This window comes from Trachurus trachurus, assembly GCF_905171665.1.
Source record: "Trachurus trachurus genome assembly, chromosome: 5".
Lineage (NCBI taxonomy): Eukaryota > Metazoa > Chordata > Actinopteri > Carangiformes > Carangidae > Trachurus > Trachurus trachurus.
The window spans coordinates 18628457-18772089 of record NC_139896.1 but is presented as its reverse complement, the minus strand read 5'-3'; the positions used below and the strand labels follow the sequence as shown (position 1 = coordinate 18772089).

At 41.3% G+C, this 143633-nt stretch overlaps 12 protein-coding genes across 12 annotated transcripts in view; 1 reads left to right on the top strand and 11 right to left on the bottom strand.

Annotated features, from left to right (window-relative positions):
* serinc3 (serine incorporator 3) overlaps positions 1-13543 on the bottom strand; it is a 14923-nt gene extending 1380 nt beyond the window's left edge. The window contains exons 1-8 of the mRNA XM_083972282.1: positions 13373-13543; positions 9270-9431; positions 8430-8623; positions 3788-3867; positions 3556-3693; positions 3256-3425; positions 3022-3112; positions 2050-2251 (exon numbers count right to left, since the gene is read on the bottom strand). Coding sequence (XP_083828408.1) covers positions 2050-2251; positions 3022-3112; positions 3256-3425; positions 3556-3693; positions 3788-3867; positions 8430-8623; positions 9270-9431; positions 13373-13411 — 1076 coding nt within the window. The 5' untranslated portion in view covers positions 13412-13543. The remainder of the gene's footprint in view (positions 1-2049; positions 2252-3021; positions 3113-3255; positions 3426-3555; positions 3694-3787; positions 3868-8429; positions 8624-9269; positions 9432-13372) is intronic.
* Positions 13544-16977: 3434 nt separating this feature from the next.
* LOC310985665 (fibronectin type III domain-containing protein 11-like) lies at positions 16978-19282 on the top strand (the record flags this gene model as incomplete). Its single annotated transcript, XM_083971284.1, has 2 exons — positions 16978-16998; positions 18518-19282. 2 exons carry the CDS (start codon positions 16978-16980, stop codon positions 19280-19282), a joined length of 786 nt encoding a protein of 261 aa, XP_083827410.1.
* Positions 19283-24400: 5118 nt separating this feature from the next.
* LOC310985993 (P2Y purinoceptor 1-like) lies at positions 24401-25877 on the bottom strand. The gene has a single exon (XM_083971679.1). The coding sequence runs from the start codon at positions 25820-25822 to the stop codon at positions 24698-24700; it is 1125 nt and encodes a 374-aa protein (XP_083827805.1). The 5' UTR covers positions 25823-25877; the 3' UTR covers positions 24401-24697.
* Positions 25878-29241: 3364 nt separating this feature from the next.
* On the bottom strand, positions 29242-34239 carry LOC310985664 (CCN family member 5-like; the record flags this gene model as incomplete). Its single annotated transcript, XM_083971283.1, has 5 exons — positions 29242-29529; positions 31033-31265; positions 31767-32015; positions 33110-33326; positions 34183-34239. 5 exons carry the CDS (start codon positions 34237-34239, stop codon positions 29242-29244), a joined length of 1044 nt encoding a protein of 347 aa, XP_083827409.1.
* A 4262-nt stretch (positions 34240-38501) lies between these two features.
* On the bottom strand, positions 38502-48619 carry LOC310986264 (serine/threonine-protein kinase 35-like). Its single transcript, XM_083972110.1, has 3 exons — positions 48052-48619; positions 45374-46115; positions 38502-40468 (listed from the first exon to the last, which is right to left on the bottom strand). The coding sequence occupies exons 1-2, from the start codon at positions 48548-48550 to the stop codon at positions 45397-45399; spliced, it is 1218 nt and encodes a 405-aa protein (XP_083828236.1). The 5' UTR covers positions 48551-48619; the 3' UTR covers positions 38502-40468; positions 45374-45396.
* Positions 48620-51346: 2727 nt separating this feature from the next.
* Positions 51347-69040, bottom strand: LOC310985744 (3'-5' exoribonuclease HELZ2-like). Its single transcript, XM_083971379.1, has 20 exons — positions 68881-69040; positions 66851-68438; positions 66102-66285; positions 65827-65934; positions 64736-65250; positions 63990-64628; positions 63051-63849; positions 62851-62926; positions 59351-62768; positions 59153-59238; positions 58880-59005; positions 55355-55510; positions 55124-55268; positions 54910-55038; positions 54330-54522; positions 54074-54226; positions 53125-53334; positions 52878-53034; positions 52315-52482; positions 51347-52227 (listed from the first exon to the last, which is right to left on the bottom strand). The coding sequence occupies exons 2-20, from the start codon at positions 68194-68196 to the stop codon at positions 52115-52117; spliced, it is 8721 nt and encodes a 2906-aa protein (XP_083827505.1). The 5' UTR covers positions 68197-68438; positions 68881-69040; the 3' UTR covers positions 51347-52114.
* Positions 69041-70214: 1174 nt separating this feature from the next.
* stmn3 (stathmin-like 3) lies at positions 70215-74495 on the bottom strand. The gene is made up of 4 exons (XM_083971243.1): positions 74363-74495; positions 73935-74113; positions 72825-73016; positions 70215-70474 (listed from the first exon to the last, which is right to left on the bottom strand). The coding sequence occupies exons 1-4, from the start codon at positions 74478-74480 to the stop codon at positions 70415-70417; spliced, it is 549 nt and encodes a 182-aa protein (XP_083827369.1). The 5' UTR covers positions 74481-74495; the 3' UTR covers positions 70215-70414.
* Positions 74496-83962: 9467 nt separating this feature from the next.
* Positions 83963-88493, bottom strand: arfrp1 (ADP-ribosylation factor related protein 1). Its single transcript, XM_083971514.1, has 7 exons — positions 88139-88493; positions 87101-87188; positions 86709-86791; positions 85948-86029; positions 85557-85627; positions 85322-85422; positions 83963-84911 (listed from the first exon to the last, which is right to left on the bottom strand). The coding sequence occupies exons 1-7, from the start codon at positions 88229-88231 to the stop codon at positions 84824-84826; spliced, it is 606 nt and encodes a 201-aa protein (XP_083827640.1). The 5' UTR covers positions 88232-88493; the 3' UTR covers positions 83963-84823.
* Positions 88494-90413: 1920 nt separating this feature from the next.
* On the bottom strand, positions 90414-96860 carry LOC310985663 (chitinase-3-like protein 1; the record flags this gene model as incomplete). The annotated part of the gene is made up of 11 exons (XM_083971282.1): positions 90414-91218; positions 91611-91743; positions 92013-92129; positions 93901-94083; positions 94926-95028; positions 95138-95262; positions 95467-95647; positions 95759-95812; positions 96324-96528; positions 96626-96652; positions 96752-96860. 11 exons carry the CDS (start codon positions 96858-96860, stop codon positions 90836-90838), a joined length of 1620 nt encoding a protein of 539 aa, XP_083827408.1. The 3' UTR covers positions 90414-90835.
* Positions 96861-98471: 1611 nt separating this feature from the next.
* On the bottom strand, positions 98472-102262 carry drc2 (dynein regulatory complex subunit 2; the record flags this gene model as incomplete). Its single annotated transcript, XM_083971281.1, has 8 exons — positions 98472-98774; positions 98848-98979; positions 99067-99285; positions 100246-100407; positions 100506-100656; positions 101328-101497; positions 101600-101767; positions 102125-102262. 8 exons carry the CDS (start codon positions 102260-102262, stop codon positions 98472-98474), a joined length of 1443 nt encoding a protein of 480 aa, XP_083827407.1.
* A 3885-nt stretch (positions 102263-106147) lies between these two features.
* Positions 106148-109304, bottom strand: LOC310986038 (acidic mammalian chitinase-like; the record flags this gene model as incomplete). The annotated part of the gene is made up of 11 exons (XM_083971750.1): positions 109250-109304; positions 109139-109165; positions 108841-109045; positions 108538-108594; positions 108131-108296; positions 107906-108030; positions 107685-107808; positions 107357-107539; positions 107157-107273; positions 106935-107067; positions 106148-106395 (listed from the first exon to the last, which is right to left on the bottom strand). Exons 1-11 carry the CDS (start codon positions 109272-109274, stop codon positions 106148-106150), a joined length of 1410 nt encoding a protein of 469 aa, XP_083827876.1. The 5' UTR covers positions 109275-109304.
* A 14312-nt stretch (positions 109305-123616) lies between these two features.
* On the bottom strand, positions 123617-132381 carry LOC310985661 (acidic mammalian chitinase-like; the record flags this gene model as incomplete). The annotated part of the gene is made up of 18 exons (XM_083971280.1): positions 132216-132381; positions 131896-132020; positions 131665-131788; positions 131126-131308; positions 130920-131036; positions 130673-130805; positions 130243-130531; positions 126679-126728; positions 126562-126588; positions 126264-126468; positions 125948-126004; positions 125541-125706; positions 125308-125432; positions 125087-125210; positions 124765-124947; positions 124565-124681; positions 124335-124467; positions 123617-123864 (listed from the first exon to the last, which is right to left on the bottom strand). The coding sequence occupies exons 1-18, from the start codon at positions 132369-132371 to the stop codon at positions 123617-123619; spliced, it is 2562 nt and encodes an 853-aa protein (XP_083827406.1). The 5' UTR covers positions 132372-132381.
* Between the last annotated feature and the right edge of the window lie 11252 nt (positions 132382-143633).

The following is a 143633-nucleotide window of genomic DNA, read 5'->3' as shown; positions in this document are numbered from 1 at the left end:
CTATATTCCTCTGATGTCACACTCAGGATGTGAATCTCAAAATCTCTGTTACGTCACTGCTTCCTGATCGATCAGCACCTGAGAAGACGACGGATACCCTGTATGACGGCTCATTTTTAGGCCTCTTCCCTCTCGGTGGTGGTGGTGCTCTGCTCTATTCTGACTGTAATCAATCTATAACTGTCAGTGATGTCAATGATGTATCACATGCCACTGGGCTCTGCTGTTTTGTCGACATTCTTCGTGAAACCCATAACGTAATAAGCTTAACAGGTGATTGTTGTAACCAATGATAATAATGTGTGATTTCTTGCTAAAAAAGGTAAGGATTACTGGAACCAATGGCAGAAATGATGAGTTTCTGTGTCAGGCCATCTCGGCTAAAAATATATCAGGAAGTGCCCTTCCGTTCAGCTGGTTGGCCACGGGGTTTAGAGACATCAGCAGTATCAGTTATTCCAACCCATGAAAGTGTATTAATCAGGCTCACCCGGTTAATTCTCCAGACCCTCAGATTTAGATTTGAAACGGGAAATACACTTCACTCCACTTACTTGCCACCCAAAATAAAAAAGAAAAAAAGAAACAAGATAATAGTTCTCCATTAATATTCTCCAGATTGTTAGAGGTTGTTAGAGGACTCTGCTCATTTGGAGGGGCATTAGTCAGACGTAATGGTAAACACCAGGCCATTGCATCTGAATTAAAAAAATAGGAAGTCAAAAATCCCTTCACGCTATTTATTCTGTGCTAACTTTCTCTTTAATTAAGCTGCAAACACAGCAGTATAAGTTAGGGGTGCACCGATCGATCGGCACCGATTTCCTTAATTTTGCGGGATCGGCCATCGGCCAATTCTTTCATGTGAAACAGATCTTATCTCCCTCCGCAAAGGTCTGAAAGTCAGCCACTCTCCCCTCCTGCTCTGCTGTGACAGAGGGCTGACCGACAGGTCACATCTATGCACATGCGCGTATTGTTTCATGGGTACTACTGTACATGGGAACACTGAAGGTGTATGCTGTCTGTATCGGCCAAAATCGGAATCGGCAGGTCAGGTTTTTTAAAATCGGTGATCAGCCAGAAAATTGCAATCGGTGAACCCCTAGTATAAGTATAAACTTGTGATCTATGTGAGGGGGTAGGTTACAGAAGGACCCTCACATTTAGTTAAAGGGACAACGAGGAGTTTCTATTCGGTTATAAAAAAGTCTCACGTTAATGTGGATGAATCTCCGCTACCCACACTTGTTAATGGGCCCATTTTCGATAAATATATCGTTCTGTCTCTATCGTTATTTTGTTATTATTAGTGGTGGCGGAGATGCTGGTCGAGCCGACCAGCGTTTTTTACTTTCAGTTTCGCAACGAGTCATGAGAATAACGCAGCTGAATCGCTGTTTATGGTGGGAACTACGACGGTATGTGAACCTCTTTGAACCTCTGACTTTAATTATTGATGAATGAAAACATGAGTCTGTCTTGCGCCGGTCAAAAGAATTTCACGGTGCGCGCGGAGGCTCATAAATGTAGTGAGAAAACGCTTCGCTTTTCCAAAACTCCTCGTTGTCCCTTTAAGTTAATTTTGGGCAGCACAACTTTCTTTCTTTCTTTCCGAATGAGCCTGTTTGGATAAAACATTTCTAATTGACCTGTTGGCATGCAGTTTAATTTGGATTGGCATTTATTCCTATTTTATTCTGATTATTTGTGTCCATGTAAACATGGCTAGTGAGAGGCTAGGCGAGTTACCTCATCACCAGCTTACAATAAGCAATCAACCTGTACTGAGGATTCTGACCCTTTAGACGGAGAGTTGGTCCAATAAAAAGACATGTGGGGCTCAATTGACGGGATCTAACAGAGATGAAGTTGCTCCTCTGTCATTTTAATGTGTTACTGATGCAGGTACAATGTGTCCTGTTTCACAGATATTTGTCAGCATGATGTTGGAGGAAAATGGCTATGGTCAAGGGGACAAATCTGGACAGTGATGACCCGGATGGTTCCCTGGTGGTAGTCAGAGTATCTCAGGTGCAGCGGACCTACCTGGAGTAGAGGATGCACAGGACAAATATAACAAGTCCCACAATACTCTGGGCGTCCCACCACTGCAGGTATGGAGACGTCAGGACTGGCTCCTCTGTGCCGATGATCACAACAGCTGTCTGGTTCTCTATCTCCAGGGGGGCCAGTGTTGGGACCGCGATCTGCTGGAAGATACTCAGCAGGTTGGGGTTACACGCTCGGTCTGAGAGGAGAGAAACAGTTTTGTGTGTGAGTAACAGTACCATGAAATGAATTCATGAGGGTCATGATTTACACATCATCTGTTCCTGACATTCACATGTTCTTACAATCACAAGACACGAGCTCCATGAAAATAGCTTGAAAATAGCCCTGTGTGTGGACACTTGGGTACAGCTCTATGGAGGAAACCATGAACTAGAGCCTTTGTATCAGGCACCAAAATAATAACAATAACCCAGTTCAAACTAAATTAATGTAATGCATTTCAGTTTGAACTGGTCTATCTGATAAATACAACTGTTCCCATTTCAATATAGAGGCTCATTTCCATCATTTTGCCCTATTAAACTAAATGCATTATGTTATTAATTCAACAGGCCGTGCAACATTTTCAACTCAAGCTTTCTAGAGTGTCAGCGGACTGAAACCCTTCATTTCTGACACTTGCGACAACATCCAGAGTACATGCACATGTAATCCCACATCACTGAAAACAGCATTATTATTATATTATTAAGTTAATTAGGTTGATATTGAATACATTATACATGAAGAGAAATTACAATCATGATCATCATGTATAAAAAGTAAAATAAATAACAGGTCAATATTATTAAGGATAATAGAGTTTATCTTTCCTTGGACTTTATAGGAGCTGGCCTTTATTTGTGTGTCTGTGTTGACAATACCCCCAGCCTCCATCAGAAACCTACTCTTTAATTGACCCCTGGTTTCTGGGAGGAAACATGACAATTCAACCAACAGTCTCACCAGGCTCATTGGTCATGGCTGACCAGGTCAGAAACATGGTGTAGAGGGTGATGATGGAGGACTGCAGAAGACCTGAGCGTGGCTGAGACTCCTGGTGACACACAGAGAGAGAACAGTCAGGAATCTCACAAACATACATCTAAGATACATCTTGTTGATCTGTTAATATGTCAGGGAATATGTTTACTGACAATCTGGTGGGACAGAGAAGGTCCGACCAGCTCCTTTGTGTACCTGGACTTTGTGCAGCACAGAGATGACAGAGGCCACCATGCAGAGCAACATGTTGAAGCTGATGAAGAACTTGTTGATGAAGCATCCATCAGGCTTGGTGTAGAAGACGAAGAACAGCACCACAGCAATCAATGACAGGATGTAGTTGAGGATGGTTACTGTCAGCAGAGCTATCAACAGAAAGCAGATCAAAGACCGGTAAGAAACAACAAGTCCACGTTTCCCACATCTTTGCACATCTGTCGTCTGCTCATCCAAAGATCTTTGATGTGTTTCTTCTCTTTCAGCTGAGTCACTCACCTGCATACCAGCCCCTGGAGTTCTCCGTCTCCATCTTGTCTAACCAGGCCTCGTTCCAGGAGTGGGCAAAGTCCACCAGCAGCACCAACTGGATCAGGATGAAGAAGAAAGCTCCACCTGAGCCTACCACGAACCACGCTGCAATAAAAAAACACACACACACACAAGTTTGATAAGACGGGTGAGCATCTAAACAGTCGGTGTGTGTCTGTATGTATGTGTAGGTACTTACTGTAGGTAAAAGGCCCTTCAGGAATGTAAAAGGCACCGACTGTGATGGCCACCAACACAGCAAACTTGAAGAACCAAAATCTGCAAACACATGAAGTCACATGCTGCGTTCATAACAACTCGGAGGTCGGGATTTCCAACTCGGAAATTTCCGACTTCCGACATCATTGCGTTCACGCTACAGGAACTCGGAAGAAAAAAACATGGATACCTGAAGGAGTTTGGCATATTGTGGCTCATAGCTGAATACGAAAAATAAATGCAGCAGTAAATGATGTTTATTTTGGAGGAGAGGAGACGCTGCAGATGAGTGCACATATAATGTTATAGCCTTGATAACAGTTAAACGTTATTTACGTCACATACGAGGACCACAATTTCACACCATACAACAATCACAGCTTAATATAAACGTATTTCATATAGGCTACTGCAATATTACACAAAAATATGCATTCAAACCTCAACAAATAACTTAAAATGTCTAAATTCTAACCATTTAAGATGAGGGCTGCCATGTTTTGATGTTGTCGTGACGTCAAGTCGGAAACTCGGAGCTCTGATATGATACCCGAGTTCCCGACCTGTAATTTCCGAGTTCGACGCCGTTCAATTCATTTTTTACAACTCGGAGCTCGTTTTTTTCCGACTTCCGAGTTGTCTTGAACGCAGCAACAATTACAAAGAATCTACTTACTTACTTACTAGACTAGTAAAACAGAATATAGTAGAAAGCCTTTACTGTCACTGTACATCGGGTATACGAGATTAGGAGAGTCTCAAGTTAAATCCCTGTTTATCCAGAGGGGGAGTTTTTCATTACTGTTGTGTGAAGCTTTTTGTGAGGTCACACTGACCTTGACCACCAAAGTCTAATCAGTTACTCCTTGAGTCCAAGTGAGTGCTTGTGTCAAATTTGAAGGGAGTCCATAGAGGGATAAGTCAGATATTGTGATTACAAGGTAAAACAAAAACAGTGTCTCTGACTGTTGCTGGTGCAGATGCAGAAAAAACGTTTCACACAGGCTGTTACTATAGTTTTCTATTTGTAGACCTGTATCTAATCAGTGAGACCCTGAGAGTCGAAGTGTTTCTTCAGTGTGACAGTCACCTGATGATCAACCACACAGGGTTCACACACTTGACAAGGTTTAATGTGTGAATGTGTGACAGCTCACTGAGAGATAACTGCACCAGACAGCTGCTCTTGTGGCTCTATTTTGAAGACAAAAACCTCACTTCTTGTCCAATTGATGGATAAAAGAAATGCTCATTTCTGATGAGAAGGACTTATAGTGATGTACTGGAGAGAAGGCATACGAGTAGTGGAATGTAATGAAGCAGTCTTTATAAGGATAGTTCAACATTTTGGCAAATTCGTCTATTGCTGTAATCCCTATAGTCATAGCAGTAGGTTCATTACCTTTGATTGTCGGTGCATGTTGTTTTGAGATCCGTGGGGCAGAGACGGTCTCCTGTCCCTCAAAACTCATCAAATACAAACCCAACAATGCAAAAACACTCCCGTCACCATGCTATGAAATAATCATGTAACATTACGAGACAGAGTTGTTTTCGAGGCAAATGAGTAGCCGCAACTACATTCCAGACACGGCCGCTGGGCGGAGTGATTTCAAAAGCGCAAGTAGTTCATTGTCACTTCATGACACTTCATGTGTTGTAATCTTACATGATTATACATTATTATTTATTATACAACAGTTAGTTCCGACCGGTCCCAACCGAGCAATTTGATTGGACAACGAGACATTCCATAGTGCTGATATACAGTATAACCAAAGACGGTTTATAAACCAAGACCTTTCATGAGAGTCAGCTTCCTGTATGCATGTCACGTGGGCTTCTGCACGGCCACGCCCCTTTAGAGAGACCAGAGGCAGCTTGGAGTGTATTGATTCCTATGGGACAATTTAATGTGAACACCGATTATGGTCGGGCCTTTCTCCCCACGGTCACTGAAGCAAATTTTGGACTCATTTTTCACAAGCCACATCTCTTCTGAACAGTTTGACACCAAAATGGTAATTTTCAGACGGAGAAATCCGGAGAAAATCCACTTTGTTCCAGACCTGTCTCTGTCTCTACGACACACTCTCGCGAGATTTGGCACCGATCTCCTAGGCAACGTCAAACAAACGGCCGCGAACTCCCGTGAAAATGATTTAAATTATTTTTGGCATGCTAAATATTACTGTTAGTAGTGTAAATATTTAAGGTTATCATAAGAAAAAATAAATATCTCACTTTCATCTACCTAAAAATTGTATAAATCCACACACACGTTCACAGACGAGGTGGGGTGACGGTTGGCCACGCCCATTTAGAGAGACAGGAAGTGTATACCATTTCATATCATTGGAGCAGCCGCTCATGGAGTATCTTTCCATTTATTGAATATCTTTGGTATAACAGCACTGGGACTTTTCACAGACATAATCACTCCGCTGTTCAGCTGGACAGGAGCTAAGTCAGAGCCAGGCTCCCCATACAGGAGCTGCCCCATCTCTCTGCTGCTGTTGCTGCTGCTGCTGCTGCTACAGTTATAAACGGACCTGAACATTAAAACCTGGACCTGACCTGGTCCGTCTAATTGGCGATAAATCTCTACTAAACCCGGCTGGGGAAAAAATCGCCGCGGGGGCAACTACGTTTTGACGGTGATGTGTTTTGATATTAGCGTTAGCTGTTGTTAGCCACGTAGCTCAGCTACTTAGCTTCAACTGTGTTTATATTGATTACATAGATGATAAACAAATGTAATACGGTATCGATAACGTCTCTGTGTCTTCATGCTGGTCCTGTTGCTGCGGTGCTAATCAGACACGGGCTCAGAACCAGAACCAGCACTGGAAGCAGCTCGGTGGAGAAGCTTGTAGCTAGTAGCAAGCTAGTATGAACTGTTTATGTGTTGCCTGGCAACAGCATTGTCTCCCTTCCAGTTGCAGAACTATTTCTGTTGGCGGAGCCAAATAAATGATTAAATAAACAAACAAATCATAATCTCTTGTAGTTTATTACTGTTCTAAAAATGCGCTGGTAGCACTGTTGTATAAAAGCAATATCACACTCGAGGTCGTGCTGTTGTACTGTATATCAGCACGGTGTGATTATCTGCGGCACTCGGCCTGCGGCCTCGTGCCTACGACCGAATCACAGCCGTGCTGATATACAGTACAACAGCACTCCCTCTCGTGTGATATTGCTTAAATAGCATGGTGAATGTGCAGGTCACAACTTGTCCACGAGAGCGTTTTGGAGTTGTTGGATTGTGTATTTGATGAGTTTTTGAGGGACAGGGGACCTGTACCGTTCACCTCCATTGTGTTCACTGAGCAGCTCGCGTCTCTGCCCCGCGGATCTCAAAACAACATTCACCTGATGATTAGAGGAAATAAACCTGCTTCTATGACTATGGCGAATTTGCCAAAATAATGGTATCGTACTATCCCTTTAACGCAGGAGATTGGGCCAACATCAAAGAACAGTCTGTAATCATTAAAACTAAATAAATTATATTTTACTTTAACAACATGATGCATCATTTTTTGCACGAGAAATAGGCCGAGCACTTGTCCTCGCCTATACTTGTACAAGTTTTACCAGGTAACACCTGGACCTGTACAACATTAACATGACAGTAGAGTTAGAAGAAAAGATTATCAGTTGAGGAAACTCCTCTCACTGAAGAACAGTTTTATGAACCTACAAACAACAACTGACCAACTATTTCATATCCAATAGGAATCATACACCAGTTATATGTGTGCAGTTCATGCTCCTTTTAAAACAGTTGTATAGGAACAGTGAAACTGGAGAAGCAGACCTCGTGGATCACTGTCTCTCTCTCTCTCTTCCTGTGCGTGATCAGTGTGAATCTCTCTTCACACAAGAACATAATAACAGATCAGGTTTGTGCTGTCACTTGGTGATAATGAAGCCAACTGTAACACACAGGGCGAAGTCCAGCTGCTGAACAACATGTTGTATAAATGATGGCAGTTGTGACGCTGTGTTCACAGGTGTGTCAGTGACACTTTGAGTCTATAGCAGCTGAGAGCTGATTGGAGGTTGGACACATTGCACAGCGTGGTCAGATCCGGTCAAGGGTTAAATGTTAAATGTTGATAGAGCATAATATTTTATCACACCAGCGCCTGTCCAATCAAGAGGCCTCTTTCTCTCTCTGACCGAGCTACATGCGCTTTAGAGACACCAGTTAATCCAGTGTACATGTGTTTGGACCGTGGGAGAAACCACGGTACAGGGAGAACATACAAACTCCACACAGAACCAAGAACCTTCTTGCTGTGAGGCAACAGGGCTAGCCAGCCTACATTATACCAAGAGTTAACAATGAAAGATAAATAAATACTGTCCAATTTATTGTGTAGGATGTGTTGTTCAATTCAGACATACTATATATTTATATGTAGAACCTGAGCCGCTGTTCAAAATTGAGTTGCTGGTCATTTGGGTGGGCAGTTGGTATGGTTACTGTTGCATTAACTCTATTCTTACACTTTTAAGTAACAGGACAATAAGTGGTTTCCGTAAAGTAATAGTACCATTTAAATCTTAATGACATCCATCCCTGATGACATGCACGTGTCTACAGTCCTTACCCATTATGGATGGCAGCACGGTGGTCTCTGCTGTTCTTGATGTTGATCATGAGAATGGAGAATCCCAGGAACCACATGCTCATGCCAAAGCAGATCCGGTACACGGCCTTGTAGCCCACAAACATGTCACAGTTGACATCTGCCTGCACTCCGGGGATAGAAGAGCCCGCTCCCTCTTTACAGAAGCCCGGGATCTGCAGCAAGTCAGAGGAAATCACAGTTTACACTTTATATAATGATACACACAGCTCCACTGTTTCACATTATGTCAAACAAATATTAATTCTCAGTCAACTCAGTGAGACCTGAGCACAGACACACACAGACAGACATGCTCCTCATGGCCAGATATGACAAAGTGATTTATTGTACACATATACATGATTAATAGCAAAAGAGACACCCGATGGAATCAATGCCCTGTATACATTTAACATGTTTCAAACAATGAAAAAATGTTTCTAAACTGTGAAAAGTTTCACTGACAATAACTGGACTACCCGTTGAGCAGTGAGACAAGTGACTTTGTGCATTATTTGTAGAAAATTGTACTTATTGCATGCATGTCCCAACACAAGGCATAAATTAATGAGAAATTTTAATCTTTTGTAAAGGCCAAACGAACTGTTCACAGATTTGAGCTAAATTGAAAATGCTTTTCTAATTGAGAATTTGCCAAAACGAATGAGAAAACTGTAAAGATCATTTAGAGACAGTGACTGTTGTTTGTCTGTGACATGTTTACTTGAGTTGGTTGTTAACTGAGAACAGTGAACGGGCAACAACAACAGAAATATTTTCATGGATGCCCTCAGTTCGATTCTCATGATGCTCTCTTACCCTCTTGAGCTGCTCGTCCACGCCCGGCGACAGCATGACACAGGCGACGATGGTCCCCAACAGCAGGATGAAGGCGTAGATGATCCTGGTCACCGTGGAGTTCCTGCTGCTTGGACAGCAGCTGCACATCAGACATGTGGCGCTGCTGCACAGGCACGGCACCTGGATGTTTAAGAAGATTCAAAATGTTTAAAAAAAAACAAAACAGATTAGCCATTAATGGGAACTTTTTGTTGCCTGCCTGACCGAAACCAATTGTCCCTGGTGGGATTACATAATAAAGTTGTCTGAGTCTGAGTCTGAGTCTGAGTCTGAGTCGTGCTGTATGCTGTATATGTTTGTTATCTCAGTCAGATTTCGCACTAAAATGTCACAACCATGACAGAAATAGAAGAATTAAAAGTGGCAAGAGGAAAAGTGGAAGTGATTTCTCGTCTGTCAAGCAGGAAAGAAAAACTGAGCTTCAGCTGTTTCAGTTCACTCTAGAAGTTTCATGTAAAAAAAAAAAAAGAGCTCTGAGTCATTGTAAGGCCTCCATGTGTTGTTGCAGGGTCAGATGTTGGCCATGAGTTCGAAACAGCAGGAAACGACTTATTCGAAACATTTCTAAATAAAGCAAAGTTAGCGTACTGTAGAAGAATGTGAGGGCCGTGAAAATTGAGACAGGGCATGAAATTATTATCTTCTCATTAACAGGATGTTCAGGCTAATGGCTTCTCCCTGCTCGTTACTCAGATTGGACATGAGAGAGACTACAAAAACATCATCTGAGAGTCATCTGCCATGGGCAACATCAGCTGAGGATCACTGACTAAAGGCTTCAATTGGTTATCCAGCCGTCTGAGGAGCTGAACTTGTACAGCAGTGACAAAGATATAACATTCTCACAGGAGGCACAAGGGAAAAACCAGTGGTTAGCTCTGAGCCTTGTGCTAGCCTATCTTGAAAGTCCTACCACTTTCACATGTTTGTGTGCTTGCTGGCTTGGTGATCATATGTTTCACGATATAAATTAACTATCTGCCAGTCTAGGCCAGAGGTAGCCAGTGTAGGTCGAAGAGTAGCAGTGACACGTGTCCTTTTGGGCTGATTGAAAACCAGACAGGCTGTTGCAGTAGTCAAAGTGAAAGATAACAATGGCCTGGACCAAGAAGAGGAAGCAAAATATTTTGATTCTGTCTTCTGTCAGGAGGTTTGTCCTGTCGCCGTCTGATGTGCAATCTTTATCTTTACAAAGATTACAAATAATTTTCACCTTGTCGGTTCAGTTGTCAAAAATCCAAACCAGTACCAAGTGCTGCTTTGTGATTCGAAACCACAAAAACAATCAAATTCATGTCATCCATACAGGAACCATAAAGAAGGACCAGGTCCTTTCTGTGTTTTTCAAATTGGTTCAACCTAAAATAAACTAAAAGTTTAATCAAATCCAAAGTCAAACACACGCACACCAGAGGCAGAGTGATTTGAGGAATTCACCTCCTTCTGATATTATAAATACGCTTGCTTGTACATGTAGCTGACCGCTCGCACCAACCAGATGGGGAAAGGTTGTGTTACTGAACGCTGAAGACAACCTGACGTATTCCTGAGCTTTGTTTGTTTGATAGACTTGGGGGGTAAAACACCTCATATTGCAGGAATTGTATGACAGATATTAGCTATTAGTGGTTTTGAAACCTGTTCGACTTCACTTTTCTTTTTCAAACTACGATGTACCTTGAAACCAGAAACCTAAGTCTCATTTTATCTCTAGTTCTCTACACAGAAACTCTACACACAAATGACCTAAATATTAAGGTCCTCTGTTTTTTTCTATTCAAATATACATTTCTACATAGTTGTACAGATACTACAGTGATCTGCTGATAGGCTGTTCACTGAAGACAATTTTGAAGTTACTTTGCAGGTTTTGACATATCTGAACAAGGTTGAGAATTTTTACATTATGGTAGATGCATTAACTGTGAATGACGTTTCTGATGTGAGGGTCTGGGTTAGGAAAACAGGTCTGTGGTCTTCCAGGGTAGGGGCTACACAAAGTGGTTTCAGTTGTGGTGATTTGTGTCTGTTTCAAATGTTTCATTTTTTTTTCAGTGACAGTGACAGCAGTGAGTGAAGCAGAAACAGAGCCAGCACCGGCAGAACTTTTACTGTCACTGAAGGGGCTACGAAATATGATCATGGTGGTGGGCAGGGTCCTGGTGAATCAATTACGGCTAAATCCATCAATATTCATTACATTACAAGTCATTTTTTCAGTTCCCTTTACCTTCTATCTCCTATCCCTTCCTCTAAGTCAATTATTGTCCTCTTCTGCCTTCATCTTATCTTTACCCTGGCACACAGACACACAGAGACATTATGACCACAGATGAAGAGGATTTAAAGAGACCACTGTGGACCCAGGTGTAAAGCTGCTTGTCTTCTCTGTCATTATAGCAATGGCGGTAGATGTGCTAATGTTGAACTAAGCTGTAGCAAATGGAAAATGTTTCCTTCAAATGAATAAACTATTGATCAATACAATTATAACGTAAAACGGAGTCAAAAAGACTATTGATGACCGACATTCACTAACTTCCCTGTTCAATCTGTGTAGTAACATGTCATAAACTAGGCTACTATCTACTATCTACACTTTTGCTTTACAGTGTGTGTGTGTGTGTGTGTGTGTGTGTGTGTGTGTGTGTGTGTGTGTGTGTGTGTGTGTGTGTGTGTGTGTGTGTGTGTGTGTGTGTGTTTGTGTGTCACGCACTGAGACTGAGAGGAGTCAAGAGATAAGGAGAGGCCCAGAAAACAAGTTAATTCCTCTGCCAGCCAGACAAGGTCGGCTTAGTCCAGCCACAGACGAGCAGACGAGGCCATGGTAATGTGTGCCAGATCCGGGCTCATGACTGGCCATGCTCTGGCGTGAACCACAATAAACCTTGGAAATGTCTTTATTAGTGTAAAAGTGACAGAAGCATGCTCTTCATTTAACATGACCACTACTGTAGCTTTGACAATCCATTAGTGAGGAGCACATAATAATGAAATGATTAATCCACTGAGTAAATATTCCACTTTTTTTCAGGCCACAGCTTCAAAATATGGTTTGTTTTCACAAAACGTCTTGTTAATTCAGTATCAACACACAGGCACACACTCACACACTCCACACACATTCTGACTGTATTTGTAAGCATGGCTCTTGTTGTTATTCCTGTGCAACAACAAGGCAACAAAGCAGAGTTAATCCAATTAATCACGTGTAAGCAGATGACCAAGTGTGTTATGATTAACCCTTTGCTCTGCAGCGTGGGCCACAGGCTGGGTTCACAAATGCAGACTTTGGGGTGGCTTACACAAAACAGAAATGAGTCCGTCTGTATTTTTGAGACACATTTTCTAATCTAATATACAATTGTTGAACGTCTCTCAATGTCTCATTACTCTGCTGTCTTCTTTTATAAAATGTCAGCCTGTACCTGAGGCTCAGGTGCCATGACAACACCGCGGCAATGTTGACGAAGTTGCTATCATCATCATGCCAATGATCACGAACAATGTTTCGTTTCGTCCACTTGTTGTTGTTTTATGTAGGTATTATGACTTTTGTCTCGTCTTTGTGTTTTTTAATGGCCTGAGGTATTTTTAACATCATGCCGGAGGACTACAGTAATTAGTTTGGCTAACACTCGTACATTTACAGCAATGTCCATGCACTGTCCTCTAAATAAATAAATAAATAAATAAAATGCCGTATGCGGCCACTTCAACAGGTGGCGACTTTCGTGACGAATGAATCGGTGTTTCTCTGACATAATTCAGCGCATAATTCAATAATAATAATGTTTTCGTTTCCTGCTGGAAAGCACAGACTTGTTAATCGACGTCATCTTCGTGCTGCTTGGCAACGGACCCCCGTTAAAAACGAGCGGCAGAATCAGCGGGTTACAGCGGAGTTTGATGCCCCATGCGTTACTACACTGTAGCTACTGTACAGTGAAGCGGTGCGACCTGTTGCCTGTCGGTGTTCACCCGGTTTTGAAGTCTCTCGTGGGTTAAACATATTACATGTGTCAACACCACGGTTCCTCTTCTCTACATCCACAACTTACCCAACTTGCGAAGGATAAGGCTCCCAGAACAGCCCCCATGACTGCCCGGTCTCAGTCGGCGAGTCCGTGTTTCTTCCTCCCGGTACTTCTGCTCCGACCCTCCAGGGTGGACCTCAGACTCGGCCCCGCTAGCTCGACTGGCTGTTCCCGCTGAGAGAGAGATGAACATCCACAGCAGAGCGCTCCAGAGACAGTTATCTGCTCTCTGACAGGACCGTACAGTCTGTGGACAGGACTGTATTATGATTTTGTTTTTCTTATTCTTCGCTCAGTGCGTCTGTGAGCGCGTCACGCTGGGTTACGTCATCACGACGCTGACCCACAGTGAAGTGAACACTGACCAAGATGTGGACCAACTGAGGGACTTTATGTTATAAAAGTTATGTTTTATTAGCAAAAAAAACAACAACAAAGAAACATGTGGACTAACACGCACTTTACATGTGTGGAGTCTGCCTTCACTATCATATTGTAAGATATCATATAATTGAATGCAGGACAAAAGATTATAGCCTATAGGCTAGGCTATAAGCATAAATACATTTTGCATCTATTTATGTGTCCTGTTTGAATATTATTATTATTTTTTCATGTATGTGGATATTTATTTAGTTTAGTTTAATATAGGACAATGTACAATAGCCTACCATTAATCAATTGAGAAGATGGTTATACCAGATTTGCTGTAGTCCCAACATAAAATTCACAAATACAGATCACAATAAAATACAGGAGAGCTTGGAACATACATAGGTGAACAGTCACATGGACACAATACTGATAATATAGACATACATTTCTTTATTTAAAATGGAGGAACACACAAAACACTAGAAGGTGGGCCAGTAGCAGCTTTTGGCATAAAGTGCGAGGCAAAAATGTACAAGTGCTATTTTTCTTGAATAAATTTGCTGGTTTTCTTATTTGAGGTAGATAAAGTGCAGAATGCTAGCAGCAAAAAATAATGATATTAATAATGATAGTAATAGAAATGTTAGCAATTATGAAAAAGACTAATTGGTAATTTGAGATTTCAGAAATAATTATGTACCAGCAATGGTAGTGTGACATGTGTATCAAATAAACAGCATAGGAGAAGCACCAAAAGAAAAGTCATAATGATAAAAAGAAAACTTGACAGCACCACCTAGTGTTGGCAACATCGATTTCTCAGGAGCCATTTCTTTGTGGCAAGGTAGAAGCTGCAATAGTTTTTTGTCACTTTTGTTATTCATTTATTCCTGCATTGAAAGATTTCCAATAGGCTACCAACGGGATAGCTGGATCTACTGATCTGTAAAGCTTATGTTGCAGAGTGAAACACAGTCATTGTCTTCCTCTGACCCAATCATTGATGGACAGAGAGCTCAATCAGATAAGTGAGTCAGATTCTGCAGCAGGTGGCGCTTTGTACTTACATCTAATCCTCAGCAAGGTTCCCAGTGGCCTTTAATATTGGCACAGTCCAGGTGCACTATCCCTGACAAACTAATAGAAGATGATAAAGTGGTGCAAGAAAAAGAATGTAAAACAAATTAGTATTGTTGTGGAAATTTGTCTGGCAAGATCTGAAATAAAGATGTTGAGATCAGCCTGCTGTCCTCTAAAAGTTTTATTATTTGCAAAGAAGGTTTAGTCTGCAAGTGGAACAAAGAGTACAGAATACAGAGGTTTTTTTGCACTGTGTCCTAACCCCCCCACCCCCCACCCACCAGACTGGATGTGCAGTCATCAAGGTCAGGAGAGAAATACGGGAATCGGGTGAGGTTACATGAGGACATGCACATGGATGTGCCACTCTAGTGTATGAGACAGAGAGCACCAAGCATAATAAGTGATCACAGCATACTCTGGTTTAGGGGGCTGTAAATTGTAGCATCTGCCAGTCATCTGCATGTGATGAGCATCCTGTGTATGATTCTATAAAGGGCCATTATTCCTTGGGACTGGAGCCAATCTCAGGTCACATAGGGCAAGGGCAGCAGGGTACAGCCTGGACAGGTCGCCAGACTATCACAGGGCCACACATGTAGGGACACTCACATTCACACACTTCAGTCAATTGTAGAGTCTTCAATCAACCATAGTGTGCATGTGTTTGAAATGTGGGAGGAAGCTGGAGAACCTGGAGAGAAGCTCGCAGAAAACCGGGAGTGTTAACCACCACAATATTTTGCTATGCCCTTCTTCAGTGAAGCACACAACATTGAGCCACAGCTTAAATGCTGCAATAGAGGCAGCTCACCCTCTCTCACCTGAGGAACAACTGTTATTGTATCAGCAGATGTCTCGGTGCTCTGTGGCCTAACGGAGGTGTCCATGTTTACTTTTTGCTAAATCACTGTAGCTCTTTTCAGAGCCAGGTAAAAAAAAAAAAAAAAAAAAACCCTGGTGGTCTGAATGGTAGACAGATGTCGAGAAACGAAGGGAAGTTGAAATTCACACATGATTTCTGAGGTGACTGAGAGCTGAGACTTTATCCAACAGCAAAGTTAGCAATAAAAAGTTGAACTTCACATTATGATGCCATGGCTGTTCAACTTGTATTTGCTGACCTCCAGTGGTTGACAGCTGTGCAGCACTTTTCCTTGCAAATGATGACTTGAGTCGCAGTGAGCTTTGGTTTCAGTTCACTGTGGCTCTCCATCATCATTTTCACCAAAAATCACCATTTTGCTTTGAGACATGTGCTTTTTCTCAACGTAAATAGATACAAATTGTTTTCATTTCAAACAAATCAAATGTTATTTCATGCAAGAAGTATTTTTAACATTGATTTATGAGTGCATCTATGAAATTATTTACTTATGACATTGCCTCTGTGGCATTGACAGTGTGGATCACATGCAATGAACAAAGAAATGCAACTGTACTGACTCAGCTGACTCCCTCAAACAAACAACAGGAAGTGAGAATTAACTAAGCAAGATAACACATTTCAAGAGTATTTAAGTTATACTGCAGAAAGGAATTGTGACAGCTTTCCTCCTTTCCTTTAATGAAGGAAGGTCCATTGTTCACTCTTTCAAAGGAGGTAAGAAAGGAAGCAACAACGTTCCTGTTCTCATCACGTAGAGAAGTGAAGCAACTGAAGCTCAGATGCTTCAGCTTATTTCACAACCTGAACTTCCCAAATGAACAGAATAATTTGACCTCATACCTCATACATCTTTAAAACCAAATGGTTCACAGGAGGTGACGCACATAATCTACAATCAGCAGAAGTGGTTTTCATCACGGTGAATGTAAAAACTCGACCAACAGGTTCAGTTGCCACACAACAGTAAATGAATGAAAGTGAACTGTCTCCTTTCTCAACTATTTCTGGTTGTACACTACCTGTCACAATACATTGTGGGATACCATTAATGAATTAGACTAGTCAGACAGCAATACAAATGAGCAAACTCACTATCTTGTGGCCTGCATAGTGACCCTCAGTGTGTAAATTACAGTGTGATGATGAATAGTATCAGCGTCGTGAACACTGTCTGACAGAACCTGAAGGTGCTGCAGGCTGCTGACATCATTCTGTCACCAGGGCAACCACGTAACCATGCAGGTGAACAAGTTTAACCATAAATAAAGTCTCATTAAGCTACACAATGGAAGAACAAAAGAAACAGGTATGTTTTTACTGTTATATAATGATTAAATATTAAGTTAGCTATCAGCTACATCGTGTTTTCTTAGATCATTTCATGTTTTAACAAGCAATTAAATGAAATAAAGGGCAATGTGTCTCAATTTACAACAGTGACTGGACATTAATTGGCCCAACTCACTAACCCTATTTTTTCATTATTGCTGGCACACATACGCATCATGTAATCTACGATCTTTAGCTGCTTCAGTGTGTTTAAGAGCAGGAACTCTCCCTGTAGTGCTCATCATTTTGTTATTATTGAAAATAAAGGACAGTCATCAAATTATCAGACTACAGAAAAGGAGGAGATATCATGGACTCATGGTTTATATAGTGTTGAGTCTGTGGTGCTGTGGTTGACAATGTGGACAGGTGTGCTGACCACCCACAGTTATTGGCTGATGGGTTATAGTGGGTGATAATAAATTAATAGGCCTTATTTTATTGGTGATAATTGTAATTTATATATAATGTCTTATGATGTGATGTGCAGTAAAAGACTCATAAAATCATGTGATATGAATATACATGGCATTTTAATGCATATAGAAAGTTCATTTTTCTTATATACACCTAGTTTTAGTGACTCGTGACAAACTGTGTGTTAGTTTACCTTCACAGAGATGATTGTTGGTGGATGTGAAGCTCAGGAGGGCAGAGGTCAGATGGACACCACCCAAGACATTTGCAAACAGATCGCCCAACTGCGTCATACCAACTTAAGTGATCACTCTATCTTGGTTAGTGGAACATACTGTCTATCGCATGTGTCTTTTACTCTGAATCATCAGAGCCCAACTAACATGATCTGCATTAGAATATAAAATGTCAAACCAAGTGCTAATCTGGGCCACACTCAGCCTAGGTGGCTCAGTTCAATCCCAGGAGTCTCATCAGGGTTATAGAAACACAAGAACGTTTAATGCATAAAAGATCATCTGCTGCACTAATAGCTAACATGTAAATATACAACTGACAGAGCTGAACTGTTGGCCATGGTGGAGAAGCATTGCTGTGGATTAAGACTGAAAATTATACCTTGTGAAAACATGTTACTACAGGTCCAGTGTGAATGAGGCTGATCATACAGCGCAACACATTGAAGTGTGAATGTAATGTGTGTTGCTTCATTCCCATTTAAAAAGGTCAGCATGTCTCCTTCAAAGTCAAGTAATACTTTGTATGTGCTAATATCTGGCCATTTCTTGGGAAAGGAGAAATAAATAATAGATGACAGAAAGGAAAAAGAGCTCTGCTGGTTCATCAGCTCAGATGTGCTCACTTTACCTGATCCGTCCTCCTCTCAGGTCTGAGTGGGCGTGTACAGGCTGTCCTGATCGACAGCTACTCTCCTGCTGCTCCTGTTTGGGTTTACTTTATCCCTGCTGTTATATGATGATATTGTGTAATTTTCAGCACAGTCCCACCCAGCTTCAACCTGAATTACTGACAGAGCTTTGACTGCAGGATCAATGATTAATTTTTGTGCTGTGTTCCAGGTGATGCAGGCGGAACTGCAGCTGATGCAGAGGGGCTCATACTACCTGAAAATCCAACGGGAAGATTTGGTGCAGACCTCAAACCAGCAGCAGCCGATGGTACAACTACATGACAGCGTCTTGTTGTCTCTGATAGACCAGCGAAGGCTGCGAGGTGCCATAATAACGGCTAAAACCAAGGTGAAGATAGTCCTCGCTTTTCTGCAAGTGCTTTACGAAGAGATTGTCAGAAACTGCAGGGAACTGGACGACTTCATCGCTAAGCACATGCAGGGTTTGGTGGACGGAGCTGCCGCTGCCTCCGTGCAGCAGAAGCTCCAGCAGACTCACCAGTACCTGAGGGACTTTGAGAGAAGGAGGGCCCACACTCTGGGCCCGCTGAACCTTCAGAATCTCATCCCCAACATGGAATACCTTCCCATCCCACAGCTCAGCGTAACAGTGGTCATGAAAATGCCAGTGATATTTGACAAGTCCAAGTTGTGCGTGACGTCCAACACTGCGTTCCTGTGTTGGGACATCACAGGCGAAGAACCTAAGGAGCCAGACGAACAGTTTGAGATCCACGTAAAGATCCTTCATCCAACCATCGACAACCACGGGCAGTCCTCTAAATGCACAAGTAAGTGTCACAACATAGAGGTGAGCAACCTGATCTCTGGCAGGTACTATGAGTTCTCGGTCAAGAGAGTAGATACCGTCAGCCTGGTCTATGGACAGTGGGTCGACACCATCACATTGAGGACCTCGGGCATTTCTGAGTGAGCACCAGACAAAAGAAGGAGCAGAGCTGACCAACATGCTGAACAGTAAAATACAAAGAAGTAACCTGAAATGTAAAAGGCCTTTAAAAATAACATGCAGTAAAGGTAGATGTCCATGATTTTTTTCATTCATTCATTTTCTGTACCGCTCATCCTGCACTAGGGTCGTGGGGAGGCTGGAGCCTATCTCAGCTGACTTATGGCGAGAGGCGGGGTTGGACAGGTCCCCAGTCTATCACAGGGCTAACAGACAGACAACCATTAACACTCTCATTCACACTTACGGGCAATTTAGAGTCACCAATTAACCTAACCTGCATGTCTTTGGTCTGTGGGAGGAAGCCGGAGTACCCGGAGAGAACCCACGCATGCACCAAGAGCTGAGGACCCTCTTGCTGTGAGGCGACAGTGCTAACCACTGCACCTCCGTGCCGTGCCATAATTTTTCATGTCCGTCCATTTGTCAATAACACCTTGAGGAAACTTCTTATTTGTTTACTTGGACAAACAAGATAAACTGATTAGATTTTGGTGGTCAAAGGTTAAAGGTAAAGGTCATGGTGATTTTCCCCTTGTGAATGTAATATCTCCACTACGCAAGAGAATTTCTTCAAGTTTGGCACAAACATTGACTTGAACTCAAGGAAAAACCTATTAGATTTCTACTGGTCAATTATTCAAGGCTTCACACAACAATTATGGTAAAAGTTTCACACAAATTGTTTATATTCCACATGGTTCTGGAAAATGTAACCTGAGACCTATGATTTTAGATTGATTATAAAGTAAATCTAAATATTATATCAAGGCCAGTCCGCAGAAAGATGCACACAGCTGACTGAGCTCCAAAGAGCAGACTGAGAGAGGAGATGTAAAACTACACAAGTTCTTAAACCTGCAAAAATAGGCTATTTTTGTGTGGATCAGCACTTGAAAAAAGGAAGAAAAAAATCCAGGTAAAGCAAAAATATGGAACTTTAATTTATATATTTTTTACCACTTGATTACCCCACAAAAATACAAAGAAACAAACAAATTAACGAAACCTGAGGGGCTGTCACCCTTAGCCTAAAAACACATAAAAGAAACTGCAGAGATGTTGTCTCTGCAGGGCAGGCGCTCTGCACCAGCTGGAGATGAGACAGGGAGGTCTGGTTCATGAACTCTGGTTCAAGAGACAGAAAACTTCCTATTTCACACATGCAGTGTTAGTAGATCGACCTAACACTACACCCTGTGAAAGCACCCTTTCACACCTGCAGTGTTAGGTCGATCTAAATTTAGATTGACCTAACACTGCACCCTGTGAAAGCACCCTAATTTATTTTCTTTATGTGTGTGGTAGGCTTCACCTGCACTGTTTCACCTCTGAGTCTGAGAAGATGTCTCACTGTCTGTCTCCTGGACAATAGAATCGTCCCGCAGCAGTGATCATCTTTCACCGGTCCTTCTGTCTTTGTTGTCAATTTGTCTTGGTGGATATTTTGCTCCTAGCTGTGGTCAGTTCTACCCTACAATGGCAAAGTGCAGTATCTGTAAAAATGCCGAACTGAGAAAAACTGCTTTTTGTGTTTTTCATTGGCAGGTTTAAGCATCAAATTATGAATAACTACCAAGTCTATAATTGATTAGGAAACATCAACTAAGACCTAAACCCATAATGTGAAGACAAACCGAGTAACCGGGTAAATCATTTTTGAGGTTTGGGTTCTTCATCTGGTGCTGCATGTTTGTGGGCTATTAGATGTTTCCTCTCATTCACAGACTTAATCAGATCAGTCAGGGGCCTCTGATTAGATCAGTAGTTTAATTGATTATAAATACGATCTGTATTATGGCTGTTCTGAATTTTAGCATCTGTTTTTCACAGATTTCTTTTCTCTTGGTTTCCAAGGTCAGTATCAGCTGTGTCTCAGTGAGAAGATTATTATCATCATCAAAAACTAGTGTTGAGTTACTGCATCTTAAGTTCTTCTAATAATATTTAAAATAACTTTATTGTTAAGTGTCTAAAAAGTGACTTTAAAAAAAAGCGACATCAATGATTTAAGAGAAGAAAATCTGAGCAGGACAGAAATTAGGCGAGTATAGAGGATGGATTATGCTTGTGATGTAGAATGAGGGAGACTGGGCCTCGTAATCTATGACAACCAAACATAAACTGTGAAGCTGTAGCTGAAAGTCTAGGGATCTATTCAAAGATGAAATGAAGTCTCTTGCTGAATGTATGTTGAAGTAGATTCATATAGTTTTCAAGGGTTTGAATAATCTCTGTTCATTTTTCAGCAAACCCAAATAAATTGGTCTGCTGTCCATTCGTAGCTATTTCCCTCAGTTTGAGCAACAAATGATCACTCAGCTCTTCAGGATTAAAAACACCATGCATCATCCTACACAGCTGGATAGCTTTCTAGATTTATGAATGATAATGACAAAAATGGCTTTAAGTGCAGCTCGGACTGGGATACAGTAGATGGACATATATGGCTTGTAAGGTCACAGACAGGTGAATGTGGTCTGTGGTTGCTAGTTGGTTTGGGTGTTTCCTCCAAGCTCTTACACACATTCATCAAGCCACTTTGTGTTTTTCTTACCAGACTGTGTTTACAGATTCAGAGAATGTGAGGGAGGGAAAATGGTGAGATGTTAATATTTATCTGTAGAGACAACACAGTGTTGTACTGGGATCATAGACTGTATATAAAAAGGCCTGGATCCTGCTCAGACACCAGACCTCAAGTACTGAGGACGCAGATAGAATGAGTTGTCCGACGTGACCCTGACTGAAAGACCAGAATATTCAGAAGGACAGAGGGCTCAAAAGCTCCTTACAACCAAGAGGTAGATGTTCATGTGTTGTTTGATTATAAAGCAGGTCTAGGTTCTGTATTACAGTAATAAAGTGAAAGTATATTCTTGCCCTTTAAAGTCTGAGACAGGAAAATGATTCTGAAAAAAGGAAGAAAAACACTTCATGTTGTGATGGATGTGTGAAAGTTCCTGTATTTCTTCAATAAAGCAGGCGTCACACCAGGAAAAGAGTTGTGTGTGTTTTCAATTTGTTGGCAAGTACTTCATGAATTCTTATCTTCCTGCCCTCAGTTTAACAAGAGACCCCTTATGGCCGTTGTGTGCCTTTAAATGGGCTAGGGGAAATGTTGGACACTGGAATTATATCCTTATTGTGTTTATGTTCCTGTTTATACCTTGATGAGAACTAGATTCAAGCTGATGTTATTATTCCTAACTACTAGGAGCAGAGCATGTCACAGATCTGATAACAGGGCCCAGAGCACAATCAGACCTCAGCCTTGACTTCCTGCAAGACGGTACAGGATACTTTGCTTTCTCAATGAGCACTTCCACGGAAAACCTACTGAACAACAGAAGACTTTTCCAGTAGAGCATTTACCCCCAACTCTCAGAGCCACAGTGCTGCTCCAGTATTTATGTTCATACCGACTCTGCAGAATGCAAATGAAAAGGGATCAGCAAGCACACTCACAGGTTAAAGCAATCGATGGGTGCATGGCTCGTAAAAGCATAAAAAGAGTAGAAAGGCCAGCTCTCTCAAAATGTCCTTTTGGTGTTTTAATGAAGCAGGTGGCGAGGTACAAATGTTTCGACTGCAATATCTTCCTCAGTGTATCTGCAGAGTGTAGCATGTTTGTGGTTGTCCCACCCTTTCCTGAAACCATGTGTGAACCATGTGAAACTGTGCCATGAAAGTGAACTAGTTGTAAAATGTCCCTAAATGTAATGATACGATACAGTCCTAGCTGCTGTGGTGGTGAAACTGTGAAATACTTCATACCGTAGTGACTTTATAGCTTCTGCCAAACTTCAATTAGGTTCCTCAAGGCTCTAGTAGGTAAACTTTACTACTAACTGTGTGAGGCTTTACTGACAAACAGGAAACAGACCTTGGCAGAGATGCAAATAGACAGCAGCTCCAGTTCCCATGTTAGCACAGAGTAAGTAAATATCGGCTGCATATAGTCGTAGTAAGCTACACTCTGCACACCTGCACTATCTGTATCTCCAGTGAGTCACTAAAGAAAGCTGCCTGGACCAAAACGTCTATTCTGATGTCCATGTTAAGATGTCAAATTTGTTCCTCTTAAGACGATAGAAATATAATAACACTTTTACTCATCTATTTTGTCTGAAGATAACAAACATTGTTGTGAAAATGTAATTTCTGTTGCTTTAAGGTCAAAATAGATGTTTTGGACATCAAACCTCCATGCAGATCAGTCACAGTCAATCAAGAGATTCCTCCCAAGGCTCAGGTGTTTCTCCTAGGGTCAAAATGTAGTCTTCATTTGTATTTTCCTTCTAAGTTGTTATATTATCACCTCTGTCTGTCTGCCTGTCTGTCACCCTGGTCGTAAACCACACACACACACACACACACACACACACACACACACACACACACACACCTGACATCAGAACACCTGATATACACATCATATCACCTGATGTTCTTTCAGTCTAATGAAGTGACATCTGGAGCCTTTAAACTGTAAACACTGACTTTTTCAGTTTCATCACCTCGCTCATCACTACCTGCTGTTGCTGCAAGTATCATCCAGGAATGCAGCTCTACTGCTTTAAGGTAATAGTTTGGCATAAGAGATGAGGGATAGTGTAAGGTAGTTCTACATAGTCACCTGTGATAAATTCAGATCAGCATGTGCTACTCAAGAGAGACGGCACCTTTAAAAACACCCACGTAAACACTCCATTTCAATGTTCGCTTTCACTTATAACTTCCTTCGAAAACAATGCTTTCCTTTAGCGCCACATTTTTTTCAGTTGCAAAAAATACCGCAACTGAAAGTACACACACACGTGTTCACACAACACGTCAACGAATAACCACAACTCAAGCAGCAAGTAGTACTGTACAGGTACAGTTGGGGTCGTGTGATAATGGTAGAGAAACTTCTTTCTCTGATTCTGTCACACCCATACATCTGACCACTGGTGTTTCCTGGCCTTGCAGGTAATACAGAGGAGAGTTCAACACTTCTGTACTTTTATTTCAGAAGCTCTGACAGGATTTTTGCATGTAATGGTTCACAGGACATTAAGAATATTTTTACATAGCGGTTTTTGTGCACCACGTCTGTTCATCCCATGCAAGGCTCCTCCTGTGTGTTGGATTAAACAAGTGAAAGCAAAAGTTCAAAAGTCTCAATTAAACACAAACCCTGCCATGTGAACAAATGCTGCAGCTGTAACAGTGTAAAGGTCATGAGAAGGTCCATACACTTGGACTGGACCCTCAGCACAGAGCTCCTCCACCAGGACTGAAGCACATAAAATAACAAAAGGCAGGATATAAACAGCAGCTTTATAATACTGACTCAGTGCAGTCTTTTTTCTTTATCACACAGGTTGAACACCTTCAGCAACACTCAAATTGTTTTTGCTCTTGCAGCTCAGAGACCTGATGACCTCTGTCCCCTGATAACAGTTTACAGGCAGTCTTATTGTTCGTTGCTGGTAATAAAAGGGACTTTGACTGAAGCTGCTGGTTCACAGGCGAACTGACGGGGGATAAATCCGTGGTTCTGCTGTAAAGCCCGCCTGAGCCCATCAGGTCAGCAATAGACTGCCGAGCCCGCCGGGTGACGTTTTGAAACTTCACGAGAAAATCATCGTTTCCAACAATGTAAATGAGTGGGTTTAACGCGCTGTTCAGACACGCCAGGCACCGACCCACCTGGTGCATGATGTAGACGTTGCGGAAAGTGGGGCGGCAGATCCCGCTCAGTTTCAGTATCCTCGTGTTCAGGTTGACGTTCCGGAAAACGTGGTAGGGGATGAAACAGACCGAGAAGAGGATCACCAGGATCACCACCAGCTTCAGGCACCGCTGCTTCAGCACCGGGTTCACGTTGGCTTTTCTGGCGAGAACCACGACGATGTGTCCGTAACATGCCAGGATGATGACCAGGGGGATGGCGAAGCCCGTGACGGTCCAGGCGATGCTGTACGGCAGGTAGCGGTGGACCAGTTCGTTGGAGGTGGTGTCGAAACACGAGGCAGAACCGTTGTTGTTTTTATCAAAGAACATGTCTGGGAGGATCTGAACGATCACCAGGAGCCAGACCAGGGCGCTGATGACCACCGAGTGCCAGCTGGAGATCTTCCCCATCACCTTCATGGGGTGCACTATGCCCAGATACCTGTAGATGCTGATGCAGGTGAGGAAGCCGATGCTGCCGTAGAGGTTGAGGTTGAAGCAGAAGCGGGTCATCTTGCAGAAGGGCTGGCCGAACTGCCAGTCGCTGTTGCTCGCGTAGTAGTACACTAGAAAGGGCAGAGTGAACAGGTAGAGCAGATCCGCCACCCCCAGGTTCAGCATGAAGATGTTGATGTTCCCGATGTTGTTCCAGCTGCTGTACACGCTCCTCAGCCCCCAGATGTTGGACAGAGTCCCGACCACGAACACGGTGATGAACACGGGCGGCAGCACGCTGTGCGTAAAGTTCAGGTTGATGGTCCCGCAGGTCCCGTTGTCAGACATCTCCAGGGTTTAAGATCGCGTTTTCATTCGAGTGGCAAATACAACAGCAAGACAGTGGCCGCAGCACACATCTCCTCTCCTCCGGGAACAAGTCCAAAACCGAAACGAATACGAAACCAAGAAAATTCCCGCCCATCTCCTGTTCAGGCTGACGCATACAAGTTGACACCAGGGACGCGCACAGAACAAATCACAGAATGTATTAATCATCATGATCAGAGCAGAACAGGAAAGACGACCTACACACTGCTGCCTATATAAGTAGCCTAATATAGCCTATACTGTGTATTAGTAATATTGTAGGCTGCACACACACAGAGAGAGAGAGAGAGAGAGAGAGGGAGAGAGAGAGACACTCCCTCCTGCCAAACAGTGTTCAAACAAGTAGTAACATTTACAACTCAGAGAAGATTGTGCAAGTATTTAATTACAACCATAAGACATGAATAAATGTCACTTTAATCAGGTTATCAGAGTTTTTGAAAGTGAAAGGAACATCAAAGCATTATGCAAATGAAACCTATGAACACTGGTTCAGTGTTGTGTAGGCTACTAACATGTTATTATTTTCTTTTGGAAAAACCCTACACTTACTGTAAGTTGGCCTCAGTTTCACACTACCCCAGCTCAGTGTGTTGATATCTCAGGTTGGCACTGCGTCTGGAATGTAGCACTGCATCAGTTTAGATGTTAATCATGGACCTGGTTTGCTCCCCTGTCTGGATTTCTAAAGAATTTTCATCATGCAATATGAAAACTTAAAAATCTAACTTCAACCATAAAGCTTTCTCTTATTTCAGCCTTTATCTACATTAATGTAGACATTAATGTAGACAAAGGCTCCATATTTTCCCTTCTTGTGTGTTTTATTTGAAATGTTGATCCATCGGAAGATATGTTTGTTTTATGAACCAAAAACATCTCAGTGTAGTTATCTACTCTCACAGGTTTCTCTTGGGAGCTCTGCAGTGAGCCAATCAGAGGAGAGGAAGCTCTCAGAGACACTAAATCGTGCAAGCTTGGATGGTGGCTTAGATAGATATACTTTATTGATCCCAAGCTGGGAAATTACAGAGGCTTTAGGTTTGTTGTGACATCACAATATTACAGTTTTAAGTTTTAACACTCAATTTCTGAATACAGGCTGTGTGCATTTATCTGTGGACTGTGGCTTTGATGCTTTCACAGTATTAATATAGAACCTAAAAATCAAAAAGCACATGGGCATTTACCTATAGAACTTTAATTCCCCTAACATGTAAGCTTCTAGATAATGTATAAATTAATATTTCCATGATTGTTTGAGCAAGATACCTGCCTTTCTTCAGGGACCAAAAACATCTTTGTATGCCTAAATATTTATTCCTGAGAATGGACAAAACTCATGAATAAATAAACATATAAACTTCAGCTCACTTACAACAACTGCAACATATAAATGGTTACAACAGATTTTATACAGAAAATGAGGGAAAAATCAAAGTCAGTTTTTTGTTTTTGATTTAAGGGATATAAACCTCTAATACACTGTTTTTATCGATTGAGCTTCTGTTGAGCACTTGTTGAAATTATATGTTTATCAGGGTAAAACATTCAGTTAAGAAAAAAGTGTGATTGCGGGCCTCACTGAAATGAAAAATGGCATATAGATTTATCAGAAATGTTATTGCTGACTAAAACTGCTACTTAAATGGCGTTTTCTATGGTTTGGGTTTGGCTCTCACCCTCTCCCACCTGCTCTGCTACCAAACAGACTGCCAGCAATCAAATTCACTGCCTTAAACAAAAAGGTTTTAGCAGCTTTGAGCCAAGCAGATGGTGACTGACTGATGTTTTACCTTTTACCTGAGGAGGAACCACAGACTTGGATAGATTAATTGATTCAGTCTGTCTCCAGTTGACACTCCCTGTAGATGCCAACCTGTACACTGAGGGCCCCTGAGGGGACCACATGGATGTTTGGGGGCTTACCAGATACATCCAGGAACGAGACTACACTCAACTCAACTCATAGTCTAAGCAGGAGGCACAATTAGGGCTCTAATTCAAACTCCCAGGCACTACTCCAGGTTTGTATTCATAGGACAGTTGAGCCATCAGATGCACCAGGACAAAATGTAAACAAACTTGGCTATGAACAGACTGAGTTGTAATAAGCTTCCAACCCATAAGATGCTGGCAGCAGTGCAGCTTTTCCTCAGTGGATGTTTTGAGGCTAAACACGTATTTATGTGGAGATAGGGTTAACCCTTCACAATCTTTTGGGGTCGTGCTGTGTTGTGTTACAAGCTTGTCTCTTATTCAGAGTCACTATCAACCAATGAGAACATTGTTATGGTCACTGACTGGCTTTATGCAAAATTCAGTTTGAAATGAACTGAAGCACTAAGCTCAAGTGTAGACATTTTTGTTTCATTTTCTGCTGTAGCAGTAACAAAATGCTGCCCGAGGCCAGAGGAGGTTAACTTGAAACTTGAAAAGCTGTCACATGCAAATGTGTTATTAATCGTTTTGTATGTCATACTTGATGAAACACTCCAGTGTTCCCTCTCTTTTAGCTTTGTGTTTGGTCTCCACCGCTCCCAGAGTCGAGCACCAGGGGATTTCTGGGGCTTCTTCAAACAAAGCAGACGGAACCAAAACAGTAACAACAGCACACTAAAATGCTGTGAAGAGCTGAGCGGATTGGCTAGTTTTCTGTTGGTCTGCAGCTAAATGGGAAAAGCAGGAACTGCAGGTGAATGTGGGAAAAATGTTAGTTAAGTTAACTTTACCTTGTTTTTGATGGTGGGGAACTAAGGGTCGCTTTTCCGCTGTTTTGCTAACCTTCCTCTTGGCCATGTGCATTTGTTTTAAACGAAGCTGGTGAGAAAGCAATCCATGGAGCAGTGGATAATGCTATATATTATTTACGCGTTATGTTGTGTGTATTTTTGTAGTGTTATCTGTCATCAACAAGAGATTATGGGTTACGGGGCGCCTTTTGTGTTGCGGTGCCACTGACACCAGAGCTAGGACACCGGTTCAGGGGCACTGCTATTGCAAGGTTGGCAAAGAAGGCAGAGCGCCTCCATTCTCCCTGTAACAAGTTACAAGTCATTTATTCAACCATCACAATTACTTTGAATCTGCTGAACTAAGGTAAAAAATGAAGCTGTGAAAATTCTGCATAGTTCCTCTTTAAATCTGGATACAGATTAGTACATGGGAACCAAGTATGATGACATTTACACACTCGTTTCTATGCACGTTTGTTGTTGAAAGTCAACTTTCACATCCTGATTGTAGAATTTCTATAATTTTGAAATATTGGCTCAACATCCTGCTCTGCTACATTAGTCAGTGGGAGTCTGTCTGATCATCTTTGTCTTCTGGTTCCTCACAGATGGGACCTGCCCCTCTGCAGCTGCAACTGGACCTCACAGCCAGGGCAGGACAGTCCGACCGGCTGTGGCTGGGGATTGGCGGCAGGTGGATATGCTACAGGAGCAGGACTCAATCATCATGACCTGCTGCTGCATGAGCCTGCCCTGGGGGCAGCGGAAAAGCATCCACACCGTCCTGGTGTGTGAGGGGCTGCAGCAGCCTCCATCTGGACAGGTCAGGGCACAGAACCTGGGACGGTACGCTCTGGTGCTCCAGCAACTTTGGTGTTCAAGCTGGATGGAAATAGGTGAACTGTAGCTGCTCTCACACACCCTCAGCAACTGAAACACACAGTGACACAGTACATGCATTACAGTACTTTGTTATTCACTGTAACACGTAGTTAGTCATTGCCCTACGTTATGTGTGGTCACTTCCTGTGGGATCCACAGTTGCCAGGTTCCTTATCAAAGATCTTTGATAAAGTTTTGTGTTTACAGCGTCAAGACAAATGTTGTGTGTAGTGTTTTGTTGTGACATGCACGCAGGTTGTGTAATTCAATGTAATATTTGTTAGATTGCCCCAAAAGCTAATGTTATTGTTAGTCCAGTACATGTCACAGAGATGATCCAACCAAAGACATGAACCTGTCTTGTGCTGTCTAAATAAAATACATTTAATTTAAATGCTCATTTATTTTGTTTAAATGTGTGGTACTATGACACAGCTGTGTTACTGTGTTGTAATTCAGGGGCCCAAACCTTTAAAGTCAGTGGTTATCATTTCACCATGCTATCTACGTATTTCCTATTTACTGTTTTTGATCTGAACTGATACAATAACAGTCTAATCCTCGGGCTGTCAGATATACGATTCTTATTACCGCTGATATGTCTCTTGGGACAGATGCATTTCTCAGCCATTTCTTAGGAGGCTTCAAAATCAGGGTTGAGCCCTCTCAAAAGTTAAATTAAGTATACTGGTATACTGCCGTGCATAAGCATGTTTATGTTGTGTCGACATTAGTTGGACCCAACAGCTACAGTCTACCTTTTGGGTTTGTATTTCATTTAGGCCTACTTCTGATTTTTACATAGGAACATTTGTAGACTAGTCTACTAATCTACTAAAGCCATATTAGCTTGTGAGAAAGTGTAAAAAAACAAAAAAACAATTATCTTATTTAAATTTTAAATTTATTTGTGATTACTATAGTAATTAAGTTGTCGTGAATAAAATGTCTGCTGATGGAAACTAGACTCCTGTGTTAGGCGTTTGTTAGTGCTGTGCTGTTGTCCCACCGATATCCTCCAGGGACAAAACTTATTAGGAAGAGTGTTTTTTCCCAGGACCAATGTGCATGAATCGTTGGGCTTCTAAGAATTGTGGTGTTAACAGTAACACACGTTTCACTGTGAGGTTATAATGTCACTTGGTATCAGTTTCATCTTGACTTTCCTGCAATGACAAAATATTTGCTGTGAACAATGGGTGTTGTCCCCCCCCTTCTCAGGAACTACGCGACAGGACATGAAACATCTTTCACATCCTGCCTTAAAACGCACCTTTTCAGACAAGCCTATGATGCTGAACAAGACCTGTCAGGATCATAAACTGGTCTTTGTTACAGTTGTGATGCTAACATCTGGGTTGGTTTACAAAAATACATCACCTCTGTGGTACTCTATGATATTCTTATTTCTTATAAAGGGTCTGTTTATAACTGGAGTTAAATCCACGTGGATGATGCTCAGACACACAGTACAGCACCTCAGTATTTGTATAAAGTATGCACATGTTGTTAGGAGGAACTGTACTTAACATGTGTTGATTATATACTGACCGATTGCCGCCTTTGGAGCCCGGGCAACAGACCTTGGCACGGCCTGACTTGGCAGAGTCTGGTCTCGGTCTGCAGGAGACAGGCCCGGTTCCTGTTGGTGGTGCGGGTGGAGACACCTGGGCCGCAGCTGTGGGAGCAGGGGCTCCAGTCTGAGGTCCTCTCAATGCAGTTGGAGATGGAGCCAAACGGCAGGCCAGACAGCCCACCCCCATGATCCTGACGTGCCTGCTCAGCTGGAAAAAAAAAAAGAGAGTGGAAAGTATTGTGTGTGTGTGTGGGTTTGTGTGCATCGGGTTGAGAACTGTTTGAAGTAGGTGTCTTTGATGAGAGCTCATGGGTGAAGAAATACAGCACATAAACAGTCTGGCATGTTATAAACTGCCGCTCAGATGAAACTAGTCTGCTAAGAATAGTGCTCACGGTTATTTTATCTTCCTGCCACCCCTTCAGCTTTGAAACACATCACAAGCACCATCCGAACCATTGTGTTAGCGGAGCATGGGTCCATACAGTTAAACAGCTTCAAAGAAATTAACTGAAAATCATCCAAATGCTTCAAATCCTGGCGAGAGATGAAAAAGCCTCATAGTCTTCACTGTAGCGTTGTTTGGTGCATTTTTCTCCTCAGCAGGTTCTCCTGACCTTATGTTATTCTGATGACTTCAGCGGACTAACATGTTGACATGTGTTTCCAGTAATCTTTGTTTCGTTTCTCAGCTCACTGGCCTGATTACCTGCTGATGGATTTGAAGAAATGCTGTTGTCTGTGCCCTCACACACCCACTCTTTGCAGCAGCGGCCCGGCAGTCTCACCAGCTGGGGGCTGGGGCATTTATCGGCAGGTACCTGCAGATCATCGCTGCACAGGGGGACGCAGGACACGCCTCCTCCCAGGCAGCGGCAGAGCTGGGCACAGGAAGGCTGAAATACCTGTCCTTCCTCCAGTCTCCTGCCGTTCACCTCACAGCCCAGCTCGTTCTGACCTGTTTGAGTGCGTGGGGGTGGGGGGGGAGTGCAAGTTATGAAGAACATGTGCAGACAAGGCTCTACTGGGAAAAAAAGGGTGTTATCTTCCAGTAATTACTCTAAGAGAATTAGCAAGAAATACTGACTTCACTGAATCACAGACTTTACACAGAACCATGCACTGGCCTGGAAGTGTTCTTCTGATGATGGTTTGTCCTATCTACAGAAGAGGTGCAGCTATTAGTCAGAAATTAAACATTTGTTGCCTCACAGAAGACACAAAAACTCACATCAGTGTCCTGACCAAGTGTTGCACGCCTTTATGGGCATTTTATGTTAATGGAATTATATTGTACGTTTTAGAGTTTCCTTTTTTTGTTGTTCCATCCATGTTGTCATTTCATAATTTTTTGTTTCATGTTCAAAATGAATTCTAAATGAAACAGGAAATGCAATCAAATGAAACATCTGTACTAAGACCAGATGTGCTTATACGGAGCACACATCCTCTGGCAATGCACACCAAACAAAGGAGCTGTGGTTACATGCTTGTGTGCACACCGAGAGCAAATCTTACATCACAGTTTTACACTGGTTCAGACAAAATGACAGCTCTGAAGCCCAAACACAGGAAACACTAAAACCTGTGCAGGAAAGCTCACATTAGTTTTTTGCTTTCACCACTGATTCCTTCCTTCATATCATGTCATATGACACTGAGCAGTTTATTGATAAATAGATAATACAGCAGTCTAGTTTTTGCATAGATTAAACAAGGACATGGATCACTTAAAAGTACCATCTAATACATGTGTGCAGCTATTTCATTGTTTACCAGAGCCTGGAAATGAAGACGTTTTAAATGAATCTTACAAATCCATCAACAAAGGTGTATTTCTGATTTTTAGTTGTAATGACTGGTAACTGGTTCAAAAGCAACAATCAATGTTGTTTGAGCTGTGAAGGATGGTCAGGTATCAACACGCTCCAGTGGTTGAAATGTAAGAATAATGCATGAGACACAGAAACTGGTGCTCTAGCGGCAGCTGAAGTAGCAGTAGCAGTTTTATGTAGGTGCAGTGTTACAGGTGGAGTGGTGTTGTGTTCACACCGACACACTGTCCTGGTCCTCCGGGGAAGCTGGCGCTGTAGTCACACTGCAGGCCTCTCTGGGTGTCGCAGGGCAGCCGGTCGGTGCAGGCCTCACCCTCCTGCCTGGCACATACCTGGCAGCAGCCGCAGCTGTCTGACAGCAGAGGAATGCCGAAGGGGCAGCGCGGCACGGTGGACGGACACTGACACGGACCTGTGCACAGCTGGCACCACACCTGGAGTGAGAGGAAGAACACGACAGTCTCTGTTTGCACTGTTGAGACAGTAGATTGTTGTGCATACTGTTGGTGTTAAGCTAAGTTGAAGTCTTGGCCATGTTTATGTAAAGGTTATGTTAAGGTAATGCACACGTTTCCCTGACAGTAATGTATAGAGAGGAAATAGTTCCAGGAAGAAACACTCCCAGGTTCAGTGTAATTAGAACATAACTTCTGCAGAGACATAATCCTCCACCATTAGGGACTCACTTTTCAGTGTTAAAATAACATTATGTAAATTCAAACCCTTTTAGCAGTCTGCTGTCTGAACACTGTGTTCAGACACAACAAACTGTAAGAGGAAGAGCACAATCACATCAGGTGAAGCTGCACGACCACGCGTTAACCACATACTGCTATCAGAAATACACACGTCATTCATTTTCCACCACTGCTCACAATAGCCGTCACCTACACACAGACACACAAACCTGCAGTTTGTGCTGGAGTTTAGTCACAATGTCTCGTGGGACAGTCCCACTGGGAATTCGTTGATGATGATCTCACATCATATACAATGTGTTAACAGTTGGTTAAAAGGTTCAGATCTGACTCTGGATTTTTTTTTACTAATGACTGATTTGAACAGCATCATAACCTCAGAAATCCCGACTCTGTAATTTTTGTGATTCCCATCATGCTGATGTCAAGACTCCCCCAACCCAACCAACAGAATATAACAGAACAGAACAGAACAGAATAGAATAGAATAGAATAGAATAGAATAGAATAGAATAGAATAGAATAGAATAGAATAGAATAGAATAGAATAGAATGCTGTGTCATTTCACAGGTGTCCTCAGGCAGCTCTTACCTGGGTGATGATACACAGCAGTACTGAACAGACCAGCTGGAAGGCTCTTCTCTCCATCCTCATCACCTCCGTCTCTTCTCTGCTCAAATTCGTTTGTTCACTCTCACCTCCTTCCTCTTCTCCTCTGGAGAGGATGTATCTACTAAAGCTGACCGCCTCAATACATTTATACAGTCTGGCGTCTGGGATATGATGTCACAGGCAGCGGACTGCAAAGTAAATAGTTCAAGGAGAAGGTTCCCAGGTCTATCACCACATTCCTGCCGAACCTTTTCCACTGCCACCACAGGAGGTGCAGGCTTAAGCCAACATGTGCTGCCTATGAGACTTGAGAGAAAGAACTCATTTGAATGCTAATGTAAGTTAGTTCACAAATATGTGGTCTCCCAATTGGGGAAAAAAATCTGTCTTTTTTTTTCAACTTGGTTTATTTCTTGTTGTTGCTTTCCACTGGATATACAATACATCAGCTAGCACTGCAGTTAGTGTTGCAACAATTCTTTCTTTATTCTTTATCTAGAATAATAACTGCTCATGGATGCCCATGAAAAACAACTTAAAACTTTCCTTCTACATGGTCTCTCATCACATCTGCACACACGCTGGCAACAAAAATGCTTTTAGCTAAGCTAACCTTAATCAAGCTTTAGTCAAGTTGCGAGTTCAGGAGAGGAGCCAGCGAAATGTATAGGTCACATAATAAGCTGCTGCATGGACCTTAACTCCAATATTGTACTACGGACAGCACTACATTTCTATTAAGTAAGGAAGGAATACATTTTCTTTTAACTTGAAAATGTTATATCATTGCACGCAGTGTTCATCACAGGAGAAGAAACCATCACAGAGATTCATCCTATCTTAAATGTATCATACACTGCATTAATTACCCTGACCAATCATCATCACTGTCTATGAAAGAGGGAATATGAGAACACAATGGCTTCTTTTGTCAGGTGTGTTTTTGTGGTTGTTTCTCTATGTGCAGCTTTTCATCCTACAGGTCAGTCAAGTCATTCTTTGGGTTATCCCAGACTCATAAGGTTGTGTGAATACTGTGTTCACAAACATGCCGAAATGCATTTTTGTTCTTAAATTGTTTAATGTCAAGTACTAAAAAAAACACATTGATACTTACACTTGGGGTCTGTAGCCTACTCTTAGTTCATTGTTCTGGTTTAGTCTCATCTGACTTGTTGAACATGGTGAAAGATGTAGCACTATAAAGGTTCACACTGTGGTTTCTTTAGTTTCAGACATCTGCAGCAACCTAAGCAAAACTGAAAGGAGACAGAGGATTTGTTTGATGTTGAAGCTACATGTGGAAACTGTAATGCCCGACGAGTGATCTGAACGTGGCCGGATATCTGTAGTGTGGGATGATGTTTTGGAGGAGCGTTGCAGAGCGAGGGGTTTTTGCCGGATGCAGAACATTTTATCTGAACTGTATGCCCCATGTACTGTAGCAGAAGGTAGCCTACTGTCTGCAAACAAACCTACTATGCAGAGAGAAGAGTGGTATCAACAAAACTCTCTGCTGCCCCCAACTGGCTGAAAATAGACATAGATATAAATATTTTATTTATTCAGTACTTATACAATGTTCATCCATCAGTCCACCACTGGTGGTATGTGCAGGGCCACAGGCCTTTATTTAAAAGGTTGGAACAACTTTTCTTCCTCTGCTGCACTCTGTCTGTAACAGGATAACAGGACCAAGGAGACAGCTTCAGTGACTGTGCACAGCCTTTACCACATATGAGTATAATTCAAAGTCAAATTCATCAGGTTGGAGCATGTGGAGTCTACAAAGCTGCCAGAGTAAACCTTGAACACTGAATCTAATATACATGCATCTGGTGTACTGGAGATGTCCCACCAGTTGGTGGCAGTGTTGAACATGTATTTGCCTGGCCCTTTTTTCTCAGCTGTTTTGCTGCAGGAAATAAAATTTCATGAAATGTCATGTGTCCGAGAAGGAAGTTCTGACTTCTTGAAGATCCACACCTCTCACATTTAAGGGAAAAGGGCAGAGACTGAAGCTGAATTTCTCATCAAGTGTTTCCTGTAAAACTCACCGACAGGCCTTTATCCTCACTCTCCTTGTTTGTGAAGTCATAGTGTCCCCAACCCACAACTTCCAATCTGGTTTCACTGACTGATCCCAGGTCCGATATCTCTCAACTTTTAGCCTCTGTTTGTGTCATTGTTGAGGGCTTTACACTCTGTCTCAGCTGCAGTTTAAATGAGAACAATACAATGATTGAACAATGAAGATCAGATCAAATAACATACATTTAAAGAAAATGAAACTGAATTCAAAACATTCACCTGCTTGTAAGAAGCTGACACCTTTCCAATCACATCCACAGACACAGTCAGATAGGTACCAGTTATCAGGTGTGATTGACGGGCGGTTATGTGGCTCATTGATCTAATTTTAACCAGCTCCAAATCATTTGGTTAGAATGAAGATAACAGCTGAGTGATGTCGTACTGCCTGTTGATTAACTAGGGACATGGTGGATGACCAGAGAGAACTTACAGTGTGTTGGTGGTAAAAGGCTCGTGGCTTTGGATCAGACCAGTGTCTCAGTAACGCCTTGAGTGAACTTCTTCAAATTTGGTAAAAACATTCACTTGCGTTCCAAACAAAACAGATTACATTTTCACAAAACATAATTTTGGTCTTAAGGTGCAGTACTCTACATAACTGTATTCAAATTTGGCACAAACATCCACATGGACTCACTGAACATTTTTTAGCCATCACCCAAAACCTGACTGCTATTCACACTAAGTTTCACACAAATACTAGCAATAGAGATATGATCTGAAATAAGTGTGAGTGTAGATTTCCAAGTTGTTGAAATTGCCAGTAAAAGTCTGAGGTCGTGGGTGACCACTGATCACATTAACCTGACATATACAGAGTAGGTTTAATATGCTGTATAGGTCATTGATGTCCATCAGTTTGGTGTCAGCTGAAATTAGTCTTGGAACTGGATTTGGACAGAACATGTGTTGTACAAGTGAAAAAGATGTGCTCTGAATTAGCAGCACATTATGTATTTGCATGAGTTTTCTGAAGTTGCATTGCCATTGAGTTTGTAGTTCTGTTCACAGCACACAAAAACATCTCAGCTCATTTTTGACACTCCTTGTGAATAACCCACTCCCCGTTTCTACACTAACTGTGGAAGGGAAAACACAGAAATTGTTCCGACCAAATCCACATTTTCACTGGAAATGAAGCACCCAGGTAATCACAGAAACCAGGTCACACAGATGAGAGGTATTTCCAATCTTTATTGAAACAGAGCTCTGATATGTACAAAGTCAGCATTTAAAAAAACAAAACAGATTCTCATTCAAGCAAATGGCTTCTGTTACATGAACAACCACGGACTGGAAATCCTGCTGAACTAAAGGGTGAAGTCACCTGAACGCAACCACATCCAGGTGTCTGGTTCCTGTCGGGATGAGAAGCAGAGGACCAACAGCCATCGGCCGCACCTGGACTGATCCACAGTGAGTCCAGGGGGGCGTGGGGTTGCATAGAAGAGTGTTGCAAGTAAAACAAGTGTTTAGTCAGAGCGACAGGAGAGGACAGCGTCCAGCAGCTTACCAGGACACGACAGGGGGGGGTCAGCTTACATTACATTTCTCTAATTTAAAGTAAATAAAATCAGTTCTGAATAGTATGTCATAATTTACTCATCTTGACTTCAAGATTTCCACCCAGCACAAATATCTTAACAGAGGTGAGACACAGGAGGAGAGCTGAGGTGAGTCTAAGCCAAAGGTGTGTAAACATCTGTATCAGTGTAAACCTAGTTCCCACAATGCAGCAATACAACAGAAACAAAACAAAAAAAAACTGAGCCATGTCGCTGACACATGCCAATACTTTTTAAAACACACAGTGAGAGGGAAAACACACCTGACACACACCAAGCGGCTGCTCTGAGGTTTGCCAGCTCTGGTTTCTAACTGAGGAATGTGTGTGTTGGAAAAAGAGATGATGGCTCAGTAAAGAAAAGGTGAACGTGTAGAAACATGAGGTAGAACAATTAAAACACAAGGATTCTGTTCAGTGACCCAGGTCCCGGTTTAGGTCAACACACAACATTTAAGTTTTTTTGTTTTCTTCAGAACTTTGGTTTGAGGAAAAACAGAAAGCTGTGAAACACACCGACAATGATTTATACAGGTTTTTTTTTCTTCTTTCCTTCACATTCATTTTCTGGCCACATACAATTCACACATCCCTGGAGCTCTTTTAGTCAACATTAGTATCAAAGCAAGAGACAGATCCAATGTAAGACCCAAAACAACAGGGACAAAATGCAGGAGCAGCAGGAATTTAAATGGGCCTCCATCACTGTTGACAAGTCAGAGGCTCGACTGTGACTTTCATTTCCCTTTAAAACCCAACGCCTCTCCATAAACAAATGAACAATTATCAGTATGCCAAATCTCATGTCCAAATTTAACTATTATTTATTTTTATTTTGGAAGGGGGGGGTGAATCATCACGTCCACATATCCTGGATCAAGCATGTTGAGTGTCACATCAAAGATAAAATAGCAGCGAGCCAAATCTCACCTGACTACCTGTCAGTTTCAAGGCACCAGAGGTGTGAAGAGTTATATTAAAGGCGCAGATTATCACATAACCTGCATGTGGAAGTCTTCGGTCTCCATAACATTCACTCTTTTCACTCAATAGGTCTAATCCAGGACATGTTCATGATTGCAACCTGTATTAATAACTCATGTTCTCACATTTAATGATTGTAGAGTGTTTTAAATAATAATAATATTAAAAAGGCTGCACCACCCCTCCCAAAAAAAACTTAAAAAAATTAATATTTATTAAATGGGACGTTGCCTTTACGATCCTAATGTTCACATTCAAACAAGTTCAGGACTGACAGGTAAGTACCACAGAAATGTGTTGTACCTGTTGAGTCTCCATTGATCCTCTGGACAAACATGATCACAACATGAGAGTAAAGACCCCCCAGGCTGAAAATGTTATCTAGACGCTGATAAATGAAACTACTTCACTAAAAGCTGTTTGCATCATGACGCTGCAGATGATGCTGTGAATGATTGAGCAGGACTTAAAAAAAAAAAAAAAAAAATACTGAATTCACAGGGGTTGTTTTTTAAATTCCAAAAAGTCGTGATTAAATCTCTGGAAAATGAATTAGGTCGTGATTTATACCGTTACTGCAAAAACTACAGATACTGTGACACAGGATTAGTACAGATCACCCTCCTGTGTCATTCACCTCCTGTAAACCAAAAGACGTCTGGAGAAATCTACACCCGACTGTAGAGGAAGAGCAACGACACACGTTTCCTGTCAAATCTCAGCAGGACGACATTGGTGGCACTGATGTTTACCTGAGTGCTGCTGTACCGGCAGGAAGGAAGGAGGATAGTCAGCTCAGCGACGCATCCGACACAACACCAGACACCACTGACAAAACAACGCAACGGATAAAACTTCCCTCACATCGAGGAGGGAAAGTGTAGCAGCAGAGTGTGTACGTACGACTGTGTTTTGTGTTAACGATCAGACACATGGAGACCACCACCTCTGAACACACACTCACTAACTACATCCACGCCACTACGCTTTGTTGGAAAACTGATATTTGTGCAATGTTTCCGCCTCTCATCTGTGTGATTACAGAGTTTTCCAGCTCCATAGACTGAGACTTTAGGAAACACTGCTGACCCTGTTCTAAGTTTGGAAACTCTAGGTGCATTTAACATGAATATGAATCGCGAGTGTTACTGCCCTTGCCGTCTTTAATGCACCTGTTGTTCAGCTATTGACTGTTCCTGGTAACAAACTGACTGCAGAGTATCTGCTTCCTGTTTACACTGGCTCACACAACCAGCAGTGTATGTGTTTGAAAAAGCCATTTATTAAATAAAAACGTAGTAGTGTGGACGTAGCACCTACAGTGTCACTGTCTCCTGTTTGGGGGGAGGAGGGGGGTTCTCCAGACCTCTGTTCTGTGGTGGAGATGTGGCTTCATCAGGTCAAACAACAGGCCTGGTGTTTCTCTGGGGGGGGGGGGACAAACGGCCGGTATCGGCTCTAGCAGACGACCTCACTGTAAACAACGTCACAGAAAAACAAACATCCCACCGCAGCCTCCACGCTGCAGGACGAACCGCTTCCTTTGCTTCTCCGTTATCTTCACAGTCTTCAGGTGAGCACAGGGGACCCTCAGAGGTGTAGCAGCTCCAGGTAGAGACGCGTCTGCATGAAACAAACAGGGAGTCAGCAACAATCAAACAAACTGTTCAGGATGGATAGAAACATGAGCCACAGTTTAAAACACAGATTAGACTGAACTAGGAGACAGCAGAGCGATAGACCTGCTGCATCTACAACCTGTCTGATGACCTGTGTAACCTGTATCACTGTTTGGTTGAGTGACTCATAAAAGAAAAAAGACGACTTTCAACCATTTCTCCACCACCAACATCAGACCAGCGTCCACCCATTTAAGGAAACACACAAGCATACAGATAATAGACAGGATTTTCTAGTAGGAATAGATTAATAACATTCTAGTTTACAACTACATTAGCAATGATTTCCCCCAAGATCTTCAAAATCAACTGAATTGATTATTGCAGCAGCTGCAGTTTAACAACCTGCTGTAGCACAATCCTGAGCCAAGTGTGTGACCTTTGTTCCCTCCTGAAAACAAGCCCAGGAACAAAGGTTGCTTATGTTAATTACAAAAAGGAGAGAGAAACTTGTAATCCCTGTTTACAATATTGAACTGTATCATTTGGATGCTGCATTATCTCTGTGATAAAAAGGCAGTGATAAATACCACGCCTCTAAAGAATGGTCATGTGATGCAACGCATCAGTAATCTGGTTAAACTCATGAAAACTGAATCCGGACTCCGGAAACTATAATTGTACCATCAAAATAAATCAATAATGGTTGCATAGTTACAGGAGCAGACATGAGGCTCTGTCACGAATCTGAACCACTGAGTGCGGCTCTGAACGCAGAGATGCTGAGTCAGTGCAGCACTTCCTCGCTGCTGCAGCAAACAGCAGTGCCCACTGCAATGCCCTGCTCGCTGTGTGCGCACTCAGACAAGACAACAGACTGCACACACACACAGATCCAGTACAGCCGCAGAGACGACACACAGACACGCACATCATCAGCACAGTAAATCTATCTGACAGCAGGTCGACCAGCTGACCGGTGCGCTGCCAGGGGATCATCAACATGTGAGCCAGAGACGGAGCCTCTGTCCTGCAGCGCCAACAATCCTGTTTGGCCTGTATGTAAACACTTGTGTGTACAGCTCATCCTGATCCCACACACCACAGTGTGTGTGTCATCAATATATTTTCCTCATGTTACATAACTGTCTTAAAGGCAGGCAGGGAGTTAAGAGCCTCATCCTGCAGATGGAGAGTCGTTTTAATGGATGGAGCCGACTCATCGCTTCATGCAGCATCTGAGTCTGGACCACAGAGTCGTGATCTGGATTCTCCCAGAGGAAAACAACAACAGCAACAGCAACATCTGCTGCTGATAACAGGGCTGTTTGACTGAGCTAATGTCCTCTGACTGCTGCTCCTTACTGTTTAGACTAGTGATACCCCAATCGATCTGCCAGTGATCCGCCAGATTTTCATTAAAATGTGATCAGTGGTACATGCTAAGCGGCTGAGTGAAGCTCGGTGTAGCGTTTCCCCGAGTACCACTGTTGTTCACTGCAGCAGACCACCAAAACAACCCAGAGCATGTAAACCACGTGGAGCTTTCACCAATAGATGATCAGCAGCATCTTATCTGCAGCAATTACAAAAAAACAAACAAAAAACCTTTACACCACAGTTTGTATCAACAAGTTTAAACAAAAGCTAAACAAAGGTGCCTCAAGGAATTTATCTTTTTAAGGTCAACTGAACCACTGCAGGGAGAAATGTCAGCACATGCCCTTACAGAGTGTGCACACACACAAACACACACACACGCCCACACAGGTGCAGGTTCAAACAGTGTGCTGCTGGTCAGACTGGTAACATGGATCTGCGCATAATGACTAATAATGACTGCACATAATTTCAAAACTGCGGCTCACTCTCAGTTGAAGGCGTAGCTTCAGCATTTCTGGTTTAATTGATATATAATCAAATCCATAAATCACAATAAGTGCAATATCCAAAATATCCAATATCCAAACATCGCTGTATGTTATTAAATTAGCAGTGTATGTGTTGTGTTGCTATAGAAATGTCCTGGCCGACAAATCATATTCCTTAAAGGGACATGTTTGTTTGCTACAAGACTTGACAAAACATACCGTGAGAATGAAAATCAAAAATGACCATTTCCAACTGAAAATGCATTCACAACATCTGTACATATAATCACACTGTGATGTTTTCTGTTCACAGTGACTGACAAGAGAGGTAAAGGAGGAGACTTATTGTGTGTTAACCTGGGTGTTGTGTATACAGTGGGGAGAAAAAGTACTTGATCCCATGCTGATTTTTGCCCTGATTTCACTGGACCAAATGTACATTAATTTTATGTGATGATATTACTTCTGGATTTTTTTGTTGATATTCTGTCTCTCTCTGTTAAAATAAACTCACCATAAAAACTATAGACGGCCCATTTCTCTGTAGGGGGAGCAAACTTACAAAATCAGCAGTGGATCATATACTTATTTTCCTCACTGTATATGAATTCCAGTCAGAGCTGGAATCAATAGAAACCTTTGACTACTGCTGAGTCACTTGTGTGAATGTTGATCGAACTCTTTCTCCAGTGCTTACAAAATCCTTCCACTAGGAGCAGGTCGGCGAGGATCTCTAACTCTCCAGCTGAGAGTGGACTGGCTGATGTAACCCCTGACTCTGCAGAAAGCAGAGTGCAGTTCTGCTGGTTTGTTTGCACCCCCCACCCTCCCCCATCCCCCTCCTGCTCATGCACACTAGCACCATCCCCCTTCGAAGAGGAGAGCTCATCATGGAGGCTGGCCAAACAAAAGGCAAAAGGTCTGCAACAGTCCTAACGCATCGTAGAGAATGACTCGGCTGATCAAACAGCACGGAGAAATGTCAAATAGAAACTTAAAAAAGGAGGAGACGACACTTGCTCACTCTTCAACACAGGTGTGTGTGTGTTCACATCTGTGGCTCCGGGGGCTTTGGTTGCATAAGCCGTGTCCTGGTTTGCTGCGGCACAACAAACACTCAACACACTCAATGATTGACAGCACAACACACACACACACGGCACTGCAGTAACTAAATATGTGCCCTGGGCGACACGCAGTGACCGCACCCTCACTCTGCACAACAATTGCTTACACACATGAGGACAGTGTATGTTGCGTGGAAAGGAGGTGCATCACAACCCAACATCATGACAACAATGTCAACAACCTGTGTCTTTATCGTCACCCTGTGTTGTTTGACGAGGTACACAAACATTACAAACCGTATAAACAATATATAAAGTGAAGGACAATTGTGTGGAGGGATAATCAACAAGAAGTGTGTGCGTTGTATGGTTTTTAAGGTAGGACATGGAGGCAAAGAACCACACGACGCGAAGCGAAACTTTGGTTTATAATTGTCGCATCTGTCGCACATCTGAAGTTGCCGCCGGTATGAGCGGTTTTGATGTGAAATATTCGCCGCCGAATATTTCATTTCATTTCCGTGTCTTTTATTCATCATGTCCCTGGTGTGTAAGGGCTGACACACCTGTAACACACACACCACATTACCATACCTGTATACTGAGCATGTGTGATGTGGTGTAAACAGGAAGCAGGGTTGTGGTTGTGGGGGAAGATTAGTGGTACAAGGTTTGATGTCGACTGTCTGATTGAGTTTCAGGGGATTTGATTAAAAAAAAAAAAGAACATAATACAGAACATTTGCAGTGACAGCAGGAACCTTGTGTTTGCAGTGTTTCTGAACAGCCAGCACTCTTTTAATGACGAAGAGAATTACTCTCCAAGGAGAGAGACTCTCACAACCTGGCTCCTCTTTCACCTACAAACCGCCGGTCACTCGTGGACCGGGGTGGGTGTGGTCAGAGAAAAGGTCAACGGTCGCAGAGCAGAGTTAGATATAACATGTGCTGAGCTGAGCTGACCCATCCAGGTCAACCACAGACGGAGGGTCAGTCAGCCCACCCGCAGTGTGCAGGTCTGCAGCTGAAATAGTCACAGATAGCACTGGGCTCCACAGGAGGGTCTGGGGTCCATAGAGCTTTAAACTGTAAAACAACACACCCACACACCAGTTGGATAATCAAAATGATGTATTAACGTTAACGACAATAGGAACAAAAACCTACAACTGCTGTTTAGTTTTGTAAATAAAACTTTTTTGTTTGTGTAACTGATCACTTTGTTCTTCTAATGCGTCTGTACGGGCAGGGGTTGTGGATGGGGGGGTCCGGCTTGTCTTAGACAAAAGCAGGGGGGGGGGCTTCAAGGAAAAAAGGTTGGGAACCACTGACTGACCACAGGTGATCAGACCACTCATCACAAGAGACGACGCAGCTCATTCACACAGCAGCAACTGTGAAACTCAGCCACACTCAACAGTGATCGCTGACCCTCAACCACATTTGTATTGATAACCAGCTCTGATTAAACTGATTGAGTCACTGATTGATTGAGAAGAGACAACGGTTCACTAGCGGAACAATGGAAAAGGTGTCGTAGACACTTTTAAAAAGATAAACAGTGACACAATCCAATATCTGTTGACATGTTTGCTTCATGTAAAAGAGTTTCAGTGCTTTATCTTCCTTGGCTGATCTGACCTGTGGCTCTGGTGTAAAGGAGTAGGAATATGCTAGTTCAGCGGTTGAGTGCTGACATTTAAAAGGATATTAGAGATTAGACTGTTTCAGTGGTTTTCTTATACAAGTCTAAAACACATTCTTTCACCGATGTGAATCTACTGCAGGTGATACAACGACTATGAACGACTGCTGCGCACGACCTTATGTCAAATAACTACAACAACCACTTCAAAGGGGTAAAGGCCATGTGAATACGGTGCTACGGTCACTGAACTGAGAGCAGTGGCACATGTTAACACATTGTACCAGTGATTCAGAGACGGGGCAGATATGTTTAGATGTCAGTACCTGTAAAACGCTGCGGTCCGGGGTCACGCCGCACACATCACCTGGTCCATTCTGGCCTGCAGCTGGAAGGCGTCGGGCCGGTCCTGAGGGTTGACGGCGAGCATGTCCTGAAGCAGCTTCTTCACGCCGTCAGACATGCATGACCTGCGTTTCTGCGGGATGCTCAGCACCATCTTTGGGTTCTCCAGCAGCGCCTCGCCCACCGGCACAATGTCCGTTCCCTGTCTCACGTACGTCCCCAGGAGCTCCCGCTTGGACTCCGCGTCTATGAAAGTGATCCTCTCTACCATGGCCCATATGATGATGCCCAGGGCGAATATGTCCGCCTTGGCCGTGTAGTGTCCCTCCCACACCTCCGGGGCCATGTAGAAGTCCGAGCCGCACGCCGACGACAACCAGAACTTGTTGACGTTGACATTTTTGTTCTTGTCTTCGCCTTCTTTGCCGTCGTTGGTGTTGCCCAAACCGGCGCAGACCTTACTCAGGCCGAAGTCGGCCACCTTGAGCACCGGGTTCCCCGACTTCTCCGAGATGAGGATGTTGTCCGGTTTCAGGTCTCTGTGGACGATGTTGTTCTCGTGAAGGAAGGCGACCGCGCTGGTCAGCTGGAGCATGAAGCTGTTGTTAGTCCGTGGGTCGGGCTGCCGGGACAGGATGAACTGGTTGAGATCGCCGCCTTCGCAGAACTCCATGACGAACCAGAGGTAACACGGCTCCTCTGGAGGACTCAGCACCCTCTCACCTGTAACAGACACACATACCTGTTACTCACAGTCGTACAGAGCTACGCAACACCAGATGTTTTCTGTAAAAAGCAGAACATGAGGTTATGACCCACAAAAGTCACGCTGGACATTTTTCTGCTTGGTTCTGTGACGGCGTGACGTCTGAGTTATAGCACATCATCCCTGATATGTGGAATTCTAGGTTTCCAGCACAAAGCAGTAAGTGACGCAGAAGAGTTAAAAAGGTCATCAGTTATGACTCAGAGTGATTAATTATTCAGACATTACACAGCACATAGTGGCAATGGTTTCCTCCACACTAATATTGTTTTTTGTTATGATTCCTCTTCCCTTCAACACAACTCTGGAGCTTTCAAACACTGACAATGAGACTTACAGGTCTTCAACTCTGCTGAATCCGATTTAACATGAAAACTTGTTGCTGTTCCAATGGACAGAACCTGAGACCTTCGGAAATGATCACATAGACCCCCACAAACGCTCCCTCATCGGTTCACTTAATCTCAGCTACCATTGGTGAATGAATTATGGTTGTTTCTGCCCCTTTTTGTCTTTGCTGTTCCTTGTTTGTTGTATTTTTGGCAACTAACCAACTGCTGAGTAGATAATCTGCTTCCTGTTTACATTGTGATCGATGGTGGAATAGATAATAGATATTCCGATCCTTAGCCTTAGTAAAAAAACAAAAAAACAAGCACACAGTGATGTGAAAATACACCAGTGGAAATTAGATGGCCTGCATTAAAAATCCTACTGAGGAAAAGGTAACTGCTTATTATGAGTGGCATATATAGTGTTGATATATGTGATAGGCCTATATGATTAATATATTTTATCATCATTATATTTGATAGATCAAACCATGATGCGACCGCACTCTGGAGAAGTTGGTACTTACCCCTGAGCTGTAGTGAAAGTAACATTAAAGAAGAAAAGAAAAATAACAAGTAGATGTGCTTAGCTAGTTAGTGAATAACAGACTTAACCCTGAGCCAACATCTTCAGCAGAAATATAACTCCAAACCAGAGCATACAACCTACATGAAGAGGTCTAAACCTGTATTTTCAAATCAGACTGACTCATCATACAATTCATTGTACAGAAAACACCACTGGACCCTAGCTGTGTTTTCCAAGGACACTGTCCACCATGCAAATACACAATGTACAGGACAATAACCCAAAATATGACAACAGATAAGAAAAGTAACTCAAAGTTAGTGTTGGCACCTAAAATAAATCACTTTCCTTCACAGTCTGGCTATGTGCTGGACACAGATGATTAAAGACAGACTTTAGAAAATAAAACAGGCTTGTGTTGACGTGTTATGTGGCACTGGCACTACAGAAACTCCTCTGAACACAGCCAACACTGTGGACTCCATTTTGGCGAGTCTCAGCCTTGGGAGCTCCCTCTCAAAATCGGCCCATCCCCCAGCGAGCCAGTGTCATGGCGACATCAGCTCTGACTGAGGGAAATCTAATGAAAACAAAAACTACAGGCACTAAAGCTGTCGGGGGGGAAACATCTGCTGAACAGCTGTGAATATCTGCTACACGTTAACACCACAGACACGTATCATCCTCTGGGTTATCCAAATAAACCGGTGGGCTGATTTATAACCCATCGAAACTGATCATTGATCCGCCCCTGATAATCATTGGGCCTAAGAAGTACAGCTGAATATAAATATAGTAAACTAACATCTAAATCCGAGCAGCTGTCTCCTGCTTAACATAAAGAATCAGAACTTCATTAGAAATACAAGGTAATCGTGGTTAAATCTAACATATGGGACAAAAAGCAGCGCCCTCTGCCACAACAGAGGAGTGTGTGTGCAGCTCAGAGCTGCTTCTCCCCCTCGGCGAACAAAAAGCTGCAGTTCGCCCTGTGTTTATGAACCTGGCGGAGACCGACAGGGACTCACTCACCTTTCAGCGAGGTCTCCACCAGCCGCAGGTACTGTTTGGACCGCTTGTTCCCGTGACTCATCTTCTGGGCCATGCCGTTCCTCTGCAGCACGCACTCCTCCAACTGCACCACGTTTTGGTGCCGCTTCTCTAGGCTCGCCAGCGCCCAGAACTCCTGCAGGGCCAGCTCCACGTTTTCCGGCGCGTCGCAGCGCAGCTTCTTCACGGCCACTTTGGCCCCGGACCTGCGGGCCACCGCCTCGTACACCACGCCGTAGGTCCCCCTCCCCACCTCCCGCAGCAGGTTGTAGCGGGGCGCCAGGACCCTCCGCTCCAGGCCGCCGTCCTGCTTGAAGAGCCCGGTGTCCTCCTCCATGTCATGGTCTTCTTCTTCCGTGTTCCCGACGCTCAACGACCGCAGCACATTGGACTCGTCAGCTCGCGCGCCGGTTTGTCGTCTGCAGTACGCTCGCGCGCTCCTCGTGCGTCCCCGCCAGTTGTCGCCGCCAACTTTATCCATGCGTCCACGTGAGCTCTCACGACTCAAATATTAGACCGAAAAGTGTCCACATGTTGTCCAGCAGCAGAGCCGTCGCTGTCTCTGATGTGACGGGGAAAACAGAAGAAAGTTACTTACTAATGTAGCTTACAGAGGGGAGGAGGGGAGTAAAGACCCGCACAGTGCGAGGCAACAGTTCCGGTCGAGACCTTCAAAATAAAACTCATAATGTTAAACGCGTTTCCTTTTCTATTCTAAATGCAGTTAATGTTTTTGTTTGTGTTTTAGGCGATAATTAATTACTCAATATATAACAACTGGCACCAAATTAGCGTAAATAACCGCGTATCAACACACAGGACAGTCCCATACCAAAAAAGTCATAGGCTACAGCTTCTCTGGTGGTGTAGATTACTTACTTGAGAATGTGTTATTGTACAATGGGCTCAACAAACAAACAAGATGTGTTTATTATACTGAAGTTAATTATAATGAAGATGACCCCATGAATATAGTAATATATTTTATCTTATTTGTCAGCACATATCTGACTGACAAATATTTGATTTCTTGTAGCAAGAAGTTAGAAGACACAGTATGATAATAATAATAATAATAATAATAATAATAATAATAATAATAATAATAATAATAATAATAATAATAATAATAATAGTGTAAAATATATAGGTTATAATAACACCATCAATGATGGCAGTCAAAAGACAATTTAAATTTTAGCCAACCTGGTAGGATTCATGATTCTGTCACACCACATTTGTCCTCCTGGGCAACATTAGCCTTTTCTCTGGGCAGCTAGAGATAGTATCAGAGCAGGTGACCATCTATATAAATTACCCAAGACACAAACAGGTAGCTATTTTCCATTCCCCTTCTTCATAAAGAAATAGCTCTTAACCTGGTTCACTCCAGTCATCAGTACTCTTATTCTTTTAACTCAAAATGTCGTAATTTCCGACCTCTTTCCGTTTCCGCCTGAAGCCCGTGAAGGAACGGGTTGGGGATTTCGGATGTACCACTGTGAAAGAACAAGGGGTACCAAAACACGTTTAATGAAACCTCTGTTATGTGTCTGTCGGTGAACAAAGGAGCACTGAAAATATCATCAGCTACAGTGAGTGACAGCTACATTAATCTCTCTACATGTTTATGTCATCTACAGAAGCGTGTTTTCCCTTGCCCTTCCTCCCCCAGATGTTAATCATAGCGATGATGATCAATACTATCAGTGACGCCACGCGTGATTAACAGCCGATAACAGCGCCGTGTGAACAGTGTAATTAAACACGCTTTTTAAATGTATTTTCAGTCACATTATAAAACGTGTTAGTGGTTTGAGTTGGCGCCGCCTCCCCCACTTCTTTCCCGCTGATGGCTCGTCCCTACCGTCTCCTATCCAGCGTGGTACTTCACGTGCTCGTGTCCTCAGCTCCGCGAGGGCACGTGTTCTGCACGCGCTGCCTGCTTGCAGAGGGAACAGGCAAGGACAGATGACGTCACACTAGTCAAACCTTTTTACAGTCTATGGTCAAACCAATACATCCATGGGTCAAACCCACCCCCAGACTGTATGGTGAAACCGGCATAGACTGTAAAAAACAGGGTGAAACCATAAGCTGTATATCATCGCAGAATTAGGATAGTTTATCAGCAGCTACCAGAGGTGATTGATCACACAAGCTAAAATTCTATCAAAACATCTTCATTTCACTTCAAATCATAGGCTACTATTTAACAGGTAGGACAGGCCATCAATCACATTTTTTGAATTTGCACCAGCAAGCTCCTCTGGGCAGGAACTGTGAAAATATTGCAACCCTCATTCCAAAATAAATGTCAGGGCATGATTTGTATGTAGGCCTAATTGAAAATAAAACAAAAACATATCAACCGAGAAATGTAATTGTTGGGGGAAATCTTTGTCCATCTTGAATTTCATGATGCAACACACTGGGGATAACATGATTTATTCCCCATCATGTTACCTGTTGCCAGGTTATAGCCTCATGTTATAGGCTGCATGAAGCCAAGTCAAGTGGAAAGTCCTTTCTCTTCTCTAGAGCTAGAGGTGGGTTCAGTCCAGTCTGCTTCAGTCAGCTCAGCAGTTCAGTTGTGCTGTATTTGTGACATTATGAGAAACAGAACAGTCTTCTCTTTGTCCTGACATCATGCCACTGGCAACAAAATGTATGACGGTCATAATGACCTCATCTGTCTGCTGTGTCTCTGATGAGGGAATGTCTGGATCTAATGTTTATTATAGTCCATACCCACATAAACCTCATCCCCTCTGCAGCACCAACAGCGACTGTGCTCTAAATATGATGCTTTCCTTTTCTGTTGCTTCCCAACATGTATGTTCACAGTGAAAAACACAGATGACAGATCACTTTGGTCAGAGCCAACCGTATTCTATAATGTGGCAGGTATAAACTAGTTTGAAGATGTCTGGAGAATGGAGATGTAGAAGAACCTCACAGTTGTTAAAGGGAAGGTGGGTCACAAGATCTTGAGACTCCTGTGGGATGAGCGTTTTTTATCATGTGATTAGGAAAGGACAAGATAAAAGTTAATGGGTGCACGCAGGGCTGAAGTTAGAATTGCAATAGCTCAGTTTTTATGCTATGCAGTTCCAACATGGATTTATGTATTTTTTTCATTATTTTCAAGATAATACAGTCTTTCTGTCTACTCCCTGTCTGACTGGTACAGGATGATTGAGCGGTTAGGGAAGAGCTAGTTTTTGGCAGCTCTCCCTTATATTGAATAACTGGGTTCAGACAGACACAATTATGACCTCAAATAAAGCATTTTAATTTTTAAACTTTTGTACAGACCATTTTTAAAAAATAAAAATCCCTGAGTATAGGAAAAAATACAATAAAGAACAATAAAAAGAACTACAGTGCAATTCCACCATTGATTAAAAGGTTTTCAAAAAACATTTAAAACTGGACCCCTGGTACTGTAATGAGTGTTAAGACGACCTGTTCAGCTACAAAAAACATCCATGAGTCATTGCTGGTTAATCAGGAACATATACAAATACAGTGGTGATTGTGTACATGTTAGTTAAATCTAAACATTAATAAATAGATCCAAGCAACAGCTCTCAACTCTGTCTTCAGTGTTAAAAGTAGCAAGAGCACTCTTGTTTGCTTGTTGTTGTTGTTGGTACGACCTCTCTTAAATGCAATATTTAAAACTTGTATGAAAAAAATGAAAATATAAAATAAAGAAAAATATTCTTGAACTTGAAAACTTTAAACTTACTTAGCACTTTTATCACCAAAACATATGACAGACTAACTAACTTCCTGTCTCTAGAAGAGTATCAAAACAGAGTACAAGATCAATATCAAACATCAAAAATATTAAAAAAAAATATATATAAAATCTGCTTCTAATTTTCAACTATACTGCAAAAGGAATACAAAAGACATGATAGTGACATCAAAACACTTTTCAAAAATATACCAATTTCATTAAGCAATGATTAAGTCTGGAGGCTCTAATCTTCTGCTTGTACAAATCATGTCTCTAAAAAAAGACAGATGAGATCATTTATGTGGTACCATTAACTGAAATCTTGTCTGCATCAGTCACTGCATTGTGATGCCTGTAGTGTTTCAGGAGCTTTCTCCAAGATCCACTGCAGCTCAGCAACTCTTGGTTCCCTTTGACAGGAAAGATACATTTGAGTTACGATGGAGACAGAGTTTTGAGCCTTATAGGCAGAAAGATTAGAGTGTTTAGTATCTCACCAATGATGCAGAGTCCCTCCTTGGCCCTGGTGATTCCCACATTTATCTGGTTGGGATCACCCACAAAGCCCAGATGTTTGGACAGCCAAGCTCTCTCTGGTTCACGCTCAATCTCTTCACTTGGCAGCGAGCACACTGTAGATATGATGACGTAGCGCCATTCACTTCCTACAAAACAAAATAATCTGGGTCACTTGATGAGACATCACTCAACAGCAATGGAGGATTTTAAGTTTTCCCATAGGAGTCACTGGGCTACTTGTTAAAGGTTACTACATTTGAATGATCTTTAAAATGAACATTTTAAAAACATTTTAACATGATATTTGAAAAAAATCTATTTGTGGACTGTCAAGAGTTGCTTGCACTCTTTGAGAAAGGCTAAGGGCAACCACAAGTGTGTTTCAGACCTGTGGAAAACACAGCTTTATTGAAAAAACACGGGAGCTATGAAGACATTGTGCAGATTTTTATGATTCTTGCCTATTGTTAGATTTTTTTGATCCAGTGTCTATTAAAGTCCCTTTAGATATGCTTGCTCTACATCTGGTAGCTGACCATACCTTGGCTTTTAGTGATTGTGGTAACAGTGATGTCATTCATTTTCTTCTTCTTTAGCTCTTCTCTTATTTCTGACACTTGTGCATTATAGGGCGACAGAATTACAATACTCTGCTGCTCAATTTTGGCAGTCTCCACCAGCTTTTCAGCAATTTCAATCTGCAAGAAAACCAAAGGAAAACCTGTGATTGGAGGTAATAATAAATGGTCACAAGAAACAAATGAACTGCATAATGCCCAGTACCGTACCACTTTCTTCCTCTCCTCCTTGTTTGCTTTGGAGTTCTCGTTGCCCTTAGCTGTGTTGACAACCAAGCGGTCTGTCTTTCCTTGGACATGCCCAAAAACGATTGGCATTGTTCTCTTATCAACACGCAGGACACTGCTCCCCTGTTCTTCTCCAGTTTTCAGCTTTCCCTCATAATATTCTTCTGATGGGAAAGCGCATATGGCCTCGTGCTATAAGAGTAATAGATGTTAATGTTAATCGCAGTTTTATATATCCCAATGTATATCGTAATATACTATATAAATGGTCATACAACTTTGCTACAGTAAGTAAATAATATCCCATATCGTATAACAATAATAATAATAATAATAATAATAATAATAATAATAATAATAATAATAATAATAATAATAATAATAATAATAGACAAGTATTTTATTTGGAGGACAAACACTTTGAGGATGAACAGTCTCATTTTTACTCTCAGTTACTAACCAATTATTCACTATGAAGTCAAAGATGCACATTAGCCCACCTATACAAATACCCATAATTATGTTTACATGTAATTATGAAAAACAAAGATAAAACTAATAGAGCCCAGTAAACTGATTCCAGCCTGGTAGAGATGTGTGTTTAAAGGCTTGCCCTATACGTATGATGCTATTGTTATTGCTACATAACTCTTATCCCAAAATGGACATCAGGGTGCTATTCAGTCCCACATGGTTACATGTTTGGTGGAGGGTCATGAATATGAATAGGGAACGTCAATGGCACCAGAGATTAACCTTTTGGTCCATGGTCTCATGTTTGTAGTGGAAATATAAATGATCCCATTGTAAAGAATGTTTACTAACACGATATGTTTGTAGTAGAGGGTAGCTATTAACCTATCAACCAACTAATGCAATAAATGTTACACACTGCAATTACATATAAAGCGTGTATGTATCATATTCTCACCATCCTGTACTGGGTGTCCAGCATCATTGTGCTTTTAGATTTAGGTGATGATGAATAATAGCGCTCAAACAGAGATTTGGCCATCCCCAGCTTCTTCACATGCTCGTTCTTAACAATGGGGCGTAACTGCTTGTGGTCACCAATCAAAACAATCTGAAAGTGATATTGTAAAACATTAAGTGAATCTAGTAATAATAGAGATTAGCATCAGGGACAGGTAGAACATACAGACCATAAATGCATGTGAAAAACGCACCTTTTCTGGTTTGTTGCAGACTAATGGTATCAGGGCCTGGGGTTCAGTGGCCATTGCACACTCATCAATGAGGATCTGACGTGCACTGACAGTCTTGGTCAAGCTTGGGGTGGAAGACTGTGTACATGTGCACAATATAATGTCATGCTGTTTAAGCTCATGTGCCCGAGCATCTGTGAGAAGATCTTTGTATCTAGGAGGAAAAATGATTTGTACACTTAGGACAGAAAATACATTTCTTGCAGATATATACAGAAAAAATGACATTAAGGCAAAAATAATAGGGTTGGACATGTAGTGTACTGTAGTCGGATAATGGAATAAAATCAGAATCAGTATGCTTACAGGGATAGTTTAGGTGTTTGACATGGGGTTGTGTGATGTAGTCATACAGTATATAATATGTACATTACACATACAGACAAACATATAGGCTACACACCTAAAATATTTCATATTTGATCTGATTTACAAAAAATCATGACTGGTAAAAAAAAAATTCTGGGATCTGCTTTTAACTGAATAGTGACTTTTGATCACTTTTTTGCTAAATAAAATTTGTCAAACTGTCTGAACTTACTTTTTCACGTCCTGAGGAGTTAGCACTTCTTTTTTCTCAAGGGCAAGTTGAATGCGTCGGTCAAAATCTTTTATTTGAGCTGAAGAAGGGTTTTGGTCCTGTCGCATGCGGTGATGCAGAGTGATGCTCCTGGAACCATGTAAAACGTTCAAGTGTTAGTTATTAATCGCAGGAAATATTTCAAACCAGTGTCACCAACTGGTGTGTACAGTACCTGAGCTCAGGTTTAGAACGATCTTGGCGGGCTGTCCTCTGGGAAAACTGAAGGGTGCAGTCTGGATAAGGGTAATCAAGCATCTCCACCTGTTGGCTGTAGACCCTGAGGGGCTTTAGTTCCCCCTTAACCCTCAGTAGGTATTCTGTGTCACAACAGTAAAAGAAACAACATGGGTTATGATCACACAAAAAAGCTAAAACTTTTGTGAGATAACTTCAAGTTACTTGCCTGCAACAACATCAACAGACTTGTTGGATGGGCCACAGTAGAGAATAACTTGTTTCTTGTTGTCGTCCTTTGGATCAACAAATTTCCTTTGGTTCTGAGAATTCAGGTCAAAGAAACCATACACGATGTACACGCCGACGACTGTCTTTCCTGTCCCTATGAGGCGGTGGTTGGGAAAATTGTGTTTCAGTCTTTAAAACAATATGGAGCAGTTAAATATATGCTTTAAAGGGATAGTTCACCCAAAATTCAAATTTCTCATTACTCATTATCTACTCACCCTCATGTCGACTAAGGGCTGAAGTTTCAGAGTCCTCCGTGTAGGGATGCAAATTATCGAGTAATTAATTAATCGATAGTTAATAGGCCTTATCGATCGATGATCGATTAACTGATAAGTGGCAATTTTCCTGAGAACCTAAATTTAAGGGGAAATTTAAGCTCAACATTCCTTATAGGACTTTACACTAGTATTTGTTAGTTTATTTTAAGAGCACAGCACAATGCAAAATGTTTAAGTAACACGTTATTTAACCTTTAAATAATGTTGAGGGTTCAATGTGACCCATTTTTACATTTAGGAACAGTAAAAACACCCTAAACATTTTTCCTCTGACTTTAAGTTGAACTTGTTCTTGACCAACACAATATCTACAGATTTAATGGTCTTTCCTGCCACTACACTATGATTACTGTATTAACTAAGCTACTTAAATCACAGTAGCATAAACTGATTTGTTGAACTCAGCCTGATGTAGGCCTAAACATTAAAGGTCCCATATTATGCTGTTTTTCAACTATTTCACATGGTTCTAAGTTGTCCAACCATATAGTATTCGTAGTGTATTGTCCCCAAATCAATCTGCAGCTCTACATCTCAGTAATCTAAAAGTGGCTCTCCAGAGCTCTGCTGAGAACGAGCCATTGCTGTGTCTGCACCTTGAAATGCAAATAAGATGTGTAAACCACGTCCACTCCACACCTGTCACGGGGAGAGGGTGTGGTTTTCACTACAGGTACATGTGCCAGTGTTGACATTGGGACAGGGGTCGGGCATTGATTTCCGAAAAAAAAAAAAAATTCTGAGACTGGCATCTTGTCTGAAAAAATGAAAATGTTCCTTCTTTTTTTTTTTTTTTTTTACTGTGGCAGAAGGAGAAACATGGAGAGACTCCTACTACCATCAGAAAGAAACTGAGTGAAGTGAAACTGAGGAGCGCAGCACAAACTGTGCACTGTTGTATGGACTGATGAGAATATTGACGTGGTTTTGCGCCGGGAGAGGAGACTTCCTCGTTCAGATGTCTCTCATTCCGTGATGAGGACCGCTGTGCTGATGAGAAGCGGTATCATTCCAATATTCTCTGATCCGCGATTTCATTTTTAATGACAGGCGGCTGTTTTTCAGTCAATGATTCAAAAGGATCATCTGGCGGCCGCGGTACCGACTGCTCCTCCCGTAAGCCAACCGCTTCATGTCAAATGACGGACGGGGGGAGAGAGAGAGAGAGCGTGTGTGTGTGTGGATTGGGGGGGGTCGCTGTACTGGAAAAGTGTCAGCGGGCAGAGCTCACGTTTTTCCAGACTGGCCCAGGGGGAGTATAAGGAAGTACCGGGAGGTGGAGTCACCCGAGTTCAGCGCATCCTGACGTCAAGTCTGCCAGCACTTCCAATTCGCCCGTTTGGAGACACGATCTCAAAAAAGTGTAGAAATCAATTAAGGGAGTGAACAGACTTTTTCACCTCCAGGCGTCATAGAAAGGCCACGGGAACACATAGGACCACTACAAAACCTGTAGAAGTGGATTTTGCATAATATGGGCCCTTTAATAAAACTCAGGCAGCTCCATGTTGTCCCTGTGTGATGTTCAGGGACATGGTCAGGAGGTCAAGATAGTCTGAGGACAGAGAGCTCTGAGGTTGAAGTCCTATCATAATGAGATAAGATGAGAGACACCTGTGACTGTGACAGGTCTGTAGCTACGTCTTGACCACATGTCAGCTGTTCAGCTGCAGCAGAGGAAACTCCGCTGTTCTCAGCTGCACCGCGACGAGCGTTTTTTTTTTTTTAATTAAAGCAGAAGTAAGTGATATATTTGTGTTAATATAAGTCTTAAATAGTTATATCTTCCGACAGCAATCACTTACATAGAGTGTTTGGTCTGAAACACGGGTCTGTCAGTCCCTCTGCTCTGCTCTGAGTCGAGGAGAAAACATTTATCGTATCCTACAGTTTTTATCCAATGAGGAGAGAGAACGGCATGCAGGGCTGTGTGTGCAGCCAAGGGACGCCGTGAATGTGGCGACGTAGGGAGGAGGACTGTTATGGTGCGTTCAAGGAAACTCGTATTTTTCCGACCGTGAAGTCGTACCAGTTCGATCTGGTACGAGTTCACCGGTCGGCAGTTACGAGTGGCCGTTATAGTGACTTTCACCGGTAAAACAGGTCGGAAAAACACGAGTGGGTTGCCTGGAACGCTACAAAGTCGTCAGTTGTGACTTGAAGCTGTAATTTACGATTTCAAAAGCCTGCCTGGAACGCAGCATTAGCGAAAACGACCGGACCACTTACTTCTGCTTTAAGCTCCGGTAGCGACCGGCTAAACTACGGGAGGATACTGTAAACCAGCATGGATCCGGTGTGTTTATCAAAGCTTGGTCGCCGTGCGCCGGCTGATGAGTGTCGGCGGCTTTTTGACTCGTTACACACTGGTCGTCTGTGTTAGCGATGGTAGGCTACAGGCTAAGTCCCATATGCTAGAGGCGCATTTCCACTGCAGGATCTTCGGGGTAATTTTACGGGGCCAGCCAGGTAACAGTGTTGTCTCTTTTTACCTCCTCTCCCTCTCTCCCTTGTGTGCTGCAGTGTGCTGCACATGTCTGCGCACAGAGACGCAAAGACTACATTATGTCGGCTTTGCTTGTTTACATTTCACAGTAAAACTCCCATTGAAACGGAACGATTAATTGCAATTAATTTAATTTAATCGATTAAATTCTTACACACACAATCGATAGTCGGTTAATTGTTTACATACCTACCTCCTTCTCTGAGTTACAGCGGGGCTCCATGCAGCACTGCATGTCCATGACGGTTGCGAACTGCTCACTTTTCTTCGTCCAAAAAGACGCACCAAAAAACATCCAAATACCTCCACACAGCAGAAAAAAATTGAATAAATATATATTTTAAGCTTGTTTGTAGCTGCTACAATCGAGCTTAAAATATAGACTTTTTTCAGAACAATTTCTCATGTTGGGGCTTCAATACAAGAGGGACATTACAGATGAGCACTATGGAGGTATTTGGATGTTTTTTGGTGTGTCTTTTTTGACGAAGAAAAGTGAGCTCAGTTCGCAAACCGTCATATGGACAAATACTGCTGCACGGAGCCCCGCTGTAACTCTGAGAAGGCACGGAGGACTCTGAAACTTCTCCCAGCCCTTAGTCGACATGAGGGTGAGTAGATAATGAGTGAATGAATGAAATTTGAATTTTGGGTGAACTATCCCTTTAACTCTTACCAGGTGGTCCCTGTATAAGTGTGAAGGGGTTATTCAGAGCTGAATTCACAGCATGTTGCTGACTGTCGTTAAGTGGTGGCAGTACATTGGAAAAATCTTTCCTCATGTAGAAATCTCTTGCTCTGACTGCAATGACAAAATGACAAAAAGTTTAAAATGATGACAGATTATTAAAAAATAATTAAATTCAAGACACACTATTCGGATGATGTGTTACTCGGATAAATACAAATAGTTTCAATCTATGCAATCATTTACAACTAGTGGACATACCCTCTCTTGGAATGTGTTTTCCAAGTGCTATTCTCTGAACAAGATCACATGCAGAAGTAATGTTGACCACAGCACCTTCTTTGCGGCTGCAAAAAAAGGAAACATAATACACACCTCATCATAAACACACATATTAAAAGTTTGAACTATAACCAGAGTTATTTTGCTTGAGTCAAGGTGAGGTACATTTAAACTTACATGTCAGGCAGGAGCTTTGGGATTATTTCAACAGTGAAATGTGTGTTTTTCTGTAAGACACACTCAGGAATGTCTTCCATTGGCTGGTGATTGACATCGAACTCTACCATACTTCCTTCATTTGGAGAGTGTTTCTTTGTTACATTTTTTGTGACACCATGGACCACCCATGTGAACTCTTTGGGGTCTACCGCGCAATGTTCCGGGGTTGAAGTCATCTCCAAGCCTCTTTTCCGTATGCACATGAAGCACTTAAAGTTGCCTTCAATGGCCCGTTCAACGATCCATTCCTGAGGTAGGAAAAAGCTTCCTGTTTTTAGTTTTTTTCCCTCTGTCGTGAATTTCACAACCAGCTTCTCAATGACTATGCTGTCACTTTCATCCACTGCAGTTGATGCAGATTCCATCTCACACATTGGTTTCCAGATCCGTTTGTACTCCTTTGTGTCACTATAATGAATCCTAGATGGGTCATCTGCAGATTTGGAGAAGCATTTGATGGGGCTGTGGACATGATCCACACAAATCTCAAAGTTCGGGTTGATGTGCACTAACTGAACCGCAGGCGTCTGATAAGCTCTTTTTACTTCTGCTGTCAACTGCACCTGAAGTGTGTCACCGGGCTGCAACTGTAGGCTGATATCAACTTCATGCTCACTTTGTATCTTGGTGACTTCCTCAGAGATACTTGTGTTGATATTGGAATGAGGCATCTCAGATGGCTTTGGCAGGAGGTTGTATTGCAGAGGCTTTGTAGTCGCATTCCTTATTTGCAACTTTGCACATTCCCAATTTTGTTTGTCAATTGATTCAATTATGGCTTTCCATTCTGTGAGTGGGAGCTCAATGCAGGGACGACAGTCTGGCAGCATCTCCAACTCTCTATGAAGGTCCATAGTGTCAGCAGCATAGATTCGTTTTTTCCATTGAAGATGGATGCAGTGATTTTCTTCATCATAAAATGGTTGGTCCTCTAACTGTAAATCTTTGTACATAATTAAGCACTCTGCAAATATTTCATTAAAAGGAAATGACACCTCAAAGCTATCTTTGTCCGGATCTGCACTGGAAACAATGGCTAGTTTTGGAGCACTTTGTTTTGTCATGCTCTCTGCATAGGATATTTGCTCAGCCTTTTGTTCATACTCCTTGGCATTCTTGAAGTTTCCCTCAAACTGATTACACAAAGCTGTGATCTCTGATCTTGTATATTTTACATCCCTGTCAACAATGACAGTGTGTAAAAGTCTCTGTAAGACAATGTCCATGTACCGCCGAATGGGTGAGGTTGCATATGTATAAGATGGAACGTTCAGAGAATAATGCCCAATATCTGCTTCGGGGGAGGATTCTGAACGGATGACAAAAGCTTTTGTAGAGCACCTTCTGAACTGACTTACAACTGGCTGGAGGAGCGGATGGATGTCATCTGCAGCAACAAGGTCCACCATTTTGTCTATGTCATCATCTGCGGCAGCTGATTGGATATCTGTCCACACTTTTGTGAGTATGCGGAAGTTTTTGCAGTTTGGGTCTTCTCCTTCCTCTTCTTCTTCCTCACCTTTACCTTTACCTTTAACTTGATGCCTCACATGAAAGGACAGAGGTATGAATTCACTGTATTTCTGCTTGAATTCTTCTACTTTTTCAAGGTTCGGTTCATCCTGACACCGAAGAGGTGTGTAGTGCCTGGTTTTTTCTGAACTGATCAAAGTCTGAGATGCATATTTGTTGAATAACACACTCAGCTCTTCAATCATCAGATGGGCTTTGCGCTCTCCAGGTACTCTGTGATTATCAGGTTGCGAATAAGCCCAATCCTTAAGTCTGACTTTCCTTTGAGCCTTTGCAAAACAATAAGCCACTACAACACAGTCTTCTACTGTGTCCGATTTCAGTCCCTGTCCATACCTTTTGTTAATTACTTCCTCTGCCTTTTTATAAGAAAGCTGTTTATCTGACCTGATGAGTGACAGCTGGAAGTTTGGCACTTCAATGACCTCATTTGTTTCCTTGTTAACATTGAACATTAATGAAACCACCCTGCGATCTTCACCTGGCAGCAGACTGAAGTATCCAGTGCTCAAGTCTTGGTGGAACATGTGTTCAGGTTTTTCACCACCATGGTAATACGTAGTCCCTTGGTATTTTGCATCCTCATCCAATTCACTGCCAAGACTCACATAGCTTGCCACATCTGCAATATGGACTCCCACCTCAAAGTGGTTTCCATTGTCCTTGACACTGATGGCGTCATCCAAGTCTTTCGCTCCTATTGGATCAACAGTGAAAGTAATTACCTTACGTATGTCCTGTCTATGTTGTTCATCTTCATCTTCCCTGTCTGCTTTGTTTGATTTAGATGTATTTCCTGAAATCCTGAATTCTTCATTTAAGATCCTTAGTCTATCACTCAAAGAACATCTAACTGGTAGAATTTCAATTACGTTACCCAGTGGATAAAAACAGTCTTCTCTCCATGCAATCACTTGCACCATGAATACATAGTTCTGTCTTAGATCTTCATTGAGACGTTTATGTTCTACAACTGTCCACTGCCTGTCCATTTCCTCCCAAATTGGAATGAAGTTGCGTCTTTCCTTGTGGAGCAATATGCATATTTTAGGCTCTGATTTTTTAATGGGCACCATCAACCTTCTGACAAACTTGTACCCAGAACTCTGTCTTGGTTTGCTGTAATCCTCTTCCTCAAGCAGACACGGAAGTACACGGGTTGTTTGTGCCTCCTTGATGATTCTGATCACCTTTGCTGTTTGTATTTGCACTTCATCTCCTGTGAAGGTCTTACCCAGGTTTTCCCTTCCCTCGATGGTTATAGGTCTGGCGGGGTTGTCAGATGGTATGACGAATCCTCTGTTAAATGTCTCCCTGACCAACATTCCTCGCTTGTACATCTCGGGTTGTTTTTCACTTGACTCTGCATTGTCCTTGTCATCATCAATGATATTGTTTGATGATCTTGACTTATACTGATCAAAACTTTTAATATCCAAGCTGTCGTCATGGGAACTGTATTCTGTGCTCATCTGTTCATATTCATCTTTTAGCTCTTGAAGAATTGAGTCAGTAAAAATGTTGCTCTCATCCACAGGTTCAGATTTTTGAAACCTTTCAGTTTCTGCAACATCTTTTCCAAAGAAATCTTTGGTGAAATGCTGGGGTGCAGCACTGTTATTACTGATGCAGTGGTCGATGTAGCTCTTCCAGATTTTTGAGCATTTCCCAAAGCAACAAAGGGCAGCCGCATCTCCAATCACAACCACCTGGGACTGAGCCCTGGTCATTGCTGTGTTTAACACACGGGCATCATTGAACAGTTCCAGACCAGGCAGGTGTGACGTTTTCAGACTGTCACGTGTTTGCACAGCGGTCATCACGACTGTTCTGAACTGTTTTCCTGATGAAACATAAAGGAAGCTTTTATGATTTATAATAACAACATTTATTACAGGTAATATCAAGTCAGTTCATAAGCTTACCTTGCACATTTGCGAGATTCTCAACATGCACATCAGCAAAGCCTATTCTTGAAAGGACGTTCCGCATTTTAAGAACCTATGAACCATGAAAAAGTAGTGAGATAATTAGACTGTGATCATATTGAGTAATGCCATTGCCTATGATGCAGAAATCTTCACTGTGTTTATGTTTGGTATCTTGTGAAAACATTTTAATTTACCTGAAACCCCTCTGAGAGGACACAAATTGAGCCTTGGTCCTTGGGCCCCCAGGTCGATGGCCACTGTTCCAGAATTCCTTTCACTGCTTCAGCGACTTTGTAAACCTCTTCATCGTTATACCAAGTCATAGACACAGTGTCTAAGACACATTCTCCCCTCACATGATGAAACTTTAGAGCATTACTGTCTTCAGGAGCTGGAATATCTCCACTGGCTTTGATAACGTCGTTCTTACCAACATAGAAATGGGTGGATACAAACTCCACAATTTCTTTGGTTGAGCGGTAGTTTTCACTAAAGATGATTCTACTGTTCTGGGCAGCATCACACCTCTGGCCTTGGTAGAAGTGGAACAACCGATTAAGCAGTGTGTGATCTGAACGATGATGGTCATCTACTGAGAAAAGCTTGGGTCCCATTTGCATGTGGTCTCCAGCCAAAACAACTCTGGTGTTGGGCCCGGCAAGACCAACAGCCATCAAGGCCTCACATTCCAGCATCTGAGAGGCTTCATCAATAAGAATATGGGTGAAGTATCCTTTTGGGAGATTCAGGTCTTGAAAATATCTTGTCATTGTTGTGGTGGTTATGATGATGTTGTATTTATCAAGAGAAGCTTTTGTAGGTGGGAGAAAATGTTGTTTATCCTCTGAAAGCAAACAGTAATTCAAGGTAACCTTATCTGTGGCCCTCACAGCAGTGCCTTGTTTGTTTGCTTTTATTCGAATTGGCCTCATTCCTTCATTTTTTGCATCTATGAATAGATGGAAGTGGTCTCTGATGTACAGATCTGCAGAACTGAGGGGAAACAAAATCACCAAGGTTAAACATACAGTACATGTTAGTGTAGTTGTAATGTCTCTACAACAGTACAGTTTAAAGCAAAAGTATTGATACAATCAACTTATTCATATATTTTTTAAAAAGCTATGTACTACCTGTTGGTATGGGTGCAAATTAGCACTTTGTTGTGAGGCTGCTTAGCAAGCTCTCTGGCTGCTGTAGCAAGGGTGAATGTTTTCCCAGTTCCAAATGGTCCATAGATGAGAAGTGGTGCCACAGATTTTTGGATAACAGGCTTTCCTGTGATGAAGTCAATTGCTGACTGCTGCTTTTCATTCAGGTTCTCATAGCGGATGCTATTAATAGGAACTTCACACTTTTTAAGGTCTGGCAGCACTATGTTTGTATCAGGAAGGAGCTCTATGGCCTTGTGCATGGAGCAGAAGCCCTGGCGGTTCACCTGAAACTGCACTTCCATTTGATATGATTCGTTGCTTTTGAGTTCAAGATCAGAGCAACATTTTTTAGACAATTTCAAATACATTTTGTTTTCACTTGTTTGATCTTGCAGAACGATGGCTTCATAGACCTTATGTTGTCGATCACTTGAAGATAAAGGGGCTACCAGCCCAGACTGGATGCTTCGTTTTAGTACCAGTCCCTCGGGAGTGTCTGGTGTGAGATTACAAGGAATTGAGATTGCACAGAACAGTTCTCCCTGAGGAGCTATAGTCATGCCCCACTGTACATTGTTTATCATCTCCAGTGTTGTTATTTCTCCACAAACATTGAGCCTATAGTAAACAAGAAAAAAGTCCATTCATTATTTTTACAAAGAGTGAGGAACTGGAAAGCACATTTGCGCCCTAAGAAAAGAAAAATGAAGAGACAACTACATTACCTTGAAACAACCTGGTCCTCCGCATGTTCCTCATTGTACAGGAAGTGGTGCATTCTCTCTTTGTAGTTCTCATTATTCAGAGGTGATGTGCTGTTGTGTGAAGATTTATACTGAAAGCTAATCTGAGGAGGTTTGTACTTCTTCAACAGTTCCTCCTGCTCCTCTGCCCTGGACGAACATGGTATGATGACCCTATTCCCTCGATTCCATCGCTCTGCTCTTTGAAAGGTGGCGCCATGATTCACAGCTGGTTGTTCAGTGTCATCCAGCGACAGCTGGCCTACTCTTACTCTGAGTTTCCTCAGGAGCACTGGTCTCATATCAAAATCTAGCACTAGCCACTGATCATACAAGCCTGAGTTGATGGATGTGAAAGACACAGTGACGTCATAGGTTTTGTCTTCATTTAGAAAGTCGTCACCAGAGGAGCAGAGGCAGGGATCAGAGCTGATGTCACCAAGGGTGAACAAAGCTCCTGGTTCTTGCTTCAGGAGAGCCACGTGCTCAAGCTGTCTCTACATATATACAAAAGTGACAATTAGGCACACGATGAAAATCATGTAACATGATGTCTGGGACATGAAAAAAAAGTTTTTATTTCAAGCTGACAATTGTGTGGCATTACACTGTCTGACACAGTATTTAAATATGCTGTTGTAACTCTTTTATATATTGTCCAATTTGCTGTTGACATGCCACTCTTAAGACTTAAGACATTTTACACTAACATGACATCACGGTCATAGCCATCTACTGAAAACAGGAAGTAGCCTTTGAATCACAATCATCATTTGATTTGCATGTCATTTTCATGGTCTGGTTTACATACAGGTACATATTGAATGTTTGGTACTTGTTCTGTTGAGTCACACATAATGAACCCTAATAACTTGTTACCATTTAATGCCTCATGTCTACCCCACATGGCTTGTGCTGTCTGTACCAGTCAATTGGAAAATATGACACGACAGCCCTGCTGTGTTTACACGATGCCGTGTTAAGTTAAATATTTAGATGCTGGACTTTTCACACAAGAAACACAAGAAAATTTACATCCACACCTTTAAAAAAATCCAGATTTGAAAACTTACCTCTGTTTCGACTCGGAAAGTCCATTTTAGCGTTGCACCTGTCTGTTTACACTCCACAGATAGATCTTCATCACAAGAGATGCTGACATCATCCACGTTTTCAGACATCTGCTCAGAATGACAAAGAAGAGAATAATATATTGATTTAACTTCACTAAAAGCATTTTGTTAATTGGCAAAACTTTCAGTGTCTCACAGCACAGTGTGTCTTTCAGTCTGTCTACTAAGCTATTCCAAATTATTTGCCAATAAAGTGGTTAGAGCCTCATACTCACGATGTACACTTCGTTGCTGCTGTTTCTGTATTCCTCCAATAGCCTTTCATTATAGGACATGAGACCCTGGGCATCGATGTTAGCTCTGATCATCTTCTCCTCTTTAGAGCGCATCAGCCACTCCTTCAGTTCTTCCAGAGAATGAGCTTTTGGGCACCTGATGCCGTACTCACAAGTTTGTGGTCTAGGATGAAATGTCATAGAGATTTTTCAATCAAATACTCTAGAACAGTAAACGCATCAAATTGATTCATTTAGATTAATTCCTGTTTTATTCTGGTGTATACTTCTGAAGCTTCTAAATTATGGAAAGTCTAAACAAAGATTAAAGTTAATAGATTAAATACAATCAAATGCACACTGATATTTTTATCAACTTTTTTCTGTTATACATAAATGACACATAGAGACTGATTGAACTATTTCTTGTTGTGCCAATGTCATATGAAAATTAAATCACAATACTGACAACAAATTGAAGAGATGTAGTACAAATCCAGTCCAGCAGAGGGGAGCAGGGACCAGCATACCGTAACCTCGTAAACCAGTGGTTAACATGCTCTGCCATCTCATTAACTCCACTTGAAAATCTCAAGAATGTGTGACACATCCCAAAATAATGCTTTGGAGTTTATTTTAACAATAATGAATTGTAACCCCCCCCCATAGTGTGACAAAGCTATGATGAGGGACCTGTGAGAACAAACAGGAAGGTTGTAAAACATTCGAAGGGAAGTAGCATTATTCACCTCTGACACAGCCAGAGCTCATCTCGGCGGTTGTGTGGAGGCTGTCGTCCTGCCCACTTGGTGGTGGTGTCTTCAGAGAGCAACTGAGCGTGTTCCAAAGACAAGCAGTGCTTGTAGAAACTGTCTGGGGAGGACAGGTCCAGGAGGCAGACTTTGCAGTGCATGGTGACCTGTCTGGGCTTGGTCTGCCGGCTCAGCTGAAGGAGATGAGGCCGTACAGAGAGCCCGCTGTGCTCAGCTTTCCACACTACCATCTCTGCCTTACTCTGTGCAGACTGGCAGGGGTTGGGCCCATGCCAGCAGGGCTTCCCCTGCATGACATGATTGCAATACTTAAACTCACAGTTTGGTGGAAGAGGACGCACCTGGCTGTACATGTGCTTTTGACTGTTCTCTGATAGGTGGTGAACTAAGACTGGGTCCCAGCTGTGACCGTCTTCTGCTGCACAATATGAATTCCACCTTTTGATTGTTAGTTTTTGAGGACGAGCAAGAAAGCAGGTTTTACAGAGCTCGATGAATTCACCAGACAACTGCTGAAGTATGCTTTTAGCTGCATTTTCTGGGGATGTACAAACAGGCTCAGACTTAGTTACAAGTTTGATTAATTCATTTGTATCTATTTTGTTATCTCTCACATAGTTCCATACAGTGGCCTCCTCATAGCTCCTGGCAAAAGTACATTCCTGTCCATGTTTTTTACATCCAGAACCTTCATCGTAGAAGCAGCACACTTGGTAAAAGACATTTTGTCCAAAGTTTCCACATTTAGGCCGCTCAGAGACAGGCCTCCACTGGTCAGACGCCTTAGCTTTGGCTAAAAGCAGATTTCTTTTGCACGTGTGACTAACTGACTTAACTGTGTATGTTATTTCTTTGTGCTTGACAGAGCACCGATCACAGGCAGCCTTCAAATTCAGTGATGCCAAGAGGTCATCCAGAGATTCAGGATTGTCAGGCTGATCAAGTCCCCTCTCAGACTGAGCTACTAGACTACAAAAAAGTATGTGGTCTACTCTGTGTCGCTTTACAAAGTTCCACACTGCAGCTTCCTCAGCACTTCTGGCAAATGTGCATCGATTCCTGTGATATGTGCAACCAGAACCCTCCACAAAGTAGCGACACACCTCATACTGACTCGGAAGTGGAAACTGGGGTCGTCCATTAACAGGTCTCCACTTGCTGTCTCCTTTGGCTTTGCAGAGCAGGAGAGTATGGGCACACTGGTGTTGGACCGACCTCACTCTATAGGTAATTTCTCTCTCCTTGACAGAGCACTGAGCGCATGCAAGTTTGAGGTCATGGGTGGTTGAGAGTGGAGCCAGCATGGACCCACCAGCTGACATTTTGATACATTCATAATGCTCAACACAGCCAATTGATGAAAAAGCTTTCCTGGCTCTGCAGAATGTAGGAATGTTGTCGAGGATAAGAAAAGTTGTTTTCAGGCACGTCACCTGTTTATAGTCAGTCACAAAAACAGACCCTGATTATCAGTCTGATTAACTCAAGCTGTAGTATGTCTGACAAAAGTCGGTTGCATCAGACCAACAAAGTCTGAGTAACATCCAAGTTTGCTTGAGAGAGTCTGAAAGAGAAAACAGAGGAAACAATGTGATATGCACCAGCATTCATTTGTTTACTTTATCAGTAGACTAGAATCAAGAGTTGTGTTAAGTAATATAATCTATCTATTAGCTGAATTTCCATCTAAAGTCCAGCAGATGGCGGCATTGCGAGTTTTTAGCACAACAAGAGCAAGCAGAGTGGCACCCGCTCAACTGAAGTCGACTCTAATGACCAGGGTAATGTTGCACTAGACTTTGAACTTTAAAAAAAAAAAAAAAAAAAGTTAAATGTTCTGCAGTTTATCCTCTGTCAGGGAACTCAGTAACAGCCATTACAAGTAGCCTATGTTACTGTGACAGAATCTGTTGCTACAATAGTGAGAGAAAGAGGATGATGAAACGGAGGAAGACTGGCAACAATAACAACACATTATAATAATCATAATAGTAATTCTTAATTACCGGCTGCACTCCATTAAGGCTGGTATCGCGTATCGCGGACTAGGCGAGGTTATCCATCTTGTCGCGGCCATCTGGTTTGATGGAGTCTCGGTGTACAGTGGTGAATATACGTAACCCCTCCCTGAGCCGGAAAACAGCTGGGAGATAGGCGGGACGCTGATCGCCGGGGACAGACTGGCTCCCCTAAGTTTCGTTTCTCATGTTTTGCGTCAGCGCAAGGTTAGTATGATAGGCATGCGCTCGATGCCCCCACCTTACAGTGACACACACACGCACGCACACACACACGCACACGTACGCACGCAGACACACACAGGGAGTTGTGTAGTTGTTAAAAAGCTCGTGCTTCCTCATGTGAACAGTAGGTTCGTGAAGCTGCAGGTTCCTGGTCAGCCATGCTGTTCCTCTTCACCTCTCTCCTCCTGGCTGTCCTCACACTAACACTTCCATCACACTCACATCACTGTGCAGGAGGGGTCTTGTTGCTTTTGTAGAGTTTTGGTCATACACACACCGTCTATATCCTCCTGCACTATTGAGTGTAACCCCATACAGAAATATGTCGCCTTTATTATTATCACATATCCTATGGATATATGAAGATATAACATACTAGAAATATCTTCTTCTTTTTTTTTAAAGGTGCATGCCCATATATTCAAATATTACGTATAATTAATAACAGTAATCATAGTATCATATATCCACATATCCTCACCATGTGTGTTTGTGAGATTTAATTTTATTAAAGTTATTAAACAACACATTGTTAATTACTGTAATATTATCTCTGGAAGTGGAGCACAGACCCACTATAACACACTGACAGGCGGCAGGGTGCATATAGTTATGTGGCATATGTCTGCAGTCTGTAGTGTTGTTGTTGTTGTTGTTTATGATGATTATGTTTTTTGTTTTTGTTTTTGTTTTTTCATTTTTGACTGACACTTCCTCCATCTGGTTTGTGACAGTGATTAGAAATGGATTATTCGTCATTCTTGGCATGTTAGCCAGCATTTCAACTGCTGAAGTTGAGCATGAGCATTGTTGGCACATGAAAGACAGTTTCTCCATTTCATCAGAAAGTATTTGTAGTGTAGTAATGTAGTGAACGTCCTAACAGACACTGAGAGGCTTAGAGTGCAGTGTGCTGCATGTAAACAACACATAATAATGTATTTATTGACCCTCCACCAACTCATGACTTCAGTAACAACATTATGGCAACAAAATAAATTATTTAATTACTGTTTATCTTATCCAACAGACCTTCTTCTCATATTAACCCAATTGCTGTTGTTTCTCATGTAAATAAGAACAACCAGACAGAGATGTCATTTGACCAGAGACTGAACTTTATTTCAGCTGTCCTCCACTCTCCTCTTCCAGATGTGTGTGTGGTGTACCACAAATGAAACAGAAGTGTAACTGTATTTGGTGCTGAGTAACTCCATTAATGTGCACTGTGGGATGATGATGGTGAAAAGTTTGAAGAGTGTCAGAAGTAGAACCCAGAGAGTAGAGAACCTCCTCCTTAGCCGGACAGGTCAACCTGACGCTCCTTGTTCCTGCGAACTCCAGCAGCATGGACTTCCTGAAAGAAAAGAAAAGAAAAGAAAGAAAAACCATGAAATTTCAGTAAAGTGAAACCTAACAACTACAGGGACAGAGGGTGGGACTTAAATGGAACATGAAACTTAATGATACCACTTTGGTTCTTTATCTGTGAAGAGCAGAATTACTCATCAATGCAAAGACACAGGGAACTTCAGCTCTGTCCAAACTTGTTTCTCAGACCAGAACCTGTTTGAACTCACTGATCTAGCTCAGCCATTTCAACCTGAACTTGTGTGAACTGTTGTTGTCTAAAACTTTACAGCCCAACAACATGCATAAACTCATCACACCAGCATTCAATGCAGTTTACAACCACCATAAATGTGACCAAGTCTATGTAAAATTCTATGGTTATGATGGTCCAGTTAACTTCTCTTTTCCTCCAGTTCATTCTACCATCCACTGATCAAGGGTCAGCTCAATGCATATCTCCCAGAGTTATATAGCTTTGGTTGCATCACATCACTGTTGTGTTACTTTTCCATATTTGGTCCAGTGTGTTACTGATGACTGCTGTGGTAACTGACATCTGTAATAGGAAAACAAACTGCTGCCCTTGTTCTGAGAGAGACAGTGGTTTTCTGAAAGTGAAACATTATTACAATCAAACATTCATTTCAAACTGAATTGTATTTAATTCATTCAAAGTCCATGTATGCCCCAGTAAGAGTGACGCTACGACACATTAATTTACTCTGTGCTGGTTGTTGGTTTGAGCTATGATTGACTGACTGATTAATTGTTTATCACCATCACACACTCACAGGTCCTTCTGAAACAGGATTATATAGGCTACATATCGCTAATGAAAGTGGAAAATTACAGATAATTCACACACAAAGTTTTCATTTTTGTGAAGTGGGGGGAAGGAAACTTGGTATGTCGTTTGAAACTGTAGGGAGTTGTGTGTGTTTCCTGAGAGAGGAAGTGACTTTATTATAAAAGAAAAACAATAGTAAGATAGTGTACACGCTCCACAATCTAGGTTTACTTCTACATAAATGGCATATTTATTCATTCTTTTTTTTCTTCTTCTTCTTTTTTTTTTTACATTGTGCCACTGTTGTTTGTACTGTGGTACATGTGTGACATAAGACTGATTGCTCTTGCTGCAGATTTAACCACAGATATATATTAAGTAACCTGTACTAACCCATCACACCTTCTCTTCACTGTGTGACAGGGAATCACAAAGACCCAGAGGTAGAGGTCGTGCTGTAGAGCTCAACACAGCTTAAGAAGACCAATGCAAATAGACAAAAAAACACAAGCAAATTAAGAAAATACCTTCAATGATTTGACACAGTTGTGCTGCAAACACACAGCCACATAGTTTACTCATAAAAATGAAGCCTTGGTGTTCACATGCATTTTTTTTCTTGCTTATGTGTTTGTTTGTTTGTTTGTTTGTTTGTTTAGTGTGCATCTCCTCAGGTCTGGAGTTGCAGTCTGAAGTAGTCAGGTTATGTCCATTTTACAACATATTTAGATGGAGGTCGTCCTATTAGCCTGAAATAACGGCTCCTCTGTGACACCAAGATGCTCTATGAAAATAAAATGCTATTATTGTTCATAAACAAACTGAGTTCTTGATGTTTCCTCAGTACATTCACACATGAAAAAAATCACCTGATGGGTGATAACACAGCTCTCAACAGAACTGAACAGAATTTGTCCTAGCCCAACCTTTGTCTTGTAAATGCAACACTGTAACCACCTGTTTGTTCCCAACAAGAACAAGAACAAGAAACTATGTTCAGTAGCAAAGACAGTTAAGCAAAACAAGAATTGGTGTTTCTTTCCACCTCTGGAGGCATGCTAATGTTGGCTATGCAGCAATAACAGCAACTTACAAAAAGCACCTTTAAGAGTCTGTCTGTTCTGCACTGGTCTCAAACTGTGTAAGTAAGCTGTTGATCATAGAGGTTGATGCACATATAAAAGGTGTTAAATCAAGTAGCCTAACACTGAAATCTGACAGGAAGTTTAACACTTTGCTTGCTCATGGTGAGACGAGAAGACTGACACCACTCTCTTGAGGCAGGAAGCTAGCAGCAGCTTAACCTACTCTAGTATATAGAGTGGAAACAGAGGGAGGGAGACGGCCTGTGTCTGTGCGCAGTTGACAACACCCATGAAGCTCAGACCAAAACATCTTAGATTTTGCCTTGAAGTTATTTGGGCACAGAGTGGTTCTGTTTCCTTTGAACAGAAGATGACCAATTATTTCATTTCCACTTTTTTTCTGGTCTGTGTTTGGGTAAAACTCAGATCACTGGATGAACTTTGTAGGTGTTCATTTGGTTTGTTTTAGGATAAGGGCTTACTTTCTCACGCAGCCTCTGCTTGAGGGCACTGAGGTGAGCCTCCCGGTTCTCCTTGTTGACCTCCATCTTTTGGATGAGTTTCTCCTCCGTCTTCTTACTGAAGTTGTTGTTCTCCTCGTGCACCTTGTGGAGCACCTCCTGCACGCGCTCCCTCTTCTCAGCCAGTTGCTTCAGCACCAAGGCCTCCTGGGACTACAGTGGGGATGTCACCAGGTAATGGCGGGGCAGAGAACAGAAAGAAAAACACAGCAGTCAGTTTTTCTTTGAGGTGAAGTGTGTTTGCATGTATATAATCTGCAGGGATGACTTCTACATTTCACAAATTCTGAGTCATGTGGTTGAAAAACCCTGCCCTTTGTCTTTGGAGATCCTGCACACTCCCTCAGATAATTGTCTGTCAATAATTTCCATTGAATCACACAGTCATTATAAAAAGCAAACATATACATAGTTGTGCTGCTTGTTTCCAGCCAACCTGCTCAGTCACTTGGTGATTGATGCGGTAGTCTGTGTTGTGTTTTTGCTTCTCTGTTGTGTTGCTGTCACCCTGCACATCATGCTCATATAGTCATATCTCTCATTGTCAAGGTCGTTTGCTGTGTGTTTAGCTGGTGCACTAAGTCTTCACCATGTGTGTCACAGGCCAGTCTGAGTCAACATTGTTGTCTGTGGAGCTGAACTCTGAGATCAATGCTGTTGTAAGATGTGTGGAGACTGAAACTACCTAACTACTAAATGTCATAATCCAGGATTGAAGTTTCATCTCCCTGTGATGAAACCACTGTCAATGGACACAGCAATGAACAGGTTGCTCATACTGTAGTTATAATAACAAAATAATATGACATGAACACACCCCAAACCAGCTTCAGTCAGGATATTTCCTATCACAGGTTCATGCAAAGAAGAAGAAGCTCTTGATTTTGTAATATTATTTTGATCAAACATGGTATGTGCTGTGTTACCACGCAAGGGCGTCTGATGTGATGATGACAGAAATGTAAACCCTTTCATATCCCAACAACTGACCACACATCTATATGAACATGACTCAGGCCTTTTGAAGGAGTCACTGAAGATTAGCTGTGGTCCTGCTCTGTGTCTGCTCACCTTCCTCCTCTCCTCAGCCGCCTCCAGTCTCTTCTCCAGCTCCTCCAGGGACACCTCCTTCTTTGGGGTGATGCGTAACGGCTGAGGCTGGGCTTTGTCCCCGGACAGACCAGGGTCCTTCAGGATCACCTCGAAAGACTGTCCTGATGCTCGCTTGTTCAGGCCTTTCACCTCCAGGTCTGACACAGAGTCACAGGGTCACAAGTTCTTTCTTTCTTTGTTTTGTTCTTTCTTTCATTCTTATTAAACCATCAGTGGTGTGGTGCTGAGAGCTCACCACACTGCAGCTTAACAAACACAGGCAGACAAAACACATCTCTGCTTGCTTTGTCACTCATGTGTGAGTGTGTTGATCTCTCAGGGCCACTTATAGATAATGTGAAAAAACAGAGTTGGACAGACAAAGACAGACAGACAGGCAGACAGACCTTCATACTGATAGAGGCTGTTCGGATGTGGCTGTGAGTAGAGGCAGGAGCAGAGCAGAGACAGCACGGACATCTCCTTCACCTTGTCTGTGTAGGCTGTTACACAGAGACAGAACATAACATGTTAGTCCACCTGGACACGGTCAAAGGATCTAATAATCTGACTCACTCCTATACCCCTCCCTTCCTCCAAATACCTCCTAGCAGTTTAAACCTGTGTGTGGACACTATTGGACATGTTATTACTTAATTACTTAAACATTAACGAACCTGGATTTGGGCACTTCTCCCAAAGTGTATCCTTCTCTTCACTTCCTGAACTATGAGATGGTAACTTTGGCACTCAAACCACAGTCAGCACTGTGAGGTGCATTTTATATGAAAGGTGCTATATAAATACATAAAGTTTGAGTTTGGAGGACAGTAGTGTCTCTAAATGGACACTATCAGTGATAACAGAAACCAAACAGTGAGCCACTGTCGACACTGTAATGTTTGTGAGCTCTGCTGTGTTTATTTTGGGCAACAACCGTGTTGACATATTGATGGTCAAAATACAAGACTTGGCTTGTCTTCACAGAGCGATAACGGACATTAATGTCAACAATATCAATGTTAGCTTAAACAGAAACAACATGGGCTTTTCTACTTACTATGATAATTCTTGTATATTTACCAGCCAAGCTATTTTGTCAAATGATAAATGTTAATGTCCATGGAATTACAGTAATATGATTTGGAAAAAATATTGCTGTCTTTTTCAGAAATACTGGCATGAGTGTTGATGACCTATTAAATGGTCTGACACAGCAACCTGCTTCATCTAAAAATCACGAATTCTTGTGTGTGAGTCTTTGTGTATGTGCGAGTAAGTGACAAAACATATTAGACGGAGGATAGTTATTATTATACTTGAACAAAGGATTTGTTGATATCAGCTAAATTCTGTGGGAAAAGCCCCCTGTGTCTGTATTCAGTCCCAACCCCTCCTGGGAAAAACCTACTCCTCATATGTAGTCATATCTCACGCCACAGAGAGACATGGCCAGGTGCTGGTCTGAGAAGACAGAGTCGTTTGTGTTACTGACCATCCAAGGTCTTCTGTTATCTCTGGGTGCTGTGGCACTATCAGCAGGAAAACCCAGCTATGTCTGGAGGAGGCGAGTGTCTGAGTTTCTACAAGAATTCTGTGTAAGGTCAGTGCATGAAAAAAAAACTCCCTTACAGCCAAGACAACCCTTATGTGTCTTGTTTTTATTCCACACCTGAACAGCTTCACATCGAGCTGACCACCTGATGTTATTGACAGGTCTGAGCAGGGCTTTGATATTTCAATCTGAGCAGATACTCCTCACAGATCTGATAGTGGAGTGTGTGGAAATCATGTGACCCACCTTCTCTTTCATTTCCCTGGAAGTCCTATTGCAAAATGAACGCAGTATAATGTAATGACACCACATGCTGCAATACTGGCCTCTATCAGAACATTAGGTCAGAGTTACAAAGGTTTAACAGGATCATAAAGGCATGCACAGGTTTAATTGATACAAAGCAGAAATGTCATTGTTTGTCCTCATTGAAATGAACTGATTTAGAGGCTAATGGGCAAACTAAGGCCCGCAGGCCATATACGGCCGGTTGGGCTTGGTACTCAATTGTCCAAATTATAGCAAAGACTGCAAACTTTGATACATTGGGGGGGAAAACTGTGACAACAAAACTGCTCAAATTGAATGTTTGAAGTTTTCTTTTACTTTTAGGTAATGGACCTGATGATGTCATAAGCCCTCATGGGGTGTATTTGATAGAATAAGTGTGAACCACACAGCTAAAGAGGCTTTAGGAGCAAACTAATATTTCTTTCAAAATCTAAGTAAACAAAGCTGCTTAAGTCCTTTTGTTTCCTGATCTGAAGACAGTAACAGATTTCTCTCTGTGGCGTCAGATTTTGTGATGAGGACAGGTTTTCAGTCACTTCCTTGTTCCTGTGTTGAGTCATTGCGGCAGTGTAGCAGCAGCCCATTGAACAAATGTCCCATGTCACTTCACTCCTACTGACTGTCTAACCTAAATCAGATTCAATCTCTAAAACTGTCTTCTGCCCTGTGGTTCCCTGATGGAGGAACAGACCAAACAAATTCTATCAGAGCAGATTAGTCTCCCTCTTTCCTAATAAATCTGAAATATTTTTGAGTAAATGTATAAACCTATACATCTGAGTAACTGGAGTAAATGAGAGCCATGATTGTGTAAAATAATGTTATTGTAATTGGTAATAAATTACCAAGTAATTGTGAGTATGAGTTTTCACCATGTTTATAATTTAAAGGGTAGTTCTTGCCTTTATTTCTAAAGATATAGTAAGAGAGGGAGAAGAGATAAGGGCTGGACTCACTCTGCTGCTGTACTTGGTGTACCACATCAAATATTAAACATTTCATCCCGTTACACATAAATCCTCAGAGACATGGCAACGGTCTGAGGCTCATGAATCAGGAGCTACAAATCCCTGAATCATGAAAACACTCTCCACTGTTTCATTCTCATTTACGCTTATTTTCGGACACTGAAACTGCATACCACAGACATCAATGTACGATCCAATGAGAGGCAGGAAACAGGAAACCCAGCCCAGAGTTTCTGCACAACTCTAATGTCACAACAACAACAAACTGGATTAACTGGGTCCAGTCATGAATTAGTGCATATTATAATTATTTATCTAATAGCTGTGTGCTGCTACCTGCCTTATGACTTTCCTTAGAAGATTCACAACATTTCTTGATGTGATTCTCTGCAGTGCATGCAATATACTTGCAATCCAGCCAATGGAATGAATGAATTATAGAAGTCATCCACAAATCACATCTCATCTCACAGCTGGAGAGGTTCACTGACTAAACAAAGTGGCCAGTGGAAAACTGCTGCTGACTGAAAATTGGGTTTTAGTTTGTCCGTTCAGTCCAGTCCAGAGTTCAGTCCAGATCACATGGCACAAACCAACAAATTACTACAGGGCATAGGAAAGCTCACAGTTCTTTTCAAAGTGTGAAGGCACACTGGTTGTCATAATCACTAGTCGTATATCTGACTCAGAATCATACAGTGTGTGTGAATGGGTGTGTGTGTGTGTGTGTGCGTGCATGCGTGTGTGTGTGTAAGCTTTTGTTGCGTGACTAAAACAAAAAAAAGCTGCTGTTGCTATTTTTATGAACATGTACTTAAAATCCCCTTTCTGCCCCACTGCCTGCTGGGATATGTGTGTGGTGCTTGCTGCTGCTGCTGCTGTCTGTAAGAGTGTGTGTGTGTGTGTGCACGTGCGCGCACGCCTCCCATGTGAGACAGCTAAATGGATGTGCCTGCAGCTGCCCCGGAGTCACGCACACATCTGAGCTGACTCTGCAGCAGCGACCTGACTTTCTAAGGACACTGAAGAAAGTCAACAAGGCTGCTGGGTTCTTCTGCTGCTGCTCCACATGCAGTCCTGACTCCTGACTAAGTGAAGCCTAAAATACCAAAAACTGCACATCCTCTGACGACCACTATAGAGTCGGATATCCAACTTCTGTTGGATGTGGTATCAGCGGTTTTGGCTCCTTACATAAATGATTGCATCAAAAACTATTAAGCTCATAATTATGTCATCGGGTCTAACCGGTTTAGTCCCCAGAAGGAAGTTGGATCCAGCAAAACCACCTGCTGCATTTATTGTCATTCACATTCATCTGAGAGACTGAAGGACACTTTAACACCTCATCTGGTTTGACGTCGTTTTGATTTACTGCCTTCTTTATTTGAAAATATCTCATAACCACAAACTCATGGACATGTCTCAGTGTTATGAGGTCAGTGAGTCTGTGCTGACAGGATACAGGAGTGCTGGAGGCTGAAAGTAAAAATAAAGACAGGGAAGGTGAAGCACCAGCAGAGTTTCCCTTGTGTCTCTTCACAACCTCCTGGTCATCTGCAACACAAACACAATAATGACCAGCGGCCAAGAGAGGCGGGGTTGCCCCGGTGTTCATGTGCAAATATAGATTTATATCAGAGTTTTGCAAGTTAAATGACGGCGCAGGTTGTGTGAAACAGGAAATGTGCAGTGGAAACACATAACGCCTGACAGAGCATCAGCTATGAGTGTGTGTAGAATACTAGATAAACTGTCAGTGTTAGTGTGATTTGTGAAATTATCCATTTATTTTTCATTAAAGTTCAAGGTATAGAACACAATATTCAATAATAAATTCAATAGAGGAAGAAAATATCACCACTACTTTTTAAAATCTGAATATTTCTCCAGATGCATGTGATTCAATTCAAATCCTGAAATAATTTTATTCAAGTGCTTCCACAATTGTTTAAAACTCTAATGTTATTGAGTGTAATATGGTTTTATCACATAAAAACTGGTCTGAAGCTCATCTTCTCTGACCTACTATGGAGGAGTCTATAAACTCTGAGGGTGTCTGATAGTAGTCAGTACCAGTCGACCCTTCATCTGTCTGTCAAATTGAGATTATTATCTGGGGCTGCACCTGTACTGTACAAAGACACTGTATGTCTTATGTAGGCCTACTTATCCTAACTTAGTTGCTTACACAGTGGGAAATAATTCACTGTCCTAAAGAAGGAAGAAAAGACAGTATTTCCTGAGGCAAAAACCCACCACTTTTAACACTGTTCACAATCACCTAATCATCCATTATATTGACCTTCCTCCCCTCACCTGATCCGTGTTTCCTCAGTGAAAGGGTTAGGGTTAGAACAGGGTGGTGTTTGTACAGAGCACTGTCTTAGAAGGAAGTTATTGAAGGTACAACCTGTACATATGTTCATATGTTGAGAAAACACGTTGCCTTGTTTAAGTGTACCTTGCCCCCAAATGACCCTGCAATTCACTTGTCTACATCAGCACCATGGCTGAAAAACAAACCTGTCCCACAAGGGGTGAGGTGTGGGGTAATAAGCCTTAAATAGGAACCAGTTATAACTCCTGTGGGTGTTGCCAAGGTGACATCACCGAAGCTGTATACATGAATAGGCTAGAAATACAACACCTGTTGTAGGACACAACAACAAAGGTGCACACCTCTCCGAGTGCAGCCACTCTCTTTAAGGTCACTAGTGATGTGACGTCCTCATGGTCTCTGACAATGGATTGTCCTTTTAGATCTTAGTGCTGTATTTGCTGCATGACAAAGGTTAGTAATGGTGTTCCACAAGGTTATGTGCTGGGACTGATACTTTTCACCTTATACAGGCCTCCTTTATGCCACATTATCAAGAAGTAGTGCATATTTCCGCTGTTATGCAGATGTATTGGTATTGATCCAGGCTTCAGGTTTATTTGATATCAACACATGCCCCCTGCTGTTCAAAAGGTGACAGTTAGTTGGGTAGTTAATTATTGTCCAACATAATGATTGTGTCATTAGGTAACACAATCTAATCCTGAGCTGAGTGAGAGATCAGCAGATTGGATGGATGTTTGTCATGTTAATGTGTTGTTTCCTGTTTTATTTTGAAATGTTTACCATGGCATCACCTGTTTCTAGACAGCTCTGCCCCTGCTGTTGCCATCCAGTGCATACTGTTTACATGCTCTGACTTGTTTCTTTCCCAGGTCAATGGTCAGTCCAGGTCCCTGCACTACGAGGCAAGATTTAAGATTATTGAGGTAACTTCAGGTTTTACTGAAAGTGATGCAGTTTTCACTCTATGGCTTCAGCAGAACTGAATTTACAGGTGATAACAAGCCTCATAGTACAGTTATCAAGGTAAACAGTGTTTTGCTCAGTTACACCAGATAATGAAAAGTTATAGACAGCTGGATCTGTTGGACCTGTTATACAGGCTTCAGGTTTGTGATTACCTTTGTTCCCCTTCTGCCTGCCTGATTGCTACCCAATTCCTGTCTGCTGTAGTTTACCATTATTGGACTGACTTCCTGGGTATGATGAGTTGCTGGCTCTTTGGTTCCCTATGAGTACCAGTGGAAGATATTTTTTGTTGAAAGAAGCTTGTCTTCCAGCTTTAGGATAAATTTAGAAAGTTTTTTACAGAGGTAGGCACTAGGCAGGTTACGCTGTGAGGCCTGACTGGCGTGACAGAGTGGGATTTGTGCACTCACCACAACCTCATTTATTATTGAGATGTTCTGCATGGTGGGTGCATTAGTGTCTCACTGTGTCCCAAACTTTTTTCTCCCTGTCATCTCTGTCACAGGCATGCAGCATCATGGGAGGAAACTTTCTCCTTCATAGCAAAAACCTTCCCAGACAAACCACCAAACAAATCATGTCTGCAGATCTGCCTGTTTCGCTACCTTTTACACACATTTTTTATAAAAGTCATGCAATAGTAATTTGCTGTCTACTCCATTAACATCAAGCTGGAGAACAGCCAGATACTCTCAAATGGGTGACGCTGCATAAAAATAAGGTCCTGAAACTGCAGCCTTGAGGTTGATTGCTGCTGGTAAGTTAAAAGTGTCAAAAACACATGCATCATATAGTCCAAACTCTCAAGCCACAACTGTCCAAAAATACAGACTCAAAGAGCTTTCTAAGAAGCTAACATGAGCTAATGTGAGCATGCATTAACTAACATGAGCTCATGTGTGCAAATATAAACTAACATGATCTCATGAGCCGTGACTTCCCAGATATGACATGAGCTCACGGTTAAACTGCTGCATGATACCAAGACTGCTGCATAGTGAACCTTGCATGGGACAGTAGGCCTAACATGACAGTGAACACTGGGCTTTAAAGGTCCAATGTGTAATATTTGGCAAGGTTTATTGGCAAAATCTGAATATACTACCCATGAATGTATTTGTATAAGTGTATAATCGCTATAAAATAAAATTTGTTTGGTTTTCGTGTCCTCATAATTATTCTTTTATATATAAATAAACCAACGAAGAAGATATCACTGCAGGCTTTTGATAAATTCAATCAAGTTACCAATGTACAAGAAGAACAAAAATATTGGGACATTGCATTAACACATTCACATCATCTCAAACTGGTTTCATTAACATCAGTTCAATAAACTTCAGTTGCCTCCCCAGTATTTCTATAGGCTTCAAATTGTCTGCTTATTTGTCACTGTGCCACAATCCTCTGCGATAAAGAGAATTCAGAAAGAATATTATTAAATATTTGTTGTGAATTCCCTTAACAATTACTACAGTGACAAGAAAACAATGCTGCATTTATGTTGATTTTAACAGGGTTTTGAATATAAACAGGTATCTGGGATAATTGCAATAGATGTTAAATATTGCGAAATCTGAGAACTGGTCGAACAAAAAATCTGAACTTGTATGATTAAATGTTTTAGTGGTATAAAATATTCACCCACATGTGAGCTGAATTTGAAGTCACAGAGAAAAACGTGACATTACGAACCAATCAGAAATCAGTGGATGAAGCACTGTGTGATGCTGCTTCCTCCAATGGTTAAATCAGCTGTGGCACAGAGTCAAATTAGCTTCTCTAGCACCATGACTGAGGAGTGAATAAACACAAAAAAATAAAGTTACTGTAAAGACATGATCCTGTATTTGGGTGTATTCTATCCCCATTAAACTCTGGTGACCATGATAGTAACAGACAGAGACTAACTGCTCGATCCTCGGCATAATTACATGTCCTGATTAAAACGACACAATCCCTCCCCTGCTACACACACGTCCACACACTTTAGACCAGATGACGAGCTGGTGGGGAATGTGCCATCTTACCTGAGACTGTGGTGGTCATTGTTGCTGACAGTGGAAGAGGAGGAGAGAGAGGAGTCAGAGGATGCTGCTGGATGGAGAGGAGGAGAGAATGTGACGGAGAAAGAGAGAGAGTAGGAGATGGAGGGAGGAGAGGGAGAGGGAGTGAGAGGATGGGCTGGGTGTGTGTGTCTGTGCCCTGAGTGGTGCAGTGCTCAAGTCTACGTAAACAATAGGCAGCCACTGGGACTGTGTGTGTGTGTGTGTGTGTGTGTGTGTGTGTGCGTGCGTGCGTGTGTGTGTGTGTGTGTGTGTGTGTGTGTGTGTGTGTGTGTGTGTGTGTGTGTGTGTGTGTGTGTGTGTGTGTGTGTGTGTGATGGAGAGGACTGGTGTACTCTGTTGCTGGCGAGGGAGGAGGTGGATGGGGCGAAGCAGTATTGGGAGAACAGTCACATGATTCAGATGTGGACTCGTGACAAAGGGAAACCAGGCTGTTGCTATCAGAGCTCCCATCCTCAACGTGCATTACTGTAATGCTGTAGCTCTCTGTTACTCATATTGATTATGATATCAATATTATTACTGTGCATTTGTTCTGGTTAATGTTTTTTTTTTGTAAAGCACATTAAAGATCATTAATTTTGTTATTTATCACAGCTCTCCTTAGGTGCTGATAAAATGAGCTGGTAGCTTATGAATGGTATCTATTCTCCTAAGTGATAGCACATGACATATAGTCATCTGACTCATTGTGAATATAAAAGTATTAGCAATATGAGCAAATGAAGTCACCCTTTAGACGTTCTGTAACACACTGTTGTATTACTCCTCATTTACAGAACCTGATGAGTCAACACAGCCCACTTGAAAACAAAAAGTATGACTGTGAGTATCAAACCATTGTTAAACAGCAATTATGGTTGGTTGTAACATTATCATTTTCACCAATAAGGAATTACCTTAGAATCATGTGATAAATTATTACATGACTGCTTCCTTTCACGCTTTGCATGTAAACAGTTTCACAACAATCAAAACACTGATCATGAGGTAATAGTATAATAAGGAAAGGCAGAACACAACAAATAATCAACATTTTATCTTCTATTTAAGAGCCACAACAGCAATATATGAGTCAGTAAAGTAGTGAGTCAATCAGCAGATGGAAATCCAACTGAATGTAGTCATCATATTACACAGACAGATTACAGTTTAAAGGACAAACGTTTGTTCCACCATGTCTTCTGGACGCCTTATTCATTGTTTCAAATCTCAACTGTGCCATGCTTCACCTTGTGTGGTGTGTGATGATGGTGGTGGTCACACAAGGGGCTCAAACATATGCGAGAGTTCAACTGAGCTGAGATCAGAGTGACTGTGGAGGTCATCAGACCTGCAGCGAGTCCTGTTTGTCATTTAATGTGTCTCAACTGCATGAACAGTTATATCAACAAAATACTATGATTATTTGTTTTGTTCAGTGTCTGCGACGTCTGAACAATTATGTGACTGACAAAGTGTCCTTCTTGTCTTCTTCCCTGTCAACACATCCAAAAGAAACACCAGACCACACCTACTGCTTTAATCAGTCTGATGTGTACTCGACTGTTTCCAAACACTATTAAAACACAAAAATCTCCAGCCTAAGCTGTCAAAAATGTGAGTGCACATGTGATGAAATTTTGTACTGAACATGCAACTGTGTAATTGAGAAAACATTACACATGTTTTTTATTTGATTTCAATAAATGTGGACAAAAACAAGGATCTAATCAGATGAAGATCCAAACAGGAATGAGGTTAATGCTAATATTTAAATCAGGTTAAGATTTATTTACAATCAGATTAACATTCAGATTGTAATCAGTTTCCATCCATCTCCAGGTGGGAGGGTGCAGGGACCTGATTGGACATGGGGCCATTGTGTCACGTGTTCCCTCATCTCTATAAACACCTTCTGATTCTGTCCTACACACTCACACACACTGTTGTTTATTCTGACTCACTCCATCCTGCTGGTGCTGTAAACACTGCAGCAACAACATCCTCTTCACAGAGTCTCGTTAAAAACTACAGTGACCAAATTCTTTAGGAAATGATTTATTTAACCTTATTTATTAAAAGAAATACATCTTGTGCCTGGAAACAGTTTTTAGAACCACTAGGCCCAGAAAGATGAAGGAAAACAACTGCACACACTTCTGGTTTTGGTCTTTTCATTGGATTTCACTGCAACAACAAAAATACAGATTGTTCCTGTTTCAATAAATATGTTTAGAAAAGCTTGCAACAGCTACAGTGATAGTTTTAGTTGGCAGGAAAAATCAACTCACTTTAACATGTGAGTTAGGTTGGTGTGTGATGGTTGGTGTGATGCTATGACAGTTTTGTATATTTTAAATGGGATCTGATGAGTCAGAGTGGTGTGTGTGCTCTGTGGCCACAGCGCAGGCTGTCAGTCAGTCTGTCAGTCAGTGGAGCTCCCTGCAGACACAACTACAGCCACAGCAGCTGCAGCGGAGGCTGAGATGGTGGTGCTCCACGTGAAGCAGACGACTGTAACAAGCACTTAAATGGACTTAAAACACCATCGCTGTCTGTGATGAGGCAGAAATCCAAACTGTTCACAGTCACAACACAGGAGAGAAGAGAGGTAACCGGCTCCAGGTTTACATGGAATGTCCTCAAAGAGAAAGTTTCAGTCCAGGATAAGAGTTGAGACGCTTCACGTCCTCTTATGTGATGTCCTTCTGTCTGGGAGGCCTGTGAATGTTCCTCACCACACACTTGACCATCCACTCGATCCCTTCATTCACTCCGTCTCTGCAGGAGGACAAGAGCCCAGTTAGCTTTGGTGGAACAGAACAAGTTCCCACACCCATCCAGAAAGAGATGAAGAGGTGTGTCTGTTCTTGTCTAAGGCGGAGAGTACTGGAGAGGGCTTAAACAGCGAAGCACCAAAACGACTTTATCCGATATGGATGCAAGACGCATTCATGGCGCATCTCTCTATGTCTTGACTGCATGAAAGGACCGACCACTCTACTGACGACCTCTGTCGCAGTCTTAGTAGTCCCAACACATCTTCATTACAAACCCAAAATATTTTAGTTTCAAAAGGATAAAACGTTATTTCATTGTAAAAATAAAAAGCAGCCAAGTGGAGCCAGAGAGAGAAAGAGATAATTCCCACCATCTCCTCTCCCCAGCTGCACACAGTTTGGTGGTCTTACCCTGTGAGGGCGGTGCAGGGCTGGACTAAGCAGTCCCTCTTTCCGATCTTCGGGGCAGAGTCACTGAAAGCGGTTTTTATGTCGGGCACGGATAAGCAGTCCTGAGGGCAGAGCAGACACACACACACAAACACACACATCTGTTGAAACCACAACAATACATCAGTCTAAACCTCTGGAGTGTGTTTATGTCTACAGCTCATGGTCTTAGTAAATCACGAGGATCACACAATACCGGAACGTCCTGCTTGTTGGCCAGCACCAAGAGAGGGACTCCCTCCAACACCTCACTGCTGATCATCTTCTCTGGATGAGACACAGTGAAATCGCTGAGTCAACCTTTGTATCATTAAACATTGGTATCATGTCAATGACATACTGACTGACTGTTAAAGCTGTTTTCAGCTCGCTTACATTTTTTACTGGCATGCAACAAAGCTTTTCATGTTGTAAGATAAACTGAAGAGAGAAACTGCTCTAAACAAGGATTTTAAACAGTTAAACACAAAAGATTGAACAACAAAAACAACACCATCATCACTGTCCTGGAAATAAGCCTCAGTTATATTCAAAAACCACAGTGTGAGTTGCTGTAAAACACAGTGACACGGCAGGCTGGCTCTCACCAAAGGCCTCCTTTGATTCTGAGAGGCGGGCTTCATCGGTTGAATCTATCACGTAGATGACTCCATGAGACTCAGCGTAGTACTATCAATAAACAGAAAGACAAACAAGACATCAGAGCAGATCCAACACCATCCGTCTGACTGTGATGACATCATGTGTAATATGATGCATCAGTCACCAGAACCCCCCACCCCCTGCCTCTAATTACCCAACTAAGTATGTCTCAATGCTTCACCACAGGAAAGTATTTTAGTTTGTAAAATAGCAGCTGTTGCTAACATCAGCTGTGTAGTACACATGAAACACAGAAAAATGCAAGTGAGTTTACACTGCTGTTTAATGTCAACTTCAACTATCACTTCAGATATTATTATTTAATTGTTTGGTGCTTCACATTTTAATTGATTCATTTCAACCATATGTTCAGTGCAGCCAGTGTTTCTGGGTTAACACAACTAAGCCGGGCAGGTAACTGGTGTGTGCCTGTGTCTCAAACACTGTTACAGGCTTTTGAAAAAAAAAACTTAAAGAAACTATTCCTTTCTTTACGAGTAGACATGCAGCAGACAAACCCAGCAGCTACTGCCACTGGTTCCTCATGTCTTGGCCATGTTTAATCTAGACACATGTTGAAATGAAGATGACTGATAAAGCCACTATGTATTAAATAACTATCTTGGAAACATTTTCAGGAATTTTTCCATTAGTGTGATCTTTGATGTTGTTGCTAAATGGTGTTGATGTTTTCTTTCTAACTCACTTTATCCCACAGAGACTGGAGCTCCTCCTGTCCCCCTAGATCCCAGAACATCAGACGAGCCTTCCCCACATCGATTGTACCAACTGCAAAGAAAAGTGAGATACATACAGGAGATGTTACAGAGTAACCGACTGTAAAGCATCAAGTTATCACAGTGTCGGAGTGAGAACAGCTGCTTCACAATGACACTATCTGACACATTCATCTAGCAAATGTATTAATTCATCCCTGCTTTCAGCAGGTGAAAACAATGACTGACAGTCAGGGTGTAGGTATTCAGCTGTTGCTGTACCAGAGCAGTGATGCATAATGTTGGGAAGTCATTGTTAGAAGTAAGCAGCCCATTACTCTTCATGGCACAGGTGAATATACACAGCACAACACACACTTACTGTTCAGGCCAACTGTAGTTGTGATCTTTGTCAGACTCATGCCCTTGTAGTTCTTACTGAACTTTGTTTTGGTCTGTTCCAGAAAGGTCTGCACACAGAGAGAGAGAATACAGTAGTTAGATAGTACAGGCTGCTCCATTACCGACCCCAACAGACATATGGCACTAGATCTTGGTTTTGAACAGAACAATATTAACAAAAAGCAGTCGTGGACGACTCCTCTCTCTTTGCTGCAAGACGGAGAGACACAGAAGATCCTTCATACCTACAGCTATCAGGCTTTTTAATTATTCTGCAAATGGTAGATGAGCTGACAGACAAATGAGTTCCCTTTGGGGATTCATCAAGTCATTCTTATTATTATTCTTACTCTTATTGATGGAATGAATGTACCATATTGGTAGTAAATGTGTACAGTGAACTAAGTTGGGTTTACATTGGACTCTAACTGAGAGACAAATGAATTGGTTGATGACACAGCCACAAGATATGATATGAAGCACCATATAGAAACATCACACTAAGTTGTCAGTGTGGATTAACACTGGGTGCCCACACAGCCAGACTACACCTCAGTACCTCCTGAGTGAGATCATCATCATTCCTCAATTAGACAGTCAAGTTTTAATGAAACTGCACAGGTGACATGTTCACTGTGCAGCAACATCTCTACAGTTAAGTGGAAGTAGACATCAACACCGGCACCTACACTAGACCTACAATATACAAAAGTAAAATATAATAATAATAAACAAACAGCCTCTGACTGAGTGACTGAGAGTCAATGGCTGCTTAAAAGTTTTCACTACTGATGGAAAAAAATTGGTAAGATATATAGTTCCTTGACATTTGTGGTATTCCATAGTTTTGATGTGCCAGTGGCTCTAACAAAAGGTAAACACATCACCTGAGAAATCATAAGTGACTCAGTGATGAACAACAAACGTGTCGGGGCTGTTACACAAGATACAAGTCAGAATATCTCCACAGGGCCGATTTCGCCCAGCTGCAGCAAATTCAAAGTGTAGCTTAATTTACCGTTTTTCCAGCGTTGTCCAGTCCCAGGATCAACACGCAGTATTCGTCCTTCTGGAACATATACTTGTATAACCCCGATAATAAAGTGTACATGGTGGAGTAAACTGTAAACAACTCAAGTGCTCAGTATTGCTAATGCTAGCTTGCTAACTAGCCTAGCTTACATATAAGAACAATCACGGCGACTGTCGCCGTTGAGGCTTCTTCGTGAGCCAAGAAAACAAACACGTCTATTACTCACTGGTTGACTGACAACCACAGAAATACGACATGTTTCGGCAAAACTCGTCGTCTGGGTCTATTTTCATAAAACCAAACACTAAACACAGCTGGACTGACGCTTCGTGGGCTGTAACAAGGAAACGGAACGGACGGAATTATGGGAAATGAAGTAGACTTGTCTCACTAAACCGTTCCTGCCAGAAGGGTGTCCCCTTAAAAAAACTACATTTTCCATGAACAACTGCAGTGTCACGTCACGGAGCGTAATCCTGTTAAAGAAACAATCCACTCATAACAGCAAAAAGTTAAACCAATCAAGGTTAGGTGTTTTGGAATCGGTTTCTTCCAGATAAGTCAATATTTATTTTATTTTGCATTTATTTAAAAAAAAATTGTTGATGCTTTTCTTTTTACATTGTCATTCCTCCAATGGACACCAATGGTCATTTCTGTTGCTAGGTAACACTTAACATCCAATATTAAAAGTAAATTTTTGTGGAAGTTGTGACAGTTTACTATAGACGTTTTCACTCAAACATTGTGCTAATGCAAGAAAACAAGAAAATGCATAAAGACATGGAGATATATGGTCCTCCAGTGGATCTATCTTTTAAAGCTCTGAAGAAAATGTCAGGTAAGATCCACCAATTTTTCACTGTCTGTCTGAGCTTCTGTTTCTGTTTTTTTCTGATATCCCTTTATAATATTTACACCTTTTTTCTGTGCAGTGGAAGTAAGTGTAGTTGTAATAACTGTTGACATAACACAAATACTGCATTGTCCTGAAAGAGACCTTATTAAAGATGTTGTAAGCAAATGTACAGTCTTAGGAAAGTGTATTAATCTAACTCTCCTAAATGAGCTGATTAGCTAATGTCATTTTAGCTCAAGAAAATCGTGCCAGTATTTGCTGATTGTTATGAATTTATTTGTGGTTCAGATGCACTTCTAGTGATACCCAAAAATCGCCAGCAACCTGAAAAGATACTCTCTGTTGGGAAGTATGTGAGTTGCTCTATGCTTCTCAATAACAACCAGCTCCCAGACCTTTTTGGCTTCCTGGATATTCTCAACAACTTCTTGGTACAGCCAATGAAACTCATGTGGTTGGACCTATCCTTCAACATACTCACCACCATAGACCCGGTGAGGCTGCATCCCTTCACACCTAGACTACTAACATTATTTCATGTTTCATGATTGATTTCAATGTGCTAATTAAGATTTTAAGATAAAGACAAAATAAGATAAAACAATTGGATGTGTATGTGTTTCAGGTTTTATGTGAGTTTCATGAGCTGCGTTCACTGTACTTGCATGGTAACAGCATCTCGAAGATTGCAGAGGTAGACAAGCTGAGAGAGCTGCAACATCTACGCTCCATCACGCTACATGGGAATGAAATGGAAAGCCATAAGGGCTACAGGTGGAGTTATTTCAGTTCAGGCAACTTACTTGCACACACATTCTGTTTGGGTGTAAGATGTCCGGCTGTAAAGACACAACTGATGCCTGCTGGTTGATAACAAAAGAGAAATTTGATGGAGCAGCAGACTAAATCTCTAGAGGATACTGCTGGTAGAAGTCTGCAGAACATATTGTGTATCGCTGAAGTTTGTGAAAACAATTAGGTTGCAACAAGTGCTTAAATGGAGATCAGCATTACACATGTTAAAGGCATAGTAATACTACTGACACAGAGAAAGAAGGTCGCACATCATTAGTTTGATTTCTTATGCATTCAGATTCATGATAAATGTTTCATCTCTTTAAAAAAAAAAAGTTAAATAGAATGAAAGTACAGACTTTGAATAGAGCTCCTTTAATAAACATTCAAGGGAGATTCATTACATGGAAGTCTTCAAAATGTCCATGGAGAAGCTAATTAATGTGTTTCTTTTTTTAGGACACATGTGATTTCTACCTTGACTAATTTAAAGATGATGGACTTCAGTGCTGTGACACCAGATGAGCGAGTCATGTGTCACCGCAAGATCCTAGCCAAAGACTCCAAGAAGAGCTGCCAGTGACTATTTCAAATACATTAACTCTTTCATATCAATAAACAATCCTTAGTTTTTTACAGAGGGAAAACTACTTTGTCATGAAATGTTTTCTTTCTGCAAAAAGGAGGAGGTCCCTCTTCAGGGATCTCCCCAAAGTCCAGGTATGGGCCACAGATTTAGTTGCACCTTTTCACCAACACACAACTTTACCCAACCATAGACAAGATAAAGGAGTGCAAACAATTTGGAGGTGCTGATTTTTGTCATGGTCTGACGAAGCCATCACCTCCTCACCTTAGCTGCTAATTCTCTTCACAGTGGGCTATATGAAAATGTATCTCCATGCAGCTGTCATGAAGGAATAAATTAGCTGCAGAAAACAAAACCACTTTTCTTTTCTTTCTTATTTTTACCAGTCTACATGTTTATTTATGCAGTAAAGTTGAACTGATACTTTTGAAAAGCCTTTCTAAGACAAAGATGTGGGACTATGACTCCACAGACCTGACAGGTGGAACAGAGAGGCTGCTAAGCTGACTATAACTAAGATGTTTGATGGGAGAACCTGGGTGGTGCTGCTCTGGTCTGTTCCCAGGCTGTGGCACCTGGTGACGTATGTCGTCCTCTTTACACACCTGTACAAAGTTTTTGGCCGGTCTGATCTCACATACAGTCCATCAGCTCTGTGTGCGCAGAATCTGCTATCAGGATACACAACAGTGATGTTGTGGGAGCAGCTGCTGTCCGGGGCGGTTGTGGTGGAGTGGTCCTGTGTGTGGTGTGTGGGTTCAGAGGGAGAGGCAGAGGCTGTGACCCAAGGTTCAGGGGGAGGTGTTTCCTGCGTCTTCCAGTCTGGAAAAAAAGCTTTTTTAATTTTTTTTTTTTTTGTTTGTTTTTTTTTTTACAATTCTCTAAAATTAAGCTAATAACATGTAAAGAACAGAGGACGATCAGATCTCACAAGGAGGAGATCCCTCCCACCCCACCCCCTCTGGAAGGTCCTTATTGGTGGAAGACCAGTATTAAAGGGACGTCTGTCCCGGTGGATCTGCTTGCCTGTCGGATGAAGTCTTAAACACAAAATATGAAACTTTGAATGGAGCAGCTGCCTCTGGTAATGTCCTTGTGCTCATGAACCCAATTAAACAGGATGATCATTTATTTCAACCAGTACAAAGTACTTTGTGCTGCTTTTTTCTTCTTCTTTTTTTTGCATGAAAAGCGCTACGGTTCGGCTGACTCACCTTCACTGAGTGCACGCTGTAAATGTGATATCAGTGGATATTTGCCCTGGTCACAAAACTGTCCAGAGAAGTCATCCATGTCCAGAGTCCACACAGCGGCTCCCCCCAGACGCCTACTCCTCAGATAGTCTACCTGTAGGATAAACAGAGTTGACATTGGTTACACAGACATGGGCACTGCTCCAGTCAAACAGACTTTGTCCAACCTTAAAGACACTATGGAGATTTATTTAAAACCAGATTAAGGTGTTTTATTGAAAGCATACACACCACTTTCACAATGTCAGGGTAGACATGTTTAAAACTAATTAGAAACAATTAAAAACATATATCACAAACTGTTCAATGGGGGATTAAATCAAGCAAAAAGCGGTTTTCTTCCCCAACCGACTCATACTCTACCTTGGCATCATAGCTGCGCTGGTTGTCGAAGCCCACCCACTGACTGCCTTTCACAGCATAGGGAACACTCTGACTCTCAATCCAATGCACAGTGCTGCCCCTCAGGAAAGAACAGGTCTGGATGAGAAAGACAAAAACATTTATTTGTGTGTGGCATGACTCAGTATTACATAAGATCTGATTTACTATGCCTTTTATGTGAATCAAGATTTATGCAGGGATTATATATTGTTATACACAGGTTTTCATTAACTTGGTTGCCTCTGCTTAAAGCCATTGAGATTTCCCCAATTGTCTTTGGGTTAGTTTATGATCCTGACAGGTTTTGCCGAGTAGGATAATCTTTTAATCACTGTATGACATTTGAAGCCTAAGTACAATTAGAGGTAAAAAGCTCATGCTGGGCTATAAATCGCCTACACCAGAGACACCAGTGTCACCACCACTAAACTATGTAGTTTGATTGGTTTGAGCTCTGAGCTCTTCTACAGGAGCCTTTCTTCTGACTGAGTCAGTACAGTAGAGCCTGTATAAACACAACCATGCTGGTAAGTAGATCTGCTTTCATGTCCACTGTGATGACATTTAACGTCCACAGCAACCACTGTAGTCTCAGTTGGACACTTGTAGCAACAGGCCTTAGAAAAGAGCTTAAAAATCAGGAATGGACTGTTTACTGATGTATTTCATGTCTGAGAATAATAAATCATAAAAATCTCCAGCTTTGCAGTTCAGGCCGCAGGTCTTTCCCAAACCTAGACCAGGTGCAGTGCAAGTCAACCCCAAATTAGGAAACAGTTTAATGATATGACTGATGTCACTACAGGTAAAGATTGTATATGAAAACAAATGTTTTACTCATACATTTAGTATGAAAGTATTTTCTTGATTTGTCAAATGTTTATTACCCTAACATACAGTATTGATATTGATGAGTATGGGATACACTTGGAGAGCTTTTCCACAGTATTTAGAAGTGCTGTGCTCCTTGATTCTTAAAAGTGCTGATCTCTGATTATTTAGATGTGCCTGAATAAAGTCAAAGTGTAATCCGTTTCAACATGTAAGTTCTGATAATGATCATGTGCCTGATTGTGTAAACATTGCTACAGACCTGGAAAAGGGGAACTGTTTACTGCTGATAAGAAGACACACATAGCCGCTCAACACACAAGTATTGATAAATAGAAATCAAAGGAAATTAATGTAACTAATACAATTAATAAACTGATATAACTGAACACATATATTCTTGACACCTAATCAGTAATAAACTAGGTAAGTGATAGAGAGTCAGAAGTCTTAACTACTGTGAACATGTAGTTCCTCCTGTATTTGAGAGAAGTGTTATTAAGAGGTCAACAGGTAGTGAAACTAGACAGCTGTTGAGACAGATAACAGGAAGATAAGTTCAGCAGAGAGGTCCTTTGAGGACACAACCAATGGAGAAATAGTTTGTGTACTTTTCACCTACACACCCCAACAGGGTGGTAGAAAAGGCAGAAAGCAAACAACAATTGGTGTCAGACGTGCGCTGACACTGGTTGCTGATCGACGGTCAGGGTAGCGAAGTTTGATCCAGTATACTGTAAGCAATTCTCCTTTTGGTAGGCTACTATTCTCTGTTCACTCTGATGTATCTATCTGTTTACCATTGATTTGAATATGTTATTGGGTTGAATACTTTTTGATAATCTAAACATGTTGTAACAGCTAACTGGTATTACAAATAAATTGAGTTATGATTCAGTTATTCTCCTGTCATACTTCATCAAACGGACGTGCGTGTCTCGGGACCACGAGATGGTGGGTCAGACACAACAATATAAACTCATATAATTTGATGACGTGGTTACACAGGTTTCTCAGTGAAATGTTCTCCTATTACCTCATAGTACGACCAGAGGCCAATTTGCTGGGTGTAGGGCCCAGGGGTGGCGGGGCCGCTGACTGGGGCACTCAGGCCTGTCGTTGAGGTCAACAATGTAAAAGATCGAGAGTGGGCAGGAAAACCCAGCAACAGCTTCTCTTCAAGGACTCCTCTCTGTATCCAGTACTGCATGACATGATCCTGCAGGACAGGAAGGAGATGGACCTCAGTGAGCTTCTTATCAGTCACAACTCGGACCTCAGCTGTGAACGTTTGCTGTTCAACTGCAGGTCATGTTAGACCATTGATCCCAACATTAAATGTAGTGTAATGTGACCATAAAACTAGAACCCCCTCATGGTTGTCTGGCTCCACCACTCTCACTAGTTTCACCATCATCATGCAATCAGTAGGACTCAAGAAGATGAAATGATTACATTTTGATAGTTAAAGGTCAAAGGTCAATTTCACTCTGACCTAACAAAACATGTTCATAAACTAACTATGTCACAATTTAACTCAATTTAACTATTTTTACATCCAAAAGGTCAAAGGACAACTTCTCTGTAACATCATCATGTTCCATTATGTAACATGCTGACTACATTTCTTGGTACTTGACTGGTGACGGAAACAGAGATGATTCTGTTTAAAGATCTTTTACATTTGTAGAAAACTGGTCTTGCAAGTTTACAGTATTACAGGTGATGTTTCAGCCTGACCTGCAGGTTTGTGAGCCAACTGTAGGTTCTCAGTTTCTAGTTTTTTTGTGTCTCCTCTGTCTACCGTCATCACTCTACCAAAACATGAGTCATTGAATGAGGTTATATAATGGAGGTTTGTTTTCAAACAAAACACAGTAGTCCCTGGTAATGAATTATAACCCCAGAACACACCCAGTTTAAAAGTCTCTATGGTTAATTAATGCTATAATGGTTCATGTCCGCTTGGTAATCAGGTAAATTCTCAAAGTGTTTCACTGAAAACACTCACATCAAATTCAACTTGTAACCTTGCTGGGAGTAGATAGATTATGTAATTACCAAATTATCATTGTTGTCAGAGTAGAGTGGACTGTGGTGAGCTGTCACTCTGTCTTGAACATCATGCAGGTCAAAGGCTTTAACACTGATGAAGTCCAGGTACCTAAATACACACACAGAGAAAGAGAGAGAGAGAGAAAAAAATAACACAGAGGTCTTATTAAAAAAAAATGGCATTGTCAAAGTGGGGTTGACAGGAATCTCAATCTTACTTTGACAAGTCTTTGATTTCATATCCTGTTTCAACAACATCTGGATGAGCTGCAACAGCTGCAGACAGAATTAGTTGAGTTTTACTGCCTCCTTTTTTCTCAGCTTCATAGGCCTCTGAAAGCTCCTGGAAATCAACAGAATCACCGTAAAGCCCTGATTTCGAGACTACATAACAAAATAACAAGAAAATGAAAGAAAGAAAAAACAATCAAATCAACACACAGTCATTCAGAGGTATCAAAGCGTCACAGTGCTCATGAAGCAGCATGAAAAACCTGAGACCTGACCTGGATTTGGACAAAAGTAGACACACAATCTTCAGTCCCACCTTGCAGAGCAGTGTGAACCTTTTGGTGTCCTCTGCAGGACTTCCACCGGCAGCAAGGTACTCCCAGTCCAGATCCAGACCATCAAATCCATGAGTCCTCAGGAATTTGATGGTGGACTGGATGAATGTCTGGCGGCTGGCTGCAGTGGTCACCATGATGGAGAACCTGCCACCGATGTTGTGTCATTTATAAAAATCAAATTCACAAATTCATTTATAATGAGTTTATAATCAGATATCCAAATAACTATTTTGTTTAGCAAAAATGATAAATTATTCACAATCAACTCACTGGGCTCCATCCTCTCTCTCTCTGAGCGACAGTAAAGTCTTCAGCCTGGAGTTTCTGCACAGGTGCACACACAGAATATTATAGAGAAGAGTTTTGTGCTTTCTGATTCTGACTTTTTGTGGATTAAATTATTACAAATTACATATTTTTAGATTCAGCCAGACTTACAATTAAAAAAATTACAAATATAATAACAATAGTAATAAGATATTATTACTTTATTATTCATGACTAAACAGATTGTAAATGGCACTGTAACAGTTTAAGTTTAGTCTTGGAGGCAATTAGACTTAGAGATATAGTGTGTTATTCCCATAGGAAATTCAAGTATCCAGTAGCGCAAATACATATAATGTAATTTAATATAAGGGCATGGTTAAGTAAAATACAACAGAGATGAGAAAAGGAAGGAAAAAAAATACACTATACATCATATAAAAAATGATGTACATCAATATGTTATGAAATAAAGTACAGTACGAGGAATAGAATAAATAGAAAAACTGTACCAAATTAAATATGCATAATGTATAAACTGTGTCATGAAACTTGTGCAACTTGTTACCTGCTCTTGAGCTCAGTGAAGGATCTGTAGAGGCTTTTCTCGTCCCACTCATACTCAGTGATCTCATTGTCGTGGTTGATGACAGCGAAGGCGTAAACCAGGTGAGTACACAACAAGGGATCCACGTTTTCAGGCAGGAATCTCCCAACACCAGTTCTGTACTGGGACCAGTTGGTAAAATAACAAACTAGTTTGGTTGCAGTTGCTGGATCGAGGGGAGACAACAAACTACATTAGTCCACAGTGCTTGAGGTCTCATTCAACATGAGCTCCCATCCCTGATTTTAGAAAATGCTGCTCACCAATGTGAATGACGAGCTGCAGAGCCACTGCAAGAGGCACAGTTCACATGTGATCACAGCTACATGAGTATGGTATGAGCGCAGTATAATGAAAGGATGGTCAGCATATAACATGTGGAGACTCACCTGTTATATTTCCAATGACTGTGTTCATCTTAGCTTGTTGTGCCCTCCTCCTGCAGGTGTCATGGTGTGGCTCCTCACACTGAGGAGCACTGATAACAGAGAAGGGCATTTGCACTCAGTGTAACGTCACTCCATTTACGCAGCTCACGTTACTTTGAGTCACATGGTTTGAAATTAATATCTTTACCTGATATTCTCGACTTAAAACATCTATGATGATTATGATTATGATGTGTGAATAATGCTGTGAACGCACCCTGAAATCACATCACATGCCGCAGGTTGGATGATTTATACCTGAACACTATTAGGAACATTTTTGTATGAGTCACTTTTATTAAGCTTAGATGAATGTTTCTTTCCAACTTGTTTTGAACTGGTGAATAATGTGTTAGAGTGTTTAGTTCAATTGCATGCTGGCTTGTTTTATATAAGCTGAACTTTTTGTGAATATTCCAAGAACAGGAACGTATTTGATTCCAGTCTGTCCTATGAGTGAGATGATGATCATAAATGAAAACGTCTGAAAATGATATCTAGGAGAGAGAGATGGAACAACATCAGGGTGTGATGAAGAACTACAGTCCTATAATTGATCCTGACAGGAAGGACTGGATCAGGATTCTGACTGACCCACTTCCAGGTTTTCACCCCAGGTCTTTTTGACATGAAATCTGTGTTGGAAACTCAACTCTGAAGCGTCCCAGCATCTGTTATATCCATCAGTGTCATGATGATATGTTGTTGCTGACAGTGTTGGATGGACAAAGACTGGCAGGACAAAGGACATGTCAGACTGAAGTGTTGTGCTCGGACCTCAAGGCTGAACCTGCAGGATGAACTGCAGAGACAGAAGAGCTGGTTCCACAGAGAGCTGCTGTTTCCATGACATCACCATGATGATCTGACAGCCGCGACAGGTACGGCCTGAGATTCATCTGTCACTCAGGGTGAATCACTGTCACACAGGCTCTGAGCTCAGCTCAGTGCCCTCATGTTCCTCTGGGACTGTGACACTGATCATATCTTACAGTGTGATGGAAAATGAAGACCTGAATGAAGACAGAACAAGATCAAAACAGGAAGAAGATGTTAAGGAAGCTGAAATATTCATGTTATAAAACTATTTTGATAGTAAAATTACATTTTTCAGACACACAGATGAGAGGAAAATCAACTTTATTTGTCTTCAGCAACAAAGTCTCATGATATCTCACAACAACAACTTTTTAGAGGGATTAAAGGGGAAACCATTAATTAAAAAGTTGACTCACAACCATGTCCACTTAGGAAGTGTTTAACATTTCACATAATTGGTGGTGGTGTCATCTTTGTTATACAGTATCTGTATAGAGTCACTGTTTGGACTGGAGGCTGGCTACTTTTCTGGAGTAAATCATCATCGATATTAACCATGTTTGAAAATCAGACATTATATTTCAGCCAATTATCCAGTAAAATGATGAACAAAATTATTTAAAAGTTAATTCATTTATGAGTCAATCTAACCTAATTCTAACTTCATCAGGTAGAATAAGAGTTTTACAATGAATGTAATCATAAGTAATTTACGGTAAATTATTGCCACACATTAGTAGTCAAATGAAAAAGTATACATTTTTCATCCAGAGCTTTTAAAACTATTTATCAAAGAAAGCCAATCATCAGGAAGCCATAGTGTTCTCTGGTTGATGTCTGAGTGTTGTGTTTAATAGGCGATTCAGGGTTTTTTCTGAGAAACTGTATGTTTGACAGTTTGCACAACCCTGATGACATCGTGGCGCCTGTTGGCGTCCGGTGGGGCCGTCGTGGTCGGGGCCCTGGACACAGTGAGCAGTGCATGATGGGTGTCGAGGGCTTGGTCACTGACGCTCATGTCGTCCACCTGATGACGGAGTTGAAGCCTCAGCTGCTGGTTCTGTCGGCTCAGGTCTCCTCTCTGTCTCTTCAGTGCGTCTCGAAGCAGCACAGCCGTGTTCATGCGTCGCATCAACTGCTGCAGCTCCGGAAACTCAGACGACTCCTGCAAAGAGAGACAGAGAGCTCAGTGGAGTCTGTCAGTCTGTCTGTCTGTCCATCTGTCTGTCACAGCCTACCTTTGCAGGTTCCTCTTTCTCAATCACAGATCTGTGAATCTGTGATGATGATAGAGATGACGATATCAGGACCTTTTCGTGCTTCCTCTCTAGCTTCTGACACATTTCAGCGACACGTAAAATCCTCTCCCCCTGAAGCAGCAGCAGAGCACAGAGTGAGAACAGATGCACCACATGGTTGTAGCTTTGACAGCGGACACTCAGTGTGACAGATTTCACCTTAGCGATCACTGCCTGCAGTTTCCTGGTGGCGCTGCTGCTCTGTACGGTGAGCTGGGTGAGCTGCTTCCTGGCCGCAGAGCGACCCTCACTCAACCGCTGGCGAAGCTGGTCGGTCTTTTTATTCACCTCGCTGCTGGTGGCTGTCAGGTGTCGTTCTTCTGCATCATGGTCCGTCTGACTGGAGTTCAACTTCTCCCTCATCTGCATGACTGAGTCCTGATGGAGCAAAGTCACAAAGAGACAAAAAAATACAGATCCTGTGTCATAACTTGAGTTAAAACTGTGTTGACTGTTACAGCCAACAGGATATTTCATTGTCCAGATGATCAAGACAGTCCAGAGGGACTATCGAAACACTGTCAGAGAAAAACTCTTCACAGCTTCACAGTGAAGATCAACCAGAAGAGAACAGATGGTGTGACATTATCAACTTCTCATTGTCACCGCAGCCACATCAGTGCACACACAGCAACCAGAAGCTGTTTCTATGTGTATATGAACAAACACTTTACTCTGTTTATGAGGAGGCTGATGGGCTTAATCTTAATTTCAGTGTTTTACACGTTTTGAAGTAAAAAATGTAGGACAGTGCTGAAGGGATGATGTGTTGTTGTAGTCCAACCCTTAAGTTAGCATCAGCCTGGTCCCCTCCACTGAAAGCCAGTGGGATTTTTCCATTGTCTTCCATTGTTAGTTCATGATCCTGACAGGATTTGTTAAGCAGGACCATCTCAATTAAACAGCCTAAATGCAATTAGCCAAAGTAAAGATCACAGTCACATGACTTCAGTGTCATTTCCACTAAACTTGAGCTTGATTCAGCTCTGAGCTCTGCTACAGAAATATTTGCTCTGACAGAGTTAATAACAGTTTGACAGTACAAACTGAACAAGTCTGTAAAGGTGGACTCGGTGTGTTTTCATGTTCACTGCAATGATGTTTAACGTTCATGACAACCTCTGTAGTCTCATTTAGACACTCATTAGCCAATCATACGCCTTTTTTAACCTACATAACAGCTTAAAGAATCAGGACTGGACTATCTATTGATGTATTTTATGTCACAAAATAAACCATAAAAACAGCTGGTTTTAACCTCAGACCACCTCATTCCTGCAGAACTATATGGATATAATAACATAACAATATAGATATACATTCTGCTTCTGCACTGACCTGCAGCTCTTTAACCTCCCTCATTTTTTCAGTTGTTGTCTGAAAGTAATGCTGCTCTGTGGCAACCAGGTTTTCCACCTCTTCTTGTTTTTTGTGACAAAGCTGCAGACCCTTCTGGATCTGAAGAGTCTCCTCCTTCTCCTCCAGCAATCCGTTGCCATCCTGAATCCAGACAGTGAGAGGAAGAGACAGGACACACGAATCAGAGACTCAGTCATTTACCTTACATAGAGAGGTTGAGAACTGGTTCTGTGAGATACCCTGTCTTCTAGAGCGCCCTTGTATGCTGCAATGCTGGCACTATAGAGACGGTTGATTTCAGCTATCACTTCTTTGTGTTGCCGCTCCAAGGTGAACGTTGCACCTTCCAGGTCAGTTCGCCGCTGCTGAGAGCGTGCTGACATCTGCTTCCTGAAACACACACAGTTTGCTCACAGATTCTGATCAGAAAGCAGCAGTGGACAATATGGATTTGGTGTCACCTTCACCTGTACAAAACCAATAACATAAACCCTACTTCCCCTTTGTTATGTAGTTGTGGTTTGTGTCTCTTTTAGATTTTTAGTAAGAAATGTGTGGCTTTTTGTCATTGTTTTGTGTCTTTATAGTCATTCTGTGCCGCTTAGTTGTCACTGAGCCCTATTTTACACAGAGCGCAAGTGCCTTTGCTAGTGTCAGACCAACAAAGTTCTCTGGTGCCTCAGACAGCACCATGACGACAGTATGCTTGACCACAACTTATTTAGAGACAATCCCAGCTAATTTAGATGCTGGAAGGGAAAATGACAGCTCTGGCGGTCTGAAATGAAAGCAAAAACACTTATGTATTATGATTTGTGTTTTTTGATGCTGCTTTGCGCTGGTTTTAAGTTGGGCTCATGGTGTGATGCAGATCCACAGTCTTTCTTGAAGCTTAATGAGACTGAAGGCATATTTCAAGCAATGGTACATATCCTGTGATGGAAATATCCTTTTTTCAGGTGTGGCAGGAGCCTTCACTATAAAACGCATGTAGCAAAAGCTAAATCATGAGTAAATCATCTGTGCTCAGGGGAGGGGATGCTGCAGGTCCTCTGACTCACCCCTCGGAGTTGAACCTGGAGCTGAGCTGCTGCATGCCGTGCTCACAGTGCTGCTGCACAAACGTCATATGACTTTCGTGCAGAGCCCACAGACGCTCCAAATGCTGCAGGTGAACCCGCCGCTCACAAGCCGACTGCCGCTCCTTCTCCTGCAGGTCACGCAGCAGGTCCTGCACAACAACAAAATCAAACAAACAGTGAGTTGTTTACTGAGAGCCAAGAGGTTATTTCCAGAATGAAGAACAGGTTGAATCTTGCTGCAAGTTGCTCACCTTGATGATGCTGTCCATGTTCTCCAGCTGCCTCTCAAATGTCTGACCAGAGGTGGTGATTTCCTGGCGAAGCTCAGGGTCTCGAGTCTGACGGAGAATTGCTCTCCAGCCTTCATTGAGCTTCCGCAGGTTCTCTGCAGTGTTCTTCTCCTCCTTCTCCAACTTGTCCTGATTCACATAGAGAACAGTCAGTGTTCAGTTCATTTCACATTTTGTTCGGCTGCTTGTTAAAGCGCCTGTACAGACTTTTCATTTAGTGTTGATTTTGGCGGCCCCTGTGGACGAAAGCGGCGGAATGAAGACTGCATTTCCCACTGTCATGAAGATGTTTGTCTGGCCGACACGTGTAGATTTGTTTTGGAAACGTCGGAAAGAAGACGGGACTTGTTTTTTTTTGTTTTTTTTAGCAGCGTAATGTATCTATTCGTATCGTGTCTCTTCTCCTTACACTCTTATCCTTACACCTTTATCTATCACATCTATCATTATGTCTGCTGTCTATCTTGACTGAGATTAATGAGTTACCTTCAGAAACTGGGCGAGTGTCTCCTCTCTCTTCTTGGCCATCTCCTCCTCAGCCTGAGCTCTCTGCTGCAGGAACTCCAGCCTCTCCATCCTCCCACCACCCTTACCTCCTCCACCTTTCTTGGCTTTCTTCGGCATGGCTCCTTTCCTCCTCGTAAGGTCACTCTGCTGGTGGTAGTGTCTGATGATGAAAAACAGAATTTCACCATTTCAATTAAAGCTTTTTTAGGTGGAAACTTAGTTGGAAAAGTTGAAGTCTGACCACTGACATATAGTAAGGTTAAGCTTGACAGGCTAGTTCAAATATAAGTTGCAGGGACTGCAAGTAAGCCTCTGTTACTCTGACTTATATTAGTTAGACAGAATAAGCCTGGGTTTTCCTTAGTTTCCTTTATCTGATTTGATGGAATAGGGTCCAGATGAGGGTGTCAAATATTTTCAGATTATGACTAGTCTTATTTATTTTTTTATTTTTTATATTATGTTATGTTTTGATAACATTAGAATGATCTGAATATTAAAAGTGAATGATTTTAATCGCAAAAAGAAATAAATAAAAATGTAAATACCCCAGGCTTACTCGGGTTTTTGACCCTTTAGCACCAACAGGACAGAACAGGAGAACTATGGTTTTCTTCCACATTATGGAAGGAATTCATGTAAAAAAGCTTTTAACACAATAAACGGTCATGCACGTTAGACGGTGTTAGACACGTTAACATATTGTATTATTAAACCAATCTTTAAACTCACGCGTGGGAACGGAGAGAAAAACATCTGGAGACCTGACAGACTTCTGCAGGCTGGAGCAGCAGCCGGTGTGTTTGTCTCCGGTCTCCACAGCAACGACCCCCTCTCGTCACAATCTCGTCACATCCGTCGAGCCACGACGTGACCCCTGTTGTTATTTAGCCTATTCATTCACAAAGTTCAGCGGTTGGAAACCATATAGGCTACATTGTGTAGCCTAATATCAGAATCAAGAAGAAGAATAAACAACCTTTTGTATTGCTGGCTACAGCAAAATAGAGAGCTGGAGGCTACAAACTGTGTTCAAAGGAGCCATTGGTTTAACAGTTATAGGCTATTAGGTTATATGCAAAGCAATGGTCTTAGCATAATAATGTAGGCCTGCCCTGTGACGACAGACCGATGAGGGTTAAAATGGTCAACGAACGGTAAGGGTCTGAAATACACAGCCTAGGCTACTTCAGAGTAGGCTAATAATCTGTGCTTGTTAAAATAATAAACTTGTCTTAATAGGTTTGATTAACATTTTAGGTTATGATGACTTCAAAAAGAAGCAGTCGGCGGATACTTCACGGAGCTGGAGACGCGGTATGTAAACAGAGCCTCTGCACCTGTGCCTCCTCTGTGCCAGCAGGTGGAGCAGTTTCATCAAGATCAATACTTTGAGTTGAAGTACAGCTTTTTCCCCTGCAGAGATGATGATGATGATGATGATGATGATGATGATGATGATGATGTGTTTGAAACATACCTGCATACATCCATCAGTGTCATGATGACATGGATCGTTGAGCTCAGACCTCACCATATAGCTCTAACATGTCTAAGTAGCTTTTACTTTGAACTTTGGGTTCACTTTCTCCTTGCACTCATATAATAATAGATGTAGTATTTAATACTTACACCAAGGTTTCTTGTTGCATTGTGTGTTGCTTTTGATAGAATTGGCTCCCACATGAGTAAATGTGATTATAAGTGACCAAGACTGGAAGAGCTGAGACTTTAAATCATTTTCATCTCAATTCTAATACTCGATACATCCTTTATCAGAGAATACGCTCTGATGCATAGCCGAAATGCGTCAGCGTGTTTTTGCATGATGCGAGCCAGAATAAATTACGTGAAAAGTGATTATTTTGTCCTCACATTTACTAATTACTGTAAGATGTGCTACCATTGCAAGTTTTTTTGCAAACTTTTTGATTCACTCACTCTGATTTGAATGAGCCTTTTTGTTGAAGCGCACCCTCTTTTTGTGATCATGTTTTTATTCAGTCATGCAATTTAAGTGCCAATAATCATTGATTATTCACCTTTATCATTTTCCTAGACGGACCAACGAGGGCTGGGGGCGGGGACAGATAAAAATGATTAGGTCATCATAAAATATCAAAAGGAAAAACACTTGATTTATGGTGTTATGATGTTTCGTGTTGCATGAAGGTCCAGTTCACTGTTCATCTGTTGTACCTGTAATCAGTTCACTGTATATTTGGTTTCTCAGAGTGATAGTGAGCTCATGACTCTAACATCTCAACTGACCTTGAGGTTTGCATTTGTTTGCAATAATCTGGAATATTTTATAGTGGTTTCTTAGTGCTGTGACCATAATGTTTCCTCCTGGTGTTAAGAGGCAGAAAATATGACAAATTTCTAAACTTGTTTTGTTTTTTTGTTTGTGATTTTTACACTTTTGTAAACTAAGCATAAAACCTTAGTTGCGTTTAAGAACCTAAAGCAAATCACTGAGACTAAAGATAAAGAGAACCTGGAGACTTCTACAGGCTGTGTAGAGGCTGATTCAAAAAAACATTCACAAAGAACATAACTACACACTTAAAGCTCTTGCTTCAGTATAAATGAAAACCCACAGGTTTTGATGTTCTGTGCATCATTAAAACTGCTAACTCATTTTTTTTAAAGCCAAAAAAAGATCAGTCCAGTTTAAAGACACTATGTTTTCTTTGATCAGTAATACAACTTACAAAAGCACAGACCAGCAAAAAGTATATCATGTATGGTATTTGGATGCTTTGTAATTCATTCAAATGTTAAATGTTTGTATTTCTATCACAGCATGACCTTTATTTAATGATCCGAAGTGTGAATAGTTAAGACCAAATGTGTAGCCTATTCAATGCACTTTGTAAGCAACAAGTTACTGTTCAAAGGCACAAGAGTACTATTAATTGAACACTGGTTCAATCATTTGCTAATTCAGACTAATAAAAGGTGATAGATCCAAATACGTATACAAATATGACAAATGTTATCAGTGAAATGCGGCTTGGTCATTGGACAGGGTTTGCTAGATCATCTTCACATTGTAATTGATGTTGATGCTGCCCCTTCACACATATATTACTGTATCTCCCAGGTGACCCAAGTTATGATTATTGTTACTTTTGTTATAAATTTAATAATCTCTTCTCTGTTGATTAAGTCAAGCAATGCAGTGGTTTGTGAGTCTGCATCATATCTTCGACAAGCAGAGGCCGAGTTGCAATAGTTCCTATCATGAACCATAAACACTGTTGTTCTTTGTGGTGTAGACTCAGTAGCAGACTAATTATCTTGTCTTCAGTCTCATATGCACCTTTTATGTTTTGCTATCTCACCCCTGATCTGACAAACTGATAAGTGATAAAAACCTGTCATCATACACTGATTGTACAAGTGTTGTTTTCACTATTTGAGCCTCTGTACTCATAGTGATGTGTATGCAAAGCTGGGACTCATTAGTATCACGCTGTTGGTGTTAGTAAACATTTATTCATTGTTAATTGTGACTTTATATTTGTACAAAGTTCTTGCAGCATTTTATGTTGAGATGAAACGCTGTAATTGAGAGGGTTTGTTTTAGACATATACATAAATTTGTGTTTATACTCAAAGCCAGGTACAGTATCAACAATGTTTTAGTACAAAAACTAGCATATCACACTGAAAATGGTGCTGGAGTGACACCAACACCGAGCTCTATGGGTATACTGTGAGATTGAGGTTTGTGGAACAAAGCATGGCGGAACTAGCAGATTAAAATGAATAGACTGCAAAAATGAGACAGCACCCAGCTATTAGTACCAAAATACTTCGATACATTTGTTTGCAATCTGCAAAATCTCACTAATTTCACATGAAAATATTCCATAATAATAATAATGACTCGTTTAGGTAAATGACTGTAAACACAATGGATGTGAGAACTTGTTCAGTCAGGTTTAATGGCTGACATTTGCATCAATTGTAATACACACTATCTCCTCTCATGCCTCAGGGCCACACACAGCACATGCAGCTTTCGTCAAAGACAGATCCGGTTCCGCAATGCCTCAGGTGAGTGATGCCAGCAGCACACATGTAGAAGGTGGTCTTGTCATCTGGGTTAGCGTACAGGCCGTCAGGTTTGCCGTTGCAGAAGCCAGGTCCTGGGGGATGGGTGGTGGTAGTGGTGGTGGTTTTTGGGGTAGTGGTGGTAGCACCAGGTTTAGGAGTGGTGGTAGGGGGCAGTGGGGGGAGCTCTGGATGAGGGAGGGAGAAGAAATATTTGTTACTCAGTAGGTTTGAAGCATAAATATCCATTAATTTGTGTCCTGAATTGGACACTGACTTTATTAAATACTCAGCACTGGAGCCAGTACTGCACAATTACTCCAGAAAATGACAGTAGTGTTGTGTAGTGAGTTCTTGTCAAGGCGCAAAGTCCGGATGACTGTAGTCCTCTTTAATGCAGTTATCAGCAGAGTGCAATTTTGTTTTGGAATATATTGAACTAATTTGCATTGAAATTAGTGGAGGTATGGGTTACTACGTAGATCCTCTCAAAAGAAGCCTGGAAATTTCATCAGGAAATAATGTTTGGCTCTTGGTGTAAAACTTCTGCAATATTTAGTGTGGTAATAATGATAATAATCTTGATTGTTTGGCCTTGGCAGAGGCATGCAGTGTACCATGATATTATAAAAAATAAGGGAAATGTGCTACTAAAACAATTTGCTAAACATTTGGTAAAAATAAAAATTTAAAAATTTAAAAAGTATAACCAATAGCTCTATCCTACCAATATTAAGAAGTTTGCGGAGATGAGCCAGAAGAGGGTGGCTGCCCTCTCCACAGAATCGTCCAGCAAAGTCATCCAAATCGAGGGCCCACACAAAGGCACCTCCAAACTTCTGCTCCTGCAGGTAGCGCACCTATTGGGGTAGAAATAAACAGAGACTGGTGTAACTACCTTGGACACACTGTGAATGTGGTAAAAATATAGAGATGGTGTTCCACATACCTTGATCTCATAGCTCTCCCTGTTGTCGAATCCTACCCACTCGTTGTTTTTGTGGGCATAAGGGACTTTCTGGTCCTCAATCCACTGAACGGTGGTGCCTTTCAGGAATCCACAAACCTAGATCATAGACAACATGACATGGGATTAAATCATGCACATCATGCTGTAAAGAGTTTGCTCCTGTCTCATATAAACCGTACCTCATAGTAGGCCCAGAATCCAGCTTCACGTGTGAATGGACCAGCTGATGCAGGGCCGCTAGCTGGGGCTCCGACATTAGTGTTTGATGATGTCAGACGGAAGGTGCGACCATAAGCAGCAAATCCCATCCTCAGCTTCTCCACTGGGGTGCCATTGTCTCTCCAGTACTTCATGGCATAGTCCTATACAAAAGTAGACAGAAGAGGTGAAGTGAAAATAAAGTAAAAAGTAGGGCCTGTCAACTGATACTACATTTTTGGTCCAACATTGATATTGATTTTTGGTGTATAATCGTCTTAAAGTTTGGGCTTCCCAGTGTGTACTTACAGTGTTGAAGTAGATGAGGTCACCCTTGTCCTGGGAACCACGGAACAGAGGGCTGTTGTGTCCAGTGAACTTCTCCCAGGTCCCATGGAAGTCATAGGTCATCACATTGATGAAGTCCAGTTCCCTGGAGACAAACAGGTGCAACAACAAGACTCATATCAAAAACCTGTTCAGAACTCCCAATAATCTCTGTCAAGAGGCATTCATGGAAATATGCTCACTTAGCAATCTCGGCGATCTCATATGCACCATCAATGGTTCCCTTCCCAGCAGACACAGCAGCAGTCAGCATGAGCTGAGTATTGCCAGTGGACTTGGCCTCAGCTGCATAGGCAGCAACCAGTTCCTGCAAAGACATACCAAAGGGGTAGTAAGAAAGATGTAGAGCATGATCTAAAAACCATGTGACAGAAACTCTAAATTGCAGGCTTAAGGTGTAAACTTACCCTGCAGAGCAGAGTGAACCTTTGTTTGTCTTCTGGGGGACTTCCACGAGCACCAGGATACTCCCAATCCAGATCAAGACCATCAAATCCATGAGTCCTCAGGAATTTGATTGTAGACTGAATGAATTTCTGACGGTTGGCTGGACTGGACACCATGATGGAGAACCTTCAGACAAAAACAAGCTCTGTTAAAACTTTTAGGATAGCTAGGCAAATATCCCACTTAGCAGCTCTTAGCATTTGGGACATAACTGATTTAAACATTTTGAAAGGCATGCATAATTATTGTTGCTTGAAAATAAGTTGTGTGATTAACACATTTTCAATTTTTACTTGTTATCTTGATAGCCAATTATCTGGTTAGCTATACAATATGGTATATGTTTGTGGTATAAAATGTTACTCACTGTCTTGAACCAAAGTTCCAGCCACCAACAGCAAGCAGTGTCTTCAGATGAGGATTCCTGGAAACAGCCAAGAAGATTAATTATATCTCCATCTGATTTTATCTAAGGTTGCAGCAGTTCCTTGTACCAGTAATAAGATTCTTCAACCATGGGTCTTTTAGGCCCGAGTTGTGTTACATTGCATTTTACAATTGGAAACATCTTTGACCTTGGCTCTGCATCACTACCCTGCTTATGGCTTCTTCTCAAGACATTGGATTGCTCTATATTGTGTACAAGGGTACCTCAACTTCAGCCACTTACTTGGTCTTAAGAGCATTGAAGGCCTTGTAGAGGACGTCATCATTCCACTCGTAGGTAACCAGTTCGTTGTTGTGGTTGATCATGGAGAAGGCATAGATCAGGGTGGTGCAGAGGAAGGGATCCACATTCTGTGGCATATACTTGCCCTCACCTGGTCTGTACTGGGACCAGTTGGTGAAGTAGCACTCCATGCGGGAGGCAGATCCTGTGTTGGGAGTGAGGAATTGTTAAAAAGGAACTGATTTCAGTGATGCTGAAAGTGCAACATCAAATAAAAATGATGAGTATTCGAGCTTACCCAGGTGGCAAATCACCAGACACAAGCCTTAAGAACAAACAAATGTAGGAAATGTTAATGAAGAAAAATGTGTGCGTATATATCAACATTCATATTTGTGAACATAACCACCTGCAAGAATAGTGAGCCTGGCCATCCTGAATTGTCTTCTCACACCTTCACTGGATTACTGCAAGACAAAAAGTGAACCAAAGTCAAGGAGGGAAGCAACACAACAAAGCAACCGTTCTCAATCTTATCACAATCACAACAGTGTTGCTCTTGTAAACACACCTGAGATCTGATGACGACCTAAAGTGCAGCAGCAACTTTCATGCTTATATACAGCTGGTTGTGCCCGGAGAAAGGAGGTGGTGTTGCCTTTTTTCCAATCAGGTTTCAATAAATGCAATGATTGATTATTAGAGCATGTTTTGATAAGATTATGCAAAGTCTGGACTATAGGATTATACACAGTGCAGCAGTTTGTGCTGTTCACAACATGCACCATGTGCATGGCTGTAATTTAGGTCAGTGGAAATATCGCTCATTTATCATTAAAATGACCTTAGACGTCTGTGGATCAAAGTCCTGATATTTTAATTTAGTATAACCTTGGTGTTTTTTTCTTATGATTCGTACTATTTGTTTTATTATGCTCTTATAGTAACTTGACGAGAGATTAAAGTATAACCCTTCGATTTTAATAAGCCCAATACAGCTCAGTAATGACAGGCCTATTCAAAGCAGGACAAGTGAATAACTCTATTAATCATAAAGATGAACATAAAACTGACCCAGAGAATATTTTTGTTTTTAACTTAACTGAAACAAAATTACTTATTATTTCAAATTGACTTTATCTGGGATAAAAACTCTCAATAAAATACATATCAACCACACTCTAAGACAAAAATGTGTTTAAAATAAAGATTTAGAGTTGGTATCAGCTAGGACAGTGGATGACTCTAAAAGCCAACTGCTGGTCACCTTAGGTTAAAAACTTTGACAGTGGATGACTGGCGGGTCTCCATCTGCATACAGTATCTCAATACCATGTCAATAAATTGGAGATGTAATTGGAGCAATAAAAGTAATAAAAAGGACAGAATGAGTGATGTGATGTGATGTAACTGCATCGGCATTTTGTACAAGCTGACAATGGTGGATCGAAGTCTAGCTAATGCCCAAGTAAAGCTCAAATAAAGACCTCTTACAGTGACAACTGTGAGGACATTTGTAATGATGATTGGATATTTTACATCGGAGACAAAGAAATCACTGTTGTAGGCTACCAGACCACTGTGATATGATAAAATAATTAACAATCTCACAATTGAATAAATGATTAGCCAAAATACATTCATATATATACAGTGTGTATATAGAGTTTGTGATGCAAATCGACAGATTATGGACAATCTATCTACTGATGTTTGGTTGGACCCTTTAGTCTCCCTCATTGCCATGCCATACACACAGACATGTCGTGTGTATGAATGTCATCAGAAATGATCACTCTTTGTCTCCTTGCATTCTAAAGTACTGTAGTTTATATTAGTTGTCACATTGTAGTATATTATACTCCTTAATGTTCTTAGTTTTAATATCTTGTTATTACCATTATATATACTTTTTTGTATGTGTGCCTTGTTTGGAACTGAAGGAGTGTCTGGACAGATGCTCTACTTCATGGGTTCCACAATTTGCTTAGAAGTCATCTGACCTAAGGGGATAGGCATGGTCCAAGACGACTGAATGACCCGGTTGTCTTCTCTAATGGGTAAAAGACATGGGATACAGGACATGGGGTTTTTCGCTAGCCTAAAAGTTAAAGGGTCAAGTCAAAGGTCATTGGACATCTGGACGGGAGGTTTCTCTCTGTCCGGAGAAGGTGGAGTGTTGGAGATAAGCCAACATATAAAAAGGGAAGGTTTTTGGGTTGAGAGAGAGAGATCTCATTTTTGACCAGAGATGCTCCAGGATTCGGCATTTTTGTACACTGTTCTTCTTCTTGTTAATAAACTTCTTTTTTGAATACAAGCGAAGACGTGTCAGCGGTGATCCTTCTTTTCATCAACACATCAATATACCACAATTTTGGCGTCACGAACTTGGACGTGTTTGTGGCTCTTCAGTTTTTCTTCAGCTTTAATCAGCCGGCTCCTGCATCGATCTGGGCTTCTGAAAAGTGTGAGTTTTTCACAATATTGTGTGCTGGTCTGTTTGTTGGAGCTGTTGTCTGTTTGCTGTTGGGTCACACCGTTAAAGAATCTTTGTGTGGGTGATTATTGCTTTGATGATTGGAAGTTGATTATCGTTCTAAATTTTTCTAAATTTGGTTTTTGGTTTTTGTTTGCGCTGCTGGCAACGCAAAAAGGGGGAAATAGGGAATTTGGGGTAAACGTAAAATAGGACATTTGGGGTAAAATGGGTAGGTAAAGAAAAGGGGTAAAAAGGGGATTAAGTAATGGGTAATAATATAAGTTAAGAATTGGTCTTAGTGGGTTTAAAGGAACTGGGGTTAAAGAGGGTTAACTAAAATAAAGGGGTTAAAGAGGGTTAACTGAAGGGATTTTTTGAGTAAAAAACAGGTAAAATAAAGGGACATTTTGGGGTAAGGAATAAAGTAAATGGGGGATACTTAAAGAATAAAATAAAGTTAAAAAGAAGTAAAAAATAAAGAGAAAGAAAGAAGCTTTAATACATATGTGATCACCTTAATGTTTTGTGTTTGTTTGTTAAATCCCCATTTTTGTGTGTGTGTGAAGACTGATTTTCTTTTGTGAATAAAGTTTATGAGTAATTGATATGATTGAGTGTATGTTGAATAAGGTATAAGAGTGAATAAAGTATAAGAATAAGACGTTTGAGTAAGTTATAACATGTTATATTATATATATAATTATATATTCTTTAAGTTTTAACAAATATGAGCCTGAGAAGGATGATTATGAACCTCTAAAGGACGTTTAATAAGAAATAAAATTAAGAATCTTCTAAGGGGACTTTTGGGAAAGAAACTTATGAACCCCGGAAGAAGAACTTTTTGTGTGGTGGAGAATTTTTTGATAAAGCCTGATTAATTTTGGGAAAACACTTATTTAAAGTGAGAATGTTTCTATGAAAATTATAACGTTCTAAAGTTATAATACAGAATTTTTGAAAGAAAGGAAAAACTTGCAGTAGGAATGTGTTTTGTGTATCTAGTGATTTTATAAAACACTGAACTATTTGTCTGTCTTCCTTTCATGGTGTGAGAGTTCAAAGAGGAGGCAAAAGGACAAAGGGTGTGTCTGGAGGAGAAAGGACAGCTGGTTTGCATCACAGGGACTGAGGCTTGCGGACAACAGCGCTTGCATCCGGATCCAGTGATAAAGGCCAGTTTGATTTTATCCACAAACTCTTTCTGACAAATGTATCTGCATTTATACCTCTGTGCATACATTTATAGTTGACATTGTTGATGCATATTCAGTTTGATTGATAATAGTACACTCATTTACATTTAGTACATACACCTGCATCATACATATGTTGTAGTTAATTAGAAGAAAGCTTGGCAAAGGACTGATCATTTCATTAATGGGATAATAGTGTTTGGTTTGTGTGAGATTTTGTTGTTGGCTTGTGATTTGGTTTGGTTATTGCTGGGTAAAGATGGTTGATTTTGTGGTTGAAGAGCTTTGTGTGTGGACCTGGCGTTGTGAATTTTTACCTATAGAACTCTCTTTTGATTTCTGAAGTTGGTAAATCTTTTCATCTGTTTTTTATCAACTGTGACAATTAAAGGAGCATAAGTAATTAAAATACAATTAGTAGTAATTCATTAGATATAATAAAAATCACAATAAAATAGAATAAAGTTAATTTGGTTAAATTGAATTAGAAAATAATATCAAAATGCCAAAAATAGACAATCCAAAAGTAATCACTCCTGTTGAAGTTGTCCAAAAGAATAATCCCTTAATTAAAGGTATAGCAGAAATGTCAGAGAAGTGGCATGGGCGTTGGTCTAATGTTGACCAACCATGGCCAGTCGTAGGGACTTTTAACCCAGATGTAATTAAAACAATGCAGGTGCTTGTGTCCACATATAAGGCAGGTGAGAAGAAAGGGGAAAAGGGAGAGAAGCGTAAACAGAAGAGACAGACGGAGTTTGACATGCTCCAGCTGTTTGAGAGAGAGGGACAGCAATGGGCAAAGGCTAAGAAGGAGGAGAAAGATAAGGTTCAAGAGGAAGTAGAGAAGAATGTTAAGAAAGTAGAAAAGTTGATGGCAGAGATTGATATACTCCTCTCACATGTGGTCCCAGTACAGAGACCCCCACCTTATGAGAAGGAGGAGGAGTTTAGGGAAATGTATCCTCAGCTCCCAGTAATTAGTCAGGAGGAGGAAGATCAGAGTGATGAGGAAAAAGCTGTGGGAGGATATGATTCAGCAGTTAGAAGGTTATTGGCTAGAGCAGAAAGAAGAAGAGGTGGAACAGAAAGGAAGACAGATCTAAGAGAAGAAAGTGAAAGGGAAAGCGAAGATGAAAATGAGAATAGTGATAGTAATGGAGATTTGGCGAGTGAGAGTCCTTCATTTTCAAGAAGGCATACCAAGAAAAAACATGTTTCTAGGGAAGAAGAAGAGAGACGACAAACTTTGAGTAGGATTGATAAAAGTATAGATCAATGCCTTAAATATTTGGACCAATACACCACACCAAAAGGCCGGAGATTGTTACAGGAACAATTACAGGACTTGCAAATGCAAAAGAAAAAGTTATTGAAAAAAGCCTCCCAAAAATCAGCAAGGGAGGAAGATAAGTCTGATAAGATCTGTCCAGTGGTTATCAGAGGACAGAATCCGGTGTATAAATCTTGGGATGATACAGTTATGCCAGATTTATTTGACCAATTACCCATTCTTCAAGATGGAGCACATCCTTGGATTTTAAAGTTGAAGGAGATTATGGTAGAAACAAAGCCTACCATGGGAGACTTTAAGAGACTTCTGGTAAATATTATTGGGGTTCCAGCCATGGAAGAGATTTTACAGAAAGCTGGATATAATCGATATGTGGGATCTACTGTGAACGATTCAGAGCTGTTTGGAGCAAATAGAGGTCGACTGTATAGAGCGTTAAGAGATACATTTCCAACAAATGTACACCCTGATAATATTCATGTTGAGCCATTAGGACAAGAAGAAAATCCAAGATCTTATGTGTCAAGAGCCCATCAGATGTGGAGAAATGTTACAGGACGTGATCCAGAGGAGAATCCAATGGAGCAATCAATCTTGCGAGCTAAGATTCAGAAGGGGTTGCCTCTGTCAGTGAGGAGTAAATTAGCAGAAGTGGTTGGTCTAGGGAGCATGATAAAGAGTGTTTATACAGATCACATAGCATACCAAGTAGAGCTGTATAGAAAGAAAGAGCATGAACAGGAGGGCCAAGATCAGGAGATCCTTAGACAGTTAAACCAGATTCAGTTGGTAGATAATAATAAGAAGGAGAAGAAGCAGGCAGTAGTTATGCAGAACCAACCTGAGATAAATCAGCCCATGTCACAGCCACAGCCACAGCCACAGCTGCAACCACAGCCAAATCAGTTCCAGACACCACAGCCTTGTGCAGCGGTACCTTTTGTTTATAATGCACAGCCGACCTTTGGCCTGCAGCAGCAGGCATGGAGAGGAAGAGGTCGAGGAAATGTAGGGAGAGCAAGGGGAAACTTCAGTCCAAATTTTCAACAAAGTCCTGAAGTGTGTTATATCTGTGGACTGCTTGGACATTTTGCCCGTGAGTGTAACAAACTAGGAGGAGGAAATTTCAGAGGGAATTTCAGAGGAATCCCAAGAGGAGGCTTCAGAGGTCAGCTAATGACATTCCGAGGACTGTTGAACCCTCTCAGGGGTCCGCAGCTAGGATTCTAGGGATGCCCAGAAAATCTGAAAGGGAGGTGTCAGGTGGTACCTCTTACAATATCAATTGAGCTCTGCTACAAAAAATCAAAAAAACTACAATACCTATACTGGTATCAGGAGCATATACCTATCTGTACTTTTGGGAAGAGATGCTTTGTGTTCTGTGATGACACTAGCGTTAAAACCAGTTAATTTGTTCTCCTTCTGTCTCAACTGTCCATTGCTTGCCTGGCATATTATTAAAACAAGATGTAAACATGTAGGAAGTGCAGGGTAAAATATCAACATCAGGATAAGGACATATTTTGACTTATACTTGTCTGAATGAGGTTAATGTTGCAGTGTTGAACAGCCACTCTTCAACACTCATGTGTTGTATTGTTTTGATTTTTGTTGATGGTGATGAAACCTCATAGAATTCATAAGTTGTAGTTTAACATTTATTGACCAAACTGACATGCATCAGATGCTAAAGTAAAGAAAGTAAAATTGCACTGCTTTGGCAGTAACATGTAGTATGAGCAGAAATTTGAAGTTTAAACAGTTGTTGTTTGTCATTCTCCATCTTTTCCTTTATATAGTTAAGAATTATTGTTATTGCCATAGTGTAATAAAATGAAACGTAGGCCTACATAAGAAATCTTTCTTAGTATGTTTAAACTCATTGTGTTGGTAAATGTTGATTAGTTGGTTTACTGTTGGGAAAAATAAATAAATAAATAATATCTTATTCTACAAGTCTCACTCAATTATCCACAAAACTGGCTTTCTCATAATAAAATTAAATAGGACAGAACATGACATGGTAAGAAAATTGTGTGTCTCCAGTGCAGGTCTGGGATCCACTACTCACTCAGGTCAACAGCCCAATTTGAGCCAAAGTGAGAGGCTGCTGCCTCTTAAAGTTCCAGTGTAAAATGTATAATTAAATAATACAAGGAAAAATTTGAAATTTAGCAAGCTTACTACACTTATTGCAGTAACATACAGTATATTCAAAGAGCTTAATTTACACAGTATGAAGTTGTATGGTTACCTTAGAAAGTTGAGATAATTACAAACAGGAAGCTGTTCTTGAAATAAAGAAATAGTTGTGGTTAGGCAGAGGTGACACTTAAGATTCTATTGGTCTTTGGAGAATCATGAAGGATTGATAATAGTGCTCTCAGACCTTTTAGGTCTGACGATTCAAGAAGCACATGGGTTGGCCCATGTTGCAAGGGGGGAGGTTATAGTATGGATTTTATTTGCTTAAGTAGACTGATTGGGTTATAATCAGGTGGATGCTCAGTCACTTGCCAAGTTAACCAAGTTTTTGTCAAAATTTTGTAAGGTTTTTGCCACATTTTTGTGAAGAGAAGTCATGAGCAGGAGGGGACTTCTGCTTGGATAATGGATGAGAGTCTGTGGATAAAATTGCAAAACTGATTTTGTAAAAATATAGGGATTTATGTGTTTATGTGCATTTGATGTTTGAAATGTATTTGCTGTTGCAAAGATCCTGGTTTGTTTTTTCTCTCCCTCCTAGAACATATAGGAGAGAGATCACTGTGAAAGTGCCAGACTGTTCGGGGACCCAGATGTTATGAGGAGATTCAGACATCTAAACATGAAGAATGTGAATGAATTGAAGGGCCCTGAACATGGACACTTAAGTATTTTGACCACATTGAAGATTGACACTGTGGAAGAACTGCAGTGTAATTTGGTGTTTTTATTGTATGCATTTTTGATATTAAAGTTTGATGTCTTTTATGATGATATGTATTCACTATTGTATGTTTTGCTAGTATGTGGATATTGAAGCCTCAGATGTTTTCTTTTTCTTTTGACGTTTAGGGAGAGTAATGTTAGGCAGGGATAGGTCCAATGGAGGATCCGATGGGTTGACCAGCCTGAAATTGGATACTGTTTTGATTTTATTTGTCTGAGGTTTTCATATGTATCTACTGAATTGTTTCATTCAAGTTTTAAGAATTTCTTCTTTTCTAATTGGTTTGGAGTGCTAAACAGTGGTTGCCTAAGGCAGAGGGACCGTGAGAGAATTTCCTGTCTTGATTGTTTGATGGAAACTTTAAGGAAGATTGGCTGCCTGGCAGGTTTTCGCTCTCACACTCCACAAATTGTTTTATTGCTAATGATTGTTCTGTTATAAGTATTATATATGAATATCTGTTAATTTCATGATAATCATTTCAGTGTATGTTAACTTTTGTGTGTCGAGACTCTACGAGCCTCGAAGGGGGGAAATATGTAGTATATTATACTCCTTAATGTTCTTAGTTTTAATATCTTGTTATTACCATTATATATACTTTTTTGTATGTGTGCCTTGTTTGGAACTGAAGGAGTGTCTGGACAGATGCTCTACTTCATGGGTTCCACAATTTGCTTAGAAGTCATCTGACCTAAGGGGATAGGCATGGTCCAAGATGACTGAATGACCCGGTTGTCTTCTCTAATGGGTAAAAGACATGGGATACAGGACATGGGGTTTTTCGCTAGCCTAAAAGTTAAAGGGTCAAGTCAAAGGTCATTGGACATCTGGACGGGAGGTTTCTCTCTGTCCGGAGAAGGTGGAGTGTTGGAGATAAGCCAACATATAAAAAGGGAAGGTTTTTGGGTTGAGAGAGAGAGATCTCATTTTTGACCAGAGATGCTCCAGGATTCGGCATTTTTGTACACTGTTCTTCTTCTTGTTAATAAACTTCTTTTTTGAATACAAGCGAAGACGTGTCAGCGGTGATCCTTCTTTTCATCAACACATCAATATACCACAACATCATGAGAAACAAGTGTGATCAATTTTGAGTCGTGTTTGATGGATGACATGTGTGTTTTATTTGTGTTTATGTTTTTCCACTTGTTGTTACCATGATGCATCACAAGTGCATCATGGTGACAACAGTGTTTTATTGTTTAGTTTAGTTTAGTTTAGTTTAGTTTATTAGTTTATTATGTCGAGGACAATCCCAATTAATCAACTGTATCAATAACAGTAAAAAGGGCATCTTTAGCCAACATGGCTAAATATCTTGCTGTAGTCCCCGGCCAAATGACAATGGGCACCGTAAAAAAACAAACAATATATTACAGCACATTGATTAAAAAAAGAATGTTAGGACAGCGAGGAGACAAAAAAAATCAATAAAAATAAGAGAGAACAGTGAAACATCAGTACAATCATGCAGAGACAGCACATATAATCAAAACATACAAAATCAGCACATACAATATGATCATACATCAGCGCATACAATCACATTCAGGAGCGCAGACTGACATCACATAGACAGGCAGCATTTTGCATGATAATTGTGTTTACACAAGCTCCAGGAAAACATTGAGCTTGAAGATTGCATGAAGATTAAGCCTTGAAAGTCTAGAAGCATCTCAGGGGAAACTGGTAGACCACCACTTCCACATTGGCAAGGAGCACATTCCAACGGTCTCCGAGAATCCTGTGGAGAGCCTAGGTCGTTGGTATGATGCCTCTCTCAAAGGCAAAGAGCAGGTGGAGCAGCTCAGGATGGAGGTAGCCAGCAGCCTGGGGAACATTGACAGAACCCTGCTGCCTGGCAAGCTGAAGCTCTGGTGCATGCAGTATGGACTTCTTCCACGTCTCCTGTTGCCATAAACCCTCTATGAAGTCCCGCTCTCAAAGGTGGAAAAACTGGAGACTGGTCAGCTCATACGCAAGGACTTCCCAGGTGCTCAGCAGTATTGGGCTCTATGGCAAAGGGACGTTACACCTGCCCATTTCCAGTCTGACAGAGGAGTACAAGTGTCAATGTCCAATGACCAATGTCAGATTTGAGATGATGCTACTGGATGGAGTGATCCATTTGTAGCCCAATCTGCCCCCTTCTTGGCCACCGGGAGGAAGTGGACCCCATTGGCCGCAACTGAGCAGGCAAAGGCAGCACTCAGACACAGGGACATCATGGGCCGAGTGCAGGAGGGGAGGAGTGGTCTTGGCCTTGGGGCCAGAACACAAACCTGGAGCAAGGCCACCCCATCTCAGAGACGCAAGCTGGTGGTCCAGGAGGTACGTAGGGAAGAGGAAGCGGAAAGGTGCACACAAGCTGTGGCGCAGGCAAAGCAAGGGCAGTGGATGGCATGGGAAGGATTGGAGAAGAAGTAGATCTCCTGCAAAGAGCTGTGGGAGATGGAGGCATTCAGGGCGAGCTTGCCATCAGGGCTGTCTACGATGTCCTGCAAACCTAAGTCAGTGGTATGGCAAAGACCCCACGTGCCCTCTATGTCCAAGTCCAGGAAGCTGCTGGCAGACTTGGACAAGAAACTCTGCTTCCAAGCTGAGGTCACATCCACCAACCTTGTTCTGTGGTCAGCCTTGCTCAAGCTTGTGTACATCATCAAGGGTGCAGTGGAGGAGGCTTATGAGCAGAAGAAGCTGAGGTTTGCTGAACTCGCATCCGACACTCAACAACAAGCCTGGAAAGCAAAGGTACGCCCAGTGGAGATAGGCTGCAGAGGGTTTAGCCACCTCAACATCCAGGGTACTCAGGGAGATGGGAGTATGAGGGAAGGCCCACTGGCAGGCAGTCAAGGACCTCTCCAAGGCTGCTGAAAAGTGGACCCAGTGACTGTGAAGAGATGAAGAGAAAGTACTCCACCTGGGCCTTCAAGTTGAGTTGATGGCATCTATGGAGTGAACATGGGACACTGGGATTCACTACTGAACCCTCTGGAGGTGTCGTGGGCCTATCAGTGAAACACCAGAAGGAGGGTGCCCACTTGACAACCCAAAGGATGCTATCACTCAATTAACCGTCCCACAGAGTCTCATCGGTGCCTCTAGTACAAATATTGAGGGATATCAACATCTAGTCCTACACAACAGATCTTTTCTAAAAAGGAATGACTGAGATTTGCAAATAGTGTTTTACTAGGTGAATACACACAACAGAAATTTGTGTTTTAACAATTCAGGAAAACAGTAATCATTTGTAAAGATGTACTAAGACATTTGCAATTTGATGAAATTAATAAGAAATTCAATTTTGTTGTAAACAATTGCCAAGTGGTTTGGAGGTCTGTCCATGTTATTTTGAGAATGTAATTTCTGTTTCAAGAACAAAAAACGAGCCAAACCAATGGAGGAAAAACTGTAATGCCGACTGAAGTGCTCCACTGAGTGTTAGTACTTTGTGCTGATGGCCATTATGTAAGTTCAACATGACACACAAGGCGTGGTTACTGACGGTGTATTCCTGTGTTTTCTTACTTTTAGTTTTGCTGTTTTTCTGTGATCTGGCCAACATGTAAGAGGCACTGTTGTTGACATGCACTTTACTGTATAGCGGTGTAAGAGCACAGTGTCTCAGTGATCATTTCATTGCCCATGTGGATTGTAACTTGAGAATGTCTAATTGTTGCACACTTGTGTCTTTGTGTATATGCATTTTTAAATGCAATGGTGACTATCTAGCATGTTTTATTCAGTCATGCAGTTTAAGTTCCATATGGAAAATAATGGAAATAAAATAATAATTTAACAAAAGAGGAAAAAATATCTGAATCAATAATCATTGATTATTCACCTTTATCCTTTTCCTAGACAGACCAACGAGGGCTGGGGGCGGGGACAGATAAATATTATTAGGTCATCATAAAATATCAAAAGGAAAAACATTTGATTTATGGTGTTAGATTAGATTAGATTATTTACTTATACTCACTTACGCCCCTTGCTGGGGTATAGGCCATTGACAAGCACATTAGATTAGATTAGAAAACTTTATTGATCCCCAAGGGGAAACTGCTTTGCCACCCAATAAAAACACATACATCCACTTAACAAACAATACAAACAGTTCCATACCATTGCACAAAACTTATCAACATGATTGGATACTTCATATGACAGAGTAGGCTGCTCAAAGCAAGTGATTTAAATTGATATTGATATAGGCAAGGATAAATAAATAAATATACACCTCCAGAAGATTAAAAAAAACAAAACAACAACAACAGACAACCGCTATTTGTGGTTAAAAAATCTGACTGCTGCAGGAACAAAGGAGCGTCTAAGTCGTTCAGTAGAACACTGAAGGAGCTTTTAAGATCCTTAAATGTATTGTGGAGTGGGTGGATCATAGAGAAGGACTGTTTTCAACTTGGTCCTTGTTCTCTTCTCCACTATTACCTCAAGCTTGTCTGGATTAAAACCAATCACTGAGCCAGCCCTCTTTATCATTTTATTAATTCTGTTCTTGTCGTCAATGGATATACTGCCTCCCCAGCACAGAACAGCATAAAATAAGACACTAGCCAGGATGCCCTAGTAGAAGATGCCTAGCAGCCTTGGGCTGATGTCAAAGGATCTAAGTTTCCTAAGAAAGAAAAGCCTAGACTGAGACTTCCTTAATAAGACCCCAGTGTTTTCCTTCCAGTTGAGTTTATTGTCCAAATGGACACCAAGATATTTGTAGGACTCCACAATTTATATTCTTTGATTATTAATTGTCACTGGGACAGCCTCCTCTTTTTTCTTTCTAAAATCGATAATTAGCTCTTTTGTTTTACCCACATTCAGCTGTAAAAAAATTGTATCGCACCATTTGGCAAATGAGTGTGCCTCTTTTTCATAGTCCACGTCATTGCCATGCTTAAGCAGACTCACAAGTGCAGTGTCATCTGAAAACTTCTGTATTAGACAGGATGGCTGACTATATCTGTAATCAGCTGTATAAAGTGAAAATAAAAAAGGAGATAAAACTGTCCCCTGTGGTGTTTCATGTTGCATGAAGGTTCAGTTCACTGTTCATCTGTTGTACCTGTAATCAGTTCACTGTATATTTTGCTTCTCAGAGTGATAGTGAGCTCATGACTCTCACATCTCAACTGACCTTGAGGTTTGCATGTGTTAGCAATAATCTGGAATATTTTACAGTGGTTTCTTAGTGCTGTGACCATAATGTTTCCTCCTGGTGTTAAGAGGCAGAAAATAAGACCAATTTCTGAACTTGTGTTGTTTTTTATTTTTTTGTTTGTGATTTCTACACTTGTGTAAAATAAGCATACATCCTTAGTTGCATTTAAGAACCTAAAGCAAATCACTGAGACTAAAGATAGAGAGAATCTGGAGACTTCTACAGGCTGTGTAGAGGCTGATTTAAAAAAAGCATTCACAAAGAACATAACTACACACTTGAGCTCTTGCTTTGGTATAAATGAAAAACCACAGCTTTTGATGTTTGATGTGCATCATGAACTGCTTAAAAAAAGGCCAAAAAAGATCAGTCCATCAGTAATGCACCTTCCAAAAGCACAGACCAGCAAGAAGCATAATGATGTATGGCTTTTAGATCCATGTGATCCAATGTTTGTATTTCTTCTATCACATCATGACCTTTATTTAATGATACGAAGTGTGAATATGGTATAATTCAGTTAAGACCAAATGTATATGCACTTTGTAAGCAACAAGTTACTGTTCAAAGGCACAGTACTATTAATTGAACATTGGTTCAATCATTTGCTAATTTAGGCTAATAAAGTGATAGATCCAAATGTTATATACAAATATGACGAATGTTATCAGTGAAATGCGGCTTAGTCATTGGGCAGGGTTTGCTAGATCATTTTCAAATTGTAATTGATGTTGATGTTGAGTCCTGCCCCCTCACACATATATTATCTCCCAGGTGACCCAAGTTGTTATTATTATTGTTACTTTTGTTATAAATTAAATAATCTCTTCTCTGTTGATTAAGTCAAGCAATGCAGTGGTTTGTGAGTCTGCATCATATCTTTGACAAGCAGAAGCCGAGTTGCAATAGCTCCTATCATGAACCATAAACACTGTTGTTCTTTGTGGTGTAGACTCAGTAGCAGACTAATTATCTTGTCTTCAGTCTCATATGCGCCTTTGATGTTTTGCTATCTCACCCCTGATCTGACAAACTGATAAGTGATAAAAAAAAAACCTGTCATCATACACTGATTGTACAAGTGTTGTTTTCACTATTTGAGCCTCTGTACTCATACAGTAGTGATGCAAAGCTGGGACTCATTAGTATCACGCTGTTGGTGTTAAATATACATTTATTCATTTAATTAATTTTGATTTTATATTTGTGCAAAGCTCCTGCAGCATTTTATGTTGAGATGAAATGTTGTAATTGAGAGGGTTTGTTTTAGACATGTAGAAATTTGTGTTTATACCCAAAGCAAGGTACAGTATCAACAATGTTTTAGTACAAAAACTATGCAGTGCATATCACACTGAAAATGGTCCAGGAGTGACACCAACACCGAGCTCTATGGGTATACTGTGAGATTGAGGTTTGTGGAACAAAGCATGGAGGAACTAGCAGATTAAAATTAATAAACTGCACAAATAAAACGGCACCCAGCTATTAGTACCAAAATACTTTGATACATTTGTTTGCAATCTGCAAAATCTCACTAATTTCACATGAAAATATTCCATATCTATAATAATAATGACTCATTTAGGTAAATGACTGTAAACACAATGGATGTGAGAACTTGTTCAGTCAGGTTTAATGGCTGACATTTGCATCAATTGTAATACACACTGTCTCCTCTAATGCCTCAGGGCCACACACAGCACATGCAGCTTTCGGCAAAGACAGATCCGGTTCCGCAATGCCTCAGGTGAGTGATGCCAGCAGCACACATGTAGAAGGTGGTCTTGTCATCTGGGTTAGCATACAGGCCGTCAGGTTTGCCGTTGCAGAAGCCAGGTCCTGGGGGATGGGTGGTGGTAGTGGTGGTGGTTTTTGGGGTAGTGGTGGTAGCACCAGGTTTAGGAGTGGTGGTAGGGGGCAGTGGGGGGAGCTCTGGATGAGGGAGGGAGAAGAAATATTTGTTACTCAGTAGGTTTGAAGCATAAATGTCCATTCATTTTTGTCTAGAATTGGACACTGATTTTATTAAATACTCAGCACTGGAGCCAGTACTGCACAATTACTCCAGAAAATGACAGTAGTGTTGTGAGTGTAGTGAGTTCTTGTCAAGGCGCAAAGTCAGGATGGCTGTAGTCCTCTTTAATGCAGTTATCAGCAGAGTGCAATTTTGTGTGGAATATATTGAACTGATTTGCACTGAAATTAGTGGTGGTTTGGCTCTTGGTGTAAAATGTCTGAAATAGTTAATGATATTCTTGTTCTGACAGATACAGTATATGATTGTTTGGCCTTGGCAGAGGCATGCAGTGTACCATGATATGAGGGAAATGTGCTACTAAAGAATTTGATTAAAATTTGTATTAAAAAAAAGAAAAAAGTGATAACCAACAACTCAAACTTACCAATATTAAGAAGTTTGCGGAGATGAGCCAGAAGAGGGTGGCTGCCCTCTCCACAGAATCGTCCAGCAAAGTCATCCAAATCGAGGGCCCACACAAAGGCACCTCCAAACTTCTGCTGCTGCAGGTAGCGCACCTATTGGGGAAGAAATAAACAGAGACTGGTGTGACTACCTTGGACACACTGTGAATGTGGTAATGTGGTAAAAATATAGAGATGGTGTTCCACATACCTTGTTCTCATAGCTCTCCCTGTTGTCGAATCCTACCCACTCGTTGTTTTTGTGGGCATAAGGGACTTTCTGGTCCTCAATCCACTGAACGGTGGTGCCTTTCAGGAATCCACAAATCTAGATCATAGACAACATGACAGGGGATTAAATCATGCACATCATGCTGTAAAGAGTTTGCTCCTGTCTCATATAAACCATACCTCATAGTAGGCCCAGAATCCAGCTTCACGTGTGAATGGACCAGCCGATGCAGGGCCGCTAGCTGGGGCTCCGACATTAGTGTTTGATGATGTCAGACGGAAGGTGCGACCATAAGCAGCAAATCCCATCCTCAGCTTCTCCACTGGGGTGCCATTGTCTCTCCAGTACTTCATGGCATAATCCTATAAAAAAGTAGACAGAAGAGGTGAAGTGAAAATAAAGTAAAAACTAGGGCCTGACCAACTGATTTTTAGTCCAACATTGATATTGATTTTTGGTGTATAATCGTCTTAAAGTTTGGGCTTCCCAGTGTGTACTTACAGTGTTGAAGTAGATGAGGTCACCCTTGTCCTGGGAACCGCGGAACAGAGGGCTGTTGTGTCCAGTGAACTGCTCCCAGGTCCCATGGAAGTCATAGGTCATCACATTGATGAAGTCCAGTTCCCTGGAGACAAACAGGTGCGACAGCAAGACTCATATCAAAAACCTGTTCAGAACTCCCAATAATCTCTGTCAAGAGGCATTCATGGAAATACGCTCACTTAGCAATCTCGGCGATCTCATATGCACCATCAATGGTTCCCTTCCCAGCAGACACAGCAGCAGTCAGCATGAGCTGAGTATTGCCAGTGGACTTGGCCTCAGCTGCATAGGCAGCAACCAGTTCCTGCAAAGACATACCAAAGGGGTAGTAAGAAAGATGTATAGCATGATCTAAACCATGTCACAGAAACTCTAAGTTGCAGGCTTAAGGTGTAAAGAGATCTGCACTTACCCTGCAGAGCAGAGTGAACTTTTGTTTGTCTCCTGGGGGACTTCCACGAGCACCAGGATACTCCCAATCCAGATCAAGACCATCAAATCCATGAGTCCTCAGGAATTTGATTGAAGACTGAATGAATTTCTGACGGTTGGCTGGACTGGACACCATGATGGAGAACCTTCAGACAAAAACAAGCTCTGTTAAAACTTTTAGGATAGCTAGGCAAATATCCCACTTAGCAGCTCTTAGCATTTGGGACATAACTGATTTAAAAAAAATTTAAAGGCATGCATAATTATTGTTGCTTGGAAATAAGTTGTGTGATTAACACATTTTCATTTTTACTTGTTATCTTGATAGCAATTATTGGGTTAGCTATACAATATGGTATATGATTTGTGGTATAAAATGTTACTCACTGTCCTGAACCAAAGTTCCAGCCACCAACAGCAAGCAGTGTCTTCAGATGAGGATTCCTGGAAACAGCCAAGAGGATTAATTATAACTCCATCTGATTTTATTTAAGGTTGCAGTTCCTTGTACCAGTAATAAGATTCTTCAACCATGGGTCTTTTAGGCCCGAGTTGTGTTAAGTTGCATTTTATAGTTGGAAACATCTTTGACCTTGGATCTGCATCACTACCCTGCTAAGGCTTCTTCTCAAGGTATTGGATTTCTCTTCTATTTCTCTTCTAGTCTATTGTGTACAAGGGTACCTCAACTTCAGCCACTTACTTGGTCTTAAGAGCATTGAAGGACTTGTAGAGGACGTCATCATTCCACTCGTAGGTAACCAGTTCGTTGTTTTGGTTGATGATGGAGAAGGCATAGATCAGGGTGGTGCAGAGGAAGGGATCCACATTCTGTGGCATATACTTGCCCTCACCTGGTCTGTACTGGGACCAGTTGGTGAAGTAGCACTCCATGCGGGAGGCAGATCCTGTGTTGGGAGTGAGGAATTGTTAAAAAGGAACTGATTTCAGTGATGCTGAAAGTGCAACATCAAATAAAAATGATGAGAATTCGAGCTTACCCAGGTGGCAAATCACCAGACACAAGCCTAAAGAACAAACAAATGTAGAATATGTTAATGAAGAAAAATGTGTGCATATATATCTACATAAAGTCATACAATTGTGAACATAACCACCTGCAAGAATAGTGAGCCTGGCCATCCTGAATTGTCTTCTCACACCTTCACTGGATTACTGCAAGACAAAAAGTGAACCAAAGTCAAGGAGGGAAGCAACACAACAAAGCAACCGTTCTCAAGCTTATCCCAATCACAACAGTGTTGCTCTTGTAAACACACCTGAGATCTGATGACGACCTAAAGTGCAGCAGCAACTTTCATGCTTATATACAGCTGGTTGTGCCCGGAGAAAGGAGGTGGTGCTGCCTTTTTTCCAATCAGGTTTCAATAATGCAATGATTGATTATTAGAGCATGTTTTGATAAGATAATGCGAAGTCTGGACTATAGGATTGTACACACTGCAGCAGTTTGTGCTGTTCACAACATGCACCATGTGCATGGCTGTAATTTAGGTCAGATAAATATCGCTCATTTATCATCAAAATGACCTTAGACGTCTGTGGATCAAAGTCCTGATATTTTAATTTAGTATAACCTTGGTGTTTTTTCTTATGATTCCTACTATTTGCTTTATTATGCTTTTATAGTAACTTGACGAGAGATTGAAATATAACCCCTAGATTTTAATAAGCCCAATGAAGCTCAGTAATTCTATTCAAAGCAGAATAAGTGAATAACTCTATTAATCATAAAGATGAACATAAAACTGACACAGACAATGTTTTTTTTAACTTAATTGAAACAAAATTACTTATTATTTCAATTTGACTTTATCTATAAAAAAACGATCGATAAAAACTCTCAATAAAATACATATCAACCACACTCTAAAACAAAATTTGTTTAAAATAGAGATTTAGAGTTAGGTATCTGAGTTAGTGACACCTTCAGTCAAAAACTTTGGCCGTGGATGACTGGCGGGTCTCCATCTGCAGATCTCACCATGTCAATAAATTAGTAGAAGTAGTAGTTAGTAGTAATAAATTGTAGTTGGGTCAATAAAAGTAATAAAAAGGATGGAACGAGTGATGTGGATCGAAGTCTAGCTAATGCCCAAGTAAAATGCAAATGAAGACCTCTTACAGTGACAACTGTGAGGACAACAGCTGTACCATCCATAAAACACACAAAAAAGTTATCTTTACAGTGACAGAGGAACATATTCACTGCAGTGTAGCTTCATATGTTTTGAATGGTTATAGTATCACAATTAAAACATAATTCTGTTTACATTTGGTGCTCTGATGAGTCAACATAGCAGTTATGCATCGTATCATGTTGTTTTAGGCTGACAAGAACAGCTGTATATTTAGTTATATAAGTTTGTTGAAATAATCAATTCAGACTACATCTTAGCCCTTGGTCTAACTTTCTCTTGCACTGTACCATTTCAGTAACTAGTTTTAAAGGGGTGCAAGTTTTAGATAGCTCTGGCTATGTGGCTGAAGTCGCAGCCAGGTGTAACACAGTTTAGCAGAATAACCTGTCTCCATCTCATTTGATGCAAAGATTATGCAGAGACACTGAGTTGTTGGTTCTGTACTTTCTAATCACTTTACATGCATTAATCCAAAAGGCTTAGAGGGGGGGAAAAAAAGGCTTTATATATCCAGGAAAAATATGTTACATCATGATCAATGTTCCAGTCTTTCAGGGCCCATCTAATCTTTGAAATCTCTTCTTCTATTGTGTGAGACCATGCTAATTGCTCCACATCCATAGCATTTCATTTTACATAGGTCCAGTTAATCAATCCTTTGTTTTTCATGTTCATTGTAATCTGATATTCATGTGCATTTATGTTTACATGGCACTCAAACATCATGCTGCCTATAGAAAATATGAAGGCAAAGAAACACTCTATGATAGGGGTGATGCATGGCAGGCTATCAGTCTTACAATAATGCTAACTTTGTTCCAATTGTGTTTTAGTTTATTTGGTAAATGAGGTTTGGTAGCAGGACTTTGTCCTATGACATCTACACAATTGGCCAATACACAACTCATCTAACATTCAGGTTCATGCTAGAAGCAGGACAGGTGGGTGGGGTTACATAATGTGGATATCAGTGTGAGGACATGCAGAATCAGAAAGCTTTGGCTTGGTGTTTGGAGCAGTTTACAAGTGTATGAACAGGAAACAATACAATGCACAATTACTTTACAGATTTTATTCAACTTAAAGACCCCCTCCCATGAAAATCGTGTTCCTGTGGCATTTTTCTTGTGTTAGAGGACATATCAGCAGAAAAGGAAGTGCAAAACTGCATTTCTGAGTTTTCCTGCCTTCAAATTGCTGTGAACCAATGGCAGACGCAAACTGGCAGTTTCAGGGAGACTGGAGTTGAGGGTGTCACGGGGAGGGCACTAGTGCTACAAGCTCCCGCCCGCTCTGCATCTGGCTCAGAGGTGAAAGGCTTGACAGCTCGGTGTAGCTGTCAAGGTATAACAGGTATAGCTCACAAGCTTGCACCGTGAGCAAGGACTATATTCCAGTCTGGGATTGATTCCCAGTGTGCAGTTTTACGCTAAACGCGGTGAATCGGTAATTGTACAATGTCCAGCTGTCAGCAAGCGGGGGGGGGGTTGCGAGGGGGTGGCTGGGCGGGTGCAGAGCAGCGCAGTCTCCGCCCACCCTCCAGAGGTGCATTGCTAATGAGCTGCTGGTGCTGTGCAGAAGGAGAGCCCTGGGAAATGGCACAGGTTTTGTGATTTTGGCTAAAAACTTCATAATCACAATTTAAAGACCACAGAGAATGTTTTAAAATAACCAAAAAGGGTCGCGGGAGGGGGACTTTAAAAGAAAACAAGCTTGAACGAACCCAGTAAACTGACACAGTTGTGTTCGCATTCAGTGTTTCTCACTAAGACACTTTGTATGTAATCTTGAAGACTAAAAATGCATTCAAGTAATTGGCTTATCCTATATTTGTGGATTCTATGTTCTGTAACACTTATCATCTTTTCATCTTTGGCCTCGTATTTATGTCCTCAAGCTATTTAATTGAGAAAATACGAATTAAAAAGTGAGAGTTTGGCTTTTGGTCTTTGTTTCCTTAGGCACAGACTTGCTTGACTTACTCTGTTTAAATAAGATTGATATACGGATATATTAGCTATTTTACAGTTTTAAATTTAGTCTCATTGGCCTCTTATACACTGTCCTCCCTGTATCACTAACCTATACAAAGTATCCAGTTACTACAGCTGTAGCTTTCTGATTCAGTGGAGTAAAAGAGTCCAATATGTTCCCCTTTAAAACGTGGAGTAGGCTACAGTACATGTACAAAATGAGTTCATTTTTATCTGTATTTCTGCATTTCCTTTGTACAATTGATACAAGTCGTTATATGTAAGGTGTAGAATTGTGGAGGATTAGGTGAGAATTGTTAGTAATTACTTGTCAGGCAAGATTTTGATTCGTCATTGTACTTTTATTCTGATGGAACATGTTCTGAATTTCATTTTGAGGTCTATTTTACAAGGTCTTTGCAAGTTTACAGGTTTTCCTTGTCAAAAAGCACAAGACAGATGTTTCTTCAGATGTTTTTAGCTTGTTTAGTCAGAAATACAATATCAGACAATGGCAGTCTTCACAAGTTAAGGCCACACACAGCACTTGCAGCTATCTTCAAAGACGGTGCCATTTCCACACTTATTCAGGTAGGTGCGGCCACCTGCGCAAACGTAGAAGCTGGTCCTGTCTTCTGGGTGGGCATACATGCCATCAGGCTTGTCTTTGCAGAAGCCGCGTCCAGGAATGGGGATGGTGGTCTTAGTGGAAGGAGCGTTGGTGGTGGTGGTGCCACTGGGCTTGGCAGTAGTAGGTTTGGGTGTTTTGGTAGCAACTGGTTTTGTGGTGATAACAATAGGTTTCTTGGTTGTGGATGCTGGAGGTGGAGGTGTGTCTGTGAGAGGTGAAAGAAACAGGAAAACAACATTATACCTAAAGTTGCAGATGTAGCCTGAGTGAAGGTACCACTGTAGTGCCCTCTTACCACGCCAATCTGGGAAAACATTGTCTCACAAAAATTTGAGGTAAGACTCACCAACATCGAGGAGTTTGCGCAGATGGGACAGCAGAGGATAATTTCCCTGTCCACAGAACTCTCCTTTAAAGTCATCCAGATCCAATGCCCACACAAAGGCTCCTCCATACTTCATCTCCTTCATGTACTGAACCTGTGGATTGAACAAGATTAATCACAAAATGAGGAAAACAAATTCTATGTCTTGACTTCGACCTTGCAGATTAACTCTCGGTTGGTAATTCCTATGTACTGATATTTCACCTACCTTGATCTCATAGCTCTCCCTGGTGTCGAATCCCACCCACTCATTGTTCTTGCTGGCATAGGGAACTTTCTGGTCATCAATCCACTGAACGGTGGTGCCCTTCATGAAGGTACAGATCTGAGGGGAACAGATTACAGAAATATCAGTGGACTGTTCTATGGTCCGTTTCTTCTCATATTTGTATAATTTTAATTTTCACACTTCACCTCATAGTAGGACCAGAATCCAGCTTCACGTGTGAATGGACCAGCTGATGCAGCACCGCTAGCAGGGGCTCCGACATTAGTGTTTGATGATGTCAGACGGAAGGTGCGACCATAAGCAGCAAATCCCATCATCAGCTTCTCCACTGGGGTGCCTTTGTCTCTCCAGTACTTCATGGCATAGTCCTGAAGAAGGGACAAAAATGCAAGCTGTAGACAAGAGGACTGGACTTCTTTATTACCAGAACTTTATGGTAGCTATTTGTCAAAAATCAAAAGTCTACTCTACTGTGGTTATTTTGGCTCTTTGAATCTGTACAGTTACAAACATGCTTCACTGGAGCCTAAATTTCCCATAATGCACCCTGTCTTCACTGCTATAATCAGGGTTAATTTGTCAGTGTCACAAAAGATTTAAAGGATGGACTTAGCTGTTGGTACTCCTCATAGTCAATAACAGGCCTACTACTTTAGACATTCGACCAATCTGCTATGATAATGCCTTTCATATACACAATTTAAGGCTCCACTCGTTCTCTTACGGTGTTGAAGTAGATGAGGTCACCCTTGTCCTGGGAGCCACGGTACAGAGGGCTGTTGTGTCCAGTGGACCGCTCCCAAGCACCATGGAAGTCATAGGTCATCACATTAATGAAGTCCAGATGCCTGGTAATGAGTATGGAACATTGATTAAAACCAACGTTTGAGCCAATAAATCAATGATATCAATGAGTGATATGAACAGCAGAATTTTTAAAGAAAGACTGCAGTACTTGGCGATCTCAGCGATCTCATATCCGGCATCGATGGTTCCCTTTCCAGCAGACACTGCAGCAGTCAGCATGAGCTGAGGCTTACCGGTGGCCTCGGCCTCAGCTGCATAGGCAGCAACCAGTTCCTGTACATGAAAACAAGTAATAAGTGATGGTGTGTGTGTGTGTGCGTGCGTGTGTGTATGTGTGTGCGTGTGTGTGTGTGTGTGTGTGTGTGTGTGTGTGTGTGTGTGTGTGTGTGTGTGTGTGTGTGTGTGTGTGTGTGTGTGTGTGTGTGTGTGTGTCATTGATACAACATACAGTATCTATTTATGGCGTACCTTGCAGAGCAGGCTGAATCTTTGCTTGTCCACTGGGGGACTACCACGAGAGCCGGGGTACTCCCAGTCCAGATCCAGACCGTCAAATCCATGAGCCCTCAGGAATTTGATGGAAGACTGGATGAATGTCTGACGGTTGGCTGGAGTGGACACCATGATGGAGAACCTACAAGGAAATTAGCTTGATGTTAACCAGAGCTAGCTAACTGAGACAAGAACCAAGATCTAAAAGACCATGTCAAAATGAGCTATTAACATTGGAGTTTAAAACTTCAGTAAAACGTTGGTTTATACAAATATCAAATGTGAGACACATGATGTGTCCACAAATCAGTTTTCTTAGGGTTTAGGTGTTAAAGGTTAGTCATTAGGGCTTAAGGTATTGCAGCGTGTTTAGAGCAGGTGACCAGAGAAGTTTAAATTGGGTTGTAAACCTTCATCCAGAGTCATCAGTTTCTTCATATTGTTTCTACAGCATCTCCAATACCATCCCATCATTGGATGGGAAAATAGACATGAATAATAATGTTGATAACACTGATGGTGTATTTGATGTTACCACTTTAGTCCTATACAATACATACTGAGATCAGTTTTCAGGAATGTAGGTTCATGTGACATATTCTTATTTGAATACTTGTTTCCAAATGAGTTGCTTTTGCCAGTGTTTTTCAAGGTAAATGTAAAAATGTGAGCTTTCACTTCATATCCAACATGTGAGGTTTTGAAAAAAGGAGCTGAATGATCGGAGTAGAAATACTCACTGAGTTGAGCCAAAGTTCCATCCACCAACGGCCAGCAGTGTCTTCAGACTAGGGTTTCTGTAAAACACGTGATGTCATATGTTTTGTATGATAAAGGGCATTTGAATCAACATAGACTTGTTTATTACATGTTGTATGAAAGCAGCTAAACCGAAAATTAAAGTTGATGTTTCTATTCCAGTCGTTTACACTCAGACTGAAGCTTCAGTGACTGAGAGAAAATGTTGCACTGTGGAGAGCTCTTACTTGGTCTTCATGCCATTGAAGGACTGGTACAGGGTCTCGTCATTCCATTCATAGGTGACCAGCTCGTTCTTGTTGTTGATGATGGAGAAAGCATAAATCACGTGGGTGCACATGAAGGGATCTACATTCTGGGGCATGAACTTCCCAGTCCCAGGTCTGTACTGGGACCAGTTGGTGAAGTAGCACACCATCTGGGAGGCAGTTGCTGGAGACCAGTAAGAGAAAATCTGTCATCGGCAATGCATTCGACTTCTGTTATTTTCAGACAAATAGTCAGTGTCAGAAACTTCACAGTGTTATTCAGGCTTAACTTACCCAGGTGGCACATCACCAGGCACAAACCTAAAGTGAAGGACATGCACAGATTCATTATTTACAATAAAAGTTTATCAATGTATCATGGTTTGAGGTCATGTTGACAAGACTTACCTGCTAGAAGAGTGAGCTTGGTCATCTTGATTTCAAAGCTCACAGTTTCAACTTCAACTTCCTGAGACACAAAAACACAGACAGAAAAATGAATATAACCCAATCACATGTATATTTGAACTTTGAAGCAATTTCATCTTGGTGCTACAACAATTCTTGTTGTGACCCTGAAGACCACAGATTCTTAAGAGCTTGATTCATGATAAGATCAAATAAGTTTCCTCATAGGTTTGTGATCTTCTTCACACCAGACAAATTACAGGAACAGAACAGGTTAGAAATTAGATTTGCAGAGCTGAGCTCCAGTTCCATGCTGATGATATTGTACCTGTGACCTCACTGTGTCAGAGTCACTTGGAGGATCTCAGTCCTAGTTAACAACAGTTCTTCACACGTTTCTGCTTTGACCAGGTAAAAACATCTAGACCTGTTTGTTTCAGAGTCATCAATAATGACAACAGAATAACTGACACCTGTCACATGTTCCTGACGATTTTGCTAAAGAAAGGTCTTTCTGGCTGATAACCTGGACTGCAGTTCAATTAGAACTATTCCCATCACAGCACAATGTGTCCCAGGTGTATCTGTGCCTGGATGACATCGCACTTTAATTTCTGCATTTCCAATTCTGCCCTGAATACAATGGTTGAAGTTTCCCCAGTTTACATGAATCTCCTAACACATTATCCTAGGAAAACTGTCAGAGAGGAAACCAGAGCCTTCGTTTCCACAGTCAAGTGGTCCATGGAAACATAGGAGAGGAAAAGAACTGCTGCTGCTTTGTTCCTTACCTTGGGATCTCCAAGGAACCAGTGAGTTCTCCAACTCTTTATACATCAACACCTGTGGGGGAGGGAGGTACCCGTCCTCAGATGTCCTCAACGGGATAGGTGGGGTCGTCATGACATAGAAGGTATATTGTAGGTTGGGAAGGGGATAAGATAAGTAACATCAGACCTCAGCTGACGAATGGTGATAAGCTATAGTATACTATATGGTACAGCGATAGCACTACAAAGCAGCACATTATCCAGAAGGAATCAGGCCATGTTACTGACAAACTGAGGAGAAGGAGTTCTGATGAAGAAATACATGAATGGCCGGAGAGTGATAACACTGTTCCTTTCTTCTTATGAAAGCTAAATACAGTGGGACATAACAAAAAGACCAGAACAATTGGAAACAGTTAGTCTAGCTCTGTCCAGAGAAAAGATAATTATTGAGCTACCTATGTATCTTCTTTGTTTAACCTATGAAAAATAATTTTAAAAATATATATTATTTCTGATATTAAAGTGACTTAAGTGGTGGAACTTCTACAAAACGTCCTCATAAATAAAGTACTTAGCCTCAGACACAAGGCATTCAACAATCCAAATCTTTAAATTTTGGAACAATCATGGTGTATGGATGCATACATAGGCAGCTGCAGATATCATATATGTTGCTGTTTAATTCATACTCGAAAGACACATTAATGCATGTGCAACAGATCATCATCTCTCTCTACATAGGTGAGGGCAGTAGTGATAATCTTCAAAACTGTCTGTTTAAACGTAGCATTGGTGTTTTTTCCGAGCTCATTTAGTAGTGGTACCATTATCATATAGTGGCAAATTGGTCGGTACACAGATATCTGCACCAGAGGGTTACAGTACATAAACCTTCAAATGATGACATCCAGGTCATGCAGGCCTTAACAGACCCTTGTACTATATTTAAGCCGGGCTCTATCTCTGCAGCGGATTGGTTGATTTGAGTGATTGACAGCTCATTCTAATCCTTAGAGCCAATAGAATGAGGCTATATCCATGTTGATGTGATTGACAGTAGCCTACTGGCAGCCAATCAGAATCAGAATTCTTCTCATGAGCCAATCAGAATCAGCAGAATCCACGTGCAGGCTGTTGTGTGCAGGCGCTCATAAAGGTTCCGCCGCTCCTAAAGCCCGTCCGGACCGATTTAGATGTAACACCGGTCAAAGTTCAGCTGGAAATATTGTGGATTTACCCATAAAACAAACTTTTCACGGCAAAACAGCAAAGGTAAGAGGAAATTTAGCTACAACCATGTTTTGGTCAAGCAGTGTCTGTGTTTGCTCAACTTTGCTCGTTTTTGGCTTCTCTCTGCCGTGCTTCTGTGTAGCCGCGGGTGCTATGTGTCGTTCCAATCTTTGTAGCCGGCTCTTTCATACGAGCAGCAGCTGATGTGTTTTGCATAATGTACAGTAGTATACGAACCAGAAATGTGGCGACTGGGTCCACACAGAGGTGCTTCATGAAGTTTGATGTTTAGTTGTTTATTTGAGTAGTGTTTGGGTCAATCATATAAACATGGTTTTTACACGTTGTGGGCCAGATTCTGCTGTTGACATATAATATGACTAGGCCTATATTCTTTCATAATTAGTGCAGTGGTGGCTCTGTGATTGTTCTGCATGTCTTAAAGTCCCCCATATGGAGGACTCTGGTTTTTAGTTCTAATCTTTTTCACACTCCCATTGCAACCAACTAATGTAATTAATGCTTAAAAAAGTGAGTCACCTGTGGGATGAACAATCCTGTAAAAACACCATCTAATCATCTTGAACACCACGTTCTGGTCAGTTGGATCATGATGTGTCAATGAAACTGCCGTCTCCCTCCCTCCCTCCTCTTCCGTACCGCTCTTCGTGCACTAGTCTTCAAGGAGTTACGACCGTGGAAAAGACAACACCAGTGATACAATGTCCCACACTAAAGTCTGGTAGGTGGCAATGTAGCTCTAAGCTGGATGCTGGATGGTTTATTATTATGTTAGATGTTTTCTTTAACGTTCAGCCATGCGAAAAAGCTGGAGGAAAGTAAGCAATGCTGTGCAGTGACACGTGGCAGTATCGCAGAAAGCTGCGTCGCTCACGCTTGGCTTCACTTTGATGTGAATCGAACGCTGAACAAGCGCTGCGTGTTCCTGTGCTCTGGACGCATGGCTTCAGAGAGAAGTCTTAGGAAAGTGGGTTGGACTTTTGACGTGTGTATTTTCAAAATGTGGCCTGCTAGAACCGTTTTTTTCAGGATCTTCAACCCTTTGACAGTGAAACATACCAATGCATCTGAACAACCTGCACATAGACCTATGCATTAATGTGTTGTTAGGCATGATTCTACCATTTACCACAGTTTCGGAGAGATGCTCTTTAAGTTTTTGTTGTGATATGCTTCACACAATGTGCTCCAGGTCCTTTTTTGTTCTTTGCTGTTGTGTTTGAATCTTGCTGTAGACAGATCACCTGCTGTTGTACTGCAATATCTGAAAAAAAAAACTACAAAGACTGAACCTCACAAGAAAGTGGACAGGAAAAACCTCTCCAGATAAAGAATAAAAACATCAAACAGCTGTCTATTACTAATACACTGATACTAGACTGACTGTAAATTTAGCTTACAATGCTGTTTTGATAGTCTCATCTGATGCAGATTTCTACTGGCAGCTGTCCAAGAACATGCAGGTCTGATCCAAGTAATAATCACTGGCTCTCCTTAAATGATTCATCTATATCAATAGTTTGTACATAAAATTGCATAAGTGTAAGATTTGGAGCTAACATGTAGATTAGTTAATCTGTCTTTTGTAGTCAGAAGCTGGAGAACCTAATCAATAAAAAGCTCCGTTATTAGAAAATATTGCTCCACGCCTGATAAACCACTGGAACACAGATGAATTATTAATCTCTCTATTGATAATGTGGTTATATAACTGTAATCTATACAGAGTGGGTGTGACAGTGTTGTCTATTTGACATGGTTTTGTGTTTTTCATAGGCTACTGTACCTGTTTCATAATTAACAGCCACTAAAGTCCTTGGAGAAAGAAGACAAGAAGAATGTTATCAGTGACTGCTGCAGGAGCAATTCCTGCCTCATAAACACTTATCTAAACTACAGCTTCTCTCTGATGTTTGACAGACTGTATACCGGTTACTACTGGACACTACAGTGACTCTTTAGCTTAGCCTAATAATCATGATCGCTCTCTTCATTGTGCTTGTCCTGGAGGGCCCTGTAGACCCCTGACTGTGTGTGTCACAGTTCTGCAGATGAAGAATGATGTATCAACAAGATAAAGTAACTATCAAATAACAAGGTTTTATTCCCATTGTTGAATTATCTAGTAATAAATTCACTTGGTGAACACCTAAGTGGCCCTGAGAGCTCCACACACATGCAAATCACACTGCAATTGTCAATCTTCATCAATCTTCATGACAGCACATGCACTGCAAACTGCAAATTAAGTCCCATATTGCAATAGAAGTGTTTCCAACAGGCATATACTTGAGTTTTGTGCATGTGTGAGGTTAAATGCGTAAATGACAATGGATGTACAGTAGCAATTGGAACATGGAGCTTTGAGATCAAAGTCTATCTTCTCTCTCCTCTTAAAACTGTGCTGACGTGGCTCGATGGTCCCTTTTAATTTGGGCTCTGGCAGCGATATTGATATTGATATGATAAGTCCACTATTATCATATCATTCTTAAGGTGCAAAACTCCAAATTACATGGACTGAAAGGTTCAAGGTTCAATGCATTATTCATCACTTATGTGCTCATATCAAAAGCATAACACACTGAAGCAGGATAAAATAAATACAAAAACACACACAACATGCACAGTTCACTTATATCAGCACATCAGTCACAATAAATGATTCAAGCTTCCTTGGCAGTACAAGAGCAGATCTGAATATGTGACCAATATGGTTGTTGACAAAAATCCACATGAGCGTCGGTTGAGAAAGTGGTCTGTTGTGTTGACAGGTTGGTTTCTACTGGAAATGGTAGAAGTTTAAAATCTGCGACGCATACAAGTGTGGAACTTTGTGCAAGCTGTCATATTGATCATATGCAGCCATTTCTGACATGCTGTTACAACCACTGTAGTAAATATAAGTAAACAATCATCCTGATACGTCAGTGCAGTGTCCACATCTCCACAAAGTGATCAGACTTTGTACATAACGTCAGTGTTTAATAATACCTTACAGTATACGTACGATGTGAGATCAGGGAACTTGTTTTTCTTTTTTGAGGGCTGATGTATAAATAGATCAAATAAACATGTGATTTGTAATAAAATTTTGGGGGGATAAATAATTTGGAATATATATTGGTTTCACAATAATAATCAGAAACACAGTAACACATTATTTGCACAATAGGAAAACTTATTGCAGTGGCATCAAATTGTTATACACAATAATTAAACACAAATAGCAACTCTCTATAACTGTAACACCACCATGATCAGCTAATCTCACTAACCAGCTACAACTGAGCAATCAGAGTTTTCAGTGTCTGTTTCTTCCTGTTCTGTCTGTGCATTACTTTGTGTTAGTTACTGTGCAGGTGGCCAGATTTTGATTAAATGTGCACAACATTCACACTTCCAGTGCAGAGAGGAAATTCATCCTAGACCAGGACAACATCATTGTTGGTGAAACATTTTAAGTCAATAAAAGTCAACACATATCAGTGAGACTGAGAATCCAACACAAGTTAAGAGTTAGGATGAATCAGTTCCATGTGATCGATCTGGATGATTTTCAATTTTTCCAGTATCGCATATAAAGTAAAGATGCTGTAATATCAGATAGCATGTTGTTCTTTGTTGTTCTTTAGATCACATATCACTTGTATTGTCAGGTGTGTGTTCATGGTTCACCCATGTTATTTTGGTACGTAGTTTTATTCTCTAACATTTCCACATTACATATCTTAAAACAACTCAACATACTGTATGCTGTTTAGTGTCAAACCAGAGAAATTTGTGATTATAATCAGGGTAAGAGTTCCTATCATTGGTCACCTGTCAATGAGGTCATATCCTCTTTGATCATGCGTCAGTTTTGTGTTAGTCTGACTGATACACTATTTACAGTTTTGTACTTTCCAGAAGTCTGGATTTGTTATTTAGAAGTTATCAGAAAAAAGCTGAGTAAATGGCAGCTCATTTGCTGAAGTGTAACAGACATACCTATCAAGGACGATGAAAACCCTTTTGAAGAGCTTAAGAACATCCTCACCTGAAATCTACATTATAATACATTTGTTGAGAGTAAACTATCAATAAGTGACTGCAACAGCAACAGTCTTGTTTCAGAGTTTCGGCCATTGTGTAGCGCTTATATAAGGTTATTATGACAGCTCCAATCCAAACTGAATAAACAGGAATACTGTACATGCAGGTTTACAGACAGTGACAGCTATGCCACCTAGTGAAAAAATCTGTGAGTGACTACAATTTGAAGGCTCAACTGTGTTTGTGATCTGACCAGCCTCTACATGCAATGCCACAAAATCAGGAAACGTCCCGGGTCTGGACAACTCCTGGTTTTGTAGATGTCAGCTATGAACAGGAAATAAAGTGTTTGGGATTATGAATCAATCCATTTAAAACTTCAGTTGGTAACAATTATTCAGTCATATTTGTTGGAACTGCCACTACTATATTCTGATAGCCGGACATGAAATGGGTAAAAAAACTAAATTCAACTCCTCTGGCTCCACCTACAGCCTGTAATCGTATTTGTCAAAATCCACAGCGAGTCTGCAATTTGGTCGGAAATTTCAAGATGATACACCCTCAAGTCCTTCTATTAACCTCTGTCAACAGGTACACAGTACCTACCTGGTGAATCTTCATTGTTCCAAGCACTGTTTTCAGGGATGGAGGAATCAATGGGCTGAACAGATCTCATCCTCTGTCACCAGGTATAGTCTGTTGCTAGTTCAGCATAGAGTGTCCTGGTGTCTGGGATGCTAGTTCCATAAGCAACAAGTTCTTGAGTGCACCCCCTACCCCATCGGGGGCACCCTTGCCATGAGATGCCTCTGAGAAGCTGTGACGTATTCAAACCCTCTCATGAACGGCACTGTTGAGGCTAGATTGCTGTCTTGTTCCGGTATTGGGAGGTGGGTCCTGAAATGAAATGGATGTGCTTCACTTCTGGATGTTCCTCCCGGATGGACTTTAGCAGTGGATCAATACAGTATGAGCCCACGTTGCAACTGCATCATGCTTTAGGGATGCTGACAGAGAGGTGAACGACTCCACACGTCCCCCACTCAGGTATTTGACCCCAGTATAAGCGTCACTATATTGCTGGTTCCCGCCACCAAAGTGGGTGTCTTTCGCTTCCCTGGTGTACTTGCAGCCATAGTTCTCACTGTAATCAGTGTGAGTGGCCACCTCCTTCTCAGAAAGGTTCTCCTTCAGTGACTTCATCCTCTGGAACTGGTGCTGGATGTTATACACATGAATGGTCAGTTTGTTGACACCCTCCTGAGTGAGGTCAACAAGTTTTTTGATGGATGTGTGTATCTTCTCCAGTGCTGTGTTTTTGGCATTTGTCTCCTCAAGTGAGCCATCTTTTCCTTTTTTTGTTATTTTTACTGTCCGAGTAACCCATTGGTCCCAGGAAATTATGTTGTCTTTAGGTGATGGATAGCTTTAGGGGAGGTTTTGCCTTGGCATTGAATGCACCTTCTATACATGCATTCCATATCACTTGAGCTGCAGACACAGGACTCAACTGTTTCACTTGTGGATGGTGTGGCAACAATCCCAAGCTGGTGGAGCTTCTTGATCTTGATTTGAAATTCTCATGCATTTTGCAGGCACACGTTTATCTTTGGGAAACGTTGGGTCTCACAATCCAAAAGGGCTTAAGTCTGCAGAACTGAGCCCTTGAGAGTTTGTGGCGAGGATGCTCTCTGAGAAATGTATGTAACATGAAGTCTCTCCATAGTGTCCGTCAGTGCCCTTTTTCTAAACACTTGCCCTTTCTTGCTGATTTCCCCATTTTTGCCATTGATGATCTTTGAGTTGTCGTCCTGGTGCAGGAAACGACTGACAACCTGTCCTGTCAATTTTCTCTGGCTCTTCACAGTGGTGCCCAAAGGTGCTGGTCCTTTTTTTTCAGTTTGTCTTGTAGCCTTTTCAACTGCTTTGTTAGGTTGGCATGTTTTCGTGACTGAATTTCAAGTTTGTCTTTCGTCTCCCTCAGTTTTGACCTGAGGTTGGTTATGGTAGACTTCCTCTTTCTTCTTGCTGTCGGGGTGGTTGTCGGGGTGAACGCCTGCTCTGGTGACGGCAGTTTTGGGGGGCTTGGTGGTACCGGTAGGCCTTCATCTTGCTGTGCGTCGTCATTGATGGCGGGTGGGGTCAAGTCCAAGATGGCATTCAGTGTTTTCATTTTCATATAGTGCCTGGCTGAATTTTCTCTCCATTGCTTTTTTTTCTTTCATGTTGCTTGGAGGTAAGATCTTAAGTTTTTTTTTAATCTTGATTGTTTTCGTTTTTGATATCTAGAAATGGAAAGGAAACATGACATAATATTAGGGAAAACGTGTGTGTGTGTGTGTGTGTGTGTGTGTGTGTGTGTGTGTGTGTGTGTGTGTGTGTGTGTGTGTGTGTGTGTGTGTGTGTGTGTGTGTGTGTGTGTGTGTGTGTGTGTGTGTGTGCGCGCGTATGTGTGTGTGCGTGTCTGTTACAGTGGGGACATAATGGCTTACAAAGTGTGTACTGTATGTACAAGGCCCAGATAGATAGACATCCTCAACTAAATGGCTTGTATGAGGCTTCCTGTAGACTAGCATATCACTAACTCTATCTGTACCATGCCCAGCCCCTAACCTCTCTCTCTCCTTTCTGTACTCCTCTTGCCTCCAGCAGGTCTGGGTTGTTGTATATCTTTTCCCTAGATTTTCCTAGTCTAGCCTTCGCTAACGTTCTCGTTTGTGGTTGACTGTCTGCAATGACACAGGACAAAGTCAAATAAAAGTTAGTAAATTACATCAAAATCAAGTGTTCATGATGCACATTTCGTTATTACTATGTAATAACAACATTGTCAACACTTAGTGTTTATTAATCACAATTATGTAACGAACACTATGTTGAACTGTTTCCTCGAAGTTCTCATATACCGAAACACCCATTAAAGTGTTGCGGTGTATGAGAAGTGTGTTGCGGAGGATGAGAGGAGTTAGCATTTTCTTGCTAACAATGGAGAAGCCATGATGACATCAGCAAAAAAAATGTCATGGTACATATTAGGAACTTATTTACCTTTGTATTGATCAGATTTTGATTATCAAAACTTTTTTAGAACAAGTAATACTTAGTGTTTCGGAAATGAGAATCAATTTTGTTGTGTACAAGGGCTGAAGAGGGAAGTTTAAACTTATAAGTGTGAAGCATTGAGGTGACTGAACTTACCTTGTAGCCACATTGTAGCTTGTCTTCTTTGTGATGCATCATGAGGGGAATAAAACTTTATTTAAGAAATACTGTAGCCTTAACGGGACCCGATTTATTTTCTAGTATATCAGATTTCTATGCAGAAATACCAGTTACACCACTTGACGTTGGGTTGCGTCATGTCATTGACCCATATACGCAGTGTAAAGAGATGTAGCATAAAGTCTAATGTTGTGGAGTTATTTATTTTATTCTAAATCACCATATTTTCATAAATATAACCAAGACATGACTATTATGGTAACCATGGAGATGAAGGTAGGTAGCTGTTGGTACAGCCAAACATATAAGGTCTGTTTATTATTGTAACCATGACAACCAAAGTCAAGTAGGCTACTGTACATTTGCAGCAGTAGGAGACACTCCTATCAGCATATGAGGGTTTTACAAACAACCTCAAAGGAACAATGGAGTGATTCATTGAGGAGTGGATACAGTAGAAACAAACCAGTATATGCCTCAATTAAGAATTTTATCTATGAATTTATTTAATGTTATTTAATAATGAAATACATATTCAAGATATAGAGAGATATTTAGAGAATGTCAAGAAAATGTTTTTAATAAAAGACAAGAAAGTAGGAAATTAGTCAACTACAAAGAAAATATTTCAGTTAGAAAGATAATAGTTAAGGCTCTATTTGTGTTTTAATCCAGAACAATGAGACAAATCAGTG

What these genes read in the sequence shown, in the direction of transcription:
- LOC310985993 (XM_083971679.1), bottom strand. Translation starts at nt 25,822, where the DNA reads ATGTCTGACAACGGGACCTGCGGGACCATCAACCTGAACTTTACGCAC.
- arfrp1 (XM_083971514.1), bottom strand. Translation starts at nt 88,231, where the DNA reads ATGTACACTTTATTATCGGGGTTATACAAGTATATGTTCCAGAAGGAC. An exon ending in AGAATCAAAGGAGGCCTTTG is followed by an intron (nt 85,628 to 85,947) that starts GTGAGAGCCAGC and finishes TGTCTCATCCAG; the next exon opens with AGAAGATGATCAGCAGTGAG. An exon ending in CCAACAAGCAGGACGTTCCG is followed by an intron (nt 85,423 to 85,556) that starts GTATTGTGTGAT and finishes CTCTGCCCTCAG; the next exon opens with GACTGCTTATCCGTGCCCGA.
- LOC310985744 (XM_083971379.1), bottom strand. Translation starts at nt 68,196, where the DNA reads ATGTCAGCTGGTGGGTCCATGCTGGCTCCACTCTCAACCACCCATGAC. An exon ending in AAAACACATTCCAAGAGAGG is followed by an intron (nt 59,006 to 59,152) that starts GTATGTCCACTA and finishes TTGTCATTGCAG; the next exon opens with TCAGAGCAAGAGATTTCTAC. An exon ending in ACTCCTCAGGACGTGAAAAA is followed by an intron (nt 54,523 to 54,909) that starts GTAAGTTCAGAC and finishes TTTTCCTCCTAG; the next exon opens with ATACAAAGATCTTCTCACAG.
- LOC310986264 (XM_083972110.1), bottom strand. Translation starts at nt 48,550, where the DNA reads ATGGATAAAGTTGGCGGCGACAACTGGCGGGGACGCACGAGGAGCGCG. An exon ending in GGTGGAGACCTCGCTGAAAG is followed by an intron (nt 46,116 to 48,051) that starts GTGAGTGAGTCC and finishes TGTCTGTTACAG; the next exon opens with GTGAGAGGGTGCTGAGTCCT.
- stmn3 (XM_083971243.1), bottom strand. Translation starts at nt 74,480, where the DNA reads ATGTTCTGTCTCTGTGTAACAGCCTACACAGACAAGGTGAAGGAGATG. An exon ending in CGGCTGAGGAGAGGAGGAAG is followed by an intron (nt 73,017 to 73,934) that starts GTGAGCAGACAC and finishes TCCCCACTGTAG; the next exon opens with TCCCAGGAGGCCTTGGTGCT. An exon ending in AGCAGAGGCTGCGTGAGAAA is followed by an intron (nt 70,475 to 72,824) that starts GTAAGCCCTTAT and finishes CTTTTCTTTCAG; the next exon opens with GAAGTCCATGCTGCTGGAGT.